The 135,064-nt window shown below is 40.1% G+C and overlaps 2 protein-coding genes across 2 annotated transcripts; both read right to left on the bottom strand.

Annotated features, from left to right (window-relative positions):
• Nucleotides 1-33,219: 33,219 nt before the first annotated feature.
• On the bottom strand, nt 33,220-83,823 carry LOC131478707 (serine/threonine-protein kinase 24-like). Its single transcript, XM_058659291.1, is given in 4 exon segments — nt 33,220-33,855; nt 33,857-34,074; nt 34,077-35,114; nt 83,767-83,823. Coding segments are annotated over 4 exon segments (1,449 nt in total). The 3' UTR covers nt 33,220-33,719.
• Nucleotides 83,824-88,222: 4,399 nt separating this feature from the next.
• LOC131478706 (histone-lysine N-methyltransferase PRDM7-like) lies at nt 88,223-91,943 on the bottom strand (the record flags this gene model as incomplete). Its single annotated transcript, XM_058659290.1, has 5 exons — nt 91,823-91,943; nt 90,997-91,102; nt 90,522-90,795; nt 89,751-89,818; nt 88,223-88,400 (listed from the first exon to the last, which is right to left on the bottom strand). Coding segments are annotated over exons 1-5 (747 nt in total), but the record flags the coding sequence as incomplete, so codon positions are not given.
• Between the last annotated feature and the right edge of the window lie 43,121 nt (nt 91,944-135,064).

Here is a 135,064-nt window from a genome sequence, read left to right as displayed (position 1 = left end):
GTGCACCAGTAGGGGTAGATGTTCAGATATATCAGCTTTTGCATTTATTGATAAGGTAGTGATAAAAAATTGTAATTATGGTAGTAATAGTTCTAGAATATGGGAAGAAGATGTTAAAGTTAATTGCAGTCGTGATGTTATCTATAATGCTATTTATGTATGTATATAAGCTCCATTATATGGGGACCTCCTGGGTGCCTTGTCTACCTGGATTGTTTGTTACTCCCTCTATTGTCACCAATGGTCCTTGAGCATTGAATTTGTCCAGAGAGTTATAATTAGACTTAGGAACTAAAATCCCAAATTATAACCATAAATAGCACCAAAGTAGTGATTGCCACGGTAGAGCAATGGACAAATTGGATACTAAACGGTCTTTTCTTTGCACGCCAATGGGCCGGTACAGTAGGCCTGGGCCTTATCTTATTAGTTATTTCTTTGAGGTCTGCTGATGCTTCATTTTTGAGTACAGTGTCAGCAGCAGCAACAGCGGCTGCTAGTGCAAGCTGTGCTTGCCCTTCACAACAGAGAATCCCCAGAAGTCTGTCTAGGCATGTTGGACTGGTACCCAGAGATGGGTAAGTATTCAATACAGCTTCACCAACCTAAGACAGGCGCCATGTTCCTAGCCATGTGGTCAGCCCATGACGGGTAAGGGGAGCCCGAACTCGGAACACCAAAGACAGGCACAGTCCTTTGCTTAATAAAACAAGAAGGGGGAGTTGTTGGGAGCACTGTAGGTGTGCCCTGCCCTAAGATGATGCTTGGACCCTACTTCCTCTTGGAGACAGGTTTCAGGAAGTGCCTTGTGATTGGCCCTTTACTGCTTGCCTCAGGCGTGTAAGCTGATTGGATAAGCCAGGAGCCTTGGGAGAGGGGTGAGGAGGTTCTCTGTGTAATGCAAATAACAGAATTAACTGATTTAACTAAAGGTTTCTGGGTAACGGATTTAACGGATAGGAGGGATATATAAGCCAGGGAATTCTGCCCAAAGGCAGGAACTGAAGTATAGAACAAAAGTGCCTCTGAAACACTTTCCAGTGTCTGATGTGATTTCCTCCACGGGACAGGAGACACAGATATCTACATACATACATCATTATAGATATCTGGTTCTGTCAAATTTATTTTGTGAAATTTTCAAAGGTAAATGCAGGATGACCTTGTTTTCCAGCTGTCTTTAATCTACATAATTACCAAATCAGATCTAACCCAATACAGTAACTCCTTGCTTCGTGGGAATGCTTACTTCCTGAGAAACACATTCTCATGCAGTTTTCTGTGTTTATAAATACCATGCTGTGTGCTCAGACAAACTAAGATGATTACAATGTTTGTGGGTGATGAGATCACTCTTTTCTGAGAACTTGCTTAATTGCGTTATACAGTGCTTCCTGAGTTGCTTGCTATACTCAACCATGTGCTTGCATATCCATATAAAAGCCCTATCCACTGCAACAAAAAGAGGGACACTATTCTAGGGTTTGTCAGTGGGTGAGCAGCTGCACCAATTATCGCATATCTGTGTAAGAGTACAGAAAAATTATGTCATTGGGAATGGAGCTGAAAGCTTTTTATTTTATACTGCCATATATTTTTGAATCTGTGTATAATTTAAAGCCATTTATTTTTATTAGAGAGAGTAACGTGGGTAATGGAAAGGGAGGAGGGAGAATAAGGTAGGTAAGGAGAAAGGGAGAGTGGGAAGGAATAGACAGGCTGGGGTAGGATAGAGGAAAGTAGGCTCTCATCTGCTGATTCGGCCCGAAATCATTGCAAAAGCCAGGAGTAGGCCATTATGATGTTCCCTGCATGTGTGTAGGTGCCAGAGCACATTGGCTATCTTTCACTATTCTGTCACATGAACAGAAAGCTTGATCAGAAGAGGAGCACCAAGACTCCAATCATGTCCCAAATGAAATTCTAGGATTGTGGGTGATGCTTTACCAATGCCAGATCTGGCGCTGGAGATACATATGTCATTTCACATTTTCTATAGATGCTTTATCATATTCCCACACAGTGTTGAGTCATGCCAAGTGGAGCATAATGCATAAAGTAATACCATGCGTTAACATCCTACAACCAATTAACAGGAGAGGACATGCACTTGGACTGGAAGGGAGGATGTCCTTGTGTGAAGGGATATTAGTTTCCCTCTGATCCTGCTTCAACATATCTACTAACACATAAACTGGGAGGCAGCAGGTAGTGGCTCTTGAGTCTAGATGTCTGTCACCTGCCTGAGAAATGTAAATGGAATCCCGATTTCAGCCTTTGGCTTAGCCTAGCTGTGGATGTTGCACATATTTTGAGAGTGAAATAGTGCCACACAGAAGCTCAGCTCCAGGGAGAACAGGTCTGCATTGAGCAGGTCACAGAACAACTGCAGGGCCGACTGCGGATATACATCTCTGGTTTTCCTTTGGAGAAACACACAGAGTAGATCTCCCATCTCTCAAAGTGGGGCCAAATGTGGTCATCTTTACCCACGTCTGTCCCTGGTGATTTGCGTATTCATAGAGGCAGCCCAATAGTCACATTGCAGTACCACATTCACTTCTGGGAGAAGCAACCTGATAGATTTGTTTTCATACACAATTTTTTAAAAAAATGCAGTTTAATCTTTTTTGTGATGCAGTTCCATAGGCTCTAGGATTTACCTTCCCTCTTAACCCGTACTCCACAGCCTATTTCCGCCTCTATCATCACAATAGTGTTGTCCTTCCAAAATAGTCATTAAGTTCATTACTCTGCTATATAAGTATATCCTGACAATTTAACATGAACAATGCCTTAAAATGAACTATTATAAATACTATATTATAACACATGTTATAACTTGTATAGTATATATATGTATTTTTTGATCATATATTATATATTATAACATATGTAAATATTGAGGAACTATTCAAGGGAAGAAGAAATTGAGAGAATGCAAGAAAATATTTGAACATGGTTAATTGAGTGTGAGTCTGTATGTATCAAGTGTATATAAGCTTCTCAAATAACGCATCTGCAACAACAGCAACAGAAGAAAAGCAATGCATTTATTAGATGCTTGTGCACATTTCTTAAAAAAACAAAGCAGGATTATAAACAGAGAATGAATCATGCTCTCAAATATTGCTAATTTTGTAAATAAATGTGATTTTCTAGCACTTTGTGAATTTCCAAAGAAGGAAAGCTCAGTACATCTAGCTTTTCACTTGAACTGCTCTTTGAGTCCCTGAACATCAATTCTGAGTTGTGAGGAAGCACTTTTTTGCAGTTCAGTGTTACCCACATGATGTAGGACATTGATTGTTATTGAACTCATTATAAGGCCATGTGCAGCTGAAACCACATGCCAACGTTTACAAGTTAAAATGATATCTTGTTTTTATTTGAACAATCAACATGGAAATAGAATGAATGACAGATTGTTCCAAAGAACAATTCAAACTGTATCCCACATAATTTGGTAGAGAAGACAATCTCCTCATTCAAATTAGAAAATTATCAGACACGTAAGATTTACAATGCTGACAAATCACTGCATCAGTTGTGAGTAAAGTTAATTTAATCTGGCCTAATTTCCCTTGTGTATAGCAAGTAATCTAACCAGAATTCCCCACATATTAATCTGTGGTATATTGATGATAAAGGACTTGGTATTTTCCTGTAATCTTAGTTAAATGTACATTTCATCCTATGGTCAATAAAAGAATGCTGTTGTCTTCATGGGTTAATTCTCTTGAATTTTTAGTTTTTCTTGACACTATAATCTTGTAATATATGCAAGGTCAGGTGTATGTTGGAGATTTGAAAATTGAGAGGAGAACTATTTTCTCATTTTTTCTTCTGTGTCACTGCATATTAATATTCCACATATTTGCAACAGAATATTCTGAAAAACACATACTAAACTTTCGGAATTGCCTTTGAAATTTGGATAGGATAATTTAACTGCACTGAGTGGTGCCAATCCCAGGGCCACGAGAAATTCACAGTAAGGACATTCAAAGCTACCGTAGGGCCCGGTGGTGTGGCCTAGCAACTGAAGTCCTTCACCCAAATGCACCAGGATCCCATATGGACGCCGGCTCTAATCCCGGCAGCTTCACTTTCCATTCAACTCCCTGCTTGAGGCCTGGGAAAGCAGATGCAAATGGCACAAAGCTTTGGGACCCTGCACTCACATGAAAGACCCGGAAGAGTTTCCTGGTTCCCTAGCCTCAGATCAGCACAGCATTGCGGGAGCCAGCACAGCACCAGCTCACTTGGGGTGTGAATTATCGGACAGAATATCTTTCTCTCTCTCCCTTCTCCTCTCTGTATACCTGACTTTGTAATATAAATAAATAAATATTTCCAAGAAAAAAAAGCTAACATAAATCCTCGTTTTAAAAAGCCCACAAAACCACAGACCTAAGTAGGGAGTGGGGAATCCAGAAGCCACAGAGAAAAAAGAAAAAAATCTAGGTCTGCAAGACCTCAGGTCAATCACTTGGTGGCAGCAGAGGTCAAGGGATTGAAGCCAGCAATGCCCATTATCACATAAACATGAGGCGAGGTCACAAAAAATAAATGAGTCAGAGGAAGGAGCCAGTGCCACCACAAAAAGTCACTGAAAGGCCTGGTCAATCGCAAAGATTACAGATGAAGACTTTGAAGACCTATCCGACAAGGAGTCCAGCAAAGTAATGACAAAACTCTTCAGAAACAATGAGAAACGATGGGAGGAACTTAAGGAATTCAAAAACCACATAATCACAGAAACAAAATTAGTTAAAAATGCGATCCTTGACCTGAAGCACAGAATTGAGAGTTTAGCCAACAGAATTATAGCAGCAGAAACCAGGATATCCAAATTTGAAGATTCCCAGAATGAAAGCAGGCAGATTATTAGCCAACTAGAGATACAACTGCACAAAACCAACGAGGCAATGCAGGAGATGAATGCCACATCAAGAAGTCAAATATCAGCACTGTATTCCTTCTAGTAGGAGTAGAAGGAGAGACAGGCATACAATCGGTGCTCGATGAAATTATACAGGAGAACTTCCAAAACACTTGGAATATAAGCCGAGTCCAAATCCAAGAAGGGCAGAGAACATCCCACAGATTTGACCCAAAAAGATCTTTACCCAGATATGTGGTAATCAAGCACCCCACTAACGAATACAAAGAAAGAATCCTGACATTAGCACGAAGCAAAGGCAAGCTTACATTTAGAGGCAGGCCCATCAGGATCACTGCTGACTTCTCAGAACAGACTCTCCAAGCAAGAAGGGAATGCAATAAAGTCTTTGAAATCCGGAAACAGAACAATTGTCAACAAAGAATAATGTACTCAGTCAAGATCTTATTTGCATTCGAGAATGAAATTACATACTTCCATAGAAAGGAGAAATTAGAAGAATGTGCCAGCACAAAACCAGCTCTACAAAATCTCTTTAGAAATGTACCTCAGCCAGAGAAAAAGAAAGAAAACCATAAGCAAGGATGGCAAATGGGAAGATGTCCCCATTAAAGCCCATGCAAGGAAGGACAATTAGATACTAAAACCTGAAAAACATACGCAATGCAGGACAAAATCGTAATCTGTAAATATTAACCCCAAACACAAATGGCCTAAATGCATCAGTCAAAAGACATAGATTAACAGATTGAATCAATAAACAGGACCTAATTATATGCTGCCTACCTGAGACGCATTTAAGCAGAAAAGATGCTAAGAAACTGAAAGTGAATAGATGGGAAAGGTATTTCATGCTAACTGATCAGAAAAAAAGGCTGGTGTAGTGGTCCTAATTTCAGATGATATAGACTTCAACGTGACAAACATCAAAAAGGACACACACAGGCATTTCATACTGTTGAAAGGAAAGATCCATTAGGAAGTGATCATCATCCTTAACATTCATGCTTCAAGTCCAGATGCACCCAGCTATGTGAAACAATTACTTATAGGCGTAAATGGAGATAGAGATGAACATGCAATAATCCTGGGAGATCTGAACACCCTACTGACACCAATAGATCAATGAGACAAAAGCTCAACAGAGAAGCTACAGAGCTCACATAAACAATAGAACAACTGGACCTAGTTGGTATATACAGAATAGTTCATGCTAAGGCCGGAGATTACACAATTTTTTTAGCAATGCATGGCACATTCTCCAGCATAGACAACATGAGAAGACACAAAGCAAGTCTAATTACCTTCAAAATATCAGAATCATACAATGTACCTTCTCAGATCATCACGGAATAAAACTGGAAATCAGCAATTCAAAATGCTTCAGGAAATACATAAACTCTTGGAGATGGAATAATATGTTATTAAAGGATCAATGGATTAGAGAAGACATTATAGATGGAAAGAAAAAATTTATGGAAATCAGTGAAAAATCAGATATAGCCACCCAAGAAAAATGAATTGTACTCCAACATGTTAGAAAACCACCAAGAAATGAAAAGGTTCCCAGATTCCCACCACTTACCAAAACGAACCTGGAGGTGACAGAAGATCTGAATAAATGCATAACTGAAGAAGAGATAGAATCAGTGATTAAATCCTAACAAAGAAAAGCCTATGTCCAGATGGCTTCACCATACACCTCTTCAAAACATTGCAACCAGAGCTAAACCCCAATCCTCTACAAGCTCTTCAAAACAATAGAAAAGGAAGCAACCCTGAAAAACTCAATCTATGAAGCCAACATCACTTTAATCCCAAAACCAGATAGAGAATTAACACAAAAGGAAAACTACAGACCAATCTCCCTGATCAACACTGATGCTCAGATTCTCATCAAAATCCTAGCCAATAGAATTCAAAAGCACATCAGACAGATCATGCATCCAGAGCAAGTAGGATTTATCCCGGGAATGAAGGGATGGTTCAACATACAGAAATCCATAAATGTGATACATCACATCCAAAAACTGAAGAACAAAACCCATATGATAGTATCAATAGATACAGAAAAAGCCTTCGACAAAATCCAACATCACTTCAAGTGGAATACCCTAACCAGAGTAAGCATACAAGGAGCAATCCACAACATAATCAAAGCAATATATGAAAACCCAATGCCAGCATCATACTGAATGGAGAAAAACTGGATCCCTTCCCACTGAGATCTGGAACAAGACAAGGATGTCCACTATCACCATTGCTATTCAACATAGTCCTAGAGGAACTTGCAGAGGCCAGAAGACAAGACAAAGAAATCAAAGGAATTCAAATTGGATGTTCAAATGGGAAAGGAAGAATTCAAGCTTTCACCGTTTGCAGGTGACATGATTCTGTACATAGAAGAAACCAGGAGACTCAATACAGAGACTCCTAGAACTTCTGCAAGAATTTGGTAATGTGGCAGGGTACAAAATAAATGAACAAAAATCAACAGCCATAGTGTATACAAACAGCCCCCAAATGGAAGAAGATCTAACCAGCAAGATACCATTCAAAATAACAGAGAAAAGTATGAATCATCTAGGAATTAATCTAACCAAAAATGTAGGAGACCTTTATGAAGAAAAGTATAAAATGCTTAAAAAAGAAATTGAGAAAGACCTCAAAAGATAAAACAACCTCCCATGCTCCTGGGAGGGCAAAATCAATATCATTAAAATGCCTATGCTACCAAAAGCAATACATACATTCAATGCAATCCCAATCAAAGTACCCAAACATTCTTCATTGAACTGGATAAAATAATACAAAATTTCATCTGGAAACACAAAAACCATGAATAGCTAGAACCATTCTGAAGAATAGGAACTTAACAGGGGGAATCAGAGTCCGGGACCTCTGAACATACTATAGGGAGGTGGTTATCAAAACAGCCTGGTACTGGCACAAAGATAGAGGAGGATCAATGGAGCAGAATGGAAACATTGGAAGGGAACTCACACAGATACAGCCAAATAATCTTTGACAAAAAGACAGAGGACAATTCAAGCAAATAGAATGGTCTCTTCAATAAATGTTGTTGGGACAACTGGATGATAGCCTGTTAGGAGCCAGAGACTTATGGGCCTTGGACTTAGCCTACCTGACAGCCTGTTGCATTGCAAAAGCCTACAAGCAGGGCTACAGCAAACAGGAAATTAGGGCAAAACATCCTCTGTAGAGCAAGCAGAATAGAACCTCCACCCTTGTTCCTGTTCAAATAATTAGCTCCTCTCCTGTTTCAATATAGCTGATTAGTTCCTTCCCTGCTTCAGTGAAGAAAATTACTCCCAAGACACCCCTCCTTTTCTCCCCCTCCTCTAGAGAAGAAGGTATATATATGAGGAGTGAAAATAAAGAGAGAAGCACTTTTTCCACCAAGTACAAGTGTCCGTGTGTTTCTTGGTACACTGCCTGGTTCTACCAGCCTGGCATTTCCAGTCCACACTCAGGGTTTGAGCATCGTGTCGCAGGTAGGGACAAATTGGTGGCCCGTATGGGGATCCTGATACAGTGGAGCTACTGAGGAAAGTCGGTGTGAAGACTTCGGCTGAAGCGTTTGAGGTGCGAGGAAAAAAAGGTGAGTCAATAATTGACTCGGACATTTCTATGAAAAATTTTGTAGGGGCATAGTTGATTTCATCTTCAGACCCTCTACCTGTTCTGGGCATGAGGGACAATCTGAGGCCCCTGGAACTTTGGAGGGGCATGGTTCATTTCATCCCCAGGCCTTCTCCCTCTCTTGGAGCATGAGGGATAATCTGAGGGACCCCAGAATTCCAGAGGCAAGCTTAGAGTTACTATCCTGATCATTGCATGCGGTTTATACGTCACAATTCCAGTTCCTCTACGCCCAGGTTCCTGTCTTAAAGTCAGGATTCTGAAGATCTAAGTCTGAAAACCTGAAGTTGGATGAGGGCTCCTGACAAGACCTACTGAACCCCTTCAAATGCAAACACTCAAAGCTTCTCATTTGCTGAAGTTGCATCAATGAAAACTAAGCCATCTTCTGGTTAATGAGAAGATTTGCTTACGTTTGGCTCTCTCCTGCAAAGTTGCACCCATGTCCAAGGAGAAGAGAATAAAAACCAGTTTTAAAAACTGCTATTTGACAAATGGTGGGGGTTGAGGAAGGTAGCCCCACCTAAACATGTCACAAATGTCCAATCCACCCTTGGCCATTTTTTCAAAGCATACTTAGCAAACTTTTCAGCTTGTTCTATTGAGAGGTTTTGGAAGGGGAGAGTTGTGTTTGTGCTTTCACAACTGGGATTCCTTGATTTGTAGCTTGGTTATTTCAGTATTCAAATTATAGTCCAAAGGTTTGAAAATGTTTATTATGACATGAACTGACACTGATTGATTATTGCCAATGGGGCAAATCAGCTCGTGAGAGCATGAAAGTGCTTTATTCTTTTCAGTGTCTGTGGTGTTAAGAGTCTGTGCTGCTGCCCTCCACGTCACCCTGTCCTGGGGTGCACTGGTTTGGCAGGACACCTGCCAGGGCCACAGCCCAGCAACGGAAAAGGCAGATCACACCTTCCCAAAGTAAAAGCTCTAAACTTAAGTACTGATTCGTTGCTAAACAGATAGAACTCTTCCTTATTACTCCTGATTAAAAAATGTTTTGACTGGACAATGGCAAGGGCCTGACCTGTTCTTATTTGGGGAATATCGGGAGCACTGCACATGTGCCCTAAGATGGCACTGAGACCTCTCCTCCCCCTGGAGATTAGCAGTACACAGGTTTTAGGAAGTGCCTTCTGATTGGCTCATAGCTGCTTGCTTAGAGCGTGTGCTATGCGTGATCAGAGCTATGACTGGCGTGCCTACCACCTGCATCGGTGACCTTTAAGCTGATTGGGCTAGGATTGTATTTAGCGGTGGGGGTTTCAGGAAGAAGTGGGCCAAGACAGGAAGACAGAGATAGATGCAGACAGATGGACGGACTGAGATGGAGGACAGGGTACAACTGGTACGGATGGATGTACGGACAGAAGAAGACTAGGGGCAACGAGGAGACTGGGAAAGGAAGCAGAGAGAAGCGAAAGAAAAACGGGAGGTAGTAGAAGTCCAGTCGACCAGCTGGGAAATGGACTGGTTGGAAAAATAAAGTTCCTCAAGAAACAGAGTCTGGAGTGTCGGGTGAATTCTTCTGTGGCATGGATGACCCCGACAGGGGAAGTGGAAGTGTTTGTCTTTTCCCACAGATGAAAACAGCCCTGGTGCATTCCTGAAAGCCTGGTTAAACACCATTCTCCCAGGCTCACTAATTCTACTCCTATGGAACTCACACCCCGTAAGGATGGAGATACATGGGGAAATAATGAGAGCAATCCCACTTCCACTGCCATTGGGACCCATGACTAGAGTCCTCCCAAAGCTTTTTCTGGAATGTCAATGTTGACATTTATTACTCGGGTTCAATGCAGTATGTGTCACCTTGGTAAAGTGGGAATGTTTCTCTACACTTGCTAATCTCTCTCATGAGCTCTCTTACAGGTTGAATGGTTCCTGGAATGCAGACTTTGAATTCATGAGCAGCATGCTTTGACATCACATATTTGCCATTGATTCTATCCATGTTGATCCCATTTCCTGGAATTCTCTCATAGATATTCTAGTTCAGGGGTTCCATTTGTTCAGGAACTGGGCAGGAGATACTGCTATGATAACTCTCTTATTCATAGGCCTCCTTTTGCTGTGTCTTCAGCTTAAGCGGCAAAAACAGCAAGCACAGGCTCAGGTTATGGCCATAAAACAAGTCTTTGCAGCCCTAGAATGAAGGCAAGACCCTCAATTCTGGCTCTCACCTATACAGTAGCCGGGGCTGGTAGCCAAACACAGGCAACCTCTGACCCAATCAGGTATCAACCTAAGGCAGGAGTTAGGCTTTGCCATCTGCCTAAGCTTCCCGTGATGTTTAAGGACCTGACAGGAGGTCAGAGGACCTAAGACAGGCAGAGTTACAGAGCCATACACTTACTGTATCATAGAAAAACTAGCAGGGGGAACTGTTAGGAGCCAGAGACTTGTGGGCCTTAGACTTAGCCTACCTGACAGCCTGTTGCATTGCAAAAGCCTACAAGCAGGGCTACAGCAAACAGAATATTAGGACAAAACATCCTCTGCAGAACAAGCAGAATAGAACCTCCACCCTTGTTCCTGTTCAAATAATTAGTTCCTCCCCTGTTTCAGTATAGCAGATTAGTTCCTTCCCTGCTTCAGTGAAGAAAATTACTCTCAAGACACCCCTCCTTTTCTCCCCATCCCCTAGATAAGAAAGTATATATATGAGGAGTGAAAATAAAGTAGAAGTACAAGTGTCCATGTGTTTCCTTGCCCAGCAGCCCAGGGATACCAGCCCGGCATTCCCAGTTCACCCTCAGGGTTTGAGCATTTTGTGCTGCAGGTCGGACAAAAACTTGTAGAAAGAAGAGGATAGACCCACATTTTTAACCATGCACCAAGTTCAAATCTAAATGCATAGAAGACTTAAACCCACACCCAGAAATCTTTGAACTTTTGGAAGAAAATGTTGGAAACACATTGCAAGCTTTAGGTGTAGGCCTTGACTTCCTAAAAAAGACACCAAAAGCACTAGCATTCAAGGCCAAAGTAAACAAATAGGACTTCAAAAAAACTAAGAAACTTTTGCACAGCAAGGGAAACAATTAACAAGGTAAAAAAGCAATAAACAGACTGGGAGACCTTTTCACACTACATAGGTGATATGGGGCTAATCTGCAGAATATACAAGGATCTCCAGAAAAATCAAAACAACAAAACAAACAAACCACTCAAGAAATGGGCAAATATTTCACAAAGGAACACACCCAAATGGCAAACAAGCAAACATATGAAAAAATGCTCAAGTTCCTTGGCAATAAGGGAAATCCAAATTAAGACAACAATGTGGTACCACCTAACACCAGTAAGGATGGCACACATACAAAATTCAATCAATCAATCAATCAATCAATCAATCAATCAATCAACCAATCAATCAATCAAATAGAATAGAGAGTCAGAAAAATACATAGCAATCTTAGAACCAAACAGGAAAGGATCAGCGTGGATTCACATATACCTTACTAGATAGGACACAAAGATTACTTACTCCTCACTAGGGTATGGACGATTTCTCTGCACACCACTACTAAAACAGTTCTACACCTCAACTGTAAACAAAGGCCTGATTAGAATTATAAGCCAGTTTAAAACTATCCTAAAATTTACCAAGTTCAGCAAAAGTATGCATCAACACAATAAGCAGCCAAACAATAAAATGAAAACAGATATGAGACAGCTGAGTAGCAGCCTATAGACAATTTAAGGTGTATAGCAGCCGGGACTGAGTACAAACAAATAACTAAAATGTCAATGAAGTAATCATCGGAGGTGGTTAAGAACTTGCACTGTAATAATGTATTGATTAATCAATACTGTAACAATTAATTCTATAATGTTGTAGAATGTTGTTGATGTTGTGCTGGGGCTTCTAATTCATCAGGACAATATTAAGCCAGTTCTACCTTCAGAACAGAGAAGGTCTCCACCAACACACAGTTGAATTGATCTGGACAATAAGATGCTGGACTCTATGCTTGGTATATGATTACAACGAAAGACTCTTGACTGAATTTGAACTGTAATACTGCAACAAGTTGGAGGTATCCACCAAGGGAGGAGGGCATGGGGAGGGCATGTGGGAATCCCAGAGCCTATGAACCTGTGTCACATGATGCAACATAATTAATTAAAAAAAGCGTACAAAAGTTTCCCATCACTCCAGTGAAATTGGTGGTATTCACTGCAAGAAGAGATGTGGATAGGAACAGCATGCTCTATTTCCAACAGGAAGAGAAGTATGCAGGGCAGGATAGGATGACATCGCCAGTTACCTGTCACTCATGTCCAATATCTAGTCTCTGAGAAACATCTCACCATTGATGTTAGTTTGATATTCCTTAACAATCACTGTGTTAGAGAAATAGGGATTGCTGCGGAAAAACAACCTGATCTTGATGCAATACTTGGGAAGCTGAAGCTTGGCCACCTGCTAGGAGAAGATGGAGCAGCTCCTATGTGGACTTCAGTGGCATGTGCAAGGTGAATATCTAGTCTTTCAGCCTTTAAGTGTTGCCCATGTGTCCCTCATTTATGCTGTCTCTGTCACTTTCTCTTGTTGACAAAGAATTAACATTTTAAAAAAAGAAGACACACATATTCAAGAGATAGAATATTTACTTGCTTTAGTTTGAATATACTTTTTCAAGGCAACAGCAGTTACAATCTTAAGCCACCTTTCAGTTTGTTTTATTGTGATGGAAGCTTCACCTAGTAGGCCTACAGGGAAGTGTTGCCCGGAAAACGTCAAAAACGCATATGCAGGAACCTTAAATACTGTTAAGAAATACCATGTATTTATAAATTGGTACACAGAAGTCCTAGAGTATTTTTAAATTATTGAGGATATTGACATAAAGACAACTGACTTTGAATCTGGTGTGTTGGCTCAATAAGTAAAACCATACTTTGCATGTGCTGTGATCACACATGGATGCTGGTTAGTGACCTGGCTGCTGAAATTGCCACTGAGCACCCTGTTGTGACCTGGGAAAACAGTACTGAATGGGCCAAAGCCTGTGACCCTGCTCCCAAGTGGGAAATCAGGAAGAAGCTTTGAGTTCTTGGCTTCAGATTGGCTAGATTCAGCTCTGGATATTGGGGCTTATTTGGGACTGAGCATTCGATGGTCAGTCTTTCACCCTGAATCTCTTTCTCACTGTAAATCAGCATTTACAGTATAAATAAATAAATAGTTAAAAGAAAACACCAGTCTTCATATATTACTGAAACTATGAGCATATTATTATTCTGAGTCAGTCATCAAGCTTTGTTCCTATGATGCTACAACTGATAGAAGGAGACATTTTGACAAGCAGCAGTTTAGCCAGGTTGTCTATTCCACTGCTGATAAAACTACCAATCCTATTATGTTCACTGATAGAGGCTATTTTCTGCTGAATCTTATGGCTATTCCTAATCAGCTTAACCAACTTACTATCTTTCATTGATATCTTGGATTGATTTTCTTGTTTATTTACCCTTGTTAATTGTAACTCACTGAGTTTACTTACAGTTGCATTTTGAATCATACAATTGTTCTTTCATTGAGACGTTGAGAGATTTGGGAGCACTCGTACAACCCTGCTTCTATTTGTTTCATGTGTCCTCATCATAGTCTGCTCATCTAGCTACATGTCCAACTTTCTAGAAGGAGTTGGTTTTATGATTCATCATACTTGAATTGGATTGGGTTTCTTTCGCAGTCATAGGGCTGCTTGTATATCAACGTTTGCTAACTTCAATGGGATTATTTTCTACCTAACAGTTCCACTAAACTTTCCTGTGAGCTCCAGTAGTAGTCTTATGGTAATCTGCATTCCCTTGTGCAGATAATAGTTTGATGTGCCCCACATATTCTCCTGACTTCCTCTCTTACACTTTGTATCCACTTGATTTTGATTTCTTTGATTAAAATATCCAGGATTCTATTTACTAACAGGAATGAAAGTGTGCATTTTCCTTGTCTCAGGATACTACCATATATCTAAAGATTTTTCCCTATTCAATATGATGTTGTGCTACGTGTGTTGAAAGCATTGCTCATTCTGAGAAACATTGTTCATTTCCAACTTTGCTTTATGTTTTCAGCAGAAAAGCCTATTACATTACAATCAATGGTTTTCCTGGGTCTATTGAGTTAAGCAATGCTTTCATTCGTTTAATAAGTTGTAGTCTTGTGCAATATTTATTGATCTTATATAGGAATAATCGCTGCACAATTTTCATACATTCTCTAAGTGGGTAATGTTCTAAGTGGGTAGATGAGGGATATGATTAGCTAGTACTTGTTGAGAATTTTCACAATTCAGTTAATCAGGGATATTATTGTGTCTAGTGTCATCATCTGCACTTTTGATTAGGGTATATGTGGGATTAAGAGAGCATTTATTTGTTACTTTTCTGATTATCACTATAGGTCTTAGTTTATCTTATTCATTTTTTATTGCAAGTTGTGACTTGCTGTGTTGTTATCTTCATTCACTTCCAGGCATGTTTCAGTTTTTGTCTTGATATCTGTCGTGGCCTGTTATTCTTCCTGGATCCTGTTATTGCAGTTCTCTTTCTTTGCACACTTCCTACAGTTTCATTAGCTGTTGATTCCATTTCATTTAATGGTGATCACAAAGTAAACATTCTACAATTCAATTTTTACAGCCTTAGGTATCTTTTTCCATAGTATATACTTTCTCTCTGGTTTTTGATGTGTGTGTGTGTGTGTGTGTGTGTGTGTGTGTGAGAGAGAGTGTGATAAAACTGAAATATCTAAATGTTTGACTATAGTTGTACTGAATCCTTTGTCCTACTTTACATTTATTAAGAAATGCCTTAAATAAGGTGGTGCCATGATGTTGGTCCATATATACCTTCTAAAAGCATTTCTCTATATTGAAGTATTGCATTATCTGTTATTGAAACACATCTTCATTTCTTCTATGATTTTTTCTGATATCTGAATGACTGATGTCCATTTTTCTCCATTGACATGGAATTTCTCTACCACCATTTCATTCTATATCGGTGTGTTTCCTTTGGTGAGTTACGATACTTTGAGACAGCAAATGAAGTGTCTTATTATTTAATATGTTAGGTAAGTATAATCTTTTGGTTTAAGACTTTAAAGGCCATTTGCATATGAGTTTATTATTGAAAACTAACAATCTGATATTGTCATTTTTCCATAAGCATTTCAGTATCTAATTTGTGTCCTTTGCACATTGATCAGGGAGAATTTCTTCCCACATTCTTCTTGTGAAATGATTGTAATTCTCCGTTGTTGAGTGCAGCACTTGGTTAATTATTATTTGTGTCTGAATAGGTACTGGTCATTTCCTCAAGTTGCTGATTATTTTGGATTATTCTCCTACCTGATTTTCATTGTGTTTTCTTTTTGCATTCAACTGGCTGCCATAGATGTGTGGTGTAATTTTTGAGCTGGATTTTGTTTCTTTCAGAATCTAAGTATTGAAGGGGAAAGAAGACAGTATAAGGTGCAGACAGGTTTAACTGAAGGAGAATCATTAGTGAGAGTGAATCACAAAGGGCAGATTCCAGGAAAAGAAATCTGGCCAAGAGCAGCGGAATACCTGGAATCCCCTGCATATAGCGGAAGTGACAAGAGCACAGCAGCACAGCAGAAATCAGATATACATGTGGTAGTCAACAAACAGGCATGCCATCCAAACTCCAGGGATAGTCAAAACTTCAGAAGCAGCCAGGTTAGAGGTGAAATTCACTGGGAGCTTAGGAATTGACTACAGAAAGAGAATGGTCATTCTCTTGATGTGTTTGACTGGCTAATGAGCAGTCACAGATGGAAAAGGTCATTTGGTATATTTGGCATGCACCTTACATCGTTTGGTTTCACTTGTTGTTAGTTTATATCATTATTCAGGTGTTTATAAATTTTACCCAACTTCATTCCAGTGTGTCTTGTGTGATAATCTCTACTACACAGATGCCTTTCTCTCTGGAATGTTTCATCCTTACTGTTAAAATTTCTGCAAGTGTTCTCTATTTCATGCTATTTGTTTATATATACAAAGGTATGTAAACATAGACAAAACTGTGTTTCTTGCCCATTTCTAAATCTATTTCCTATTGAATTTGACTATTTTCATCTCATGCATTCAAAAATCTTTAGAATTTGAGTTTTATGTTTTAGTAGTATAATGCATTTGCTGTGGTCAAGACAAAAAATATCACTTTGAGAGAAGTGCACTAGGCTGATAAGATGGGTGCCTGTGATACTTGAGAACAGTCTTCCTACAGCTGTGTGACCTTGAGATTTCAAAGTGTGAGGCAGAAAACTGGAGTATGATTTGAGTAACTGTGTAGGAGTCATTGTATGGTGCAGAGTCACAGCGTACACTTGTAAGCCAATTCACTATGTGTGGGCACTAGTTCAGGGTTGTTAGCGTGTGCACCATAGGACAAGAGATAACACCAATAGAAAAACCATACATGAAATTGAAGTTATGACTGATGTTTCAGCGAATATTGTCTTAAGGGTTGCAATATCACTCTAAATGGGCACCTTCAGTATCCATGGTCAGGACCCATGCTATAGGATCAATTCTTGCAGAGATTCAAAGTGCTGTATCCGTAGTTGACCAGCTGCACAAATCTGAATTCATATTGAACTGTATGACTTAGTTCTACATTCTTCTAACAATAATTTGTTGTAACCCATGAAATATGTGAAAATCAAATACACAATATTATTTGCACAAGTTGTAAGATCCAGTGAAAATCATTGAAAGTTTGCATTCTGCAAGAGATGCAAATGAGACAAAGAAAGATTCACCAGTGGCTTTTATATGACAAACACAAACAGAAATTAAAAAAAAAAGAAAGATGTAATTTGTCTCATGGCAAATTAATCACACACTAAATATCGCCAGATGCTTATTTTGATTGGTAACTGTTCTCTAAGCCATTAACTTCTGGACAGAACACATTTCTAGTGTCTTCCTGTGGAACAATTCCGTTGTGATGGCAGAGTGAATACTCTTTTGCAGGATTGTTTAGTAACTTAGTGTGGTCCATAGGTAATGTTGAGTTGTTATTCATATTCTTTAAAACCCTGCCAAGATACAAAACATAAAGTTATTGTCCAAGTTGTACTTTATGTGTTAACCACATTAGATTCAGGAGGCCAAATAGTCCGAGGAGTTTTCATATGCTTGTTTGATAATATACTGTCATGATTTTGCTGTACGTATCATGTAGATTCCTTACTTTTTCAGTATTATTTTTCAGTAAGTAGTGTATGATTTGGCAGTATAAATCACATGGATCCCTTAAGTGATAAATAGAATTTTCAAACACTTTGACTTGCAGAAAGAAACTACTTTCCTCCATTTAACATTTAGGGGATGAGTAAAGCAGGCCTGGCTTAGAACAGTACATGTGGAATGTGTATAGTCACTTCTCACTTTCTCAGTAGTAAAGACAATAGACAGATTGTGGAAGTTTTCACCATAACTTCCTTTTTTTTTTTATTCAATGATTACATTGTATTATGTGATACAGTTTTGTTGGAACTGGGAATCACACCACTCCCCCCCCCGCCGCCCTCCCTCATATGGAATATTCCACCTTGTTGCATATCTACTGATCAAGCACAGTTGAGATTCCCTCATTGCAAGCCTTAACTAAACCTAGAGTCCAGCCTCTTATAGTACAGTCTAATTCCTCTGCTTCTTGGGGAGACCCTGTCCAGTCCAAGGGCAGAACCATCAGATTATCAACTCGATCAATTAAAGACTCCAACATACCATCAGCAACAATTAACTTCGTTGTGTAACTACTAGTTATAGTATTGAATAACCAATATGTTAAAAACAATTGCAATTTCTTAACCATCTTCTGTGATCACCTCATTGTCAATTCAGTTTTAGTTTATACACAACATATAACATAATTTACATAAGATAACATGTTTTACATAACATCATATCCTCTTAAATTAACGCAAACATGTGGTATCTGACCTTTTGGGATTGGCTCATTTCCCTTACCATTATGGTTTCCAGTTTGGCCCATTTGGCCACAAAGAATTGCATTTTGTATTTTTTAATAGCTAAGTAGTATTCCCTGGAGTAGATGAACCATAGCTTTCTTATCCAATCCTCTGCTGATGGGCATTTTGGTTGCTCTCATGTTTTTGCAATTACTGATTGTGCTGCCATGAGCATAGGGGTGCATGTTGGTTTCTCATAAAACAGGAGTTTCGGGTATATTCCTAGGAGTGCTATTGCTGGATCATACGGTATGTTGATTTTGAGTTATTTGAATGTTCTCCATACTGATTTCCATAGAGGCTGTACCAGCCTGCAGCCTAGTATCAGTGGAGTAAGGTTCCCTTTTCCCAGCAACCTTGCCAGCAAGTGTTCTTGGTGCTTTTATTCATGTGGGCCAATCTTAAAGCCGTTAGGTGGTACGTCATTGATGTTTTAATTTGCATTTCCCTGATTGCCAGGGAACTTGAGCATTTTTTCATATGTTTATTTGCCATTTGGGTTTGTTCCTATGTGAAGTGTTTGCCCATTTCCCATGCCCATTTCTTGAGTGGCTTGTTTGTTTTGACACTTTGGTTGTTTTGTAGCTCTTTGTATATTCTGGAGATTAGCCCTCTATCACCTAGACAGTATGTGAATATCTTCTCCCATTCTGTGGTTTACTTTGTTACTTTATTGATTGTTTCATTTGCTTTACAGAAGCTTCTTAGTTTGATGAGGTCCCATTTGTTTATTCTCATTTGATTGCTAATGCTTTTGGTGTCCTTTTTAGGAAGTCGGGGCATACACCTATATCTTGCAGAGTATTTCCAACATTTTCTTCCAAAAGTTTGAAGGTTTCTGGATGTAGGTTTAGATCTTTTATCCATTTAGATTTGATCTTAGTGTATGGTGATAGATGTGGGTCTATCTTTTTGTTTCTGCATGCTATCATCCAGTTGTCCCAACAGCATTTATTGAACAAACCTTCCCATTTGCCTGGATTGTCATTTGTCTTTTTGTCAAAGATTATTTGGCTGTTTTTGAGTGGGTTCCCATCTGCTGTTTCTATTCTGCTCCATTGATCTTCTCAATTTTTTCGACAGTATCAGGCTGTTTTGATAACCACTGCCCTGTAGTATGTCCAGAGTTCTGGAACTGTGATCCCCCCTGCTAACTTCCTCTTCTTGAGAATGGTTCTAGCTATTCATGTTTTTTGTGTGTGTTTCCAGATGAACTTGTGAATCATCATTTCTAGATCTGTGAAATGTTTTTGGCAATTTGATTGGGATTGCATTGAATGTATATATTGCTTTTGGCAGTATAGACATTTTAAATATATTGATTTTACCTATTCAGGAGCATGGGATGTTATTCCATCTTTTGAGGTCTTGTTCAATTTCTTTTTTAAGTGGTTTGTAGTTTTCCTCAAATAGGTCTCCTACATTTTTGGTTAGGTTAATTCCTAGATACTTCACACTTTTCTCTGTTATTTTCAATCATATCTTGCTGGTTAGATTTTTTTCCATTTTGGGGCTATTTGCATACACTATGGCTGTTGATTTTTGTTCATTTATTTTGTACCCTCCCACTCTTCCAATCTCTCGTATAATATCTAACAGTCTCTGTATTCTGTCTCTTGGGTCTTCTCTGTAGGGAATCATGTCATCTGCGTATAGTGAAAGCTTGACTTTTTTATTCCCATTTGGACTCCTCTGATTTCTTTTTCTAGTCTTTTGGACTCAGCGAGTACCTCTAGGACTATGTTGAACAGCAGCGGAGAAAGTGGACATCCCTGTCTTGTTCCAGCTCTCAGTGGGAAGGGTTCCAGTTTTTCTTCATTCAGTATGATGCTGGCGTTGGGTTTTTCATAAATTGCTTTGATTATGTTGTGGATTTTTCCATCTATGCCTCCTTGGTTAGGGTTTTTAGCAGGAAGTAGTGTTGAATTTTGTCGAAAGCTTTTTCTGCGTCCCTTGATATTATTATGTGATTCTTGTTTTGCAATATTTGGATGTGGTGTATCACATTTATGGATTTCCTTCTGTTGAACCATCCCTGCATTCCAGGAATGAATCCTATTTGATAATTTTTTGAATTCTATTGGCTAGAATTTTGTTGAGTATCTTAGCATCAAAGTTCATCAGAGAGATAAGTCTGTTGTTTTCTTTCTCATTGGGTCTCTGTCGGGTTTTGGGATTAAAGTGATGTTTGCTTCATAGAATGAGTTTGGCAGGGTTGCTTCCTTTTCTATTGTTTTGAAGAGTTTGTAGAGGATTGGGGTTAGTTCTGTTCGGAATGTTTTGTAGAATTCTGAAGTGAAGCCGTCTGGGCCTGGGTTTTTCTTTGTTGGGATGTCTTTAATCACTGATTCAATCTCTGTTTTAGTTATGGGTTTGTTCAGTTCGTTTGTTGCCTCTGGTCTAAGTTTTTGCAGGTGGTGTGAGACTAAGAACTTCTCCATTTCTTTGTGGTCTTGTGATTTGTTGGAGTATAGTGCTTTGTAGTAATTTCTAATTATGTTCTTAATGGTTGTAATGTCTGTTGTTATGTTGCCTTTTTCATCTTTGATGCTGTTAATTCTTGCTTTCTCTTGTTTTTCCTTGTCAGACAGGCCAGTGGGGTGTCTATTTTGTTTATCTTTTCAAAAAACCAGCTTTTTGATTCATTAATTTTTTGTATAGTTTTTTATTTTATTTTTATCTGATTAATTTTTACCATTGTCTTGATGATTTCCTGTTTCCTGTTGTGTGTGGACCTTTCTGCTGTTGTTTTTCCAAATCCTGGAGGTGTGTGCTTAGTTCATGATTTTGACGCCTCTCTTGGGCCTTGACATGGGCTCCAGTTGCAAGGAATTTACCCCGCAGCATTGCTTTCACAGTGTCCCACAAGTTTTGGAATGTTGCGTCAGGTTTTTCCTTGGTTCCCATAAATTTTTTTTTCATCTTTAATTTCTTCTCTGACCCATTATTCGTTTAACAGCATATTGTTCAACCTCCAGGTGTTTCTGTATTTCCTTGGGCATTTTGAATTGCTGATTTCCAGTTTCATTCCGTGGTGGTCTGAGAGGGTACATGGTATGATTCTTATCTTTTTGAAGTTATTTAGGTTTGCTTTGTGTCCTATTATGTGGTTGATCCTGGAGAAGGTGCCATGCACTGCTAAAAAAATGCATAATCTGCGGCTATAGGGTAAAAAGTTCTATAAATGTCTACCAAGCCTAGGTGTACTAAAGTTTGTATGAGCTCTGTGGTTTCTTTGTTGAGTTTTTGTTTTGTTGATCTGTCTATAGTTGTTAGTGGGGTGTTAAGATCGCCCACTATTATTGTGTGCATATCAGTGTCTCCTCTTAAGTCTGTAAGTAATTGCTTCACGTAGCTAGGCGCGTTGGAATTAGGTGCATATATATTCACAATAGTGATTACTTCCTGATGTATCAGTCCCTTCACCAATATGTAATGATCTTCTCTGTATTTTTGATGTCTGTCAGCTTGAAGTATATATCATCTGAAATTAACACAGCTACCCCAGCCTTTTTTTCTCATCCATTGGCATGAAATATCTTTTTCCATCCCTTTACTTTCAGTTTCTTTGCAGCTTTTCTGGTTAGATGTGTCTCTTGTAGGCAACAGATTGTTGAGTCCTGTTTCATGATCCAGTCTGTTAATCTGTGTTTTGATTGGTGAGTTTAGGCCATTTGTGTTTAGAGATAATTTTGAGAGAAATTGATTTTCGGGTGCCATGAGTGTGTGTAAGTGTGCAAGTGTGTATTTGCGACTATTAGAATCTGCCTGGTTGACTATCCTCGTATGGGTTTTAGTGGGGAGGTCTTCCCGCTTCCCTTCTTTGATTTTGGTTTACACTTTCTCTCTCTGGGTTTAGCACCTTCCTGAGGAGGTTTTCAGAGTTGGTTTTATGCTGGTATGTTCTTCTAGTTTATCTTTGCTGTTGAAATATTTAATTTCATTCTCAATTACAAATGAGAGTTTTGTTGGGTACATTATTCTCGGTTGGCAGTTATTTTGTTTCAGGATTTGACAAGTTTTACTCCATTCTCTTCTTGCCTGGAGTGTTTATTTTGAGAGATCTGCTGTGATTCTGATTTGCCTTCCTCTGAAAGTAATCTTATCCTTTTTTCTTGCTTGTCTTAGAACTGTTTCCTTGTATTTGCTTGAAGGCAGTTTGAGGACCACAGGTCTGGGTGAGGATCGCTTTGGGTCAAATCTATTGGGGTTTCTCTGTCCTTCCTGGATTTGTGCTGGATTTATATTTCCCATGTTCTGGAAGTTCTCCTGTATTATCTCATTGAGCACCTGTTGCAAGCCTATCTCCTTTTCTACTCCTTCTGGAAGGCCTATTATTCTAATATTTGATTTTTTGAGGTTGTCTTTCATTTCCTGTATGGACCTATTGGCTTTCTCCAGATTCGTCTCCAACTGTTTGATGAGCTGCTGCCTTTCATTCTGATTGTCTTCCAATTCTGATATTCCGTCCTCTGCTGTGTTCATTCTGTTGGTTAGGCTTTCAATTGTGTGTTCTATATCGAGCATTCCCTTTTTGACTTGATTTATTTCTGCAGTGAAATGGTTTTCAAATTCCTTGGACTCTTCCCAGCGCTTCTCTCTGTTTCTGATGAATTTCTTCACTAGTTTCTTAAATTCCTTCTTTGAAAATTCCTCTATGTCTTCATCTTGCATCTCAGATATTGAGATTAGTTTTTGGCTGTATTAGGAGGGAGTGCTTGATCTTTCTTCTGAGTCATTACTTTTTCTGATACTTCTCCTCATTGTGTTGTTGTTTCTTGCCTTTTGGGATTTTAGCCTCTGACTTGCTTGTCTGGAGCTATTGCCCTCGGTGCTGTAGCTTATAGTAAGTGTGACCCAGCAACTGCTGTATGGAATGTTGGCCTAAGTGTACTTCCTCTTACTGTATTGCGGATAGCAGATTCTGGTGAGTTGGTTGTTGATTGGATTCATTTGCCCCTGGGTTTGTATTTCTGCCACTTGTCTCCATTGTAGCTAGTTGGTTGGGTGTTATCCAAATTTCTCGCGACGTGCTATCTCATCTTTTGTTCTTTTTATGGTTGTCTCTCCACGATGTGTAGATCATCTTACTTCAGCAAACTCCAGTGACCTTCCTACACCTATCCCCACAATTCAGTGTCTTCTGGTTTGCTTTTCTGCTGGATTGGTTCCCCTCTGTTCCCACTATGCCCTACACCAACAGTCTGTGTTTAACCATCTTTAACTCTCCTCCCCATAACTTTCAAATTAGTAAATATTAAACACAACGATAATCTCTTCCTATTGCAAAATTTAATTTTTTTCAGTCACTGTTGTCTTTTGCTGTAAGATCTCTTTGTCAAATAATTTTTCGTTCCATTAAATATCCTTCATTCTCATCCCACAACCCTATTTCAATTTGGATCTGCCTATTACTTGGACATTTCATATAAAGAAAAATCTCATCTTTCACGTCCTGCTGCTCTATTTCTGAGTCAGATCCCTGCTAACGAGCATGGGAAGGCAGCAGATGTTGGTTCAAGCCCTTGTGTACTTAAAGCCACATGAGAGAACTGCAAGGAGCTCCAGGCTCCCAGTCTCCTAACTGCTCAACTCTGGACATTGCAGTGATTTGGGGAATGAAGCAGTACCTGGAAGATGTCTCTGACTTTCAAATAAGTAAGTTACACTTTAGAAACAAAGAAAGAAACTATACATTCAAACTGAAAAAGACAAATTAAAAAAAAAAAATCTAAACAGCTACTCAATTACAAGGCTTGCAGCTTTCCAGGAAAGACACAAAGCAACACTCAACATCCTTTCATAAGGAAAAGATACACAGAAAATACAGCAGTAATGCACACCAATCAAAAGAGTCAAGAGCACTCCTAACACAAATTAAAACTTCAATAAAGCATGACAGAAATAGAAATTCTCACTCATTGCTGGTGGAACATGTAATACTTTGCTGGTTTGGAAGAATATTAAGCAGTTTTTCCCAATGTTAACCTGAGTCTCAGCATATTCTCTAGCACTTCAGAAACCATAAATCATAAAACTTCAGAAATAGCTTTGAAGATGGCTATCCAAACAACATTAAAATGTAGTAGAATTTAATTCATACACCAAACATGAGAAATTGCAATGCCCTTCAATGGATGGGAAAATGACAAAATCTTTTTAGTGGTTGTGTAGTGTTCTGTGGAGTAGATGTTCCACATTTTCTGTTAGATGTGCTAAAGAAAGAAAATACCAACTAAGTACAAACAAACCTTTATTATGCAAAGAGAAGTTTGCTCCTGGGCCTATCTCTTGTGGTAGAGGAATGCAGCGGAGAAGAGAGGGTCTCAAGTGGGAAAGACAAGCAGGGTAGTGGAGACAACGGTTTTATACCCCCACTGACATAGGCGCTGGCATCAGCCCTGCTTGGGCTCTGATAGGAGAGGGCATGTTGGCCTTTGTCAAGCATCGGCCTGTACACGGCATTGGCAGACTTCGGGGAGTGCCAGATCTCTGACAGAGCTCACTGTGGTGTTCACCAATTTTTTGTAAGCAGTTAATTAGGTCCTACAGAGTTCTTTGCTTTGTGTGCCTTTGTTTGTGTGTTTGCTATTCAGGTGAACTGGCATTTTCCTAATCTTGGGCACTGAGTGAACATAGAAATCAACTCGCAGACATGCAAGTAATTCATCTTAGGAATGTACATTAAGAAGAATCTACCAACCAGAATGGCAATGGCAAAGGCAGAAGAAAAGACAGAGGCAATATGAATGTTACTTAACACTCTCCAGCAAAGGAGCAAAAGCCTCTACTACCCTCAGAGTTAACTGAGGAAGACCTTGAGAAAATGGAGGGCACACGATTCAGAAAATTCATTATAAAATGCCTGTCCAACAATGAGAGCGCATACAAGAGTTCAAGGAATTTAACAAATATCTTACACAGGAAATAGTGGCAATGAATCAAAATAAGAACACAGTGGAGCAAATTAAAAGTACAGTGCAGAGTATCAAAAATAGAAAGTATGAAGCTGAAGAAAGTATGTTAGAATTGGAAAATATTTTCTGTCACCATGAAGAAATAAAAAAAAAAAAAACCTGGAAGCAGAGATGGGTCAAGCTAAAACAAGTATTCAATAATTAAAAGATATGATTAAAAGGCCCAACATGAGAGTTATGGGAGTTCCAGAAGGCACAGAAGGAGAAGTTGGGATTCAAGCTGTTTTTAATGAAATGATGAAGGGAAACTAACCTAATCTGGAGACAGAATTGGAAAACAATATACAGGAGGGTCACCAAACTCTCAACAGGGTTGATTAAAAATGAACTTCACACCAATACATGAAAATCATGCTCTCTTCATTTGAACAAAAAGGAAAAAAATCCTTAAGTGTTCACCTTTAAAGAAATGAAGTGACCTATACAGGAAGCACAATCAATCAATCAATCAGTACAGCTGACCTCACAGGACAAACACTACAGGCCAGAAGAGAATGGAATGACATATTCCAGATTCTAAAAGAAAACAAGTTCAGCCCAGAATAATGTACCCTGCAAAGTTCTCCTTTGTCTTTGAAAATGAAATAAAATTCTTCCACAATAAGGAAAAAACTTCAAGAATTTGCCTCTTTTAAACAGGCCCCACAAATGATACTCGAAGAAGTTCCCATGAAAGTCAAAAGGGGATAGCAACTACAAAAAGCAAAAGCAAATGTGGAGAACATCCCACTAAAAGGCTAACAGAAGACTCACTCAAGGAACAACCCATCGCTAAAATGACAGGACCAAACTGCCCCTTACCATAATAACTCTGAACTTAAATGGCTTAAACTCATCAGTCAAATGGCATAGATTAGAGGACCAGATCAAAAAACAAAATACAACAATCTGCTGCTGCTGAGAGGAGACACATCACACCAACAAAGATCAGAGGCAATTGAAAGTGAAAGGATGGGAGAAGATATTGTAAGTGAATCATAAGGAAAAATGTGCAGGGGTAGCCATTCTTATGTCCGATGACATAGGCTTTGATGTGAAGAACATTAAAGACATAAAGATGGACAACACATAATGATCCAAGGATCCGTTTGGCAAAAAGATCATCATACCAAATGTATATGTGCCAAATGCCAAAGCATCTAGCTATGTGAAACAAATATTAATGGCTTTAATGGAAGAAACAGACACCAAGATGATCATAGGGGGGATTTTAATACCCCATTAGCATCAATGAACAGATCAAGGAGACAGAAACTAAGGAAAGAAATAGCAGAACTCACCCAAACTCTAGGGCAAATGGATTTAGCTTATATCTCTCAAACAGTCTATCATACAGACAGAGAATATGCCTTTTTTTAAAATCAGAGCATGGAACCGTCTCCAGAATTGACCATGTTACATGCCACGGAATAAGCCTCGGCAAATTTTAAAAATTAAACTTATACCAAGTATCTTCTCAGACAATCTTCGACTAAAGCTAGAAACTAAGAATTCAAAACACCAAACAAGACTTGCTAACACATGCACACTAAATAATATGTTACTAAATGAGTAGTTGGTTAGTGAGGAAATCAAAAGGAAATCAATGTGTTGCTAAGAGAAAAGTTCATTTCAATCAGTGCGTATGTCAAGAAACTAGAAAAGCATCAAATAGACCGGCTAGCCCTACAGTTCAAGAAGCTACAAAAACAACAGCAACTCAATCCTGACATTAGAAGCAAGACAGAAAAAATAAGGGAAGGAATAAGCAAAATAGAGATTAAAGAACTAGACATAAGACAATGAATCAAAGAGCTGGTTCTTTGAGAAACTTAACAAAACAGACTCCCCACTAGCCCATCAGGAACTATTGCAAGCAACTATATGCAGCAAAACACAAAATCTAAAAGAGATGGATAGATTTTTGGACACATACAATCCACCAAAACTGAATCAAGAAGCAATTAACAACCTAAGTAGACCTATCCCATTGCATTGAGATTGTGTCAGTAATTACAGCCCTTCCAACCAAGAAAAGTCCTATACCAGATGGCTTCACTGTTGAACTCTAACAAATGTTTCAAGATGAACTTTCCTCAGTTCTCCACAAGATTTTCCAAATAATAGAAAGAGAGGCAAATCTTCCAAACTCTTTCTATGAATCCAATATCACTTTAACACCAAAGCCAGAGAGAGAAACAACAGAAAAAGAGAACTACAGACCGATATCCTTGAAGAACATAGATTCAGAGATCCTCAACAAAATGCTAGCCAACCAGATCCAATGACACATCAAACAGATCATTCACCTGGACCATGTGGGATGGTTCAACATCCACAAATCAATAAATATGATACAGCACATACACAAATTAAAAATAAAATCCATATGATCTTCTCAACAGATGCAAAGAAGGCATTGGATAAAATTCAACACACTTCATGCTGAAACTCCTAAGACAGACATAGAAGGAACATTCCACAACATAATCAAAGCAATATATGAGAAAACCAATGCCAGCATCAAACTAAATGGAGAAAGATTGGAAACCTATCCACTAAAATAAAGAATTAGACAGGAATGACATCTGTCACCACTACTCTTCACCATAGTATTGGAAGTTCTTACCAGAGCCATCAGACAAGAAAGAAAAGAATTAAAGGAATCCAAACTGGAAATGAGGAACTGAAATTATTGCTACTTGAAGACTACATGATTCTCTACATATGAAAACCAAAGACTCAGTCAAGCAACTGTTGGAACTCAGTAGAGACTTTGGCATAGTAGCAGGATAAACAATTACTGAGCACAAGTCAATGGCACTGTGTACGCAAACAATTTCAAGGCCGAGAAAGAAACTGTACGTATGAATCCATTTAACATAGAAGAGAGCAACCTTAAATGCCTTAAATATGACTACATCAAACTAAAACATTTCTGTGCAGCCAAGGAGACAATTATCAAAGGGAGGAAGTAACCAACAGAAACAGAGAAATATTTGCACACCACACAAGTGATAGGAGACTAATATCCAGGATTTACGAAGAGCCACAGAATCCCAGGGAAAATAAAAAACAAAAAAGACATCAAGCCTGTCAAGAAATGGGCAAAGGATTGAGCAGACATTTTTCAATAGAACAGACTGAAATGGCTAACTGACATATAAAAAGATGCTCAGGCTCTCAGGCCATCAGAGAGATCCAATTGAAAGCCATGTTGAAGTACCAGCTAACTCCAGTGAGACTGGCCTACACTCAGAACTCAAGTAACAATACCTGCTGGCAAAGATGTGGAGAGAAAGGTAGTCTCCTTCACTGCTGGTGGCAGTGTAGGCTAATGCAACCGTTGTGGAAATCAGTATGGAGAGAGCTGGGAGAATTGTAAACAAGTCTACCATATGATACAGTTCTCCTGCTCCTACGAATATGCCCAATAGGATTATATTCATTTCATAGGAATGGTATCTGCATATGTGAAGGGGATCTATAGGCCTATATTTGAAGAAGCAAAATCTACACTAGCAAAGACATGGAAACAATCCAGATGTGCTCCCAAAGAAGAACAGTTAAAGAAGCTGTGCTACTTCTACTCCATGAAATCTATTAAGAAGAATAAAATTATGCCATTTACAACCAAGTGGTCCCAAGGTGAGTCCATTATGCTCAGTGAAATGTATCAATTCCAAAAGAGTAAATACATACGTTCTCGCTAATATTAAGAAACCATCATGGAAAGTATAACTTCAATGAACTGATCCATACTGGTTTTTATGTGTTTGTTAGTTTGTTAGTTTTAGAACTCAGTTACATTTATACCAGATACATTCTTTTCCTGACTTGACAATAAGATGCTGGACTCTATGTTTGGTATTTTCTTGCAATGGGGGAATCTCAACTGAACTTGAACTGTGGTTATGCAACAAGGTGTAGGAATCCACCATGGTTGGAGGGTTTGGGGAGCGGTGAGGAAAATCCAAGTACCTGTGAAACTGTGTCACATAAACAATATAATGAATGAATTAAAATAAATAAATAAATAAATAAAGAAGCCATCATGGAAAGTATAACTTCAGTGACCTGATCCATACTGGGTTTTATTTGTTTGTTAGTTTGTTAGTTTTTGACTCTTATATTTATTTATTTTTTTGCTGCATCCCATCTTCTGATGTTTTAGATTTCAGTTTCATTATCCCAAATACATTCTTTCCTTTATTTGAATTCCTCACTGCCTCATGGATTACATGGTGGCATCATTTTTCCCAAGAGACTTATTTTTGATAAAGATTGGTTAATTTTTATTGCAAAGCCAGATATACAGAGGAGGAGAGACAGAGAGGAAGATCTTCTGTCCGATGATTCACTCCCCAAGTGAGCTCAAGGGCCGATGCTGTGCTGATCCAGAGCCAGGAGCCAGGAACCTCCTCCATGTCTCCCGCACGGGTGCAGGATCCCAAAGCTTTGGGCTATCCTTGACTGCTTTTGCAGGCCACAAACAGGAAGCTGAATGGGAAGTGGAGCTGCCAGAATTAGAACCATTGCCTATATGGGATCCCAACATGCTCATGGTGAGGACTTTAGCCACTAGTCCATGCTGCTGGGCCATAAGAGACTTGTATGTGTGTGTGTGTGTGTGTGTGTGTGTGTGTGTCTTTGTCACACTTGTGTTGGTTAATTAATGGTGGTTTTTCCATGGTGTTGTAATTGCTGTGGTGATTTCTGTTGCTGTTATTCTAATTCATACCAGTATTTGACCTTGTTTCATGACTTCTCATTTATGGAAATGTACAGGGATGAAGTACTGGGGCCTGCCATATCCAGATGTGGGGGAACAATGCAACATTCATTCCTGCTTCCAAACAAAAGGTGGGCTCCCAATAAAATTGTTGGAAATATGTAGACAATGGGTTGCTGAACTGTTTGACATTGTCTGTACCAGCAATGCTTGGGCACACATCAATAATAGACTGATGGAAATATGACATAATTGTGGAATTATGGGGAAGTTTTTTTTTTTTTTTGTGCTGTGGGGCAGAATCCCAGTCTATACAATATTGAACCACAAAATTCAAAAATTTCAAAATAAAATATATACAAAAAAGCAAAAGAATGAGCTAATGAGAAGTACAATGTTCAAGAGTAAAAGCAGAGACCAAATCACAACATAGATAACTGAAGACTCCCCTGCCAAGGAAGAAAAGCCTTTAGCTCCCTCAGTGATAACTGAGGACTACATTGAGAAAATGGGGCTACAGAATGACAGTGGCAGAAGAAAAATCTCAGAGTTCAAAGATATTTCTTATTTTTTTTTTAAAGATTTATTTTATTTTTATTACAAAGTCAGATATACAAGGAGGAGAGACAGAGAGGAAGTGGAGTTGCCTGGATTAGAACCAGCGGCCATATGGGATCAAGGAGAGGACCTTAGCCACTAGGCCACGCTGCCAAGCCCCAAAGATATTTCTTATTACAATCGGGAAGCAAATAAAATTTGGAAGCAGAGCTGGGTAAAGCTATAAAAGAAGAAAAGGCATTTAAGAAGTAAGACACACTGTTAAAAGGCCCACATAGAAGAGTTATAGAAATCCTAGAAGGTGCAGAAAGAGACGTTCTGTTTAAAAATGCATTCAATGGGCCAAGCAGCATGGGCTAGCACCTGGGGTTCTTGTCTTGGAGCCGGCCGGGGTCCCATGTGGGTGCTGGTTCTAATCCTGGTAGCTCCATGTCCCATCTGGTTCTCTGATTGTGGCCTGGTAAGCAGTCGAGGACAGCCCAAAACTCTGGGTCCTGCACCCATGTGGGAGACCCAGAAGAAACACCTGGCTCCTGGCTACGGATTGACTCAGCTCCAGCTGTTGCACCCACTTGCGGAGTGAATCATCAGACAGAAAATCTTCCTCTCTGTCTCTCGTCCTCTCTGTATATCTGACTTTGTAACAAAAATAAATAAATCTTTATCAAAGAAATGAATTCAATATGCCTGGCATGGTAGGCTAGAGTTCAGAATCATCGTTTTTCATGCATCAAGAACTCATAGGACACTAGTTCTAATACCCACGACCCGACTTACCCTACAGCTCCTGGCTTGTGTCCTTGGAAAACAGTGAAGGATGGCCCAAACCATGCAATGCTGCACCCAGACTGGAGACCTAGAAGAGGCTCCTGGCTCCTGTTTTCGGATCGACTCATCTCCTGCCATCAGTGATACTTGGGAAGTGAGTCAACAGGCAGAAGATCTTCCTCTGACTCTCCTGCTCTATATATTTCACTTCCCAATAAACATAAAATAAATCTATTTTAAACAACAAATTCAATGAAATAACATATGAGAAATTTCATAACATGCAGACAGAATGTACATTAATATCCAGGAAGGGCACAGAACTCCCTATAGGTGTTTGGACCAAAAGTAATCTTGACCGCAATGCAAGATAATCAATCTCTAGTCAATGGAACACAAGGAAGAAATCCTTCAATGTGATCGAGAAAAAAAAAAAAAAAAAGATCAATTGACATATAGAGTAAGTACAATTAAATTCATAGCTGATCTCTCACAGGAGACTATAGGTCAGAAGAGAATGGTGTGATATATTCCAAATTCTGGAAGCAAAGATTGTGAGTTCAGGATAACATCTCAGCAAAGCTTTCCTTTGTCATCTTCTCCTATTTTTTTTGATTTTTATTTATTTTCATTTTTGGTGATTTTTAACATAAGTGATTAGGATGAATAGGGTCAAAGGCTACAGGACATTGGGTGAGATCACAATTTCTACGTTCTCTTTTTTTTTTATTGCTGAATCTGGAGGAAGGGAGTAGTCAAGGAGAGAAGTCACATTCAGCCTCCTTTATTGACAAGGCAGATAAACAGAGAGGAGGAAAGACAGAGATCTTCTGTTCAATGATTCAGTCTCAAAGTGACCACAATGCCCAGATATGAGCCAATCTGAAACCAGGAGCCAGGAGCTTCTTCTAGTTCTCCCATGTGCATTCAGGGTCCCAAGGCTTTAGGCCATGCTCGACTGCTTCCCAGGCCACAAACAGGGTACTGGATGGGAAGTGAAGTGGACCACTGGGATTAGAGCCAGCACCAATATGGGATCCTGGCCTGTGCAAGTGAGGACTCTAGGCTACCATGCTGGGCCTGGCTTTGTTTTGTAAAAATGAAGATTCTTCCTCAGTAAAGAAAAAGGAATATGCCTTGACTGCTCTCCATGAGCCAGCATGCGGGTGGAGCCATGGGCAGGCCTTCCAAAACCAGAGTGTCTTTGGGAGGAAGAAATGTCTTTGCTTTCACAATATGCCTTATACACAAATTGTCTGGCTCCAATTCTATGAAATTTGTGAGGTTGTTCAGTGCACAGCTGTTAGCCAAGAAGAAGGAAACTTACAACTGACAGTTCATTTTTTTTTCGTGTTATAAAATTTATTTGTGTAAGCATTCAGACATTTTAGGTGGCATAGATGATATGTAGATTCTACTGCAAGGTGCAACAGAAAATTGTACTGGAAAAGACAGCACATCTGGCGCAGGCCAGCAGCAGCCCAACTCCAAATGAATGTTAGACGAGAGTGCGTCGTCCAGGAGAAAGGTGGAATAATAATAATTTAAAGCTCCATGAGACAAGATAGGTTCTGATTTAAAACACTAAGAAATCATACACTTGGTCAGTGTGTGCACAGTAACTCCTTATGCACGCCCAAAGGTGTTCTGTAAAAATGACTCTATATACAGATCTGTACACCGACCCACCAGAGCGATTCTCCGTCTCCCAGGGGAGCTGTCAACTTAAAGCAGGATACCTGAGGTTTCATGTCTGTAGTTGCCTTATCATAATCCCAAATATACACTTTCAGGTGTGTGTGTGTGTGTGTGTGTGTGTGTGTGTGTGTGTGTGTTTAAAGACACTTTCCTTGAATATGTGCACTATGGTGAAAAGCAAAACAGAAATAATAAAACGATCGCTTGCAGGAGCTGGCTCTCCCACCCCATCTATCCAAGAGACTTCATCTGGCCATGGCACAGTGAGGGCCAGGGCACCGGTGTCTGTGAGGATGGCTCCTCAGCGGCGCACCTGCTCAGCAGCCAGCAGAGGCTCTCCTTGACTTTGAGAAAGGAGGATGAAGAAGAAGAAAGAAAACCCCAAACCCATAATGACACAGCGTTTCAGTGTGATGAGGTTCCTCCACCACTCAGAGAGTATCTCTGCAGCCGCTGCACCAGCTGGGCCACCCTGGTGTCGGAGATCCCGGGGCAGGCCTCCTCTGCCAGGTAAATGACTCCACATAGCTCCTCAATGGAACCCACGCTCCCGCCACACGCCTGGCACTTCTTTCAACTGAGCAAGCAGAGGAGAGATTATTGTAGATAAACACGGGGAGAAAAGCCTCTTTGGGATGTCTGTCAACTTATTTCTTCCGAGATCGCCTGGTGGAAGAGCCCCATTCTCCAGATTCTTGGGGTCCTTCTCTCGGATGGTGAAGATCCAGTGCCCCGAGTCACTACTCCAGCGGCCTGGCCGTCTGTTTCCACATCCGAGTCTTCAGGTCTGAAGTCCTCATGGCTCTTCTCAGCCTTCCACCTCTTGTACCTGTCTATAAGCTCAGTCAGGTAGGACGTCTTCTTGGCATTGCGGAGTATAAACTTGTACTTCAGCAGCTCCTTAGCAGTGGGTCTGAAGCTGGGCTCCTTGTTGAGACAGGCCTCCACGAACTCCTTGAGTGGCTTGCTGTAGTTGCCCTCCAACGTGGGCGGGTTGTTCTTTGGGATGAGGAACAAGATTTTCATGGGGTGCAGCTCTGAGTGAGGGGACTTCCCCGTGGCCAGCTCGATGGTGGTGATGCCCAGGGACCAGATGTCTGCCTTTGAGTCATAGGCTGACTGCTTGATCACCTCAGGCGCCATCCAGAAGGGGGTGCCCACAAAGGTGTTCCTTTTGATCTGGGTGTCTGTCAGCTGGCCCGCCACTCCAAAATCAGCCAGTTTCACAGCCCCGTGTTCAGACAGCAGGACGTTGGCCGCTTTCATGTCTCTGTGGATCTTCTTCTCTGAGTGCAGGTACTCGAGCACTTTCAGGATCTCCCTTAGGATGGTGGCAATCTGAGTCTCATCTAACGGGCCAGGTTCTAACAGGTCCAGGGCCAAGCTTCCGCGGAGGTACTCCAAGATAATCCACAGCTTGGTGTCCTTCAGATAAGATCCGTAGTACTTGGTTACGTAGGGACTGTCGCACTGACTCAGCACAGTGGTCTCTTGCTGGATGTTCTCTATCCGCGCGGGCGAACAGGCCCACGGGCCGCTCCGGATCCCGAGGCCACCCCAGCCCCGGGCGAGTCCCTGCGGGCGGCGGGGCTCTGAGACAGGCTGCAGGCCGCATCTCCGTGCACGGCGCCCAGAAGCGGAGCGGAGCGGGAGGGGGGTCCGAGCAAGAGCCGCTGCCACCACCACCTCCACCTCCACCGCTGCTTCTAGGAGGGAGCCAGGTGGCCTTGGGCCTGTACACTCTAGCCGCCCGGACCTGGAGTTGTCACGCACAACCGGCGGAGCCCACGAGTTTGAGTTCTGCGTGCTGAATTCTGAATCCTGAACACTGTATTCTGTGTTCTGATTTCTAAGTTGTAAATTCTGTGTGCTGAATTGCGAGTTCTGAATACTGAGTTCTCATGCTGAGTTCTGAATTCTGAGGTCTGAGTTCAAAATTATGAGATTTGAATTTTGAGTTGTGTATTCCATTTTATGAGTGCCGAGTTCTGAATTCTGAGTTCTGAAGCATGAGTACTGCATTCTGAGGTCTGAGTTTAATGTTTTTAATTGTGTACTGAATTCTGAGTTCTGAGTACTGGATTCTGAGTTCTGATTTCTGAGTTTGGATGACTGAGTTCTGTGATGCTAGTTCTAGGTCCTGATTTCTGAGTTCTTAGTTCTGAATTCTGAGTTCGGAGTTCTGAGTTCTGAACTCTGTGTTCTGAGATTTGAGTTCCGTGTTCTGAATTCTAACTTCTGAATTCTGAGTTCTGAGTACTGAAATCTAAGTTCTGCATTCCGAGATGAAGTGTGAGTTCTGAACTCTGAGCTCTGAAATCTGAATGCTGAATTCTGATGTCTGAATTCTGAGTTCAGAGTTCTGATTTCTGAAATTTGAGTTCTGAGTTCTTAGTTCAGAGCTCGAGTTTCTAATTCTGAGTTCTGAATTCTGAGTTCTGAGTTTTGAGTCCTGAATTCTGAGTTCTGAAATCTGAGTATTGTGTTCTGAGTTCTGAAATTTGAGTTCTGAGGTAACATTGTCCCAGACCAGAAGAGATGATTTATTCCTAGATACTCACTATTTTTCAAAGGCTAAAGGTGTTAATTATTCTAGTGATTTCAGGATCAGACAGCATACAAAAAAAAAAAAAAAAAAAAAAAAAAAAAACAACCTGACAGTTCAAGCACAACATGCACTTTGCCCCCATGGCGATTCTCTGGTTTCATGGCCCCTACAGAGATGAGCATCAGGATTATTTAGAAGGAGGAGCAAGCGCTTGCAATGGGGGAATCTCAACTGAACTTGAACTGTGGTTATGCAACAAGGTGGAGGAATCCACCATGGTGGGAGGGTTTGGGGAGGGGTGGGGAGAATCCCAGTACCTATGAAACTGTGTCACATAATACAATGTAATTAATGAATTTAAAATAAAATAAAAAAACAAACAAACAAACAAACAAAAACTGCATGGACATTTGTTTTCCATTAAATCTCTGGTTTTAATTCATTTCCCCTGAAATTTAAACATCTGTTTATTTAAACAGCAAAGAATGACACATCTAGAGATTGACACAGCAGTTGAAAGAATCAGAGCATGCAGAGGGCAGAGAGAGGTGGGGAGCTTCACTCCTTGAGTAACCTGGATAGCACCCAAATCAGTCTCAGATCAGAAAGCTTTATTCAGTTTTCCCAGAGGGTTGTAAGACCTCAATCACTTATCTCCTCACCAAGTGTTACTAAGTTGTATATCAACAATTTGCTAGAGTCAGAGATAGGGTCAGTTCTGGAACCCAGGCACTCTGCCATGGGAAACAGGCATATTAACTGGCATCTTCACTCCTAGGACAACTGAATTCCTCTCCATAAAGTATTTACATATAGGCTAAGTAACCTGACCCCCCCCCCTTTTTTTTAAATCATCCCCAAAGAGCTTAAAACGTAATCATGTTTCTAGAGGCTCTATTTGTTTTGTGTTGAGTGTGACCCAAGCATGCAATTGCATCCCTAACAGCTTGATCATCCTCATGAGGCCTCACCCTCCTTGGGCTTCCTAGTGGGCCTAGAAAGACAACTCCTGAAATTATTTTCTTACCAAGTTTTTGTGTAGAGTGCTGTCCTGAGCTGTTTGATTCCTTAGGATGGAACACTGCTTTCCGGCCCTTCTTTGAGCCAGTGGTGTTTAGTAAATTTGCTGTTCCTGATGATTCCTTCATACTGATTTCATTATGTAAATGCCCGTTGGACTTTCCCTTTAATGAAAAAGTAACATATTTATTTTTTTTTAAACTCACTGTTCAGTCCAGTTGTCCTTTGGGATTGCAAAATGTTTTCAGATACATGGCATTCTTTAAAGTATCAGCAAACATGGGAACTATGTGCGGTGATTAAATACTGAAGGGAAAAGCAGTGTCTGTGTTTCTAGTGTATTTGGGGATAGATCACATCATTTGAGGCTGCTTCTCTCCAGATGGTTTTCAATTACCTCTACACAAGTGAAAGTGGAAAAGGGGAGGACATTTAGAAAGATAATCTGGAGAACAACATTTGTGAAAGCATGTCGGTAGGGCTTCTTTAGGAAAGTATGTCTTGGGCTTGGTGTCGTGGTCTAGTGGTTAATCCTCCCCTAAACGCCCCGGGATCCCATATGAGCACCAGTTCTAATCCTGGAAGCTCCACGTTATATCCAGCTTCCTGCTTGTGGCCTGGGAAAGCAATCTAGGACGGCCCAATGCATTGGGACACTGCACCCGCGTGGGATACCTGGAAGAGGTTCCTGGTTCCTGGCTTCGGATCGGTAGGTACGGGCCCTTGCAGCTCACTTGGGGAGTGAATGATCAGATGGAAGATCTTCCTTTCTGTCTCTTCTCTTCTATGTATATCTGACTTTGTAATAAAAATAAATGTTTTTTTAAAAAAAAGTATGTCTTATCAAACTGTGGACCGTGAAGGGAAAATATAGGAAAGCACAGACAGGATGAAATACAACTGGAGAATTTGGTAGCATACATGAGGTTACGAAGAGGTGAAATCAGATGATTGTTCAAAAAGTAAGATGGTGATAAAAGCTGAAAATGACAATACCCTGAGCAAATTTGATTTGGGGATTGGATGAGCTGGTGCCTATATCAATTGGCTTGAACCCAGGTGTAAAGTTAGATTCTTCTCCACAGCTACTCTTCGTGACCTATATCAATTGGCATACACATAGCTAAAGTTCATTTTGAGATATTACATACTCATTAATGTGCATTTAGTAATATTTTTATAGTACTGCTACCAGTTTACCATGTTTTTATTCCTGAATACCTATTCAGCAAGATATACATATTTTTAGAATTCCTTGGACTTGCTTTTCTGTTTCATCAGAAAATTTTGAATGAATTTTCCAGAAAACTTGGAGAAGTTCTTCATAACCCAAACTCTGCCAAAATTTAGGAGAAATATTTGTAATCAACTGGACACTCAAAAGTTATGTTGTATTGTAGAAGCAACAGGAAACAAAAATAATTGCAAACATTGGAAGGACTGCTTACTTAGTACCCAGAGAAAGAGGAGGTTGTTTTGTCCTACAAGAATGAGGACATGAGTTTAAGATAAAATTCTGTTTAATGTATGAGTGAACACAGAGGGAAGTTTAAGTTACTGCCTGTTTGATACATTCTCCACATTAAACCCTGGAGTCTTCAGGCTTGGATGTTCTCTCTCTCTCTCTCCAGTAAGATTTTATGTTTTTTCGTAAGGAACATTTTCAAGAGAAAAAGAAACAAGTATTATCCACCCACTGGATCATTCCCAAGTGACAGCCACAACCAGAGCCAGACTGATCTGAAGCCCAGAACCAGGAGCCTCCTCCACGTCTCCCACATGGTGCCATGGTCCTAAGGCTTTGGGTCATCCTCCACTGCTTTCCCAGGCCATCAGCAGGGAACTGGATGGGAAGTGGAACAGCTGGGAATTGAACTGGCTTCCACATGGGACCTCGGAGTGTGCAAGGTAAGGATTTAGCCACTAGGCCCTTGGAGACTTTCTCTGCTCTAAATAAAGTCCCTATGAAGGTGTGGACACCCATTCTTATCTCAAACACTTAACAGTACTATACCTCACGTTCCTCAACGTTTAAATGAGTGTTTTTCAGTAACTGATTCATAGGGTTGTTGGAAGGTTTAACTGTGTGTGTTGATGATAAATCTTACAAAGTCTGAAATACTGTGAAAATAACACAAGAAGCAGCGATTATTTGGCTTGTCTTGTTTAAGCTTCCTGATCATGTTAGCTATTATGAAAGATCATGACAGAAAGAAGACAGTTAATAGTATACGGTGTCCTTTCTTCTCTTACCTGTGAAGGACTTAAGAGGATCATTATTTATTGATTTATTATTATTTTATTTTAGTGAATGTGTTTTAAGAGCTACTCACCTTCTACTGTCTGCTGTGCTTCTTTTTGCAGGTCATGCGACGAGGTTTGACTAGAAGGTGACAAGAAAGCATTGATAAATATTTCAAAACTTTGAAAACTCTTACCAGAAAAGAATTTTGAATCAGAGTAGTGATTGTACTTGTGATCCAGATGTGACATGAAATTATCTTTGAACTATCACTAAGATGTATGTGTATGTGTTGAAGATTTTTTCTTTAAAACAGACCAAAAAAAGCAAAAGAAATCCTTCATTTCCACCACACCTCTGACTTATGTCTATTGTGTTCAATTAAATAAAGTAATTTGATTTTCAGAATTTAACGCATGAACAATTTAGGAATAGAAGGAAATTTCCTTGAAAAGAAAATAAAAATCAAATCGAAAAATCTGTAGTTAATTGCATACTTAGCTTTTAGAAATTGAAAATCTTTTCTCTAAGATCAGAAACAAGGAATCGTTTCTACATACTTGCTACTTTTATTTGATCTGAAACTTTTCCTAGACAGAACAATGAGGCGAGGAAATAACTTCTCCAATTTGGAAATGAAGCAACATGTTGTCTCCATTCGCATTTGGCATGAGCTTACACATGGAAAACCCTGAAAATTCCATTAACAACCTGTGAGAGTTAATAAAAAAAAAACTGGCATAGTCATCAGAAAGAAAGTCAACACTTCCAATGAATTTTTGGACAGCAGCTTAAGTAGTCTACAACATCAGCAACCCCATTCTTGAGCACTGGTTTCAGTTTCACCTGTCACTTTCACTTCATCACCTGGTGGTGCAATTGGGGAAGCAGGAAGTAATGGCCCTAATACTTGGGATTCTTCTACCCAAAAGAAAGCTTCCAGTTTCTAATGTTGACCAGGCTAATCTGCACAGACTAGGGAGTGAATAAATGGGTAGATCTCTCTGTCTCTTTTTCGCTCCCTTTCTCTGACTTTGAACAATATAAACACACCACTTATGTACGAGATTTGTTGTGCTTCTGTCTTGAATTAGTTCATGTTAACTGTCAAGTGTTCATACATTTTCCACTTTTTGTCTAATTAATAGCACAGTTCCTGTTCTAGGATCTTATGTCAGCAGCCTCTGATCGGCACTGTTTTCAAGATAGTAAATGGTGTTAATCAAATATTGCTGAGTTTGATGCCAAGAATGTTTTTCAGTTGCTTCTTATTTCTCCTGGCCCTCACTTTCTTTACTAGGCCTCTATTTTCTAAAGCATCAGTGTTGTCCAGGGGCTGTGAGTGCGAGCGCTCAAAAGAAAACCAGTAGAGGGGGCTTTCAGAGTTAAATTAAAACAAAATCTTCTCTTTGGACAATACACCTAGAAGGAGAAATGGAAGGCAAAGCGATTCATAGCACTCCCAGGATGGACTGGGAGTATTGCGTACAGGGGAGAGGTCTGCATAGTCAGAACACAAACATCCTTGTCCATATTCATCCCTGAACAGGTGGGACAAGGGGAGGGGAAACACACAGGCACAATGGGCTGATGCTGCATAGGTCTGTGTGACTTCCATGCTGTATTTCCACTTCATTTTTTGAAAGTAGGTCTGCTCTGACTTGCCAGTCTTTGCACACTATTCCTTGGAGAACTACATGGAAATTTTTTGGAAGGCATCTTGGAATGTTAGAAGACAGGACAGGTTGCTGTGTCATCACAGTGGCCACAGAAGAACAAGCTATCAGCCATGCCCTTAGTCTCGAGGCAGTTGTTAATTCTGCCAATGCTAAACATCTGTCCTGCACCTCCGGTGCCAACCTCACTAACACAGCAATGTGCCCGAGGCTCTCACCTGCAGATTTCCCAGTGCTGAAGCTGGGTGTGTCCAAGCTTGCTTTGACAGGAACTTTGATACATGTGATTCTGGTATCCAGCTCCAACTCCTCTGAGTTTGTCATCAGGCAAGAATTCTTAGAGAGGGAAGATGCAGGGGCTTGCTGGGAGCTAGATCTGAAAACCAGGAACACAGTCATGGGCTGTGGCACCAGCAGGATAGTGATCAACAGGCAGGCTCTGCACTCACTGAATTCCTGCAGCTCTAGACATCTGCTGTCTCAACAAAGAGAGGTACATCGTCTTGGAAACCAGAATGCGGGGCAGACAGGCAGTTAATGGAATTCAGGGCTCCTTTGGAGTGGGGATAGGGCCAAGCATTCAACTTGCAGACCTTCAGGTTTGTACTGAAGAATGATGGGCTACCCCACAGGTGGATAAAGTTTGTGGTCTCAGGTGAAACAGGGTTGGAGTCTAAGATGGGAAGCTTATGAGCCTGACTGAAGAGTATGTGCGTTTTGCTACTTTGAGGTTACTGAATCCGGGGTAAGTGTATGCTTATTTGAGGCTGAGCATTTGTGTGAATGAGGCTTGGGATCTCTCAAGTTGGGCAGTTTAGGACTGGCCCTGGACTTTATTCAAAGGGCAACTCTGTGATTGGTGACATGCTGGGTGGGGGTTATTGCAGCACACCAGGTTTGAGGGCAAAGGGCTCTCTCAGGCTAGTAGACATGGTCTCTCAACCACAAAGGACCCATACTCTATCACCCTGAGGAAATTGTTAGGTGCTCAGTTTGAAGGGGCCTGTGGCACAGGCTAAGGTGAAAGGGGTCTCACTACAATGCCAAGGCCTGGGCTCTGGTCTATTATTCATGCTCTCCCAAGTGCTGTTAACCATTGTTGTCCCCTCCTGTGACACGTCTGGGATTACAGAAAATGCCAGCATGGAGGGTTAATGTTCTGTATGGTACTGGCTCTCTGATGATGCTATGATGAAAGCAGTAGTGCTGGTTGGCAATGTAGGAACTGATGGTGCAGGGCAGAGGAAGGAGCCATCACTATCAGTCATGGTTACCTCAGCCTTGGGTCCTGTTGGTTTGGGTGGAGCTGAGTTTACTCGCACCCAAGTCCTGGCCCTATGCACAGCACATCTGTGTCCTACTCAGGGAATAATAAGACCTAAAAGAGTCAAGCTCAAGTCAAGCTTCAACTTCAGGATGCTGCATTTATGCTGGGCCTTTCTGGAACCAAATCCACACTTGTTTTCAATAGCTCAACTCCAGGCAGAAGCAACTGTGTCCTGAAAAGTCAAAATCCATGTTGTGTATTGTGTCCTGGGTATGCTGAAGCACATGTGGGCTGTTTCTGGGTGTGCCAGTGTCTATATGTGTGATGGTTCCTGGGAGTTCAGGGTGTATATGTGTGCTATTTTCTGAGATGTCAGCATCTGAACTAATGCATATTCTTTGGTGTTCAGCACCTCTCCATGTGTACTGCTTTCTGAAAGGCTAGGGGAAATGTGTTAATTATTTCACTGGAGGCAGGGCTCTGAGGTAGGTACTTTCCCTTTGAACCTTGGGATTAGATGTATCTTGTTTCCTTGAATTCTGGAGAGTGTGCATGTGTTACTCCCTAGGAGTGTGCTCTGATAGCTCTCACTTGTATTGCTCTGGCAGTGGTATTGGTCTCATTTTCAAGAACTAGGCCATTAGTTATAGCATTATGATTGTACCTGTGAGTTGTGGAGTCTATTTTCTGTTGTTAATATCACATTGCCAGGTCTGTGTTGTAGTGAATGTGTACCAATCATAAATTGCAGCATATTATTGTCCTGGTAAGTTCAATGGTTTCTTGGTGAGACCATCTCTGGTCTGAAGGTAGAGCCAGCAGAGTATCATCCCAATCAATTAAAAGCCCCAACATAATATTTCCAACCATTTACAACATCATGGCATTAATTGAATGGTATTGATTAACGAATAAGTTAATAGGGAAATGCAGGTTCTCAACCACATCCTGTGACTTCTTCATAGACATTTCAAATTTGTTTTACATTCAACCGTGTTCTATACACCTTAGGAGTAGGCCCTCACCTCCTAAAAAAGACTCCAAAAACAGTAGAAATCGAGACCAAAATAAACAATTGGGACCTCATCAAGCTAAGAAGCTTCTGTACAACTAGAGAAACAATCAACAAAGTAAAAAAGCAACCCACAGAATGGGAGAAGATTTTCACGCACGACATAGGTGACAGAGGGCTAATTTCCAGAATATACAAAGCACTGCAAAACAACCAAAATGTCAAAACACACAAGCTACTCAAGAAATGGGCACGGGAAATGGGCAGACATTTCACAAAGGAACAAACCCAAATGGCAAACAAGCATATGAAAAAATGCTCAAGTTCCCTGGCAATAATGGAAATCCAAATGAAGACAACAATGAGGTACCACCTAACACCAGTAAGGATGGCACACATACATAATACCACCAACACTTGTTGGAGAGAATGTGGGGAAAAGGGAAACCTTCTCCACTGCTGGTGGGACTGCAGACTGGTACAGCCTCTATGGGAATCAGTATGGCGAATACTCAAACAACTGAAAATCAACATGCCATATGATCCAGCAATAGCACTCCTAGGGATATATCCAAAACATCTCCTACAGAAAAAACCAACAAACACGCTTATGTTCATAGCAGCACAGTCTACAATCGCAAAAACCTAGAAGCAACCAAAATGCCCATCAATAGAAGACTGGATAAGAAAGCTATGGTTCATCTACTCTATGGAATACTACTCAGCTATTAAAAAAACCGAAATGCAGTTCTTTGTGGTCAAATGGGCCCGACTGGAATCCATAATGCTAAGAGAAATGAACCAATCGCAAAAGGTTAAATACCACATGTTTGCCTTAACTTGAGATGAAAAGATGACAACCCGAAAGATTGTACCTGTATATTGTAATATTATTGCAATCTCTAAAAACCTGTATCCAATACAATAAGATAATGCGATATAATCTATAAACCAACAATTAATGTCAGAATACTTAAGATCTACATCGAAAAATTGTAAAACCTACTATACACTCAATACGCTATGTTAATCCATAATGGGGTGGGGGGAAGTGCCGGGAAGCCTTTCAGGACCATAAAAAGAGTGAGGAAACGTACAATATAGCCTATCAAGATCAAATCTGGTAATTCATAGACAACAGATTCAAAGCGGCACTAAACAATAGTAAAACTACTGTACCAATGCATGAGGGCAGAATCGGGTGTGATCCTGACAACCTCTTAACAGGAGGTCATGTGCGTGGAGCAAGGGGGCACTCCAGGGAGGAGCAGGTTGGAAAGAAGAAAGCCTGGATCCCAACCATGAGGACTCCCAGACCTTCACCAGAAACTATTAATATGAGCAACAAGGACTATATCCCAACTGCCAAGGAGGCCATAGGGAATTGGATGCCCTCGGAGGCCAAGTACTCTGAGGACACCAACCCCAACCGGAGCTTCCGCTGGTGATGGAAGAAGTCCAAACACTACCCTACAGAAACCAACGTCATCAGAAAAACAACCAGAAGCCCTGAGCGGTCCTCAGAAACAGAAGAACAATAAACGTCCTTCGGGACCAGGGAGGAGAGCTTTCTCTGGTGCAAGCGTGGCTCCACCTCTGGACCCCCACCCTCCCTTGCAATGACCATCAGGATCGCTCCGAAAACCGCTCATACCAAACGATCATACAAACTAAAAATACCTAAAATAAATATACAAACAACAAAAAGTAGAGCTTGGGATCTGACAGGAAAGAGCTGGCATGGATTTGCTCATGCCTCACTGGGTGGGACACGAAGATTAGTCACTCTTCACCGTGGTGTTGGGGACTTTACTTCACACCACCCCAGAAAAAAAATTCAGTTGAGATTCTTTCATTGGAGGTTTTGACCAATCGTATAGTCCAGCATCTTATTGTCCTGGTAAGTTCAATGGTTTCTTGGTGAGACCATCTCTGGTCTGAAGGTAGAGCCGGCAGAGTATCATCCCAATCAATTAAAAGCCCCAACATAATATTTCTAATCATTTACAACATTATGGCATTAATTGACATGGTATTGATTAATCAATATGTTAATAGGAAAATGCAGGTTCTCAACCACATCCTGTGACTTCTTCGTAGACATTTCAATTTTGGTTTACATTCAACCATGTTCTATACACCTTAAAATGGCTTAGATTGCTATTCAGCTGTCTCATGCCTATTTTAATTTTAGTCTTTAGCAGTTTATAGCATTGAAGCATGTTTTTGCTGAACCTGGCTGTTTTTCAGGTGGTCTAACTCTATAATTCTAACTGGATATATGCCAACAGTTTAGGTGAGCATGTTTAGCAGGGGAGTGCAGAGTAATGTTACACACCCTAGTGAGGAGTAACTAATCTTTGTGTCCCACACAGTGAGTTATAAGTACATCCATGCTAACTGTTTCCTGTCTGTTTCTAAGCTTTCCTTGTTGTTCTCTGCCTATCTATTCTAGTTTGGTTTGTTGGTTTGTTTGTATGTTTCTTTTGAGGGGTTTCTGGAGCCCTCCTGATGGTTATTACGAGAGGGAGTGGGGACCCAAAGTTGGAAGCAGGCAAGGACCAGAGAAAGCTCCTCTCCCTAGTCTCAAAGAAAGCTTACTGTTCTTCTGTGTCTGCGGACCACTCAGGGTTCCTGGTTGTTGTTCCGATGACCTTGGATCCTGCAAGGCAGGACTTGGGCTTCTTCCATCCCATGTGGTAGATCCAAATGGGTGTGGTTGACCTCAGAGTTATTGGTCTCCCAAGGCACTCCATTTCCTCATGGTCTCCTTGGCAGTAGGGATGTAGTCCTCGGTGCTCCTTGGTACTGATAGTTCTTGGTGAGTATCTGGGAGTATTAAGGGTTGGTATAAAAGCCTCCTCCTGTCTGCCTGACCACTCTGAGGTCCCCCCTGCTCTATGCATATGACCTCCTGTTAAGAGGTTGTTAGGATTACTCCTGATTCCCCCAAATGCCTTTGTATATTTACTATTGTCTAATGCTAATTCGAATCTGTTGTCTATGAGTTACCAGTTATATTTCCCTTCTGCCTCACACCTTCTAGGCTGATGTAGATTTCTCTGTTCTCCCTCCCCTTTTCCTAGTATCATGGGGCCTTACAAGTACATTAGGTTTAATTTTCTTGTTTTTTTTTTTTCTTGCCTTAATATTTATGCTTACTATTGCTGGGAATCACCAGAAATTCATCTCTGAGCTACACTGGGAACCCATTTGGGCACCATTTCTAATCCCAGTGGCCCTGCTTCTCACCCAGCTCCCTGCTTGCAGCATGGTAAGGCATTCGAAAGACATGGGAGCCTGCATCTATGAGGGAGACCTGGAAGAAACTCCTGTCTGCTTGCTTTGGGTTGCCTTAGCTCCAGACATTGCAGCTGCTTAGGGAGTGAATCAGTGAACCGATAATCTTCTCCCCTGTCTCTGTGTCTCTCTGTATATCTGATTTTCCAATAAAAATACCTTTAAAAAAAAAAAAATATATATATGTATATATATATATATATATATATATATATATATATATATATATATATATATATATATATATATATCCTTGTTTTCCAGCTGTCTTTAATCTACGTAATTACCAAATCAGGTCTAACCCAATACAGTAACTGCTTGCTTCGTGAGAATGCTTACTTCCTGAGAAACACATTCTCATGCAGTTTTCTCAGTGTATAAATACCATGCTGTGTGCTCAAACTAAGATGTTTACAATGTTTGTGGGTGATGAGATCACTCTTTTCTGAGAACTTGCTAAATTGTGTTATACAGTGCTTGCTGAGTTGCTTGCTATACTCAACCATGTGCTTGCATATCCATATAAAAGCCCTATCCACTGCAACAAAAAGAGGGACACTATTCTAGGGTTTGTCAGTGGGTGAGCAGCTGCACCAATTATCGCATATCTGTGTAAGAGTACAGAAAAATTATGTCATTGGGAATGGAGCTGAAAGCTTTTTATTTTATACTGCCATATATTTTTGAATCTGTGTATAATTTAAAGCCATTTATTTTTATTAGAGAGAGTAACGTGGGTAATGGAAAGGGAGGAGGGAGAATAAGGTAGGTAAGGAGAAAGGGAGAGTGGGAAGGAATAGACAGGCTGGGGTAGGATAGAGGAAAGTAGGCTCTCATCTGCTGATTCGGCCCGAAATCATTACAAAAGCCAGGAGTAGGCCATTATGATGTTCCCTGCATGTGTGTAGGTGCCAGAGCACATTGGCTATCTTTCACTATTCTGTCACATGAACAGAAAGCTTGATCAGAAGAGGAGCACCAAGACTCCAATCATGTCCCAAATGAAATTCTAGGATTGTGGCTGATGTTTTACCGATGCCAGACCTGCCCCTGGAGATACATATGTCATTTCACATTTTCTATAGATGCTTTGTCATATTCCCACACAGTGTTGAGTCATGCCAAGTGGAGCATAATGCATAGAGTAATACCGTGCATTAACATCCCACAACCAATTATTAACAAGAGAGGACATGCACTTGGACTGGAAGGGAGGATGTGCTTGTGTGAAGGGATATTAGTTTCTCTCTGATCCTGCTTCAACATATCTACTAACACATAAATTGGGAGGCAGCAGGTGGTGGCTCCTGAGTCTAGATGTCTGTCACCTGCCTGAGAAATGTAAATGGAATCCCGATTTCAGCCTTTGGCTTAGCCTAGCTGTGGATGTTGCACATATTTTGAGAGTGAAATAGTGCCACACAGAAGCTCAGCTCCAGGGAGAACAGGTCTGCATTGAGCAGGTCACAGAACAACTGCAGGGCAGACTGCGGATGCACATGTTTGGTTTTCCTTTGGAGGAACACACAGAGTAGATCTCCCATCTCTCAAAGTGGGGCCAACTGTGGTCATCTTTACCCACGTCTGTCCCTGGTGTTTTGCGTATTCTTAGAGGCAGCCCAATAGTCACATTGCAGTACCATATTCACTTCTGGGAGAAGCAACCTGATAGATTTGTTTTCATACACAAATTTTAAAAAATGCAGTTTAATCTTATTTTGTGATGCAGTTCCATAGGCTCTAGGATTTACCTTCCCTCTTATCCGTACTCCACAGCCTATTTTCGCCTCTATCATCACAATAGTGTTGTCCTTCCAAAATAGTCATTAAGTTTATTACTCTGCTATTTAAGTATATCCTGACAATTTAATATGAACAATGCCTTAAAAGGAACCATTATAAATACTATATTAGAATACATGTTATATCTTGTATAGTATATATATGTATTTTTAATTATATATTTATGTTTTATACTTTAAACATTTAATTTTTATTTAGACTTTTTCCTGGGAAAACCATAAGTACATGTAATTTATGCAGTATTTTAAATTGCAACATTTCTGTGCTTCTGTTATATGTATTCATATAACATATCATTTAAAATTATCCACTGTTTTCCTAACATAGTGATTTTCTGAAGAAAAATTCTGAATCCAGGATTACAACATTCATCTGACAATTATTCATGTTAATTCTGCTTTACTTTAGTTCAATCTCATTTTGGTTACCCTGTCAGTGAGAATCAGGCCAACAACTTACAGAATATTTCTCCTTTTTTATTTTACTTTTTATCCCCCCAACTTCCTTATATGTTAATTTTTATTTAATAGAGTCATTTATCCCTCCAGAATTGTCTGCTTTCTTGAGAGGCTGCCGTGTGTTAGATTCTTGCTTCATCCCTAGGAGTGTGTAGCAGTATGCAGGATCTTGAGGACCCATGTTTTGGTTTAGTTTGAAGACTAAGAAATTTAGAGCCAACAGCTTTTTGCTCTTTTACTCAGACATACAAATAGGGGGATAAATTTGAAAAATTAGGTTTCTTGTAAAGTGGAATGACTTGTAAGTGTGTTTTGAGTAAGTTCAATTCTGCTAGTTACTCTGATTCATGACATAGTTGAATGAGTCTGAGAAATGTAAAATGTTCTCCACTCAGATTTCTCACTGCCAATAAGCTAAACTCTATGGCAAATATTTCAGAAAGATATGAAAGCATGCTGTGGGTTTCTATCAGATCATCATATACTATACTTGAAGAACACCTTAGGATCCTTTGTTGTCGAGATGATCTTTTGTCTAGGGTGATAATATATGGGAAAATCTTAGCAAAGCACGGAACATTAGATTAAAGTCTAACAAACTCTGTATTTAAATGGGATATCAGTGCCTAGTTTGTAAAATTTGCTTTGTAAAGATCCCTTAATTCCATGGTTAAGTTTTTTTCGAAGTATTTACAGAGTTCCCTCAGCTTTGTGAATGGGACACTATCAGGCAGTTCATGTCTCTTTTCATATTCTAGTTTTAAAGAATCGCTGTGTTCCTTTTAGGGAGTCTTGCTCACTTCTGTGTTTTTGTTTCTTGTATTTCTGTATTTATTTTTAGGGATATCTAGAAGTACTTTTTGGTTTTTCCTCTGATGGCTTTTATCTTTGAACTACTCTCTGTGACTTGATTGCGTGATTTCTTCAGTGAAAATCTTGGGGTGTATCGATCGAGGGAATTATCAAGACTGTTAACATAATCACAGTATCACATCCTCTTTTTCCAGGGCACACCAAAGTGACACTATCTCCTACTGGTCCATATGAGTTATATATTTTTAATTTTATATATATATACACACATGCATATACATTATACATATACATTATACATGTACGTTATATGTATATATTATACATATATTATACACACATTACATACATATATACATATATACATACATACACATATATACATATAACATACGTATATACATATATTATACATACATTATACACATAAATTACACATATCCATTATATGTGTATATATGTATAGATATTAAAAGTATATGTATTTTTAATTATATAGTACATATTGTAACATATATAAATTTTGAACAACTATTCAAGGGAAGAAGAAATTGAGAGAATGCAAGAAAATATTTGAACGTGATTAATTCAGTGTGAGTCTGTATGTATCAAGTGTATATGAGCTTCTCAAATAACGCATCTGCAACAGCAGCAACAGAAGAAAAGCAATGCATTTATTAGATGCTTGTGCACATTTCTTAAAAAAACAAAGCAGGATTATAAACAGAATGAATCATGCTCTCAAATATTGATAGTTTTGTAAATAAAAGTGATTTTCTAGCACTTTGTGAATTTTCTAAGAAGGAAAGCTCAGTACATCTAGCTTTTCACTTGAACTGCTCTTTGAGTCCCTGAACATCAATTCTGAGTTGTGAGGAAGCACTTTTTTGCAGTTCAGTGTTACCCACATGATGTAGGACATTGATTGTTATTGAATTCATTATAAGTCCAAATGCAGTTGAAACCACATGCCAAAGTTTATATGTTAAAATGATAGCTTGTTTTTATTTGAACCACCAACATGGAAACAGAATGAATGACGCTGTGTGGCTGATTCAGCAGATTGTTCCAAAGAACAATTCAAACTGTTGCCCACGTAATTTGGTAGAGAAGACAATCTCCTCATCCAAATTAGAAAATTATTAGACACGTAAGATTTACAATGCTGATAAATCACTGCATCAGTTGTGAGTAAAGTTAATTTAATCTGGCCTATTTTCCCTTGTGTATGGCAAGTAATCTAACCAGAATTCCCCACATATTAAGCTGTGATATATTGATGATAAAGGACTTGGTATTTTCCTGTAATCTTAGTCAAATATACATTTCATCCTATGGTCAATAAAGGAATACTGTTGTCTTCATGGAATAATTCTCTTGAATTTTTAGTTTTTCTTGACATTATAATCTTGTAATATATGCAAGGTCAAGTGTATGTTGGAGATTTGAAAATTGAGAGGAGAACTATTATCTCATTTTTTCTTCTGTGTCACTGCATATTAATATTCCACATATTTGCAACAGAATATTCTGAAAAACACATACTAAACTTTCAGAATTGCCTTTGAAATTTGGATAGGATAATTTAACTACACCGATGGAAGAGAAGTTGAATCCTAACTGAATATATATAAAAAGTGAATCCAAACTTGAGTTATGCTATCATCTTATTCTGATACATTTCTCCTTACATTGAAATAAATTATTTAGCATGTTAAACATATATGTTCTTTTAAAATTTTGTCTTCAATAGAGAAATAGGGAAAGACGTATCTCAGTGAAATTCCTGGATCAATGACATGTTCTACTGGAATTTTTCTTGTCTGCCATATACCTCTTTGGATCCACAATTTTACAGTTGTGCACCCTAGAAAGGAATAGGTGATGGCCAAGAAACATTTCTTGCTGTTCATGAGGACGTTTGAGTTTGAGTTTCTTTCTCACACAAATGACTGACCTAGTCCTGACGGCTATAAAAATCTCAACAAATGCTGCAAGTTTGCCTTGTGCATCATTGGGGAGAAGAACAATCAAAAAGAAAGGGGCAGTGGTCTTTGCCTGGAGAGCTATCAAGATTTATTTTCAGGGTTTCAGTTCCTACATACTTATAAAGCAATAACTCAAACACAACTCAGAATTAGATCATGAATGTAAGCAGGAAGTTCAAAGAAAATTAACAAGGGAGCTTTGTCAAAGCACTATTAAAATGCAGAAGAGATAAAGAGTACTGTCTGCCCTTGGTTAACTGATTAGACTGACCATGGATATTCACCTTTCCTCAAGGAGTGCATAAAAACACATTGGAGGACTCAGTGGTGGTACCATGTATACTGGGTGAGAGGCCCTGTTCCTCCTGTTCCTAGATACTCTTTTTGACACATCCCCAACCTTGAATCTGTCACCCTCGATTTACCTTGTTGGATGCATTCCAACAACAAGCACGACCTCACCACATACATTGAAACACTTACCCACAGACTTCTCATATCTAACAATAGGAGTTAACTGATGGAGATTGTCAAAGGAAACTGGAAGATAGACTTAGATTAAAGTGAGAATAGCCTTCTTTTGTAGAATTATATTATAGGCTGATTTAGTTGCTGGGCTCCATGCAGTAGGTTTGGATAACACAGCAACTTCAAAGGTGTGAAGAGAACAGCTCCCTTGTTTGGCAGGACCTAGGATAGCTGCCAGCAGTTTGGCAGGGTCTGGTGGGTGTCTCTCTAACCACCTTGACAAGTTTCACCCAATTTTTGCACAGACACTCAACCACTGCACTAAGACTTCTGTAATCGATTGAGGCATTGCAATGCAATCTGCTGTGCAGTGCCAGTTATGGGTTATTTCACTTGCCTTTGCCTAGCTAATTATTATTAGGAACTTTTAACTGGAATAAAGGTTATAACACATCTTCTAGTTTGACTGTTGCAACCCTACCCATTAAATATTTTGGAGAGTATAAACCAGACAAAATAATCTCTCTCACTTCCTTACACTTACACTTACATAGCGTAAAACTTATTTCAAAGTCAACAAATTGTTAATGAAAGAAAAGCTTTGGCCAAGGTAAATTACATGGAATACAAATTACTTGAAAGTGTGTCACTGAAACATAAGTCCACCTAGTATGCAACAAAGGGATTTGGTTTATTTTATTTTATTAAATTTATTCATTCATTACATTGTGTTGTAATTTCGCAGGAACTGGGATTCTCCCCCCCAATTCCCCATGTCTTCCCCCCATGGTTGGTTCCTCCACCCTGTTGTGTAACCCTAGTTCAAGTTCAGTGAGATACCCTCTTAGCAAGCATATGCCAAGCATAGAGTCCAACATCTGATAGTCCAGTCAAGTCCAACTACTTATTGGGGAGACCCTCTCTGCTCTGAGGGCAGAGCCAACAGAGTATCATCCCGGTCAAATAAAACCACTAACATATTATCAGCAACAATTAACATCGTTATGGAATTAATTGACATAGTATTGAGCAGCCAACATGTTAAAAATAAATGCGATTTCTCTTTTTTAATATTTTATTCTTTTATTCATTGATTACATTGTATTATGTGATACAGTTTCATTGGAACTGGGGGCTTTCATTGGAACTGGAAGCTTGAGACTGATGTAACCGAGGGTTCTAAAATTCAGGGACAGGAGCAGTCTGAAGTGAGCCCGAGAGGTAAAGAACTGCGGGGAACACTATGAGAAATTCCCCACTATCCCCTGGACAGAAAAAGGCAGCACAGCAGAAATAAGAATGCAAAATACTGGGATCAGAAAAATGAGAAGGACAAAGAGGGAGCCACGGGCTGCAGAGACTCAAGTGAAATTGGCGAGCGATATTTGGGGAGCAAACCCTGGTGAGTTGCTAATACAGGGAAATGTCCACCCTTAGCAGGAGGACAAATCAGGTGAGCGAAATTCTGGGAGCGAACATAGATGAGTCCCCAACACAGGGAAGTGCCCACCCATAGCAGAAAGAACTTGGGGCAAAAACACAGTGAAATTCAATCGAATCTGGGCAGGTTTGAATCTGGGCAGACAGTCGGAGAGGGCAACAAGGCACAGAAACAGAGAACTTGGGTGATCCTGGTAGCTGGATGTCCCAGCAATGGGTTGTGCCAATCCCAGGGCCACGAGAACTTCACAGAAGGGACATTCAAAGCTACTGTAGGGCTCGGTGGTGTGGCCTAGCAACTAAAGTCCTTGCCTTGAATGCACCAGGATCACATATGGACACCGGCTCTAATCCTGGCAGCTCCACTTCCCATTCAACTCCCTGCTTGAGGCCTGATAAAGCAGTTGAAAAAGTCGGACCCTGCAATCACATGAAAGACCCGGAAGAGGTTCCTGGTTCCCTAGCCTCGGATCAGCACAGCACCAGACATTGTAGCTCACTTGGGGAGTGAATCATCGGACAGAATATCTTCCTCTGTATTCCTTCTTCTCTCTGTATACCTGACTTTGTAATATAAATAAATCTTTCCAAGAAAAAAAAAAATGGCTAACATAAATCCCGCTTTTAAAGAGCCCACAAAACCTCAGACCTAAGTAGGGGGAGGGGAATTCAGATGCCACAAAGAAGAAGTAAAAAAAAAAAATCTAGGTCTGCAAGACCTCAGGTCAATCACTTGGTGGCAGCAGAGGCCAAGCGATAGAAGCCAGCAATGCCCATTATCACATAGACATGAGGCGAGGTCACAAAAAAATAAATGAGTCAGAGGAAGGAGCCAGTGCCACCACAAAAAAAGTCACTGAAAGGACTGGTCAATCGCAGAGATTACAGATGAAGACATTGAAGACCTATCCGAGAAGGAGTTCAGCAAACTAATGATGAAACTTTTCAGAAACAATGAAAAACGATGGGAGGAACTTAAGGAATTCAAAAACCACATAATCACAGAAACAAAATTAGTCAAAAATGCGATCCTTGACCTGAAGCACAGAATTGAGAGTTTAGCCAACAGAATTATAGCAGCAGAAGGCAGGGTATCCGAATTGGAAGATTCCCAGAATGAAAGCAGGAAGATTATTAACCAACTAGAGATACAACTGCACAAAACCAACGAAGCAATGCAGGAGATGAATGCCACATCAAGAAGTCAAATATCAGAGCTATAGTTCTTCCAGTAGCAGTAGAAAGAGAGACAGGCATACAATCGGTGCTCAGTGAAATTATACAGGAGAATTTCCAAAACACTTGGAACATGAGCTAAGTCCAAATCCAAGAAGGGCAGAAAACATCCCACAGATTTGACCCAAAAAGATCTTTACCCAGATATGCCGTAATCAAGCTCCCTACTAACGAATACAAAGAGAGAATCCTGACGTTAGCATGAAGCAAAGGCAAGCTTACATTTAGAGGCAGGCCCATCAGGATCACTGCTGACTTCTCAGAACAGACACTCCAAGCAAAAAAGGGAATGGAATAAAGTCTTTGAAATCCGGAAACAGAACAATTGTTAACAAAGAATCATGTAGGGCCCGGCGGCGTGGTCTAGCGGCTAAAGTCCTCGCCTTGAAAGCCGCGGGATCCCATATGGGCGCCGGTTCTAGTCCCGGCAGCTCCACTTTCCATCCAGCTCCCTGCTTGTGGCCTGGGAAAGCAGTTGAGGACGGCCCAGTGCTTTGGGACACTGCACCAGCGTGGGAGACCCGGAAGAGGTTCCAGGTTCCCGGCATCGGATCGGCACGCATCGGCCCGTTGCGGCTCACTTGGGGAGTGAATCATCGGACGGAAGATCTTCCTCTCTGTCTCTCCTCCTCTGTGTATATCTGGCTGTAATAAAATGAATAAATCTTTAAAAAAAAAAAAAAAAACAAAGAATCATGTACTCAGTCAAGATCTTATTTGCATTCGAGAATGAAATTACATACTTCCATAGCAAGGAGAAATTAGAAGAATGTGCCAGCACAAAACCAGCTCTACAAAATCTCTTTAGAAATGTGCCTCAGCCAGAGAAAAAGAAAGAAAACCATAAGCAAGGATGGCAAATGGGAAGACGTCCCCATTAAAGTCCAGGCAAGGAAGGACAATTAGAAACCAAGAAGCTGAAAAACGCACGCAACGCAGGACAAAATCGTAATCTCTAAATATTAACCCCAAACACAAATGGCCTAAATGCATCAGTCAAAAGACATAGATTAACAGATTGAATCAATAAACAGGACCTAATTATATGCTGCCTACCAGAGACTCATCCAAGGAGAAAAGATGCTAAGAAACTGAAAGTAAAGGGATGGAAAAAGATGTTTCATGCCAACCCATGAGAAAAAAAGACTGCTGCAGTGGTCCTAATTTCAGATGATCTAGACTTCAACGTGACAAACATCAAAAAGGACACACACAGGCATTTTATAAGGTTGAAAGGAAAGATCCATTAGGAAGTGATTATCATGCTTAACATTCATGCTGCAGGTCCAGATGCACCCAGCTATGTGAAACAATTACTTACACATGTAAAGGGAGATAGAGATGAACATGCAATAATCCTGGGAGATTTGAACACCTCATTGACACCAATAGATAGATCAATGAGACAAAAGCTCAACAGAGAAGCTACAAAGCTCACACAAACAATAGAACAATTGGACCTAGTAGGTATATACAAAATAGTTCATGCTAAGGCCACAGATTACACAATTTATTCAGCAGTGCATGTCACCGTCTCCAGCGTAGACAACATGATAAGACACAAAGCAAGTCTAATTACCTTCAAAATATCAGAATCATACCATGTACCTTCTCAGATCATCACAGAATGAAACTGGAAATCAGCAATTCAAAATGCCCCAGGAAATATATAAACTCTTGGAGATGGAATAATATGTTATTAAAGGATTGATGGGCTAGAGAAGAAAGTAAAGATGAGATACAAAATTATGGAAATCATTGAAAACTCAGAAACAGCAGCCCAAAACTTGTGGGACACCGCCAAACACTGTTACAGTAAGCTTATTGCAATTGGTGCTCATGTCAAGGCCCAAGAAAGACATCAAATACAGGAATTAAGAACACACATCCAAGAATTGGAAATACAGCAGCAAAATGACCCCACAAACAATAGCAAACAAGACATTTTCAATGGAAGGGAGGAAATTAATCAAATAGAAATAAAAAGCTATACACAAAATTGATGAATCAAAAAGCTGGTTTCTTGAGAAGATAAATAAAACAGACACCCCACTGGCCTGACTGACAAAGAAAAAGCAAGAGAAAGCAAGAATTAGCAGCATCAAAGATGAAAAAGGCAATATAACAACAGACAATGCAACCAATAAGAAAATAATTAGAAATCACTACAAAGAACTGTACTCCAACAAATCAGAAAACCACCAGGAAATGGAAAGGTTTCCAGATTCTCACCACTCACAAAATGAACCTGAGAGGCAACAGAAAATCTGAATAAACGCATAACTGAAGCAGAGATAGAATCAGTGATTAAAGATCTCCTAACAAACAAAAGCCCAGATATAGATGGCTTCACTGTAGACCTCTACAAAACATTGCAACCAGAACTAACCCCAATCCTCTACAAGCTCTTCAAAACAATAGAAAAGGAACCAACCCTGACAAACTCAATCTATGAAGCCAACATCACTTTAATCCCAAAACCAGATAGAGAATTAACACAAAGGGACAACTACAGACCAATCTCCCTGATGAACACTGATGCTCAGATTCTCATCAAAATCCTAGCCAATAAAATTCAAAAGCACATCAGACAGATCATTCATCCAGACCAGGGAGGTTTCATCCTGGGAATGAAGGGATGGCTCAACATAAGGAATTCCATAAATGTAATACACCACATCCAAAAACTGAAGAACAAAAACCATATAATATTATCAATACATACAGAAAAAGCCTTTGACAAAATCCAACATCACTTCATGTTCAAAATTCTAACCAGGGTAAGCATAGAAGGAGCAATCCACAACATAATCAAAGCAATATATGAAAAACCCAATGCCAGCATCATACTGAATGGAGAAAAACTGGATCCCTTCCCACTGAGATCTGGAACAAGACAAGGATGTCCACTCTCACCACTGCTATTCAACATAGTCCTAGAGGTACTCGCAGAGGCCAGAAGACAAGACAAAGAAATCAAAGGAATCAAAATTGGACGTTCAAATGGGAAAGGAAGAATTCAAGCTTTCACCGTTTGCAGATGACATGATCCTCTACATAGAAGAACCAAGAGACTCAATACAGAGACTCCTAGAACTTCTGCAAGAATTTGGTAAAGTGGCAGGGTACAAAATTAATGAACAAAAATCAACAGCCATATTGTATACAAACAGCCCCAAAATGGAAGAAGATCTAACCAGCAAGATACCATTCCAAATAACAGAGAAAAGTATGAATCATCTAGGAATAAATCTAACCAAAAATGTAGGAGACCTTTATGAAGAAAATTATGAAATGCTTAAAAAAGAAATTGAGCAAGACCTCAAAAGATAAAACAACCTCCCATGCTCCTGCGAGGGCAAAATCAATATCATTAAAATGCCTATTCTACCAAAAGCAATACATACATTCAGCACAATCCTAATCAAATTGTTCAAAACAGTCTACATTGAACTGGATAAAATGATACAAAGGTTCACCTGGAAACACAAAAACCATGAATAGCTAGAACCACTCTGAAAAATGGGAACTTAGTAGGGGGAATCACAATCCAGGACCTCTGGACATACTATATGGCAGTGGTTATCAAAACAGCCTGGTACTGGCACAAATGTAGAGGAGGATCAATGGTACAGAATAGAAACACCAGAAGGAAACCCGCACAGATACAGCCAAATAATCTTTGAGAAAAAGACAGAGGACAATACAAGCAAATGGGAAGGAATCTTCAATAAATGCTGTTGGGACAACTGGTTGATAGCCTGTAGAAACAAGAAGATAGACCCACATTTTTAACCATGCACCAAGTTCAAATCTAAATGCATAGAAGACTTAAACCCACACCCAGAAGTCTTCGAACTTTTGGAAGAAAATGTTGGAAACACATTGCAAGATTAGGTGTAGGCCCTGACTTCCTAAAAAGGACACCAAAAGCACTAGCAATCAAGGCCTAAGTAAACAAATGGGACTTCAAAAAAGCTAAGAAACTTCTGTACAGCAAGGGAAACAATCAACAAAGTAAAAACCAACCCAAAACTGGGAGACCTTTTCATACTACATAGGTGATATGCGGCTAATCTCCAGAATGTACAAGGATCTCCAGAACAACCAAAACAGCAGAACAAACAAACCACTCTAGAAATGGGCAGATGTTTCACAAAGGAACAAACCCAAATGGTAACCAAACAAACATATGGAAAAATGCTCATGTTCCTTGGCAATAAGGGAAATCCAAATTAAGACAACAATGGGGCACCACCTAACAGCAGTAAGGATGGAACAGATACAAAAAAACAACAACAGCACTTGCTGGCAAGGATGTTGGAAAAGGGAACCGTACCCCACTGCTGGTGGAACTGCAAACTTGTACAACCTCTATGGAAATCAGTATGGAGAACACTCAAACAAATGAAAATCTGCATACCATACGATCTAATAATAGCACTCTTAGGAATATAACCAAAACACTTGCTACACAAGAAACCAACATGCATCCCTATGTTTATAGCAGCACAATCAATAATTGCAAAAACGTGGAAGCAATCAAAATGCTCATCAACAGAAGACTGGATAAGAAAGCTATGGATCATTGACTCCATCGAATACTACTTAACTATTAAAAAAAAACAAAATGCATTTTTTTTGTGGCCAAATGGGTCCAACTGGAAACCATTATGCTAAGGGAAATGAGCCAATCCCAAAAGGTTAAATACCACATGTTTGCCTTACTATAAGGTGAAAGGATGACAATCCAGAAAATGGTACCCCTGTATTATAATATTATTATTAGTTTTTAAATTGTGCTGTTTTGGCTTCATCTCTTGATTTTTTTATGATTCATTTATTTTTATTGCAAAGTCAGATATACAGAGAGGAGGAGAGACAGAGAGGAAGATCTTCTGTCTGATGATTCACTTTCTAAGTAGGCTCAATGGCCAGTGCTGCGCTGATCCAAAGCCGGGAACCAGGGACCTCTTGCTTGTCTCCCACATGGGTACAGGGTCCTAAAGTTTTGGGTCATCCTCAACTGCTATCCCAGGCCATAAGCAAGAAGTTGGATGGAAAGTAGAGCGGCCAGAATTAGAACAGGAGCCCATATGGGATCCTGGGGCGTTCAAGGTGAGGACTTTAGCCATTAGGCCACGCCACCAGGCCCTGTAAATAGTGTTTTAACTTCAAGCAGTCTGTGTATCTAATGCATTACGATATTGTGATGTATCAAGGAACATACAATTAATGTGAATCAGACTGCTTATGTTCTACATGAAAAAATTGTAAAATCAAATATACTTTTAAGACCCTAAGCTACTCAGAAATGGGGTGGAAAAACAGGGAAATCTTCCATCTCCTTAGAGTGTCTGAAGAAGGCATAAAGCATAACCTGTCAGAAACATAGCAGGTCATTCATAGACAATAGACTCAAATCAGCATTTAGCCATAGTTAAATTATAAAGATATATAGGGGAATCAAGAGCGATCCTGACAACCTCTTAACAGAGGTTGCACAGAGCAGGGGGGGACCCCAGAGTAGAGTAGGTGGACAAGAGGAGGCTTGTATCCCAACCCTGAAACTCGGATTCTCACCAAAGACTATCAGTATGGGCACCAAGGACTACATCCTAACAGACTAGGAACACATGGGGCATTTGAGTTCTGAGGCTGAGAACTCCAAGGTCACCCAGCCCCATCTGGATCTATCACATGGGATGAAACAGGCCAAATTCCTTCCTCAACAGACCCAAGGTCATTGGAACAACAGGACCCAAGGAGTCCTGAGTGATTTGCAGAAACAGAAGAACAGCAAAGTTCCTTTGGGACTAGGGAGAGGAGCTTCTTCTGGTCCTTACTTAGTTCCAACATTGGATCCCCACCCTCTCTTGCAATGACCTTCAGGATTGCCCTGGAGCCTCACACCACAAAATTCAATCAATCAATCAATCAATCAATCAATCAATCAATCAATCAATCAATCAATCAAATATAATAGAAAGTGAGAAAAATACATGGAAATCTTAAAACCTAGCAGGAAATGATCATCGTGGATCCACATATACCTTATTAGATAGGACGCAAAGATTACTTACTCCTCACTAGGGTATGGGCGATTTCCCTGCACACCCCTACTAAAACAGTTCTACACCTCAACTGTAAACAAAGGCCTGATTAGAATTATAAGCCAGTTAAAAACTATCCTAAAATTTACCAAATTCAGCAAAAGTATGCATCAACACAATAAACAGCTAAATTATAAAATGAAAACAGACATGAGACAGCTGAATAGTAGCGTATAGACACTTTAAAGTGTATAGCAGCCGGGACTGAGTACAAACAAAATGCTGAAGTATCAATGAAGTAATCACAGGAGGTGTTTAAGTACTTGCACTGTTATAATGTATTGATTATTCAATACTATATCAATTAATTCTATAATGTTGTACAATGTTGTTGATGTTGTGCTAGGGCTTGTAATTGATAAGCATGATATTGTGCCAGTTCTACCTTCAGAACAGAGAAGGTCTCCCCAGCACACTGTTGAATTGATCTGGACAATAAGATGCTGGACTCTATGCTTGGTATATGATTACAACGAAAGACTCTTGACTGAATTTGAACTGTAATACTGCAACAAGTTGGAGGTATCCACCAAGGGAGGAGGGCATGGGGAGGGCATGGGGGAATCACAGAGCCTATGAACCTGTGTCACATGATGCAACGTAATGAATAAAAAAAAAAAGTGTACAAAAGTTTCCCGTCACTCCAGTGAAATTGGTGGTATTCACTGCAAGAAGAGATGTGGATAGGAACAGCATGCTCTATTTCCAACAGGAAGAGAAGTATGCAGGACAGGATAGAATCACATCGCCAGTTACCTGTCACTCATGTCCAATATCTAGTCTCTGAGAAACATCTCACCATTGATGTTAGCTCAATATTCCTTAACAATCACTATATTAGAGAAATAGGGATTGCTGAGGAAGAACAACCTAATCTTGATGCAATTCTTGGGAGCTGGAGTTTGGCCACCTGCTAGGAGAAGATGGAGCAGCTCCTATGTGGATTTCAGTGTCATGTGAAAGGTGAATATCTAGTGTTTCAGCCTTTAACCGTTTACCATGTGTCCCTCTTTTATGCTGTCTCTGTCACTTTCTCTGTTGACAAAGAATTAACATTTTAAAAACAGAAGACACACATATTCAAGAGATAGAATATTTACTTGCTTTAGTTTGAATCTACTTTCTCAAGACAACAGCAGTTATAATCTTAAGACACCTTTCAGTTTGTTTTATTGTGATGGAAGCTTCACCTAGTAGGCCTACAGGGAAGTGTTGCCTGGAGGACCTCAAAAGAGAATATGCAGGAACCTTAAATACTGTTAAGAAATACCATGTATTTATAAATTGGTATGCAGAAGTCCTAGAATATTTTTAAATTATTGAGGATATTGACATAAAGACAACTGACTTTGAATCTGGTGTGTTGGCCCAATAAGTAAAACCATACTTTGCATGTGCTGTGATCACACATGGATGCTGGTTAGTGACCTGGCTGCTGAAATTGCCACTGAGCACCCTGTTGTGACCTGGGAAAACAGTATTGGATGGCCCGAAGCCTGTGACCCTGCTCCCAAGTGGGAAATCAGGAAGAAGCTTTGAGTTCTTGGCTTCAGATTGGCTAGATTCAGCTCTGGATATTGGGGCTTATTTGGGACTGAAACATTTGATGGTCAATCTTTCACTCTGAATCTCCTTCACACTGTAAATCTGCCTTTCCAATATAAAGAAATAAATAAATAGTTAAAAGAAAACACCAGTCTTCATATATTACTGAAACTATGAGCATATTATTATTCTGAGGCCATCATCAAGCTTTGTTCCTATGAGGCTACAACGGACAGAAGGAGACAGTTTGACAAGCTGCAGTTTAGCCAGTTTGTCTATTCTGCTGCTAAAACTACCAATTCTATTATGTTCACTGATAGAGGCTATTTTCTGCTGAATCTTATGGCTATTCCTAATCAGCTTAATCAACTTACTATCTTTCATTGATATCTTGGATTGATGTTCTTGTCTATTTGCACTTCTTTATTGTAACTCACTGAGTTTCCTTAGAGTTGCTATTTTGAATCATGCAATTGTTCTTTCATTGAGACCTTGAGAGATTTGGGAGCACTCGTACAACCCTGCTTTTATTTGTTTCATGTGTCCTCATCATAGTCTGTTCATCTAGCTACATGTCCAACTTTCTAAAAGGAGTTAGTTTTATGATTCATGAGTTTATCTCTCTTCATCATATTTGAATTGGATTGAGTTTCTTTCGCAGCCATAGGGCTGTTTGTATATCAACGTTTGCTAACTTCAGTGGGATTATGTTCTTTTTTTATGTGTAACAAGTTCATTTTATTTTATTTATTTTGTTATTTTTTAATTATTATTTTTAATTCATTAATTACATTGTATTATATGACACAGTTTCATAGGTACTTGGATTCTCCCCACTCCTCCCCAAACTCTCCCACCATGGTGCATTCCTCCACCTTGTTGCATAACCACAGTTCAAGTTCAGTTGAGATTCCCCCATTGCAAGCTTATACCAAACATACTGTCCAGTATCTTATTGTCCGGTCAAGTTCAATGGCTTCTTTGGTATTCGCTCTCTGGTCTGAAGACAGAACCAGCAGAGTATCATCCCAATCAATTAAAAGCCCCAACATACCATCACCAAAATTTACATCATTATGGAATTAATTGACATAGTAATGAGTAACCAAAATGTTAAAAGTAAATGCGAGTTCTTAACCACCTTCTGTGACCACCTCATTGACATTTCAATTTTAGTTGATACACAACATATAACATACCTAACATAACTTGTTATGCATAACATCATATCATTTTAAATTTAGGCAAACATGTGGTATCTAACCTTTTGGGATTGGTTCATTTCCCTTAGCATTATGGTTTCCAGTTTGGCCCATTTGGCCACAAAGAACTGCATTTTGTTTTTTTTAATAGCTGAGTAGTATTCCATGGAGTAGATAAACCATAGCTTTCTTATCCAATCCTCTGCTGATGGGGATTTTGGCTGTTTCCATGTTTTTGCAATTACTGATTGTGCTGCTATGAGCATAGGGGTGCATGTTGGTTTCTTGTAAAACAGGCATTTCGGATATATTCCTAGGAGTGCTATAGCTGGATCATATGGTATGTTGATTTTCAGTTGTTTGAATGTCCTCCATACTGATTTCCATAGAGGCTGTATCAGCCTGCAGCCCCACCAGCAGTGGAGTAGGGTTCCCTTTTCCCCGCAACCTTGCCAGCAAGTGTTGATGGTGCTTTTATTCATGTGGGCCAGTGTTATTGGCATTAGGTGGTACATCATTGATGTTTTAATTTGGATTTCCCTTATTGCCAGGGAAATTGAACATTTTTTTCATATGTTTATTTGCCATTTGGCTTTGTTGCTTTGTGAATTGTCTGCCCATTTCCCTTGCCCATTTCTTGAGTGACTTGTTTGTTTTGGTGTTTTGGCTGTTTTGTAGTTCTTTGTATCACCTGGAGATTAGCCCTCTATCACCAACGTAGTGCACAAAGATCTTCTCCCATTCTGTGGGCTGCTTTTTTGCCTTATTGATTGTTTCCTTTGCTGTACAGAAGCTTCTGAGTTTGATGAGTTCCCATTTGTTTATTCTGGTCTCGATTTAAAGTGCTTTTAGAGTCCTTTTTAGGAAGTGAGGACCTACACCTAGATCTTGCAGAGTATTTCCAACATTTTCTTTCAAAAGTTTGAAGGTTTCTGGATGTAGGTTTAGATCTTTTATCCATTTAGATTTGATCTTGGTGTATGGTGAGAGATGTGGGTGTATCTTTTTGTTTCTACAGGCTATCAACCAGTTGTCCCAACAGCATTTATTGAAAAGACCTTCCCATTTGCCAGGATTATTGCTTGTCCTTTTGTCAAAGATTATTTGGCTGTATCTCTGTGGGTTCCCTTCTGGTGTTTCTATTCTGCTCCATTGATCTTCCTCTCTATCTTTGTGCCAGTACCAGGCTGTTTTGATTACCACTGCCCTATAGTATGTCCAGAGGTCTGGAACTGTGATTCCTGCTACTAAACCCTGTTCTTCAGGATGGTTCTGACTATTCATGGTTTTTTGTGTTTCCAGATGAACCTTTGGATCATTGTTTCCAGTTCCATGAAGAATTTTTTTTTGGTAATTTGATTGGAATTGCGTTGAACATATATATTGCCTTTGGCAATATAGACATTTTAATGATATTGATTTTACCTATCCAGGAGCATAGAATGTTACTCCATCTTCCAAGGTCTTGTTCAATTTCTTTTTTAAGTGGTTTGTAGTTTTCCTCAAATAGGTCTCCTATATTTTGGGATAGGTTAATTCCCAGATACTTCATACTTTTCTCTGTTATTTTGAATGGTATCTTGCTGGTTAGATCATTTTCCAACTTGGGGCTGTTTGCATACACTATGGCTGTTGATTTTGCTTCATTAATTTTGTACCCTGCTACTCTACCAAACTCTCGTATAAGTTCTAGGAGTCTCTGTTGAGCCTCTTGGCTCTTATATATACAGAATCATGTCATCTGCGTATATTGAAAGCTTGACTTCTTCATTTCCCATTTGGATTCCTTTGATTTCTTTTTCTTATGGCCTCAGCGAGTACCTCTAGGACTATGTTGAATAGCAGTGGAGAATGTGGACATCCTTGTCTTGTTCCAGATTTCAGTGGGAAGGGTTCCAGTTATTCTCCATTCAGTATGATACTGGCGTTGGTTTTTTCATAAATTGCTTTAATTATGCTGTGGATTTTTCCATCTATGCCTACCTTGGTTAGGGTTTTTAGCAGACAGTGGTGTTGGATTTTGTTGAAAGCTTTTTCTGTATCTATTGATACTATTGTAGGGTTCTTGTTTTGCAGTTTTGGATGTGGTGCATCGCATTTATGGATTTCCTTATGTTGAGCTACCCCTGCATTCCAGGGATGAATCCTACTTGATCCGCATGAATGATCTGTCAGATCATTTTTTGAATTCTATTCGCTAGGATTTTGTTGAGTATCTTAGCATCAATGCTCATCAGAGAGATAGGTCTGTAGTCTCCCTTCTTGTTTGGATCTCTGTCTGGTTTTGGGGTTAAGGTAATGTTGGCTTCAGAGAATGAGTTTTGAAGGATTGCTTGCTTTTCTATTGTTTTGAAGAGTTTGTGGAGGATTGGGGTTAGTTCTGTTCAGAATGTCTTGTAGAATTCTGCAGTGAAGCCATCTGGGCCTGTGCTTTTCTTTGTTGGGAGATCTTTAATCACTGATTCAATCTCTACTTCAGTTATGGCTTTGTTCAATTCATTTGTTGCCTCTGGGCTCAGTTTTTGCAGGTTGTATGAGTCTAAGAACCTTCCATTTCTTGATGATCTTCTGATTTGTTGGAGTACAGTGCTTTGTAGTAATTTCTAATTATGTTCTAAATGGTTGCAATGTCTGTTGTTATGTTGCCTTTTTCACCTTTGATGCTGTTAATTCTTGCTTTCTCTTGCTTTTTCTTTGTCAGTCAGGCCAGTGGGGTGTCTATTTTGTTTATCTTTTCAAAAAACCATGTTTTTGATTCACTGATTTTGTGTGTGTGTTTTTTTTATTTCTATCTGGTTGATTTCCTCCCTTGTTTTGATGATTTCTTGTTTCCTGTTGTGTGTGGGCCTCTTCTGCTGTTGTTTTTCCAAATCCTGGAGGTGTATGGTTAGTTCCTGTATTTGGTGCCTCTCTTGGGCCTTGACATGAGCTCCAACTGCAATGAATTATCCCGTAGCACTGCTTTGGCCGTGTCCCACAAGTTTTGGAATGTTGTGTCATAGTTTTCATGGTTTGCATAAATTTTTTGATCTCATCTTTAATTTTTTCCCTGATCCATTGTTTGTTTAATAGCATATTGTTCAACCTGCAAGAGTTTCTGTATTTCCTTGAGCATTTTGAATTGCTGATTTCCAGTTTCATTCCGTGGTGGTCTGAGAGGGTACATGATATGAGTCCTATCTTTTTGAAGTTACTTAGGTTTGCTTTGTGTCCTATCATGTGGTCAATCCTGGAGAAGGTGCCATGCACTGCTTAAAAAAATGTATAATCTGTGGCCATGGGGTAAAAAGTTCTATAAATGTCTACTAAGTCAGTTGTTCTAATGTTTATATTAGCTCTGTTGTTTCTTTGTTGAGTTTTTGTTTTGTTGATCTGTCTATAGTTGTTAGTGGAGTGTTAAGATCGCCCACTATTATTGTGTGTATATCTATGTCTCCCCTTAAGTCTGTAAGTAATTGCTTCACGTAGCTAGGTGCATTGGAATTAGGTGTATATATATATTCACGATTGTAATTACTTCCTGGTGATTAAATCCCTTCACCAATATATAATGTCCTTCTCTGTCCTTTTTTATGTCTGTCAGCTTGAAGTTTAAATCATCTGAGATTAGGACAGCTACGCCAGCCTTTTTTCTCGTCCATTGGCATGAAATGTGTTTTTCCATCCCTTCACTTTATTTTGTTGTTGTTGTTTTGGTAGATTTCATTGGTTCTTTTTTTAAATAAATTTATTCATTAATTACATTGTGCTGTAATTACATAGAATCTGGGATTCTCCCCCCACAATCTCCCCATGAAGGGTTCCTCCACCTTCTGCATAACCATAGTTCAAGTTCAGTTGAAATTCCCTCTTGCAAGTATATGCCAAGCATAGAGTCCAACATCTTACAGTCCAATCAAGTCCAACTGCTGATTGGGTATACCCTCTCTGGTCTGAGGTCAGAGACAGCAGGGTATCATCCCGGGCAAATAAAAGCACTAATATACCATAAGCAACAATTAACATCGTTATGAATTAATTGACATAGTATTGAGCAGTCAACATGTTAAAAATAAATGCGCACTTGATGAACTCCACCTTTCCATGTTGGCTTCCTTATATAAGAGATTATATATGGTATTTATTCTTTTGTGATTGACTCATTTCGCTGAGCATAATAGTTTGTAGTTGGGACCACCTGGTTATGAATAGAATAATATCATCAAGTGCCCATGGAGTATGCGATGGAAACATAGTTCCTAAGAGACTTCTGTGTTTCCTTTTAGTTAAGCATGTGCTGCCTACTCAGTGACACATCACTTAATAAAGGTGTTACAATTTGTCGTTGACGTTGTTGCTGTTGTTATTCATGCTGTGATTGATGTGTTAAATTTGCATTAGTCAGTCATTTTCCTTGTAAAATGCTATGATTTATAGGTAGCTGAAAGAGCTGTGCATTTAGTTTAATCAGCATGTGTAAAAGTGCATATGCAGTGTTAAAGATGGGAATTATTGAAAAGATGGTTGATGTTACTGTTAAAATTATTGTACTTCTTTATAATTAGTACTGATCTAAAATATAGATTGCTGCAAGTCAGGTCCCACGGCAAGAGATGGTGAAATTTCTCTGTTCTAGGCATGTAGGCACCATGAAAGAAGTAACAACAGAGTATATTTAGCATGTTGTGAACATGGATATGGCAAATTGGCAGTTTCCGTCAGTTGCTGGCAATAGTTTAGAGTGATGACAAATATTATTTTGATTTTTTGTGTGTTATTTAGTTATGAGGAAAGTGTATGGTAAGCAGTCCATTTGATGGTTTACTAATTTCCTCGTTGTTCAGAAGTCCGAGGTGACTATGCATTTAATATGATAACCATTTGTGTGCTGTGAATTGCATTAAGAGTTATGTAGGGCAGAGTTGATGCTTACTAAATGTACAAAATGGATTGAAGAGATTAGCCAGTTAAATTTTTTCACCAGTAAGGCACTCAACAGCCCATGAGATATTTAATAAAAATGTCAAGTAAATCCTCTTATTTTTGTATCATAGTGTCAAATAGCAGTAAAATAAACATGTTGAGATCCTTAATCTACTGCTATGTTTCACTGCAAAATTTACCTTTGTTAAAATTTGCTTCTGTTCAAATTTGTTGAGACCGCACGTAAAAGTATCCTAATATTATTTTGGCTGATATTTTCTAATTACTGTATAATATTTTGGGAATGCAAATTTTATTTGAATGTCAACTACAGTTAAGCATGTGCCGTTTGTTTTTCTTACTTAGGTTTTGTAATTTGTTGGAATGTTTTTATCATAATTTAATAAATGTTTGCTTTATTAAAAAAAAAATAAATGCGGTTTCTTAACCACTTTCTGTGACCCCCCATTCACAGTTCAATTTTAGTTTATATACTACATATGACATAATATCCATAACATAACATGTTATGCTTAACATCATATCATCTTAAATTAAGGCAAACATGTGGTATCTAATCTTTTGGGTATGGTTTATTTCCCTTAGCATTATGGTTTCCAGTTTGGCCCAAATACAAATGAGAGCTTTGCTGGGTACATTATTCTTGGTTGGCAGTTGTTTTGTTTCAGAATTTGAGAGTTTTTACCCCATTCTCACCTTGCTTGCAGCGTTTCTTCTGATAGGTTGGCTGTGATTCTGATTTTCTTTCCTCTGAAAGTAATCTTATCCTTTTTTCTTATTTGTCTTAGAATAGATTCCTTGTATTCACTTGAAGGTAGCTTGAGGACCACAGGTCTGGGTGAGCATCTATTTGGATCGAATCTGCTGGGGGTTCTTTGTCCTTCCTGGATTTGTGCTGGATTTATATTTCCCGTGTTCTGGAAGTTCTCCTGTCTTATCTCATTGAGCACCTTTTGCAAACCTGTCTCCTTTTCCACTCCTTCAGGAAGGCCTATTATTCTAATATTTGACTTTTTGAGGCTGTCTTTCATTTCCTGTATGGACCTATTGGCTTTCTCTAGATTTGTCTCCACCTGTTTGATTAGCCGCTGCCTTTCATCCTGATTGTCTTCCAGTTCTGATATTTTGTCCTCTGCTGTGTTCATTCTGTTGGTTAGGCTTTCAATTGTGTGTTCTATATCGAGCATTCCCTTTTTTACTTGATTTATTTCTGCAGTGACATGGGTTTCGAATACCTTGGACACTTCCCAGCACTTCTCACTGTCTCTGATGAATTTCAACACTAGTTTCTTAAAGTCCTTATCTGGTATTTCATCTATGTCTTCATGTTGCATCTCAGATATTGAGATTAGTTTTTGGCTGTATTAGGAGGGAGTGCTTGATCTTTCCTCTTGGTCATTTTTCTGATACTTCTCCTCATGGTGTTTTTGCTTCTTGTTGTTTTGGGATTTTAGCGTCTGACTTGTTTGTCCTCAGCCATTTCCCTCAGTGCTGTAATCTGTAGGAGGTGTGATCTAGCTTCTGCTGTATGGGGTGCTGGCATAAGCGTTATATTTCTTACTCTATTGGGGACAGTGCGTGATGATGTGGTTGTTGTGGGGTTGCTTCATTTGTGTCTAGGTTTATATTTCTGCCACCTGGCTCCATTGCAGCTAGTTGGTTAGGAGTTGTCCTACGTGTGCCACCACCTCTGAGGCTCCAGCTGAGTAGAGCAGTGGGTGCTGCCTGAGTCACCAGCTGCATGCTGCTCAGAGTTTGTAATCTACAGCCCTGATCTTGGTCAGAAGGCTTTGTGGGCCAGCCCTAGGGCCAGACCCCTTCTCCTGCAGAACCCTCTCAAAGGTGTTGCCCCACTGAGGACTTCTGCCTCAGTGCCGAGCCGATACATTCCTTCAGGGCTTAAGATTAGCACCGCAAGTGCCTCTGGTGCTCAAAACCTGAAATCCCCAACCCCAGGCTGGGTTGGAAATTTCTGCGGGCCTCAGCACCAAACTCTGCTCTCCAGAATTCCCACTCAGAAGTGCTGCTCCACTGAGAGGTGCAACACTGCTTCCCGCCACCGGGCAGGCAGACTTTTCTGAGCGGGCTCCCACTGGGAGAACCTGTCAGGTTGAATCTGCTGAGCCGGCTCTGGTTTGGGGTCTCCAGCTGAGCCTGGCAGGGCGTACTACCTGAGTCACCAGCTACTTGCTGTTCAGGGTCTGTAGATCACAGCCCCTAGCTGGGTCAGGAGACTTTGTGGGCCAGCCCTAGTGCTGGACCCCTTCCCCTACAGCTCCCATTCTAAGGCGTTGCCGCACTGAGATTCACTTTGCCCAGCCGCACCTCAGCTCTGGGTCACAAGCCTAGCACAGTGGGGGTTTCTGCCTCAGTGCCAAGCCGAGATTCTCCTTCAGGACTTGAAGTTAGCACAGCAGAGGACTCTGCTGCTTGAAACTTGAAATCCCCAACCCCAGGCTGGGTGGGAAATTTCTGCTGGCCTCAGTGCTGCCGAACTTTGCTCTCCAGAATTCCCACTCAGAAGCGCTGCTCCGCTGAAAGGTGCAACACCGCCTTCCGCCACTGGGCAGACAGGCTTTTCTGAGCGGGCTCCTGCTGGGAAAACCTGTCTGGCCCATTCTGCAGAGCCGGTTCTGGTTTGGCCTCTCCAGCTGAACCCAGCAGGGGATTCTGCCTGAGGCAGTGTCTGTTCTCTGCTTTGAATTCACAGCCCTGGCACCTATATGAAGCTACTTTCTCAGTTGCACTTTCTCAATGGTGGAAGTGGAGCCCTGAGAGGCACAGAGCTGTGAGGGATGCGCAGCCGTGCCCCTACTAGTTTGCTCTCCTGCCCAGGTTAGGGGTTCTTCTGAGTGTTGCCCAGCCTCTGGAGCTCAGGCTGAGCCCAGCAATAGGATCCACTGGATTCTTTAGCAGCCAGTCCAGTGTTCGGAGCTGATATGGGGATTTCTGAGCCCCAGTACCACAGCGCAGCTCCAGTTGCCTCTGCACTCTCTCAAAGCTGCTAAAAAGTTGGGAGGAATGCTTCTGGGAAATCTCCCCTGCTTGTCCTCCACTAAGCAGGGGATGATGACCCCTATGATCAGTCCAGTAGCCTCCTCTTGGGGCTCCTGCCCTCCAGTGGACTGGTGTTCCTGTCAGTGTGGGCGCCTATCCTTCCAGCCACCTCTGTTTTCCCTGGGGCAGTTGAGACTCTGCCTCCTTACCCCTGCCTGGGATCGTGACTCAACAAGTTTCTTGCAGCGTGCTGTATTTTCTTTCCCACTTTTTGTGGCTGTTCCTTTACACTGTGTAGATCTTCTTGCTTTAGTGAACTCCAGTGACCTTCCCGCTCTTCTCCCTACAATTTTGGTTTACCTGGCATGTTTCTCTGCTGGATCGGTTCCCCTCTTTCCCTACTACACCCTACACCAGCTCTCTGCAGTCTGCCATCTTTTTCCTATCCCCCACACTGATGATTTTCTACCTAACAATTCCACTATACTTTCCTGTGAGCTCTAGTAGTAGTCTTATGGTAGTCTGTATTCCCTTGTGCAGATAATAGTTTGATGTGCCCCAATATTCTCCTGACTTCCTCTCTTACACTTTGTATCCACTTGATATTCATTTCTTTGATTAAAATATCCAGGATTCTATTTACTAACTGGAATGAAAGCGTGCATTTTCCTTGTCCCAGGATACTAGCATGTATCTACAGATTTTTCCCTATTCAATATGATGTTGAGCTATGTGTGTTGACAGCATTGCTCATTTTGAAAAATATTGTTCATTTCCAACTTTGCTTTATGTTTTCAGCGCAAAAGCCTATTATATTACAACCAATGTTTTTCCTGGGTCTATTGAGTTAAGCAATGCTTTCTTTCGCTTCATAGGTTATAGTCTTGTGTAATATTTATTGATCTTATATAGGAATAATCGCTGCACAACTTTCATACATTCTCTAAGTGAGATGGGGGATATGATTAGCTAGTATTTGTTGAGAATTTCTTTTGATTAAAGTTTATGTGGCATTAAGAGATCATTTATTAGTTACTTTTCTGATTATCAATATAGGTATTAGCTTATCTTATTCATTTTTTTCTTGCAAGTTGTGACTTGCTGTGTTGTTACCTTCATTCACTTCCAGGCATGTTTCAGTTTTCTTTTGATATCTGCCATGGCCGGTTATTCTTCCAGGAGCATACTATTGCAGTTCTCTTTCTTTGCACACTTCCTACAATTTCGTTAGCTGTTGGTTCCTTTTCATTTAATGGTGGTCACAAAGCAAGCATTCTACAATTCAGTTTTCACAGTCTTAGGTATCTTTTTCCATAGTATATACTATTTCTCTGGTTTTTGATGTGTGTGTGTGTGTGAGAGTGAGTGTGATGAAGCTGAAATATCTAAATGTTTGACAATAGTTGTATTGAATCCTTTGTCCTCAGTTGCATGTATTAACAAATGCTTTAAATAAGGTGGTGCCATGATGTTGGTCCGTATATACCTTCTAAAATATTTCTCTATATTGAATATTGCATTATCTTTTACTGAAACACATCATTGTTTCCTGTATGATTATTTTCTGATATCTGAATGACTGATGTCCATTATTCTCCATTGACATGGAATTTCTCTACCACTATTTCACTCTGTATCTGTGTATTTCCATTGGTGAGTTGCAATAACTAGAGAAAGCGAATGGACTGTCTTATTATTTAATATGTTAGGTAAGTATAATCTTTTGGTTTAAGACTTCAAAGGCCATTTTGCATATGGGTTTATTATTGAAAACTAACAATCTGATATTATCATTTTTCCATAAGCATTTCAGTACCTAATTTGTGTCATTTGCACATTGATCAGGGAGAATTTCTTCCCACATTCTTCTTGTGAAATGATTGTAATTCTGCATTGAATCACTAAGGGCAGATTCCAGGAAAAGAAATCTGGCCAAGAGCAGCGGAATACCTGGAATCCCCTGCATAAGGCAGAAGTGACAAGAGCACAGCAGCACGGCAGAAATCAGATATACATCTGGCAGTCAACAAACAGGCATGCCATCCAAACTCCAGGGATAGTCAAAACCTCAGCAGCAGCCAGGTTAGAGATGAAATTCACTGGGAGCTTAGGAATTGAACGCAGAAAGAGAATGGTCATTCTCTTGATGCGTTTGGATAATGAGCAGTCACAGATGGAAAAGCTCATTTGGTATATTTGGCATGCACCTTACATTGTTTGGTTTCACTTGTTGTTAGTTTATATCATTATTCAGGTGTTTATAAATTTTAGCCAACTTTTTTCCAGTGTGTCTTGTGTGATAATCTCTACTACACAGATGCCTTTCTCTCTGGAATGTTTCATCCTTAGTGTAATGATGCTTGAGAACAGTCTTCCTACAGTACCCACAGGGCCTGCATGACCTTGAGATTTCAAAGTGTGAGGCAGAAAACTGGAGTATGATTTGAGTAACTTTGTAGGAGTCATTGTATGGTGCAGAGTCACAGTGTAGACTTGTAAGCTGATTCACTATGTGTGGGCACTAGTTCAGGGTTGTAAGCGTGTGCACCACAGAACAAGAGATAACATCAATAAAAAAAGCATTCATGAAATTGAAGTTATGACTGATGTATCAGCGAGTGTTGTCTTAAGGGTTGCAATATCACTTTAAATGGGCACCTTCAGTATCCATCGTCAGGACCCATGCTATAGGATCAATTCTTGCAGAGATTCAAAGTGCTGTATCCATACTCAGCTAGCTGCACAATCTGAATTCAAATTGAACTGTATGACTTAGTACTACATTCTTCTAATAATATTTTGTTGTAAGCCCTGAAATATGTGAAAATCAAATACACAATATTATTTGCACAAGTCGTAAGACCCAGTGAAAATCATTGAAAGTTTGCATTCTGCAAGAGATACAAATGAGACAAAGAAAGATTCACCAGTGGCTTTTATATGACAGACACAAACAGAGATAAAAAAAAAGAAATATGTAAGTTGTCTAATGGCAAATTAATCACACACTAAATATCGCCAGATGCTTATTTTGATTGGTAACAGATCTCTAAGCCATTAACTTCTGGACAGAACACATTTCTAGTGTCTTCCTTTCGAAAAATTCTGTTGTGATGGTAGAATGAATACTCTTTTGCAGGATTGTTTAGTAACTTAGCGAGGCTCCATAGGTAATGTTGAGTTGTTATTCATATTCTTTAAAACCCTGCCAAGATACAAAACATAAAATTATTGTCCAAGTAGTACTTTGTGTGTTATCCACATTAGATTCAGGTGGCAAAAGAGTCCCAGGAGTTTTCATATGCTTGTTTGATAATATACTGTCATGATTTTGCAGTATGTATCATGTGGATCCCTTACTTTTTCAGTATTCTTTTTCAGTAAGTAGTGTAGGATTTTGCAGTATAAATCACATGGATCCCTTAAGTGATAAGTGGAATTTTCAAACGCTTTGATTTGCAGAAAGAAACTACTTTCCTCCATTTAACATTGAGGGGATGAATAAAGCAGGGCTGGCTTCGAACAGTACATGCGGAATGTGTATAGTCACTTCTCACTTTCTCGGTAATAAAGACAATAGACAGATTGTGGAAGTTTTCACCATAACTTTCAAATTAGTAAATATTAAATACTAAGAAAATATCTTCCTCTTGCAAAATTTAATTCTTATCAGTCACTGTTGTCTTTTGCTGTAAGATCTCTTTGTGAAAAATTTCTTCGTTGCCATTAAATATCCTTCATTCGCATCGCACATCCCTATTTCAATTTGGGTCTGCCTATTACTTGGACATTTCATATAAAGAAAACCCTTATCTTTCACATCCTGCTGCTCTATTTCTGAGTCAGATCCCTGCTAACGAGCATGGGAAGGCAGCAGATGATGGCTCAAGCCCTTGTGTCCTTAAATCCACATGAGAGAACTGCAAGGAGCTCTGGACACCCAGTCTCCTAACTGCTCAGCTCTGGACATTGCAGTGATTTGGGAAATGAAGCAGCACTTCGGAGACGTTTCTGGCTTTCAAATAAGTAAGTTACACTTTAGGAACTAAGAAAGACACTATACATTCAACACTGAAAAAGACAAATGAAAAAGAGAAAAAAAATATCTAAACAGCTACTCAATTACAAGGTTTGCATCTTTCCAGGAAAGACACAAAGCAACACTCAACATCGTTTCATAAGGAAAAGATACACAGAAAATACAGCAGTAATGCACACCAATCAAAAGAGTCAAGAGCACTCCTAACACAAATTAAAACTTCAATAAAGCATGACAGAAATAGAAATTCTCACTCATTGCTGGTGGAACATGTAATAGTTTGCTGGTTTGGAAAAATATTAAGCAGTTTTTCCCAATGTTAACCTGAGTCTCAGCATATTCTCTAGCACTTCAGAAACCATAAACCATAAAACTAGAAAAATAGCTTTGAAGGTGGCTATCCAAATAACATTAAAATGTGGTAGAATTGAATTCATACACCAAACAACATGAGAAATTGCAATGCCCTTCAATAGATGGGAAAATGACAAAATCATATTAGTGGTTGAGTAGTGTTCTGTGGAGTAGATGTTCCACATTTTGTGTTAGATGTGCTAAAGAAAGAGAATACCAACTAAGTACAAACAAACCTTTATTATGCAAAGAGAGTCTGCTCCTGGGCCTATCTCTTGTGGTGGAGGAATGCACAGGAGAAGAGAGGGTCTCAAGTGGGAAAGACAAGCAGGGTGGTGGAGACAACGGTTTTATACCCCCACTGACATGGGCGCTGGCATCAGCCCTGCTTCAGCTCTGATAGGAGAGGGCATGTTGGCCTTTGTCAAGCATCGGCCTGTACATGGCATTGGCAGACTTCGGGGAGTGCCAGATCTCTGACAGAGCTCACTGTGGTGTCCACCCATTTTCTGTAACCAGATAATTAGGTCATGTAGAGTTTTTTGCTTTTTGCTTTTGTTTGTGTGTTTGTTATTCAGGTGAACTGGTGTCTTCCTAATCTTGGGCACTGAGTGAACATAGAAATCAACTCGCAGACATGCAGGTAATGCATCTTAGGAATCTGTATTAAGGAGAACCTACCAACCAGAATGGCAATAGCAAAAGATAGAAGAAAAGACAGAGGCACTACGAATGTTACTGAACACTCTCCAGCAAAGGAGCAAAAGCCTCTACTACCCTCAAAGTTAACTGAGGAAGACAAGAGAGAACTCATTATAAAATGCCTGACCAACAATGAGAAGCACATACAAGAGTCCAAAGAATTTAAGGAATATGTTACACAGCAAATAATGGCAATGTATTAAAATTAGAACACAGTGGAGCAAATTAAAAGTACAGTGGAGAGTATCAAAAATAGAAAGAATGAAGCAGAAGAATGTTAGAATTGGAAGATATTTTCTGTCACCATGAAGAAATAAAAAAAAAAAACAACCTGGAAGCAGAGATGGGTCAAGCTAAAACAGGTATTCAATAATTAAAAGATATGATTAAAAGGCCCAACATGAGAGTTATGGGAATTCCAGAAGGCACAGAAGGAGAAGTTGGGATTCAAGCTGTATTTAATGAAATGATAAAGGGAAACTAACCTAATCTGGAGACAGAATTGGAAAACAATATACAGGAATGTCACCAAACTCTCAACAGGGTTGATTAAAAATGAACTTCACACCAATACATGAAAATCGTGCTCTCTTCATTTGAACAAAAAGAAAAAAAAAATCCTTAAGTGTTCACCTTTAAAGAAATGAAGTGACCTATACAGGAAGCACAATCAATCAATCAATCAGCACAGCTGACCTCACAGGGCAAACACTACAGGCCACAAGAGAATGGAATGACATATTCCAGATTCTAAAAGAAAACAAGTTCAGCCCAGAATAATGTACCCTGCAAAGTTCTCTTCTGTCTTTGAAAATGAAATAAAATTCTTCCACAATAAAGAAAAACTTCAAGAATTTGCCTCTTCTAAACATGCCCCACAAATGATACTCGAAGAAGTTCCCATGAAAGTCAAAAGGGGATAGCAACTACAAAAAGCAAAAGCAAATGTGGAGAACATCCCACTAAAAGGCTAACAGAAGACTCACTCAAGGAACAACCCATCGCTAAAATGACAGGACCAAACTGCCCCTTAACATAATAACTCTGAACTTAAATGGCTTAAACTCATCAGTCAAATGGCATAGATTAGAGGACCAGATCAAAAAACAAAATACATCTATTTGCTGCTGCTTACAGGAGACACATCTCACCAACAAAGATCAGAGGCAATTGAAAGTGAAAGGATGGGAGAAGATATTGTAAGTGAATCATAAGGAAAAATGTGCAGGGGTAGCCATTCTTATGTCCAATGACATGGGCTTTGATGTGAAGAACATTAAAGACATAAAGATGGACAACACATAATGATCCAAGGATCCTTTCGGCAAGAAGATCATCATAACAAATGTATATGTGCCAAATGCCAAAGCATCTAGCTATGTGAAACAAATATTAATGGCTTTAATGGAAGAAACAGACACCAAGATGATCATAGTGGGGGATCTTAATACCCCATTAGCATCAATGAACAGATCAAGGAGACAGAAAATTAAACTTATACCAAGCATCTTCTCAGACAATCTTCAACTGAAGCTAGAAACTAAGAATTCAAAACACCAAACAAGACTTGCTAACACATGCACACTAAATAATATGTTACTAAATGAGTAGTTGCTTAGTGAGAAAATCAAGAGGAAATCAATGTGTTGCTCAGATAAAAGTTCATTTCAATCAGTGCTTATGTCAAGAACTAGAAAAGCATTAAATAGATCGGCTAGCCCTACAGTTCAAGAAGCTAGAAAAACAACAGCAACTCAATCCTGATATTAGAAGTAAGAAAAAAAAAAAAAAACAACAACAAAATAAGGGGAGGAATAAACAAAAAAAGAGATAAAAGAACTAGACATAAGACAATGAATCAAAGAGTTGGTTCTTTGAGAAACTTAACAAAACAGACTCCCCACTAGCCCATCAGGAACTATTACAAGCAACTATATGCAGCAAATCACAAGATCTAAAAGAGATGGATAGATCTTTGGACACATACAATCCGCCAAAACTGAATCAAGAAGCAATTAACAACCTAAGTAGACCTATCCCATTGCATTGAAATTGCGTCAGTAATTAAAGCCCTTCCAACCAAGAAATGTCCTATACCAGATGGCTTTACTGTTGAACTCTAACAAATGTTTCAAGATGAACTTTCCTCAATTCTCCACAAGATTTTCCAAATAATAGAAAGAGAGGCAAATCTTCCAAACTCTTTCTATGAATCCAATATCACTTTAACACCAAAGCCAGAGAGAGAAACAACAGAAAAAGAGAACTACAGACCAATATCCTTGATGAACATAGATTCAGAGATCCTCAACAAAATGCTAGCCAACCAGATCCAATGAAACATCAGATCATTCACCTGGACCATGTGGGATGGTTCAACATCCACAAATCAAAAAATATGATACAGCACATACACAAATTAAAAATAAAATCCATATGATCTTCTCACCAGATGCAAAGAAGGCATTGGATAAAATTCAACACACTTCATGCTGAAACTCCTAAGACAGACATAGAAGGAACATTCCACAACACAATCAAAGCAATATATGAGAAAACCAATGCCAGCATCATACTAAATGGAGAAAGATTGGAAACCTATCCACTAAAATCAAGAATTAGACAGGGATGACATCTGTCACCACTACTCTTCACCATAGTATTGGAAGTCATTACCAGAGCCATCAGACAAGAATGAACAGAATTAAAGGAATCCAAACTGGAAATGAGGAACTGAAATTATTGCTACTTGAAGACTACATGATTCTCTACATATGAGAACCAAAGGCTCAGTCAAAAGACTGTTGGAACTCATTAGAGATTTTGGCAGAGTAGCAGGATACACAATTACTGAGCACAAGTCAATGGCACTGTGTACGCAAACAATTTCAAGGCTGAGAAAGAAATTGTAAGTACAGATCCCTTTAACATAGAAGAGAGCAACGTTAAATGCCTTAAATGGGACTACATCAAACTAAAAAATGTCTGTGCAGCAAAGGAGACAATTCTCAATGGGAGGAAGTAACCAACAGAGGCAGAGAAATATTTGCACACCACACAAGTGGTAGGAGACTAATATCCAGGATTTACAAAGGGCTACAGAATCCCAGAAACAATAAAAAGCAAACAAGCAAACAAGCCTGTCAAGAAATGGGCAAAGGATTAAGCAGACATTTTTCAATAGAACAGACTGAAATGGCTAACTGACATATAAAAAGATACTCAGGCTCTCAAGCCATCAGAGAGATCCAATTGAAAGCCATGTTGAAGTACCAGCTAACTCCAGTGAGACTGGCCTACACTCAGAACTCAAGTAACAATACCTGCTGGCAAAGATGTGGAGAGAAAGGTAGTCTCCTTCACTGCTGGTGGCAGTGTAGGCTAATGCAACCATTGTGGAAATCAGTATAGAGAGGGCAGGGAGAATTGTAAACAAGTCTACCATATGATACAGTTCTCCTGCTCCTACGAATATACCCAATAGGAATGAAATCTGCATATGTGAAGGGGATCTATAGGCCTATATTTGAAGAAGCAAAATCTACACTAGCAAAGACATGGAAACAATCCAGATGTGCTCCCAAAGAAGAACAGTTAAAGAAACTGTGCTACTTCTACTCCATGAAATAGTATTATCTATTAAGAAGAACAAAATTATGCCATTTACAACCAGGTGGTCCCAAGGAGAGTCCATTATGCTCAGTCAAATATATCAATCCCAGAAGAGCAAATACATACATTCTCACTAATATTAAGAAACCATCATGGAAAATATAACTTCAATGACCTGATCCATACTGGTTTTTATGTGTTTGTTAGTTTGTTAGTTTTTGACTGTTTTATTTATTATTTTTTTGCTGCATCAAATCTTTTAATGTTTTAGAACTCAGTTACATTTATCCCAGATACATTCTTTTCCTGACTGGACAATAAGATGCCGGACTCTATGTTTGGTATATGCTTGCAATGGGGGAATCTCAACTGAACTTGAACTGTGGTTATGCAACAAGGTGTAGGAATCCACCAAGGTTGGAGGGTTTGGGGAGTGGTGAGGAGAATCCAAGTACCTATGAAACTGTGTCACATAAACAATATAATAAATGAATTAAAATTAATAAATAAATAAAAAAGAAGCCATCATGGAAAGTATAACTTCAGTGACCTGATCCATACTGGGTTCTATTTGTTTGTTAGTTTGTTAGTTTTTGACTGTTTTATTTATTTATTTATTTGTTTTTGCTGCATTCCATTTTTTGATGTTTTAGAATTCAGTTTCATTATCCCAAATACATTCTTTCCTTTATTTGAATTCCTCACTGCCTCATGGATTACATGGTGGCATCATTTTTCCCAAGAGACTTATTTTTGATAAAGATTGGTTAATTTTATTGCAAAGTCAGATATACAAAGAGGAGGAGAGATATTGATGAAGATCTTCCGTCCGATGATTCACTCCCTAAGTGAGCTCAAGGGACAATGCTGTGCTGATCCAGAGCCAGGAGCCAGGAATCTTCTCCATGTCTCCCACACGGGTGCAGGATCGCAAAGCTTTGAGCTATCCTTGACTGCTTTTGCAAGCCACAAACAGGGAGCTGGATGGGAAGTGGAGCTGCCTGAATTAGAACCGTTGCTCATATGGGATCTCGGGCACGCTCACGGTGAGGACTTTAGCCGCTAGGCCACGCTGTTGGGCCATAAGAGACTTTTGCGGTTTTTGTTTGTTTGTTTGTTTGTTTGTTTGTTTTGTCACACTTGTGTTGTTTAATCAGTGGTGGTTTTTCATGGTGTTGTAATTGCTGTGGTGATTCCTGGTTGCTGTTATTCTAATTCATACCAGTATTTGAGCTTGTTTCATGACTTCTCATTTAGGGAAATGTACAAGGATGAAGTACTGGGGCCTATCATATCAAGATGTGGGGGAACAATGCAACATTCATTCCTGCTTCCAAACAAAAGGTGGGCTCCCAATAAAATTGTTGCTGAACTGTTTGTCATTGGGTTGCTGAACTGTTTGACATTGTCTGTACCAGCAATGCTTGGGCACACTTCAATAAGAGACTGATGCAATTATGACATAATTATGGAATTATGGGGAAGTTTTTTTGTGCTGTGGGGTAGAATCCCAGTCTATGCAATATTGAACCACAAAATTCAAAAATTTTAAAATAAAAATATATACCAAAAAGCAAAAGAATCAGCTAATAAGAAGTACAATGTTCAAGAGTAAAAGCAGAGAACAAATCACAACATAGATAACTGAAGACTCCCCTGCCAAGGAAGAAAAGCCTTTAGCTCCCTCAGTGATAACTGAGGACTACACTGAAAAAATGGGGCTACAAAATGACAGTGGCAGAAGAATAATCTCAGAGTTCAAAGATATTTCTTATTACAATGGGAAAACAATTAAAAGGTGGAAGCAGAGCTGGGTGAAGCTATAAAGAAGAAAGGGTATTTAAGAAGTAAGACACACTATTAAAAGGCCCACATAGAAGAGACATAAAAATCCTAGAAGGTGCAGAAAGAGAAGTTCTGTTAAAAAATGCATTCAATGGGCCAAGCAGCATGTGCTAACAGCTGGGTTCGTCATCTTGGAGGCGCCCGGGGTCCCGTGTGGGTGCTGGTTCTAATCCTGGCAGCTCCACGTCCCATCCGGCTCTCTGCTTGTGGCCTGGGTAAGCAGTTGAGCACAGTCCAAAGCTCTGGGATCCTGCACCCATGTGGGAGACCCAGAAGAAACACCTGGCTCCTGGCTATGGATTGACTCAGCTCCAGCTGTTGCACTCACTTGTGGAGTGAATCATCGGACGAAAGACCTTCCTCTCTGTCTCTCTTCCTCTCTGTATATCTGACTTTGTAACAAAAATAAATAAATCTTTATCAAAGAAATGAATTCAATATGCCTGGCATGGTATTCTAGCGTTCAGAATCATCGTTTTTCATGCATCAAGAACTCATAGGACACTAGTTCTAATACCCACGACCCGACTTACCCTACAGCTCCTGGCTTGTGTCCTTGGAAAACAGTGAAGGATGGTCCAAACCATGCGATGCTGCACCCAGACAGGAGACCTAGAAGAGGCTCCTGGCTCCTGTTTTCGAATCAACTCATCTCCTGCCATCAGTGATACTTGGGAAGTGAGTCTACAGGTAGAAGATCTTCCTCTGACTCTCCTGCTCTATATACTTGACTTCCCAATAAACATAAAATAAATCTATTCTAAACAACAAATTCAATGAAATAGCATATGAGAAATTTCATGAACTGCAGAAAGAATAGACCTTAACATCAAGAAAGGGCACAGAACACCCTACAGGTGTTTGGACCAAAAGTAATCTTGACCACAATGCAAGATAATCAAGTTCTAGTCAATGGAACACAAGGAAGAAATCCTTCAATGTGCTCGAGAAAAAAAAAATATATGTATCAATTGACATATAGAGGAAGTACAATTAAATTCATAGCTGATCTCTCACAGGAGACTATAGGCCAGAAGAGAATGGTGTGATATATTCCAAATTCTGAAAGCAAAGCTTGTGAGTTCAGGATAACATCTCAGCAAAGCTTTCCTTTGTCATCTTCTCCTAGTTTTGGATTTTTATTTATGTTCATTTTTGGTGATTTTTTACATAGGTGATTAGGATGAATAGGGTCAAGGGCTACAGGACATTGGGTGAGATCACAATTTCTACGTTCTCTTTTTTTTTTTATTGCTGAATCTGGAGGAAGGGAGTAGTCAAGGAGAGAAGTCACATTCAGCCTCCTTTATTGACAAGGCGGATAAACAGAGAGGAGGAAAGACAGAGGTCTTCTGTTCAATGATTCAGTCTCAAAGTGACCACAATGCCCAGATCTGAGCCGATCTGAAACCAGGAGCCAGGAGCTTCTTCTAGGTCTCCCATGTGCATTCAGGGTCCCAAGGCTTTAGGCCATGCTTGACTGCTTCCCAGGCCACAAACAGGGTACTGGATGGGAAGTGAAGTGGTCCATTGGGATTAGAGCCAGCCCACATAGGGGATCCTGCTGTGTGCAAGGTGAGGACTCTAGGCTACCCTGTTGGGCCTGGCTTTGTTTTCTAAAAATGAAGATTCTTCCACAGTAAAGAAAAAGAATATGCCTTGACTGCTCTCCATGAACCAGCATGCGGGTGGAGCAGTGGGCAGGCCTTCCAAAACCAGAGTGTCTTTGGGAGGAAGAAATGTCTTTGCTTTCACAATATGCCTTATACACAAATCGTCTGGCTCCAATTCTATGAAATTTGTGAGGTTGTTCAGTGCACAGCTGTTAGGCAAGAGGAAGGAAACTTACAACTGACAGTTCAATCATAACTTGCACTTTGCCCCCATGGCGATTTTCTGGTTTCATGGTCGTCCCTACAGAGATGAGCATCAGGATTATTTAGAAGGAGGAGCAAGTGCATGGAAAGAAGCTGCATGGAAATGGAAGCCAAGGAAAAGAAGGGAAATAAGCAACAAAAAGAAATAGTGTTGTCCCATGCAGAGGGAACCTCCTTTGCAGAGACTGAAAGGAGCCTGTGTAGTTCTTGTCCACGTTGGAGGATGTTCTTGGTACTCAGTGACGTGCCTTGGGAGAACACAGTCATCTCCATGCTGAAGCCTCATGCAATTAAAATGTGACAGTTCTCCTCAGCATTCTCATTCTGAAAAATCATTCTGGTACTGGGTCTGTGAGCTGATGTTTACCTAATAGAATGAATTGCCTAGTGAAATGATTCCATCAATGAATACATGATTGTCCCATGACTTACTTTAGGGTGGAGATAGAACGTTGTAGTAGTTGGAGGTGGGGGGCAGCCTCATTACATGACTGTTCGGGGAATTTCCGCCTCACTCACTTTTTGCTTCCCAAATAACTGAACCCTAATCTTCTTTGGCCATCAGCCTCTGTCACCCACACCAAGATTCAAAAACTCTACAATTCCCCAGCTACGTAGCCCTTTGAGAATAGGTAGTAAGATGAATGTATGTATTACAGGAACTGCCTGAGAAGAGAATATTGAACACCAACCTACAAAAAAAAATGTCCTGGATCCATGATAATGTGGTGATTGCCAAGTGAAATATTCCCTATTACATAGAACACTGAATCCTACAGATGACACTGCTATTACATATGATTGTATTAAACGCTACAAAGGAAAAAGCCAGACTTTCATGAAAGTGTGAATGGATGTCTAGATGGGTCCAGAGGCAAGGTCCAAACCTCATCAGTTTAAGAAAAAATTCCCTAATCAAATATTTAAACTGAACTTCAAAGGACCAATGAGTACCAGATGAATAACAGTTGCTCTAGTGGTTAAGACACTGGTGGAGGGGTCAGCACTGTGGCCACTACCTGTACCTTAACCTGTACTTTAACCTGTGATGCCCACATCCTGCATGAGCATGGGTTGGAGTCTTGGCTGCTCTACCTCTGATCCATTTCAAATAAATATTGGTAACAAAAAATGGTTGAGACATCACACTCCATATCAGAGTTCCTTCAGTATGACACAGAATGCATCATTCAGACAGAAAGCCAATAAACATAAATTTAAGTCAAATCATGCTATCCAGCAGATGGGCCTCACAGACAGTTTGCATAATATTTGACCTAATGTCTACAAACTACACACTCTTCTCATCAGCATTTGGAAGCTTTTCAGAATTAGACCACGTATCATGCCTCAAATAAAGTCTCAGCAAAAGTCAAAATTATTTTCTGACACTAACCATTTAAAAGCTGCCATGTAATACTGTCCAAAGCTTCTCTGGGTAGCCAAATGATTACTGCTTCCCAAGCCCTTGTACGACCTGAGATATTCTCCACTTAGACCTGGAACTAGCACCAACTCATTTGTAGTTCTGTGCAGCCCGTCCTGGGAGCCACAGGTGTCCCTGTATTGGGTGTAGCATCTGTGTAGATGGATTCATAATTGTAGTGTGTCTACCCACGACTGGTCAGGCCCTGAAACGTTGGACCTTTTCTCACTGTTTCTCCCCAGCCCCATCAAACACAATATGAGTTCTCTACCCTCAGACACACCCAGCCAGCAAATGTTACTGGGGTCCTTGCAGTCTCAGGAGCATCGAGTTCTCCTATAATTAGCATATAGGAGAGAAACACACATGAATATGTGTTACTCATGATCACAGGCACATACATACATATGTCATTATAATTCCCTGACATGCACACAGGTGCACATTTCCATGACACCCACATAGTCATGCAAACACCTACATGTAAGTGCACCATACATCTGTTGGTCTTCAACACTGAGGGTATAGAGCCTGGAAACAGCAGGCGGAGGAACCAGATGATGCCATTTCTTGCAACAATATCAGAGCCAAAGTCAAAAAGAGGCCATCATGCTTCACTGGAGATAAGATTCCTCTCCTAAACCCCAAGGAGTATTTAACAACAGGTTTCTCTCCCACAGTCCGTGAACAGATCCTCCTTTCATATACTCAAAAGTAATACAGGTATACAGCTCCATGAAGTCTTAAGGAAACCTGATCTAGAACCTCTGTCCTAAACAGTAGTAACAGTGGTGGTATGTAACTTGGTCTTCAGGTGTGTATGCAAACAACATTCATTAGCATGAAGAAAACAGGTTGGTGAAAGATGTGTCTAAGGGTCACAAGTCAGCATCCCCCAAAAATCTCAGCAACACTCCTCTGTTTCTCTAACTCATTTCTCATCATGATAGTGGAAACGTGCTTAAACATTTCTTCAGTCCGCACAAAGTTGGAGAAATTCGTGACTTGAATATCTCAAGACATCTCTGAACTAAAGGCTGCTGGCTTGTGTTGGCTGTTAGATGATTTTATCTCTCTTTTACTCTCCTTCTCCACAAACACGCTGCCTCTTCCCATATGTGTTCTCTAGTAAGCTGATGAGTGCAGTCTCAACCACACTCCCTGAAAGCATATGGCTTCTACGTTCTGTGTCCTCTCGTGTGTGATGAAATGCAACTTCTGTGTGAAAACCCTCCTTCACTCCCTTCAAATTGAGAGCTTCTCCCTTGTGAGTTTTTGTTGCCTGGTGAGGTGTGATTTTTGTGTGAAGTCTTGCCTACATTATTTACACTCATTGGGTCTCTTCCCAGTTAGCAAACACTGGTGACAGATAATAAGGTTTACACATAAGACTCTATCAACCTCAGTGTGATGACCCAAATCTCCACAAGAGTCTTTTTTCATCAGGAAAATCTAGACGGGGAAAACAGCTTGGTGGTGAGGTGCGTTAAGCTTCAGACTGCAGTGCTGCCAGCCTGTATATATGATTGCTGAACTTGTAGCTATGCTGCTTCTGAGCAACCCCCTTGAGAGTACATCTGGGAAAACAGCAGACTATGGCCTTAGTTTGTGGATGCCACTATGTGCGAAACCTGAAAGATATTCTTTGGCCCTGACCTAAGTCTGGTCCAGCCCTGGATGTTGGGGCTATTTGGGAAGTGAGCCAGCAGACAATGGATTTCTCAATTTCTCTCTTCTGTCTTTGTAGCTTTTCAAGTAAATAGAAAAGTCTTTCTAAAGAAGAAAACAGAAGTGAAAACCAGACCTAATCCCGAAACACTTGGCTGTGCTCCTACTCATATTTCAATCAATTGTTTTATTCAGCAAATCTCCATTTCCATGGCCAGTCCTAAGCACAGAATTCACATGACAACATCCCATTGAAACAATGACTAGACAGAAACATATGCCTTTTGGGGGGGTGGGGATCATGGAGAAAATGTAAAATAAACTGTTCATGATCCAGAAGGAACTTCCATAGTAGAAGAGCTGCAAAGTGACCAAGAACTTGTTTTTTGTCTTGGGCCCTCTCTGAAAGGGGTGTTGTGGGACAATTTTGTGCACCAAGTATTTAACAAATAAAAGAACTAAATGAAACTTGTATCAATTGTTCCCAGGAGTCAAAGACATAAAAAATGGGTCAGGATTAGGTTACACTGGTTTAAGTCACTGACTATGACACTAGTATGCCATAGAAGCACAAGATTGAGCTCTGGCTGCTCCATGTCCAATCTCCTGTGTGTTACTGTGCCCAGGGAAAGAGCACAAGATGGTTCAAGTGCTGAAATACATGGGAAACCTAGATGCATTTCAGACTCCTGGCTCAAGTCAGAGATAGTCTCGGCAGGTGCAGCCTTAAAACAAATTGTATATATATATCATATACAGATACATGATTGGTGTAGAGACAGAGAGGAAATCTTCCGTCTTTTGATTCACTCCCCAGTGGCCACAATAACCAGAGATGTGTCCATTTAAATCTTGAGCCACGAACTTCTTCCAGGGTCCCCCATGTGAAAGTGGGAATGATCCCAAAGCTTGAAGCCATCCTCACGTGCTTTCCCAGACCACAAGCAGGATTCTGGAAGGGATGTGGAGCAGACAGGACATGAACTGGTGTCCATATGGGATCCCAGCATGTCCAAGATGAGGACTTTAGCCATAGGATGCCATACTATGCCCTACTGCAGCTTTGGGGGAATAAAACAGTAGGTGGTGATCTCTCCTTTCTATCTCTCTCTGTCTCTGTGTTTGAGTCTCTCTATAACTCTTCCTTTCCTTTGATAAGTAAGTCTTTGTTTTTGCTAAATGGAAATCACATTTGAATTGAACTTTGGCAGCACTTACATTACATTTGACTCCTTAGAGTTGAATCACAAATATTCCCGAGGGGACTCCTTTGCTTATTTCAACACAACAGTGCTACTTACCTCTCACTGTTATGAGCTCTTCCTTTTTCTTCCCTTCTTTTTCTTCTCGTTGCTTCCCTTGACACCCAGCTTCTGGTCATACTCAGCTCCATACCATATTAGCAGCTCACAGTCTGGTTTGATGACCTGGCAGGTGCGGTAAAATATCTGCCCGTGGTATTGGAAGGCCACCAAATTCTGCTCCTCATCATTCCGGGCACAGGTCACATACCTGGGGTGGAGATAAATCCTGAGTTTGCATGCTCTGCCATGTTTAAATCTCATGTGTTCTGTAATAGCCTCCACCCTGCTTTCATACCAATTCTGCAAGAGCTCTCCCTGCAAACATATTCCTCTGTCATGAGATCAGTGAACTCCCAGGTACAAGTTGTAGATACAGTGTTCATTGTGATAAGCATGCTTTCTTCCTTCCTTCCTCACTAGTCATCCTCAAAACCCAAGCCCACCTTACTCCCACCTTGACTGCCATGAAACACACAGAGTTTCCCTAAACTCCAAATTTCATTCAGTTTTCTGCTACAGAATTGCATGAATGGACACACTCCTTACATCTAGCTTTCCACACATGCTCCACAACTCAGCTTTCCCAAAGGCAATCTTTTGGAGTCCTTTCTCTTGGATCTTTCTCCTGGATCTTGGGAGTCCAAGATCCAGATACAGAAATGTAGAGGAGTCTTCATTGTTTCTTATCCTCTCACAGAACTGCTCACAGAAACCCTTGCCCAGATGCAGCTTCCTTTTCTCATACACATCCCAGGTTTGGTATTGTTTTGTTTAGTTGATAAAGTTTAGCATTTTATTTTTATTTGAGAGGCACAGAAGCAAAGAGGACAAGGGGCAAAAGACAGAGATGCCAGGAGAACGGGTGGAGTGGGGACACAGAAAGAACACAGTGGCAGGATCTTCAACCAGGTCTTCCACGTGGGCACAGAGGTCAAAGATTGAGGACATTCTCTGAAACTTCCCTGGATGCTTGGGGAAGCCACTGGTTTGGCAGTAGAGCAACCAGTACTTGGGATGCAGGCTTCACAGTCACTGCCTTTGTCCACTGCATGTCAATGCCTGTCCCCAGAACCTGGTTGTTTCCTTTTTTTTTTTTTTTTTTTTTTTTTTTTTTTTTGTCTTTCACTGTCTCATCGATTGAAGGTCTTATGTCTGAAGTTGTTCTGACAGTGTATAATTGTCAAAAGACTAAGAAACATTACTGCCAAGTACCAATCTCATGGAATCTCCATGTATTTCGGAAATTTTTGACACTGGAAGGGCTTAATCAATGCTAATTAGAGAAAGAGTGAGTCTAATGGCCCCAGTTGATCTAGATTCATCAAGGCCCATCTTTGTGTTCTGTTTATTAAGCATAGTGATATATGTTATGAAAAAAGACATAGTATTTATATAGAATGTGCTTTTAGAAACTGGTCATGACATTCACAGGTCATTAGAATAAAGATGAAAGAGGACATATAATGTAAAAGTCACTAAGGAAAGTAGAGGAGAAAGGAAAGTGATCTTGTCTTGGAGAGAAATATCCTCTGTAGTTGTGACATGCCATGGCTCTTACCTCATCCAGTTGGCAAAAGAAGTATCCTTTGCATCCACGTACTCATGGCTGCTCATGCCCTTGGCTATCTGAGTTTCAAAAAACTAGGTTAATACATTTCTGAAATGGGGGTAGTTCCTCAGAAGTATTAACACTATCATCACGTTCTGTGACATTACATGAGTCCCACACATGTTGATTCTTTACATAGTGTTGGTACACATTTATTCTGGCTTATTTACCTACAGTAGAAGCCCATAGAGGAGATTGCCACTGCTTTATTTTTTACAGCCCAGTGATATTCTCTATGCTAATATTTATTTATTTTTTGGAATTATTTATTTTTATTACTAAGTCAGATGTACAGAGAGGACGAGACAGAGAGAGAGAGAGAGAGGAAGACCTACCATGTAATGAGCCACTCCACCAACTGACCACAACAGCCAGTGCTGTGCCGATCCGAAGCTGGAAACCAGGAAACTCTTTGGGGTCTCCCATGCAGGTGCAGGGTGCCAAGGCATGGGCTGTGCTCAACTGCTATCCTAGGCCACAAGCAGGGAGCTGGATGGGAAGTGGAACTGCTGGGATTAGAAAGAGTGCTCAGTTTTGATCCCAGCAGGTTCAAAGTGAGGACTTTAGCCACAAGGCCATGACGCCGAGCCATGTGCTAATCTTATAGCCTGGTTGATCATGTTGGCTCAACTCATGCCATAATGTGTAGAAGGACACATGAACCAGTCTCATGCTAGGCAGGTGAAAAGCCATCAGACTGGAAAGGGATGTGCTTCTTACCTGCCAGCTGTACCCACTGTCGGCTTCCTCTTCCAATTCTGTGATCTTGCCCTCAAAAGGACCAAAGTGCAGCCCCAAAGGCAGATCAGATGCTTCATTAAATACTCCAAGCCCAGCCTCCGGAATGCTCGATGGGCCAATTCGAAGTCCAGTGGGCACACTGAGGAGAGCACGGCTAGGATGTCCCTTATCCACTGAATTGTCCTTTAGAAACATTGGGGGTCCATGAGCAGCACAGCTCTTCAGGTAGTATATCTGACACTTCGCACAATATGCAGATGAGAGTGGAAGGGATTAGGAAAGTATACCAAACGTTGCTGGCTATAGAGAGCATCAGAAGCAGCCAAGTGCTCACATCACTCAGCCTTAGTCTTGCACCCCAAGCTACCAGAAGACAGAATGATGTAAGACCAAATTACAAGTGGAATTTCAATTCAGATTTTTCTTTGTGGATGTGCCAAAGGGTCACTTACACAGGTAGTCATCATCCTCAGTCTCACGGAACTCTTTGTATGTCTGAGCTTTTCTTCCTTTCAAGTTGTACATCTGAAATTCTTCATTCTCATCCTTTCTTCTGAGTTCTGAGATGGAGAGACTAAGTCAGTGAAGTTATCAGTTCTTTTGGGTTTAACGTTTCAAATAAAATAAAGGGCTTTCAAGACAAGGAAAAACTGCATGGACATTTGTTTTTCATTAAATCTCTGGTTTATTTCATTTCCCCTGAAGCTTGAACATCTGTTTACTTAAAAGGCAAAGAATGACACATCTAGAGATTGACACAGCAGTTGAGAGTATCAGAGCATACAGAAAGCAGAGAGAGGTGGGGAGGTTCACTCCTTGAGTAACCTGGATAGTACCCAAATCAGTCTCAGATCAGAAAGCTTTATTCAGTTTTCCCAGAGAGTTGTAAGACCTCAATCACTTATCTCCTCACCAAGTGTTACTAAGTTGTATATCAACAATTTGCTAGAGTCAGAGTTAGGGTCAGTTCTGGAACCCAGGCACTCTGCCATGGGAAACAGGCATATTAACTGGCATCTTCACTCCTAGGACAACTGAATTCCTCTCTGTAAAGGTTTTGCAGATAGGATAAGCAACCTGATCCTGATTAATTTTTTTTTAGATCATCCCCAAAAGAGCCTAAAATATAATCATGTTTCTACAGGCTCTATTTGTTTTGTGTTGGGTGTGACCCAAGCATGCAATTGCGTGCCTCATAGCTTGACCATCCTCATCAAGCCTAACCCTCCTTGGGCTTCCTAGTGGGCCTAGAGAGACAACTCCTGAAATTATTTTCTTACCAAGTTTTTGTCTAGAGTGCTGTCTTGAGCTGTTTGATTCCTTAGAATGGAACACTGCTTTCCGGCCCTTCTTTGAGCCAGTGGTGTTTAGTAAATTTGCTGTTCCTGATGATTCCTTCATACTGATTTCATTATGTAAATGCCCGTTGGACTTTCCCTTTAATAAAAAAGTAACATTTTTTTTTTTTAAACTCTCTGTTCAGTCCAGTTGTACTTTGAGATTAGAAAGTGTTTTCAGGTACATGGCATTCTTCAATGTATCAGCAAACATGGGAACTATGTGAGGTGATTGAATACTGAAGGGAAAAGCAGTGTCTGTGTTTCTAGTGCATTTGGGGATAGATCACATCATTTGAGGCTGTTTCTCTCCAGATGGCTTTCAATTTTCTCTGCACAAGTGAAAGTGGAAAAGGGGAGGACATTTAGATAGGTAATCTGGAGAACAACATTTGTGAAAGCATGTTGGTAGGGCTTGTTTAGAAAAGTATGTCTTGGGCTCGGCGGCATGGCCTAATGGCTAAAGTCCTCGCCTTGAACACTCCGGGATTATATGGGCACCTGTTCTAATCCTGGCACCTCTACATCCATTCCAGTTCCCTGCTTGTGGCCTGGGAAAGAAATTGAGGACAGCCCAATGCATTGGAACACTGCTAGCACATAAGTGACCCAGAAGATGTTCCTGGTTCTTGGCTTCGGATTGATGCGTACCGGCCCTTGCGGCTAACTTGGGGAGTGGGTGATGGGATGGAAGATCTTTTCTGTCTCTCCTCCACTCTGTGTATCTGACTTTGTAATAAAAATAAATATTTTTTAAAAAAGTATGTCTTATTAACCTGTGGACCGTGAAGGGAAAATATAGGAAAGCACAGACAGGATGAAATACAACTGGAGAATTTTGTGGCATACATGAGGTTAGGAAGAGGTGAAATCAGATGATTGTTGAAAAAGTAAGATGGTGATAAAAGCTGAAAATGAAAATATCCTGAGCATATTTGATTTGGGGATTGGATAAGCTGGTGCCTATATCAATTGGCTTGAACCCAGGTGTACTGTTAGATATTTCTCGACAGCTACACTTCCTGACCTGCAAATTGGCATACATGTAGCTAAAGTTCATTTTGAGATATTACATACTCATTAATGTGAATTTTGGAATATTTTTATAGTACTGCTACCAGTTTACCATGTTTTTATACCTGAATCCCAATTCAGAAATTATACATATCTTTAGAATTCCTTGGACTTGCTTTTCTGTTTCATCAGAAAATGTTGAATGAATTTTCCAGAAAACTTGGAGAAGTTCTTCATGACGCAAACTCTGTCAAAATTTTGGAGAAATATTTGTAATCAACTGGACACTCAAAAGTCATGTTGTATTATAGAAGCAACAGGAAACAAAAATAATTGCAAACATTGAAAGGACTGCGTACTTAGTACCCAGAGAAAGAGGAGGTTGTTTTGTCCTATAAAATGAGGACATGAGTTTAAGATACAATTCTGTTTGCCGTATGAGTGAACACAGAGGGAAGTTTAAGTTACTGTCTGTTTGATACATTCTCAGCATTAAAGCCTGGAGTCTTCAGGCTTGGAGGTTTTCTCTCTCTCTCTCCAGTAAGATTTTATGTTAATTCGTAAGGAACATTTCCAGAGAGAAAGAGAGACAAATATTATCAATCCACTGGATCATTCCCAAGTCACGGCTACAACCAGAGCAAAGCTGATCTGAAGCCCAGAACCAGGAGCCTCCTCCAGGTCTCCCACATGGTGCCATGGTCCTTAGGCTTTGGGCCATCCTCCACTGCTTTCCCAGACCATCAGCAGAGAACTGGATGGGAAGTGGAACAGCTGGGAAATGAATGGGCTTCCACATGGGACCTCGGAGTGTGCAAGGTGAGGATTTAGCCACTAGGCCCATGGAGACTTTCTCTGCTCTAAATAAAGTCCCTATGAAGGTGCGGACACCCACTCTTATCTCAAACACTTAACAGTACTATACCTCACATTCCTCAACGTTTAAATGAGTGTTTTTCAGTAACTGATTCGTAGGGTTGTTGGAAGGTTTAACTGTGTGTGTTGATGATAAACCTTACAAACACAGTCTGAAATACTGTGAGAACAACACAAGAAGTAGCGATTAGTTGGCTTGTTTTGTTTAATGTTCATGATCTATTATGAAAGATCTATTATGAAAGCTATTTTGAAAGATCATGACAGGAAGAAGACAGTTATTTTTCTTCTCTTAGCTGTGAGGGACTTAACAGGAATATTATTTATTGATTTATTATTATCTCTTCTAGTGAATAGGTTTTAAGAGCTACTCACCTTCTGCTGTCTGGTGTGTTTCTTTTTGCAGGTCATGCGACAAGATTTGACTGGAAGGTGATGAGAAAGCATTGATAAATATTTCAAAACTTTGCAAACTCCATTTTCCATGTATGCTGAGTGGGAGGCCCTGTTCCTCCTCTTCCTGGATCCTCTTTTTGACACATCCCCAACCTTGAATCTGTCACCCCCATTTTACCTTGTTGGATGCATTCCAACAACAAGAACAACCTCACCACATACATTGAAACACTTACCCACAGACTTCTCATATCTAACAATAGGAGTTAACTGATGGAGAATGTCAATGGGAACTGGAAGGTACACTTAGATTAAAGTGAGAATAGCGCTCTTTTGTAGAATTATCGTATAGGCTGATTTAGTTGCTGGGCTCCATGAAGTAGTTTTGGATAACACAGCAACTTCAAAGGTGTAAAGAGAACAGCTCTCTTGTTTGGCAGGACCTAGGGTAGCTGCCAGCAGTTTGGCAGGGTCTGGTGGGTGTCTCTCTAACCACCTTGACACAGCTTCATCCCCTTTTTGCACAGACAATCAACCACTGCACTAAGAATTCTGTAATCGATTGAGGCATTGCAGTGCAGTTCTGCTGTGCAGTGCCAGTTATGGCTTATTTCGCTTGCCTTTGCCTAGCTAATTATTATTAGGAACTTGCAACTGGAATAAAGGTTATAACACATCTTCTTGTTTGACTGCTGCAACCCTAACCATTAAATATTTTGGAGAGCATAAACCAGGTAAAATAATCTCTCTCACTTCCTTACACTTACACTTACATAGCGTAAAACTTATTTCAAAGTCAACAGATTGTTAATGAAAGAAACGTTTTCGCCAAGGTAACTTACATGGAATACAAATTACTTGAAAGTATGTCACTGAAACATAAGTCCACATAGTACACACCAAAGGGATTTGGATTAAATGAAGTATTTCAAGACTATTTGTAACAAAATTGTGCAGTTTTAAGACCCTGTTGTCTTGCAAAAGACTGTTTCCTATAGAAAAGATAAAAGTAACATTTTTCTAAATACCTTTACATTGTTTAATTTGAACAGCAAAATGTTCTCATTGCCAGACTGTTTTGATGGCACTGCTCTGTTCTATCTATGTCTTGTGTGGAATTGTGGTCCCTTCAGCTTTTTTTTTTTCCTCAGATTACACTTCATTATCGCTTGTCTTTTCTGAGAAGATTGTTGTTTGGAATTTGATTGGGAGTTCTTGAATTGCTTCATTACTTTTAGTAATACAGGCCTGTTCTTTAAATATTTATATGCATTTTAGCGCACACTCAGATGAAAAGAGAGGAGAAGAAACAGAGAGGAAGATTGCCCCTCTGCTGATTCACTCTCCAAGTGGCAACAGCAGGCAGAGCTAAGCCAACCCAAAGCCTGGAACCAGGAGCCTCTTCCTGGTCTCCATCATAGTTGCAGGGTCCCAAGGTTTTGGGCCATCCTTGCCTGCTTTTCCAGGCCACAAGCATGGAGCTGGATGGGAACCAGGATTAAAATCGGTAGCCATAGTGTTTCCTGACATGTGTAAATTGAACATTTATTTGTTAAACAACCACCCTTTACCCAATATGAACATTTTCATGATGCTGATTACAGAAGTCTACAAACATGTTGAAATTCTCCATGCTTTAATTTCTGTATATCTCTAATTTGGTTTGTGTTGATTTGGTTTGATTTGATTTGATTTGATTAATGTTAGCTTAATTAGTATTTTATAATGTTCATCATAGAATTCTTTTGCCACAGTCCAGCTCCATCTTCTTTCAGAATTGAAGAAGGCTGCATGGGTGATGCACCAAGAGGAATGAAACAGACCACTACAATTCCAGGATCATAATGGACAATGTGGGAAAGCTGCCCCCTTAATTTTACAGAAGCAATTTCAAGTTCTGACACAGATGTTTGACATCAATGTCAAAAGGGTCTATCCAAGTGTAATTCTGCCATTGGTTTCACCTAAAATCAATAGAAGTTCCTAGTACAAATCTTATGTCATAACTAAATCTTTTATCACAAAGCAAAGGAGAACCTAAAGAACAAGGCACGAATGAAAGCCTAAATACAAGTCCCTGGATTAGCATGAGGTCAATGGAGACAGCCAAGGTAGTAAGCATAATAAAAGGCCCTTTTGCAAGATGTTATCATTGACCTTAACCTCCAAGCACACACTGAGTATAAAGCCAACTCCATGGTAGCAAATAATGCCTGAAAGGATTCGAATTCTTCATCAGGGTGGTCCAGTGTGTTCATGCAAAGGAAGGTAGAGCTGAGTTCAGGTTGTTGTAGAGACATCCACCAGACCCTGCCATAGAGCAGGTAATTGCTTGAGGCCATGCCTGCAATGGACAAATAATCTTCACACCTTTGTCCCCCACATCCACTGCATGTACCCCAGCACTTCCCCTACTCTTATTATTAAATTTGAGTGTGTGGAGTTCTCTGCGAGTGTTTGAGTCATGGAGCTCAGTCATTGGAACATGAATGGGCCAAAAGACAATACAAAGAGGAGAGCAATTAGTGTGATTCTGAAAATAAGAGAAAATGGAGGAAATGTCTTGTCAGAAATGAAAGATGAAAGAGATTGCAGAAATTGATTAGCAACACATCCCATTTATTGGCCTGAAGTTGAGAGTGAGAGATGGCAGAAATCTGGGCATTTAATTTGTGTATGCAATGATTAGGAGATGTGTCACTCCATACACTTGGAGGTGAACTTTAATATCACTGTGAGAGGCATAGGAGTCATTATAAGAAAGAGGAGTGACACAAATCGATTTGTAAATACTGTGGCAAGTGGTATCAAATCTGGTTTTGAAGTGTTGAATTTTATTGCCAATGAATGATGATATAAGCTAACAACAAGTGAAACCAAACTATGTAAGGTGCATGCCAAAGATACCAAAGATCCTTTCCATCTTTGGCAGAGAATACCATTTCCATCCGAGGTTTAGCCATTCTTATCCAGCAGCCAGAGACAAGAGTAGCAACTTTGCACAGTTTTGGCAAGCTACAGGTGAGTTTTGTAATTTTTATTCTGACATCTCCAAGCATTGAAATAATTTACATTAGCCTACACAGAAGATGAAATGGCCACTTTACTTGGAAACTTCATGAATTAACATTGCTGTAACACTCACTGATACAAACATGCAATAGAGTCTGTGTGAGATGCTAAGAGTGATTTTTTAACACATGCTCATGAGTATGGCTATGAATTTAAACAGCTAGAAATTCCACATCTAGGATCATCTATGAGCAGTGAATAAATGTGCATATATGGTTTTGCTAACTGGAAATTTAATAGCTTCATGTCTCTAGTGCAATATTTCAGTCTATTTGTTCATTTCAGCTCATGGTGTAAAATCCATGTAACAGACGCATTCTATCACATAAAGTCCCACAAATAGCTGGACTTGATCTGCATTACTTTTCCCAGTCTGGCATAGAATCACTGAAACACACATGACATATATATCACAGAATTTGTTGCTTATTCAATATTATTATAAATTAACACATTTTTTCAAGATTTTATTGATATGGATAGCCGGATATACAGAGAGGTGGGGAGACAGAGAGGAAGATCTTCCATCGGATGTTTCACTCCCTTAGTGAGCCGCAAAGGGCCATTACGCGCCAATCCAATGCCGGGACCAGGAACCTCTTCTGGGTCTCCCACACGGTGCAGGGTCCCAAAGCTTTGGGCCATCCTCAACTGCTTTACCAGGCTACAAGCAGGGACCTGGATGGGAAGTTGAGCTGCCAGGATGGAAAAAGGTGCCCATATGGGATGCCGGGTCTTTCAAGGTGAGGACTTTTGCCACTAGGCCATGCCGCCGGCCCTAACACATTTTTTACTACAAGTTTCACTATGACCTCAATATCTCCCTTCAAGTGCCATGGCAGAGAAGGTCACATCATAAATTCCAGAATTCTGAGCATTTTTACACATCTCCAAGAGATCAAATTCTAAATTTAATTCACTCTGGAGCGCACCAGTTTATACTAACATGCATTCTGTCAGAAGAGCTCTAAATATGTTTCATACTGTCAAGGATCTGCATAGAAAACTAATCCAACCCTCATGTGTGAGCTTTCATTTAATGCCCTCACAAAAGATCAAAATCAGTTTCCTCAGGACCAGCATAGTAGCATATTGGCCAAAGTTCTCACTTTGTATGCTCTGGGATCCATAGAGGTGCCAGTTTTCATCTGAGCAACCCTGTATCCCATCCTGCTCCCTGCTTGTGGCCTAAGGCAATGCTCAAGGATGGTCCAAGCCTTGAGATCCTGCACTCACTTAGGAGACCTTCAAGAGGATCCTCCTTTTTAGCTTCTGATATTTTCACCTGTGGCAATTGCAGCCACTTGGGGAATGAATCATTGGATTGAACATCTTACTCTGTCTTTCTTCCTCTCTGAATATCTGACATTCCATTAAAAAAAAAAAAAAAAAGCTTAAGACTGATGTAACCGAGGGTTCTAAAATTGAGGGACAGGAACAGTCTGAACTGAGCCTCAGAGGAAAGAACCGCGAGGAACACTAGGGGAAATTCCCCACAATCCCCTGGACTGAAAAAAGCGGCACACAGCAGGAAAAAGAACGCAAAATACTGGGATCAGAAACACGAGAAGGACAAAGAAGGAGCCATGGACTGCAGAGACTCAAGTGAAATTGGCGAACAAAATTTGGGGAGCAAACCCTGGTGAGTTGTTAACACAGGGAAATGTCCACCCTTAGCAGGAGGCCAAATCGGGTGAACGAAATTCTGGGAGCGAACATAGATGAGTCACCAACACAGGGAAGTGCCCACCCATAGCAAGAAGAACTTGGGACAAAAACACGGTGAAATTCAATAGAAACTGGGCAGGTTTGGATCTGGGCAGACAGTCGGAGAGGGCAACAAGGCACAGAAACAGAGAACTTGGGTGATCCTGGTAGCTGGAGCTCCCAGCACTGGGTGGTGCCAATCCCAGGGCCACGAGAACTTCACAGAAGGGACATTGAAAAGCTACTGTAGTACCTGGCGGTGTGGCCTAGCAACTAAAGTCCTTGCCTTGAATGCGCCAGGATCCCATATGGACACCGGCTTTAATCCCGGCAGCTCCACTTCCCATTCAACTTCCTGCTTGAGGCCTGGGAAAGCAGTTGAAAATGGCACAAAGGTTTGGGACCCTGCACTCACATGAAAGACCCGGAAGAGGTTCCTGGTTCCCTAGCCTCAGATCGGCACAGCACCAGACATTGCAGTTGACTTTGGGGTATGAATCATCGGACAGAATATCTTTCTCTCTATTCATTCTCCTCTCTGTATACCTGACTTTGTAATATAAATAAATAAATTTTTCCAAGAAAAAAAAAAGCTAACATAAATCCCAGTTTTAAAGAGCCCACAAAACCACAGACCTAAGCAGGGGGAGGGGAATCCAGATGCCACAAGAAGAAAAAAGAAATCTAGATCTGCAAGACCTCAGGTCAATCATTAAGTGGCAGTAGAGGTCAAACAATAGAAACCACGAATGTCCATTATGACATAGACATGAGGTGAGGTCACAAAAAAATAAATGAGTCAGAGGAAGGAGCCAGTGTCACCACAAAAAAGTCACTGAAAGGCCTGGTCAATCGCAGAGATTACAGATGAAGATATTGAAGACCTATCTGAGAAGGAGGTCAGCAAAGTAATGATGAAACTCTTCAGAAACAATGAAATACGATGGGAGGAACTTAAGGAATTCAAAAACCACATAATCACAGAAACAAAATTAGTCAAAAATGCGATCCTTGACCTGAAGCACAGAATTGAGAGCTTAGCCAACAGAATTATAGCAGCAGAAGGCAGGATATCCGAATTGGAAGATTCCCAGAATGAAAGCAGGAAGATTATTAACCAACTAGAGATACAACTGAACAAAACCAATGAGGCAATGCAGGAGATGAATGCCACATCAAGAAGTCAAATATCAGCACTATAGTCCTTCCAGTAGGAGTAGAAAGAGAGACTGGCATACAATCGGTGCTCAATGAAATTATACCGGAGAACTTCCAAAACACTTGGAACATGAGCCAAGTCCAAATCCAAGAAGGGCAGAGAACATCCCACAGATTTGACCCAAAAAGATCTTTACCCAGATATGTGGTAATCAAGCTCCCTACTAACGAATACAAAGAAAGAATCCTGACATTAGCACGAAGCAAAGGCAAGCTTACATTTAGAGGCAGGCCCATCAGGATCACTGCTGACTTCTCAGAACAGACACTCCAAGCAAAAGAGAATGAAATAAAGTATTTCAAATCCGGAAACAGAACAATTGTCAAGTAAGGATAATGTACTCAGTCAAGATCTTATTTGCATTCGAAAATGAAATTACATACTTCCATAGAAAGGAGAAATTAGAAGAATATGTCAGCACAAAACCAGCTCTACAAAATCTCTTTAGAAATGCGCTAGTGCCAGAGAAAAAGTAAGAAAACCATAAGCAAGGATGGCAAATGGGAAGACGTCCCCACTAAAGCCCAGGCAAGGAAGGACAATTAGATACCAACAACCCGAAAAACACACACGCAACGCAGGACAAAATCGTAATCTCTAAATATTAACCCTGAACACAAATGGCCTAAATGCATCAGTCAAAAGACATAGATTAACAGGTTGGATCAATAAACAGGACCCTACTATATGCTGCCTACAAGAGACGCATCCAAGCAGAAAAGATGCTAAGAAACTGAAAGTGAAGGGATGGAAAAAGCTATGTCATGCCAACCCATGTGAAAAAAAGGCTGCTGCAGTGGTCCTAATTTCAGATGATATAGACTTCAAAGTGACAAACATCAAAAAGGACACACACGGGCATTTTACACTGTTGAAAGGAAAGATCCATTAGGAAGTGATTATCATGCTTAACATTCATGCCACAAGTCCAGCTGCACCCAGCTATGTGAAATAATTACTTATAGACGCAAAAGAAGATAGAGATGAACATGCAATAATTATGGGAGATCCGAACACCCCATTGACACCAATAGATAGATCAATGAGTCACAAGCTCAACAGAGAAGCTACAGAGCTCACACAAACAATAGAACAATTGGACCTAGTAGGTATATACAAAACAGTTCATGCTAAGGCCACAGATTATACAATTTTTTCAGCAGTGCATGGCACCGTCTCCAGCATAGACAACATGATAAGACACAAAGCAAGTCTAATTACCTTCAAAATATCAGAATCATACCATGTACCTTCTCAGATGATCATGAAATGAAACTGGAAATCAGTAATTCAAAATGCCCCAGGAAATACATAAACTCTTGGAGATGGAATAAATGTTATTAAAGGATCAATGGGTTAGAAAAGAAATTAAAGAAGAGATACAAAATTATGTAAATCTTTGAAAACTCAGAAACAGCACCCCAAAACTTGTAGGACACCGCCAAACAGTTTTGCAGTAAGCTTATTGCAAATGGTGTTCATGTCAAGGCCCAAGAAAGACATCAAATACAGGAATTAAGCACACACCTCCAAGAATTGGAAATACAGCAGCAAAACGACCCCACAAACAACAGCAAACAAGAAATTTTCACAGGAAGGTAGGAAATTAATCAAATAGAAATAAAAAAACTATACACAAGATCCATGAATCAAAAAGCTGGTTTCTTGAGAAGATAAATAAAACAGACACCCCACTGGCCTGACTGACAAAGAAAAAGCAAGAGAAAGCAAGAATTAGCAGCATCAAAGATGAAAAAGGCAATATAACAACAGACAATGCAACCAATAAGAAAATAATTAGAAATCACTACAAAGAACTGTACTCCAACAAATCAGAAAACCACCAGGAAATGGAAAGGTTTCCAGATTCTCACCACTCCCAAAATGAACCTGAGAGGCAACAGAAAATCTGAATAAACGCATAACTGAAGCAGAGATAGAATCAGTGATTAAAGATCTCCTAACAAACAAAAGCCCAGGTATAGATGGCTTCACTGTAGACCTCTACAAAACATTGCAACCAGAACTAACCCCAATCCTCTACAAGCTCTTCAAAACAATAGAAAAGGAACCAACCCTGACAAACTCAATCTATGAAGCCAACATCACTTTAATCCCAAAACCAGATAGAGAATTAACACAAAGGGACAACTACAGACCAATCTCCCTGATCAACACTGATGCTCAGATTCTCATCAAAATCCTAGCCAATAAAATTCAAAAGCACATCGGACAGATCATGCATCCACAGCAAGTAGGATTTATCCCGGGAATGAAGAGATGGTTCAACATATGGAAATCCATAAATGTGATACACCACATCCAAAAACTGAAGAACAAAAACCCATATAATAGTATCAATAGATACAGAAAAAGCCTTTGACAAAATCCAACATCTTTACATGTTAAAAACTCTAACCAGGGTAAGCATAGAAGGAGCAATCCACAACATAATCAAAGTTTCATATGAAAAACCCAATGCCAGCATCATACTGAATGGAGAAAAACTGGATCCCTTCCCACTGAGATCTGGAACAGGACAAGGATGTCCACTCTCACCACTGCTATTCAACATAGTCCTAGAGGTACTCGCAGAGGCCATAAGACAAGACAAAGAAATCAAAGGAATTCAAATTGGACGTTCAAATGGGAAAGGAAGAATTCAAGCTTTCACCGTTTGCAGGTGACATGATCCTCTACATAGAAGAACCAAGAGACTCCATACAGAAACTCCTAGAACTTCTGCAAGAATTTGGTAAAGTGGCAGGGTGCAAAATTAATGAACAAAAATCAACAGCCATAGTGTATATGAACAGCCCCAAAATGGAAGAAGATCTAACCAGCAAGACACCATTCCAAATAACAGAGAAAAGTATGAATCATCTAGGAATAAATCTAACGAAAAATGTAGGAGACCTTTATGAAGAAAATTATGAAATGCTTAAAAAAGAAATTGAGCAAGACGTCAAAAGATAAATCACCTCCCATGCTCCTGGAAGGGCAAAATCAATATCTTTAAAATGCTTATACTACCAAAAGCAATATATACATTCCATGCAATCCCAATCAAAGTACCAAAACATTCTTCATTGAACTGGATAAAAATGATACAAAGTTTCATCTGGAAACACAAAAATTCATGAATAGCTAGAACTATTCTGAAGAATAATAACTTAACAGGGGGAATCTCAGTCAGGGACCTCTGAACATACTACTATAGGGCAGTGGTTATCAAAACAGCCTGGTACTGGCACAAAGATAGAGAGGAGGATCAATGGTACAGAATAGAAAAAACAGAAGGGAACCCACACTGATACAGCCAAATAATCTTTGACAAAAAGACAGAGGACAATCCAAGCAAATGGGAAGGTCTCTTCAAAAAATTCTGTTGGGACAACTGGATGATAGCCTGTTAGGAGCCAGAGACTTATGGGCCTTGGACTTGGCCTACCTGTTTCAATATAGCTGCTTAGTTCCTTCACTGCTTCAGTGAAGATAATTACTTCCATGACATCCCTCTCTTTTTATCTCTCCCCTAGAGAAGAAGATATATTCATGAGAAGTAAAAATAAAGTAGAGGTACAAGTGTCCATGTGTTTCTTGGTCCAGCAGCCAGGGGCTACCAGCCCATCATTCCCAATCCAGCCTCAGGTTTTTTGTGTTGCGTCCTGCAGGTTGGGACAATAGCCTGTAGAAACTAGAAGATAGACCCACATTTTTAACCATGCAACAAGTTCAAATCTAAATGTATAGAAGACTTAAACTCACACCCAGAAATCTTCAAACTTCTGGAAGAAAATGTTGGAAACACATTTCAAGATTTAGATGTAGGCCCTGACTTCCTAAAAAGGACACCAAAAGCACTAGCAGTCAAGGCCAAAGTAAACAAATGGGACTTCAAAAAAACTAAGAAGCTTCTGTGCAGCAAGGGAAACAATCAACAAAGTAAAAAGCAACCCACAGAATGGGAGATCTTTGCACACTACATAGGGCATAGGGGGCTGATCTCCAGAATATACAAGGACCTCCAGAATAACCAAAACAGCTAAACAAACAAACCACTCAAGAAATGGGCAGATGTTTCACAAAGGAACAAACCCAAATGGTAACCAAACAAACATATGGAAAAATGCTCATGTTCCTTGGCAATAAGGGAAATCCAAATTAAGACAACAATGGGGTACCACCTAACAGCAGTAAGGATGGCACACATACAAAAACACCAACAGCACTTGCTGGCAAAGATGTGGGGAAAAGGGAACTCTCCTCCAATGCTGGTGGAACTGCAAACTTGTACAACCTCTATGGAAATCAGTATGGAGAACACTCAAATAACTGAAAATCTGCATACCATATGATCTAATAATAGCACTCTTAGGAATATAACCAAAACACTTGCCACACAAGAAACCAACATGCATCCCTATGTTTATAGCTGCACAATCAATAATTGCAAAAACGTGGAAGCAATCAAAATGCTCATCAACAGAAGACTGGATAAGAAAGCTATGGATCATTGACTCCATGGAATACTACTTAACTATTAAAAAAAACCGAAATGCAGATTTTTTTGCAGCCAAATGGGTCCAACTGGAAACCATTACGCTAAGGGAAATGAGCCAATCCCAAAAGGTTAAATACCACATGTTTGCTTTACTATAAGAATGTCAATCCAGAAAATGGTACCCCTGTATTATAATATTATTATTAGTTTTTAAATTGTGCTGGTTTGGCTTCATCTCTTGATTTTTTTTTTAAGATTCATTTATTTTCATTGAAAAGTCAGATATACAGAGAGGAGGAGAGACAGAGAGGAAGATCCTCTGTCTGATGATTCACTTTCCAAATAGGCTCATTAGCCACTGCTGCGCTGATCCAAAGCCGGAACCAGGGACCTCTTGCTTGTCTCCCACATGGGTGCAGGTTCCCAAAGTTTTGTCCCATGCTCAACTGCTTTCCCAGGTCACAAGCAGGAGGTTGGATGGAAAGTAGAGTGGCCAGAATTAGAACAGGAGCCCATATGGGATCCTGTGGCATTCAAGGTAAGGACATTAGCCACCAGGCCATGCCACCAGGCCTTGTAATAGTATTTTAACTTCAAACAGTCTGTGTATCTAGTGCATTATGATATTGTGATGCATCAAGGATCATACAATTAATGTGAATCATACTGCTTATGTTCTACATGAAAGATTTGTAAAATCAAATATACTTTTAAGACCCTAAGCTACTCAGAAATGGGGTGGAAGAACAGGGAAATCTTCCATCTCCTTAGAATGTGTGAAGAAGGCAAAAAGTATAACCTATCAGAAACATAGCAGGTCATTCATAGACAATAGACTCAAATCAGCATTAAGCCATAGTTAAATTATAAAGACATATTGGGGAATCAAGAGCAATCCTGACAACCTCTTTACAGGAGGTCATATGCACAGAGCAGGGGGGGACCCCAGAGTGGAGCAGGTGGACAAGAGGAGGCTTGTATCCCAACCCTGAAGACTCGGATTCTCACCAAGGACTATCAGTATGGGCACCAAGGACTACATCCCAACAGACTAGGAACACATGGGGCATTGGAGTGCTTTCCGAGGCTGAGAACTCCAAGGTCACCCAGCCCCATCTGGATCTATTACATGGGATGGAACAGACCAAATTCCTTCCTAAACTGACCCAAGGTTATTGGAACAACAGGACCCAAGGAGTCCTGAGTGATTTGCAGAAACAGAAGAACAGCAAAGTTCCTTTGGTACTAGGGAGAGGAGCTTCTTCTGGTCCTTACTTAGTTCCAACTTTGGATCCCCACCCTCTCTTGCAATGACCTTCAGGATTGCCCTGGAGCCTCACACCACCACAAAATTCAATCAATCAATCAATCAATTAGAATAGAGAGTCAGAAAAATACAAGGAAAGTTGAGAACCAAACAGGATATGATCAGTATGAATCCACATATACCTTACTAGATGGGACACAAAGATTACTTACTCCTCACTAGGCTATGGATGATTTCTCTGCACACCGCTACTAAAACAGTTCTACACCTCAACTGTAAACAAAGTCCTGATTAGAATTATAAGCCAGGTTAAAACTATCCTAAAATTTACCAAGTTCAGCAAAAGTATGCATCAACACAATAAACAGCTAAATAATAAAATGAAAACAGATATGAGGCAGCTGAATAGTAGCCTATAGACACTTTTTTTTTTTGCAGTTAGCAATGAGCCATGTTTATTTTGTTTCAACTTTACAATGGACAAGTGGGTGCTTCCAAATATAACTCTGCAAAATTGTTTCATCTTTAGGCAGGGTATTATGCGTTCTGACGCTGTAGCCTAGAATTTATCAGTAATACACTCATATTGCAATTCTTTTTTTTTTAAATAAATCAAACATTTATTAAATTGTGATAAAAACATTCCAACAAATTACAAAACCTGAGTAAGAAAAACAAACAAAACATGCTTAACTGTAGTTGACATTCAAATAAAATTTGCATTCCCATAATATTATACAGTAATTAGAAAATATCAGCCAAAGTAATATTAAGATACTTTTACGTGTGGTCTCAACAAATTTGAACAGAAGCAAATTTTAACAAAGGTAAATTTTACAGTGAAACATAGCAGTAGATTAAGGATCTTAACATGTTTATTTTACTGCTATTTGACACTATGATACAAAAATAAGAGGATTTACTTGACATTTTTAATAAATATCTCATGGGCTGTTGAGTGCCTTACTGGTGAAAAGATTTAACGGGCTAATCTCTTCAATCCATTTTGTACATTTAGTAAGCATCAACTCTGCCCTACATAACTTTTAATGCAATTCACAGCACACAAATGGTTATCATAATAAATACATAATCAACTCGGACTTCTGAACAATGAGGAAATTAGTAAACCATCAAATGGACTGCTTACCATACACTTTCCTCATAACTAAACAGCACACAAAGAAATCAAAATAATATTTGTCATCACCCTAAACTATTGCCAGCAACTGATGGAAACTGCCAATTTGCCATATTCATGTTCACAACATGCTAAATATACTCTGCTGTTACTTCATCCATGGAATGCCTACATGCCTAGAACAGAGAATTCTCACCATCTCTTGCTGTGGGACCTGACTTGCAGCAATCTATATTTAGATCAGAACTACTTATAAAGAAGTACAATAATTTTAACAGCAACATCAGCCATCTTTTCAATAATTCCCATCTCTAACACTGCATATGCACTTTTACACATACTGATTAAACTAAATGCACAGCTCTTTCAGCTAACTATAAATCATAGCATTTACAAGGAAAATGACTGACTAATGTAAATTTAACAAATCAATCACAGCATGAATAACAACAGCAGCAACGTCAACGACAAATTGTAACACCTTTATTAAGTGATGTGTCACTGAATAGGCAGCACATGCTTAACTAAAAGGAAACACAAAAGTCTCTTAGGAACTATGTTTCCATCGCATACTCCATGGACACTTGATGAACTCCACCTTTCCATGTTGGCTTCCTTATATGAGAGAGAATATATGGTATTTATTCTTTTGTGATTGACTCATTTCGCTGAGCATAATAGTTTCTAGTTGGGACCACCTGGTTTTCAATAGAATAATATCGCTCTTCTTGACAGCTGAATAATATTCCATTGAGTAGATGTACCACAGTTTTTTTTAACCACTCTTCCTTGGACGCACATCTGGTTTGTTTCCATGACATTGCTATTGTGGATTGTGCTGCTCTGAATATAGGATTACAGATCCCCTTCTCGTATGCAGATTTCACTTCTGTTGGGTATATTCCTAAGAGCGGGATTGCTGGGTCATATGGCAGGTTTATTTGCAACTTTCCAAGCACTCTCCTTATGGATTTCCACAATGATTGTACTAGCCTACACTCCCACCAGCAGTGAAGGAGGGTGCCTTTCTCCCCACATCCACACCAGCAGGTGTTGTTTTTTGAGTTCAGAATGTAGGCCAGTCGCACTGGAGTTAGGTGGTACCTCAAGGTGGTTTTCATTTGTATCTCTCTGATGGCTAGAGAGCCTGAGCATTTTTCATATATTTATTAGCTATTTGTATCTGTTCTTTTGAGAAACATCTGTTCATTTCCTTTGCCCATTTTGCTACAGGGTTTATTTTTTCACTATCCTGGGGTTTCTGAAGCTCTTTGTAGATCCTAGATATTAGTCCCGTGTCACTTGTGCAGAATGCAAACTTTTTTCCCATTCTGTTGATTGTTTCTTCACTTTTTAAATTGTTTCCTTTGCTGTACAGAAACTTTTTAGTTTGATATAGTACCATTTGTTCATTTTGGATTTGATCGCTGTTGCTTTAGGCATCTTTTCCAAGAAGTCTTTCCCTGTTCCTATATCTTGGAGTGTGCTTCCTATGTTTTCCTTTAGTAGTTTAATGGTTTCTGGGTGTAGGTTTCAATCCTTGAGCCAATTAGAGCTGATTTTTGTATACTGTGACAGGTGTGGGTCCTGCTCCTTTATTCTGCAAGCTGCTATCCAGTTGTCCCAACAGCTTTTATTCAATAGACTAGGTTTTTTACCTGGATTGTTTTCTGTTTTCTTGTCAAAGATTAATTGACTATACATGTGTGGATTCCCTTCTGGTGTTTCTATTCTGTTCCATTGATCTTCTTCTCTGTCTCTGTACCAGTACCAAAATGTTTTGATAACCACTGCTCTATAGTATGTCTTGAGGTCTGGAATTGTGATTCCTCTAGTTTGATTTCTATTTTTCAGGACAGCTTTAGCTATTCGTTGTCTTTTGTGGTTCCAGATGAACTTCTGTATCACCTTTTCTATTTCTGAGAAGAATGTGCTGGGATTTTGATTGGGATTGCGTTGAATCTATATATTGCTTTTGGTAATATGGCCATTTTGTTAATGTTGGTACTGCCAATCCAAGAACATGGTATGGTTCTCCATTTTTCAAGATCTTCTTCTATTTCTTTTTAAAATGATTTATAGTTTTCATCGTAGAGGTCTTTCACATCTTTAGTTAACTTAAGTCCTAGGTATTTAAGATTCCTTTCCTCTATTTTAAAGGGAACTGTACTTACAATTTCTTCCTCAGTGGTGGAATTATTTGTATGCACGAATGCCATTGATTGTGTTCATTATTTTTGTATCCTGCTACTTTGCCAAAGTCTATTATGAGTTCCAATAGTCTTTTGACTGAGTCTTTTGGTTCTCCTATATAGAGAATCATGTCATCTGCAAATAGTGATAATTTTAATTCCTCATTTCCAAGTTGTATTCCTTTAATTGCTTTTTCTTGTCTGATAGCTCCGGCAAGGACTTCCAAAACTATATTGAAGAGTAGCAGTGAGAGTGGACATCCCTGTCTAGTTCCAGATTTTAACAGGACAGCTTCTAGTCTTTCCCCATTTAGTATGATACTGGCTTTGGGTTTATCGTAAATTGCTTTGATTATGTTGTAGAATGGTCCTTCTATGCCTATCTTATTTAGGGTTTTTAACATGAAGTGGTGTTGGATTTTATCAAATGCCTTCTCTGCATCTATTGAGAGAATCATATGGTTTTTATGAGTCAACTTGTTGATGTGATGTATCACATTTATTTCAGATACCTTAGAAATACAAAGAATGATCAGGAACTACTATAAGCAACTATATGCGAACAAATTAGAAAACCTAGAGGAAATGGACAGATTTTTGAGCATATACAATCCACCAAAATTGAATCAAGAAGCAATTAAAAATCTAAATAGCCCAATAACATGCACTGAGATTGAATCAACAATGAAAGCCCTCCCAACCAAGAAAAGCCTGGGACCAGATGGCTTCACTGCTGAATTCTACCAAACTTTTAAGGAGGAACTAACCCCAATCTTACACAAGCTTTTTCAAATAATAGAAAAAGAGGCAATTCTTCCAAACTCGTCCTATGAACCTAATATCACTTTAATACCAAAGCCAGAGTGAGAAACAACAGAAAAAGACAACTACAGACCGATATCCTTGATGAACATAGATGCAAAGATCTTCAATAAAATACTAGCTAACAGGATCCAACAATACATTATGTAGATTATTCACCAGGACCAGGTGGGATTCATCACAGGTATGCAGGGATGGTTCAACATTCACAATACAATTCTTATTCTACAACTTATCCATCACTTAACAGGAGAAATACATCAAAGGATAAAAAAACTTAAAGTCCTAAGACAAAAATTTTAAACATTAAATCCCCCTATAACTGCAGGCTCTGCAACCTCATAAATAATCAAATAATCAAAAGTGTATCTTTTTGATGTTAGTAAAATCATCCTATATTTCCTCCTGTTAAAAAATTATGAAAGCAGCTAAAACAACTACATTTTCTATGTTTCTAAAGACTTGCAAGGACAGGCTAACCTTTAAGGTCACAGTGACTATATTTTTTTTCCCATAGCAAGATAGCCTTTAGGGTCACAGTAGCTATATTTTTTGTCATAGCAGGAGGGCCTTTAGGGTCACAGTAACAGGATGGCCTTTAGAGTCACAGTAACAGGATGGCCTTTAGGGTCATAGTAGCTATATATTTTTGTCATAGCAGTTTCAGCCCAAATTCCCATCACTTCCATTAGTTTTTTTTTTATTTTATTATTTTATTAATTTCATTGCATTATGTGACACATTTTTTTATGCACTGGGATTCCCTCAACCCCTCCCCAAGCCCTCCCTCCCCACGGTGGATTGCTCCACCTTGTTGCATTTCCATATTTCAAGTTCAGTTGAGATTCTTTCATTGGAGGTTTTGACCAATCATAAAGTTCAGCATCTTATTGTTCTGGTAGGTTTAATGGCTTCTTGGTGAGACCATCTCTGGTCTGACGGTAGAACCAGCAGAGTATCATCCCAATCAGGTAAAAAAGCCAACATAAAATTTACAACCATTTACGACATTATGACATTAATTGACATGGTATTGATTAACCAATATGTTACTAGGGAAATGCAGGTTCTCAACCACAACCTGTGGCTTCTTCATAGACATCTCAATTTTGGTTTATCTTCAACCATGTTCTATATACCTTAAAATGGCTATAGATTGCTATTCAGCTCTCTCGTCTATTTCAATGTTAGTATTTAGCATCTTATAGCATTAAAGCATGATTTTGCTGAACCTGATTCCTTTTCGGGTAGTCTAACTCTATAACTTTAACAGGACATATGTCAACAGTTAAGGTGAACGTTTTTGGGAGGGGTGTGCAGAGAAATATTCCATACCCTAGTGAGGAGTAACTGATCTTTGTGTCCCACCCAGTGAGGTATAAGTGCATCCCGGCTGACCACTACCTGTCTTATTCTAAGCTATCCTAGTTGTTCTCTATCTGTTCTAGTTTGTTCATTTGTTTGTTTGTTATAAGGGGTTTCTGGAGCGGTCCTGATGGTCCTTACGAAAGAGGGTGGGGACCCAAAGTTGGAAGCAGGAAAGGGCCAGAGAAAGCTCCTCTCCCTAGTTCTGAAGGAAGTTTACTGTTCTTCTGTTTCTGCGGACTGCTCAGGGATTCTGGCTGTCGTTCCGATGACCCTGGATCTTGCAAGGCAGGAATTGGTCTTCTTCCATCCCACATTGTAGATCCAAATGGGGGTGGTTGATCTCAGAGTTCTTGGCCTCGGAAGGCACTCCATTTCCCCCGTGTTCTCCTTGACAGTAGGGATGTAGTCCTGGGTGTTCGTACTGATAGTCTTTTGTGAGGCTCTGGGTGTCTTCAGGGTTGGGATACAAGCCTCCTCCTGTCCCCCTGCTCCACTCTGGGGTCCCCCTCATCTCTATGCATATGACCTCCTGTTAAGAGGCTGTTAGGATTGCTCCTGATTCCCCCCACACGTCTTTGTAGTTTTGCTATTGTCTAATGCTGACTCAAGTCCGCTGTCTATGAGTTACCAGTTATGATCCTGATAGGTTATACTTCCTGTCTGCCTCACACCTACTAGGGTGATGTAAGATTTCTCTGCTCTCCCTCCTCATTTCCAAGTATCATAGGGCCTTACAAGTTTATTAAGTTTTACAATTCTTGATGTAGATCATAAGCAATCTGACTCATATCGATTGTTATTTCACTGGTTACTTCACAATGTCTTATTGCATGAGATACAGGCTGTTTGTGGTTGAAATAATATTACTGTTTTCTGGATCGACATCATTTCATAACAGCCACATCAATCACAACAACAACACCAACACCAACAACAGATTATAGCACTCTGATAAAATAATGCGCCTCTGAGTAACCAACACATGCTTAACTAAAAGGAAACACAGAAGTCTTTTGGGAAAAATGATGCCATCGTCTACTTCATGAGCACGTGATGAATTCTACTAGTGAAAAGAGATTATTTGGAAGCAACCATTCTGACATAAAAACATCAAAACATATCAGAAAGTGTTGCAGTCTTGTGTGTCTTGTCCCAGTGCACACTTGTGCCAAGGGAGACAACTCTATCCTGACTAGACGCAGCCCCTTTCCAGCTCACGTGCCCCTTGGTGGGAACCTCCACCCAGCTACAGTGTTCCCTTAGACCCTCAACCGCAGCCTGTTCCCAGCCAGTGATCTGCCTCCCTGTGGTTGCTCTGACTCAGCTTGGCCTAGCCCTTCACCTGTCACAACCTTAGCCTTAGACACTGTGGATCAGCGTCCGTGGCTCATGTAGACGAGTTGGTATAAAAACTTGGTTGGGCATGTCCTGTGCTTCACCCTGGTTACCAACCTTAATTGTGGACTAAGGTGTGCTCTGTATTGCCCGGCGCACCCATTCCATTGCTGTTTTAATACATTGACCAGCTGTTGATGCAGCTTTGCCCAGCCTTTCCGAACCCCAGTTCACTCGCCTGGGGAACTTCACGTTTCTACCCCTTTGAGCCCCTCCTGGATCCCGTTCTTCTACATGCCACTACGCTTTGGGCCAGTGCTGGTGCAATCCGGCCCTCCCCTTTGCCCTGCTTGAGCTGGTGAACGCTGTAGTCCGGCCCACCCCGCACCCCCTCAGGATACACACTCACGTGCCGCTGTCCCAACTAGTCCAGATTGCCGTTGGTTCTCAAATCTGTGGTCAAAGGCATGCTTCCCAGTCACACCTAGTTTAGTCCATCACCATTCCATCTCTAGAAGTGACCTGTGGGGCTAGAATTTCTATAGGGTTTGGCCCTCGCCTCCCCAACTGAGTCTTCCCCCGATATGTTTCTCTGGCGTGTTGTTAATGTCATAGTCCTGCTTAAGGTGACCGGACTCCGCTGGGTCAGTGCTGTTTCCAGCTCTGTCATCCACCTGGACCAATGGGTATTGTGTTCCGGCTCAATTCTACCAACTTCACACTCAGTCCCCACATAAATCAATGTGAGCTGTAGCCCTGTTGGGATGAATCGGCACAACCTCCACCCGATCTACACCATCCCTGCTTTCCATGCATGTGAGTGAGTTACCGCAGTCTTGTTCAGTCTGTTCTACCTCTCATTAAACTTTGGAAATTATTGATACATTTTGAAGCCCAACTCAACCGAACCAGCCCTGTACCCAAGCCAGATAAATACTGGCATGTGCGTTTCTGTTTAGCTACCCACCCCTATCTTGGTTTTGTGTTCATTAGAGGGGTAGTTACCTAAGAGGAAGATGCCTACTATCTCCTACTAGGCCACTCGAGCTTCTGTGTCTTAGTTTGGTTGGCTAAGGTTCCAATCCCTCCCCAACTCGCCCCACCTCTACCTTAAGGCCGAGGGGCGGAGCTAGCCCTCTAGCCCCGTTCCGGAGGTTCCCTCATGGTGGGCTTACCCGGGGGGAGGTGGTAGCTCTTGGGCCTGGGAAATAGCCAGGGACCCCCTCACTGCTTTGCGGCAGTGGTCTTGGCATGCTGAGTCCTCGTTCACAGATCCGTCCTGGCTGGGCTGCTCCCCCAGGGTCGTACTTCCATTAGTTTGTAAACTTCTTTTCAAGCCATTTTTCTGAAAGCATGCTATATATCTGGGTCAGATTTCAAGGCAATGGGTAGGCACACAATAAGGTGTCCAGAAACAGCATGGGTTTAATTGTACTCCTGTGTACAGTTAAATGCCCCCTCACTAAGACATTATCAATAACATTAACTCTCAAGTGCATGTTGGTTGGAAAAGCCATCGCACAGAGGTAAACAATGCCTCAATAGATTACAAAATTCTTAGTGGGGTGGTTGGGTGTACATGCAGAAAAGGGGTGGAACTGTGTCAAGGTGGTCAGAGAGAAATCCACCAGGCCCTGCCAAGCAGGGGAGCTGTTCACTTCACATCTTCGTGTTATTCACACCTACTGCACGGACCCCAGCAGAAAGGGAGGGAAGAAAGGAGGCAGAATTGTACACTCCTTCCCTGCTTAGTTTGGCTCTAGAGTCCCTAGTGTGCAAGACTGACTCTGACATGAGATGAAAGCATTTAAAAGAGCCGAATGATTTGCTTGGAAATAAATCCCAGATTTGTATTTGAAAGGCAAAGTTAGAGAAAGGAGAGATAGAAAGCAAATTATTTTGTCTCATGGTTCACTTCCCAAATAGCTGCAAAGCCAGGGCTGGGCCAGACTCAATCCAGGCCCCAGGAGTCTCTTCCAGGTCTCCCGCATGGGTGCAGGGACCCAAGGCCCCGGACCATCCCCCACCATCCTCCCAGGCCACAAGCAGGAAACTGAAATTCCAGGTTTTAACTTTTCATTCTCAACTGTCAGTGTCAGACTCCCTGTTGGGCTTTATTTTTTCTTCTCTCCTTCCTTCCCTTCCCTTCCTTGCCTTTTCCTGTCCTGTCCTGTCTTCTCCTCTTCTTCCCGCTCTCCCATGCCTACCCTCCCCACCTCTCTCTCTCTCCTTTCATTTCCTCTCCTCTCTCTCTTCATTCTTTCCTCCCAGTTTATTTACTTATTTATTTGAAAAGTAGAGCAACAGAAAGAAAATGACAAAGAAGGGGTGAATATGTGAGAGACATCTCTTACATACTGCTTCACTCTCCAAAGAGCCCCAGTAGTCGGGAACACCATGCTACTGTTCCCTGGGTGACGAGGACTCCAGTATTTTGGCCATCACCCACTGCCTTCCCAAGTGCATCAGCAGGGAGATGGATGGGAGGCAGAGCAAGTAGGACACTGCTAGTATGGGTGGGACATAGTATGGGTAAATTGTGCCTGCTTCCCCTCCACCCCTCATTGGATTTCATACGTAAGAGTGGTTTAGGTCACTCTAAGTACTTCAAGGTAGGGGATGAATCTACCCAATGGCATTCAATGGCTGTTCACAATTTATTAGCAAAGACAACAAAATATCAATAGCTGATATTTGGTCTTCATCCTCAGGATGAGACCAAACTTTGGTCGTTGAACATGTGATGGAAAAGCCTTGTTGAGACTCTGGGGAGAGGCCTAAGAGGACTCTGAGGGGCATAGGTGGTATTTTATAGAGAATGCTGTAGTGATGTTTTCTAGAGAAAGTTCTCCTCCCTGACCCTGAAGGACATTTATTGTTCTTCTGTTTCTGCGGACCGCTCAGGGCTTCTGGTTGTCTTTCCGATGACGTTGGTTTCTGCGCGGTAGTGTTTGGACTTCTTCCATCCCCTGCAGAAGATCTGATTGGGGGTGGATGGCCTCAGAGTACTCGGCCTCCGAGGGCATCCAATTCCCTGTGGCCTCCTTGGCAGTTGGGATATAGTCCTTGTTGCTCATATTAATAGTTTGTGGTAAAGGTCTGGGAGTCTTCAAGGTTGGAATCCAAGCTTCCTCCTTACCACCTGCTCCACTCTGGTGAGCCCCCCTGCTCCACGCACATGATCGCCTGTTAAGAGGTTGTCAGGATCGCACCCGATTCCCGCCTCATGCATTGGTACAGGAGTTTTACTATTGTTTAGTGCTGCTTTGAGTCTGTTGTCTATGAATTATCAGATTTGATCTTGATAGCATTATTTGGGATCTGCAAACATCAAGAAACAAAGAAAAGCACAGGCCCAGGTGGTTTTACCACAAAATTCTACAAAACATTCCAACCAGAGCTAACCCCAATATCCTACAAGCTCTACAAAACAATAGAAAAGGAAACAACCCTGACAAACTCATTCTATGAAGCCAATATCACCTTAATCCCAAAACCGAACAGAGAATTAACAGAGTAGGAAAACTACAGACCGATCTCCCTGATGAATGTTGACGCTAAGATTCTCAACAAAATTCTAGTCAATAGAATACAAAAAACATCACATAGATCATGCATCCAGACCAAGTAGGCTTCATTCAGGGAATGCAGGGATGGTTCAACATAAGGAAATTCATAAATGTGATACATCACATCCAAAAACTGAAGAACAAAAACCATCTAATAGTATCAATAGATGCAGAAAGAGCCTTTGACAAAATTCAACACCACTTCATGTTAAAAACTCTAGCCAAGGTAGGCATAGAAGGAGCAATCCACAACATAATCAAAGTAATATATGAAAAACCCAATGCCAGCATCATATTGAATGGAGAAAAACTGGATCCCTTCCCACTGAGATCTGGAACAAGACAAGGATGTCCACTATCACAACTGCTATTCAATATAGTCCTAGAGGTACTCGCAGAGGCCATAAGACAAGACAAAGAAATCAAAGGAATCCAAATTGGAAATGAAGAAGTCAAGCTTTCACTATTCGCAGATGACATGATTCTTTACATAGAAGAACCAAAAAACTCAATACAAAGACTCCTAGAACTAGTAAGAGAATTTGGCAGAGTGGCAGGATGCAAGATAAATGAACAAAAATCAACAGCCATAGTGTATGCAAACGGCCGCAAGATGGAAGAAGATCTAACCAACAAGCTGCCATTAAAATAACAGAGAAAAGCATGAAATATATGGGAATAAATTTAACCAATAGCATAGAAGACCTTTATGAAGAAAATTACTAAACACTCAAAAAACAAATAGAACAAGACCTCAAAAGATGGAACAACATCCCATGCTTCTGGATAGGCAAAATTAATATCATCAAAATGTCTATACTACCAAAAGCAATATGTACATGCAACACAATTCCAATCAAATTACCCACAGCATTCTTCATGGAACTGGAAAAAAATGATACATAGATTCATCTGGAAACACAAAAAAACATGAATAGCCAGAGCCACTATGAAGAACAGGAACTTAACAGGGGGAATCACAGTACCAGATCTATGCACATACTATAGGGCAGTGGTAATCAAAACAGCCTGGTACTGGCACAAAGGTAGAGAGGAAGATCAGTGGAACAGAATAAAAAAAAGAGTTGGAAACCCACACAGACACAGCCAAACAATCTTTGACAAAGGACAGACAACAATCCAAGCAATTGGGAAGGTCTGTTCAATAAATGCTGTTGGGACAGCTGGTTGATAGCCTGTAGAAACAAAAAGATAGACCCACATCTCTCACCATACACTAAGATCAAATCTAAATGGATAACAGACCTAAACCTACATCCAGAAACCTTCAACCGTTTGGAAAAAAAATGTTGGAAATACTCTGCAACACTTAAGAGTAGGCCCTCACTTCATAAAAAGGACACAAAAAGCAATAGAAATCAAGACCAAAATATACAATTGGGACCGCATCAAACTAAGAAGATTCATACAGCTAGAGAAACAATCAACAAAGTAAAAAAGCAACCTACAGAATGAGAGAAGATCTTTGCACATTACATAGGAGATAGAGGGCTGATCTCCAGAATATACAAAGATCTCCAGAGAAACCAAAATACCAGAACAAACAAACTGTTCAAGAAATGGGCATGGGAAATGGGCCGACATTTCACAAAAGAACAAACCCAAATGGCAAACAAGCAAATAAAAAATGCTCAAGTTCCCTGGCAATAAGGGAAATCCAAATGAAGACCACAATGAGGTACCACCTAACACCAGTAGGGATGGCACACATACATAATACCACCAACACCTATTGGCAACCATGTTGGGAAAAGGGAACCCTTCTCCATTGCTGGTGGGACTGCAGACTTGTACAACCTCTATGGGAATCAGTTTGAAAATACTCAAACAACTGAAAATCAACATACCATATGATCCAGCAATAGCACTCCTAGGGATATATCCAAAACATCTCCTACACAAGAAACCAACATGCATGCCTATGTTCATAGCAGCACAATCTACAATCGCAAAAACCTGGAAGCAACCAAAATGCCCATCAATAGAAGACTGGATAAGAAAGCTATGGTTCATCTACTCTATGGAATACGACTCAGCTATTAAAAAAACTGAAATGCAGTTCTTTGTGGTCAAATGGGCCCGACTGGAATACGTCATGCTAAGAGAAATGAACCAATCCCAAAAGGTTAAATACCACATGTTTGCCTTAACTTGAGATGAAAAGATGACAACTTGGAAGATAGTACCTGTATATTGTAATATTAGTGCAATCTCTAACAACCTGTATCCAAGGCAAAAAGATAATGCGATATAATGTATAAACCAACAATTAATGTCAGAATACTTAAGATCTACATAGAAAAACTGTAAAGCCTACAATACGCTATGTTAACCTCTAATGGGGAAGGAGTGTAGGGAAATCTTTCAGGACCATAAAAAGAGTGAGGAAAAAATACAATATAGCCTATCAAGATCAAATTTGATAATTCATAGACAACAGACTCAAAGCAGCACTAAACATGAGTAAAACTCCTGTACCAATGCATGAGGCGGGAATCGGGTGCGATCCTGACAACCTAATAGTTTTACAACTAACTATTAATACGAGCAACAAGGACTATATCCCAACTGCCAAGGAGGCCACAGGGAATTGGATGCCCTCGGAGGCCGAGTACTCTGAGGTCACCCACCCCCAACCTGAGCTTCTGCAGGGGATGGAAGAAGTCCAAACACTACTGTGCAGAAACCAACGTCATCGGAAAGACAACCAGAAGCCCTGAGCGGTCTGCAGAAACAGAAGAACAATAAATGTCCTTTAGGACCAATGAGGAAACCTTTCTCTGGCCCGAGCCTGGCTCCACCTCTGGACCCCCACTCTCCCTCTCAAACAATCATGCAAACTGAAAAAAACTAAAATAAATAGACAAACAACAGAAAGTAGAGCTTGAAATCTGAGAGGAAAGAACTGGCGTGGATTGACTCATCAGTGAGGTACCACCTAATGCCAGTAAGACTGGCTCACACGAATAAAAGCACCAACAACACTTGTTGGCAAGGTTGCGGGGAAAAGAATTGTAAAACCAAATATACTTTTAAGACCCTAAGCTACTCGGAAATTGTTGGCAACGCCCTCGTCACCACGTACCCCGAGCCGAGCGGAGGGACTAGGGTTACAACACAGACAGCACACAGAGGACAACACAACACAAGACGCAGTACACCAAATGCCGATCAATGACAGATTCATCTTTATTGCAACTCCAGGCTTTCTTTTATACTCTGCTTAGCTCCTCCCAGTGTTTATCCATTCCTCAAGTGGCCACCTTAAATCCTTCGAGTTCCTCCCAGTAGTGGCCACCCTAAATCCCTTGAGTTCCTCCCAGTGTTTATCCAATCCTCTAGTGGCCACACTAAATCCCTTGAGTTCCTCCCAGTGTTTATCCAATCCCTTGGCAGATAACTTGACAAATAGGAAGCAGGAACTTGCGGTTAAGCCAGTGGCTAGATGTATCAGGCCAAAATTATCAATCCTGTTATGCTCTGAGAAACAAGCTAAGCTGTGGAGTTAATCCTTGGGAGACCGGGGCCTGCAGGAAATGGGGTGGAAGAACAGGGAAATCTTCCATCTCCTTAGAATGTGTGAAGAAGGCAGAAAGTATAACCTATCAGAAACATAGCAGGTCATTCATAGACAATAGACTCAAATCAGCATTAAGCCATAGTTAAATTATAAAGATATACAGGGGGAATCAAGAGCAATCCTGACAACCTCTTTACAGGAGGTCATATGCACAGAGCAGGGGGGGGATCCCAGAGTGGAGCAGGTGGACAAGAGGAGGCTTGTATCCCAACCCTGAAGACTCGGATTCTCACCAAGGACTCTCAGTAAGGCCACCAAGGACTACATCCCAACAGACTAGGAACACATGGGCATTGGAGTGCCTTCCAGGGCTGAGAACTCCAAGGTCACCCAGCCCCATCTGGATCTATTACATGGGATGGAACAGACCAAATTCCTTCCTAAACTGACCCAAGGTTATTGGAACAACAGGACCCAAGGAGTCCTGAGTGATTTGCAGAAACAGAACAGCAAAGTTCCTTTGGGACTAGAGAGAGGAGCTTCTTCTGGTCCTTACTTAGTTCCAACTTTGGATCCCCACCCTCTCTTGCAATGACCTTCAGGATTGCCCTGGAGCCTCACACCACAAAATTCAATCATCAATCAATCAATCAATCAATCAATCAATCAATGAATCAATTAGATAGAATAGAGAGTCAGAAAAATACAAGGAAAGCTGAGAACCAAACAGGATATGATCATCATGGATCCACATATACCTTATTAGATGGGACGCAAAGATTGCTTACTCCTCACTAGGGTATGGACGATTTCTCTGCACACTGCTACTAAAACAGTTCTACACCTCAACTGTAAACAAAGGACTGATTAGAATTATAAGCCAGGTTAAAACTATCCTAAAATTTACCAAGTTCAGCAAAAGTATGCATCAACACAATAAACAGCTAGATTATAAAATGAAAACAGATACGAGGCAGCTGAATAGTAGCTTATAGCCAATTTAAGGTGTATACCAGGCAGGACTGAGTACATACAAAATACTGAAGGGTCAATGAAGTAATCACAAGAGGTGTTTAAGTACTTGCACTGTTATAATGTATTGATTACTCAATACTGTATCAATTAATTCTATAATGTTGTAGAATGTTGTTGATGTTGTACTGGGGTTTGTAATTGATCAGGATGATATTATGCCAGTTCTATTTTCAGACCAAAGAACGTTTCCCCAGCACACTGTTGAATTGATCTGGACAATAAGATGCTGGACTCCTTGCTTGGTATATGATTACAACAAAAGACTCTTTTTTTTTTTTATTGTTAATTATTTTGCATTATGTGACAGTTTCATAGGCTCTGGGAATCCCCCCCTCCCTCCCCCTCCCCTCCCCCCGGTGGATTCCTCCACCTTGGTGCAGTATTACAGTTCAAATTCAATCAAGATTCTTTCATTGCAAACATATACCAAGCATAGAGTCCAGCTACTTATTGTCCAGATGGGTTGAACAGTTTCTTGGGGAGACCTTTTCTGGTCTGAAGCTTGAGCTGGCAGAATATCATCACAGTCAATTAAGAGTCCCAATATAACATCAACAGCAATTTGCAATGTTATGGAATTGACATGGTTTTGAGTAACCAGTGTATTAAAAAGAAAAAAAAAAAAAAAAAACGGAAAACAAGTCCTAGCCACAACCTATGATTAGCTCATTGACATTTCAATTTTAGTTCATATACAGGACTGGCTGCTCTATACCTTAAAATGGCCATAAGGCACCATTCAGCTGTTTCGTGTCCATTTCATCTTAGTATTTAGCCAGTTGTTGTGTTGAAGTAAAATTTTGCTGATCTTGGCAGATTTTAGGATAATCCAGACTGGCTTGTAACTCTAACAAGATATATGTCAACATTTTAGGTGCAGAACATTTTTTTTTTGGGGGGGGGTGTGCAGGAAAATCCTCAACACCATGGTGAGGAGTAACTAATCTTTGTGACCCACCCAGCGAGGCATGAGCCAATCCATGCCAGCTCTTTCCTGTCAGATTTCAAGTTCTACTTTCTGTTGTTTATTTATTTTCTTTTTTTTTTTTTTTTTTTTTTTTTTTAGTTTGTAGGATTGTTTGCTGTGAGGGGTTTTCGAAGTGATCCCGATGGTCATTGTGAGGGAGGGGGGGTCCAGAGGTGGAGCCAGGTTCGGACCAGAGAAAGCTGTCCTCTCTGGTCCTGAAGGACGTTTATTGTTCTTCTGTTTCTGCAGACCACTCAGGGCTTCTGGTTGTCTTTCCAATGACGTTGGTTTCTGCACGGTAGTGAACAAAAGACTCTTGACTGAATTTGAACTGTAATACTGCAACAAGTTCGCGGAATCCACCAAGGGAGGAGGCCATGGGGAGGGGATGGGGGAATCACAGAGCCGATGAATCTGTGTCACATGATGCAACATAATTAATAAAAAAAAAGCTTATGTAAGTTTCCCATCACACCAGTGAAATTGGTGATATTCATTGCAAGAAGAGATGTGGATAGAAACAGCATGCTCTATTTCCAACAGGAAGAGAAGTATGCAGGACAGGATAGGATCACATCGCCAGTTACCTGCCACTCATGTCCAATATCTAGTCTCTGAGAAACATCTCACCATTGATGTTAGCTTGATATTCCTTAACAATCACTGTGTTAGAGAAATAGGGATTGCTGAGGAAGAACAACCTGATCTTGATGCAATTCTTGGGAAGCTGGAGTTTCGCCACCTGCTAGGAGAAGATGGAGCAGCTCCTATGTAGATTTCAGTGTCACGTGCAAGGCGAATATCTTGTCTTTCAGCCTTTAACCGTTGCCCATGTGTCCCTCATTTATGCTGTCTCTGTCACTTTCTCTTGTTGACAAAGAATTAACATTTGAAAAACATAAGACATTTAAAGGAATCAATATTTCAAAGAATTAACATTTTAAAAACTTATTCAAGAGATAGAGTATTTACTTGCTTTAGTTTGAATCTACTTTCTCAAGGCAACAGCAGTTATAATCTTAAGACACCTTTCAGTTTGTTTTATTGTGATGGAAGCTTCATCTAGAAGGTCTACAGGGAAGTGTTGCCCGGAGAACCTCAAAAAAAAAGAATATGCAGGAACCTTAAATACTGTTAAGAAATACCATGTATTTATAAACCATTAAGCAGAAGTCCTACAGTATTTTTAAATTATTGAGGATATTGACATAAAGACAACTGACTTTGAATCTGGTGTGTTGGCCCAATAAGTAAAACCATACTTTGCATGTGCTGTGATTACACATGGATGCTGGTTAGTGGCCTGGCTGCTGAAATTGCCACTGAGCACCCTGTTGTGACCTGGGAAAACAGTACTGGATGGCCCGAAGTCTGTGACCCTGCTCCCAAGTGGGAAATCAGGAAGAAGCTTTGAGTTCTTGGCTTTAGATTGGCTAGATTCAGCTCTGGATATTGGGGCTTTTGGGGACTAAAGTATTCAGTGGTCAATCTTCTCACTGAATCTCCTTCTCATTGTAAATCTGCCTTTCCAGTATAAATAAATAAATAAATAAATAAATAAATAAATAAATAAATAAATAGTTAAAAGAAACAAAGCTGTCTATTACTGAAACTATAAGCATATTATTATTCTGAGGCAATCATCATGCTTTTGCTTTGTTCCTATGATGCTACAACTGATAGAAGGAGACATTTTGACAAGCAGCAGTTTAGCCAGTTTGTCTATCCTGCTGCTAAAACTACCAATCCTATTATGTTCACTGATAGAGGCTATTTTCTGCTGAATCTTATGGCTATTCATAGTCAGCTTAATCAACTTACTATCATTCATTGATATCTTGGATTGATGTTCTTGTCTATTTGCTCTTCTTTATTGTAACTCACTGAGTTTCCTTAGAGTTGCTATTTTGAATCATGCAATTGTTCTTTCATTGAGACATTGAGAGATTTGGGAGCACTTGTGCAACCCTGCTTCTATTTGTTTCATGTGTCCTTGTCATAGTCTGCTCATTGAGCTACATGTCCAACCTCCTAGAAGGATTTGGTTTTATGATTCGTGAGTTTATCTCTCTTCATCATACTTGAATTGGATTGGGTTTCTTTCACAGTCATAGGGCAGCTTGTATATCAACCTTTGCTAACTTCAATGGAATGGCTTTCTACCTAACAATTCCGCTAAACTTTCCTGTGAACTCTAGTAGTAGTCTTATGGTAGTCTATATTTCCTTGTGCAGATAATAGTTTGATGTGCCCCAAATATACATCTGACTTCCTCTCTTACACTTTGTATCCACTTGTTTTTCAATTCTTTGATTACAATATCCAGGATTCTATTTACTAACAGGAATGAAAGAGTGCTTTTTCCTTGTCTCAGGATACTAGCATATATCTACAGATTTTTCCCTAATCAATATGATATTGCGCTACGTGTGTTGAAAGCATTGCTCATTTTGAGAAACATTGTTCATTTCCAACTTTGCTTTATGTTTTCAGCACAAAAGCCTATTATATTGCAACCAATGTTTTTCCTGGGTCTATTGAGTTAAACAATGCTTTCACTCAATTAATAGGTTGTAGTCTTGTGCAATATTTATTGATTTTTTTTAAAGATTTTTTTATTATTATTGGAAAGCTGGATATACAGAGAGGAGAGACAGAGAGGAAGATCTTCCATCCGATGTTTCACTCCCCAAGTGAGCCACAACGGACCGGTACGCGCCAATCCGATGCCGGGAGCAGGAACTTCTTCCGGGTCTCCCACGTGGGTTCAGGGTCCCAAAACTTGGGGCCGTCCTCTCCTGCTTTCCCAGGCCACAAACAGGGAGCTGGATGGGAAGTTGAGCTGCTGGGAGTAGAACCGGCGCCCATATAAGATCCCGGGGCTTTCAAGGTGAGGATTTAGCTGCTAGGCCACGCCGCCGGGCCCAAAATTTATTGATCTTATATAGGAATAATCGCTGTACAACTTTCATACATTCTCTAAGGGCATAATGTTCTTAGTGAGATGAGGGATATGATTAGCTAGTATTTGTTGAGAATTTTCACAATTCAGTTAATCAGGGATAGTATTGTGTCTAATGTCCTCATTTACACTTTTGATCAAGATTTATGTGGCATTAAGAGATCATTTATTTGTTACTTTTCTGATTATCAATATAGGTCTTAGTTTATCTTATTCATTTTTTGTTGCAAGTTGTGACTTGTTGTGTTGTTATCTTCATTCACTTCCAGGCATGTTTCAGTTTTTGTCTTGATATCTGTCATGGCCAGTTATTCTTTCTGGAGCATGTTATTGCAGTTCTCTTTCTTTACACACTTCCTAAAGTTTCATTAGCTGTTGGTTCCTTTTCATTTAATGGTGGTCTCAAAGTAAACATTCTACAATTCAGTTTTTACAGTCTTAGGCATCTTTTTCCATAGTATATACTATTTCTCTGGTTTTTGATATGTGAGTGTGTGTATGTGTATGTGTGTGTGCGTGTGATGAAGCTGAAATATCTAAATGTTTGACTATAGTTGTATTGAATCCTTTGTCCTGCTTTACATTTATTAAGAAATGCTTTAAATAAGGTGGTGCCATGATGTTGGTGCATATACACCTTCTAAAAGCATTTCTCTATATTGAAGTATTGCATTATCTGTTATTGAAACACATTATCATTTCTTCTATGATTTTATTCTGATATCTGAATGACTGATGTCCGTTTTTCTCCATTGACATGGAATTTCTCTACCACCATTTCACTCCGTATATGTGTATTTCCATTGGTGAGTTGCAATACTTAGAGACAGCAAATGGACTGTCTTATTATTTAATATGGTAGGTAAGTATAATCTTTTGGTTTAAGACTTTAAAGGCCATTTGCATATGGGTTTATTATTGAAAACTAACAAAGTGATATTATCATTTTTCCATAGGCATTTCAGTACCTAATTTGTGTCCTTTGCACATTGATCAGGGAGAATTTCTTCCCACATTCTTCTCGTGAAATGATTGTAATTCTGCATTGTTGAGTACAGCACTTGGTTAATTATTATTTGTGTCAGAATAGGTACTGGTCATTTCCTCAAGTTGCTGATTATTTTGGATTATTTTCCTACCTGATTTTCATTGTGTTTTCTTTTTGCATTCAACTGGCTGCCATAGATGTGGGGTGTAATTTTTGAGCTGGATTTTGTTTCTTCCAGAATCTAAGTATTGAAGGGGAAAGATGACAGTATAAGGTGCAGACAGGTTTAACTGAAGGAGAACCATTAGTAAGGGTGAAGCACAAAGGGCAGATTCCAGGAAAAGAAATCTGGCCAAGAGCAGTGGAATACCTGGAATCCCCTGCATAAGGCAGAAGTGACAAGAGCACAGCAGCACAGCAGAAATCAGATATACATGTGGCAGTCAACAAACAGGCATGCCATCCAAACCCCAGGGATAGTCAAAATGTCAGCAACAGCCAGGTTAGAGATGAAATTCACTGGGAGCTTAGGAATTGAACACAGAAAGAGAATGGTCATTCTCTTGATGTGTTTGACTGGATAATGAGCAGTCACAGATGGAAAAGGTCATTTGGGATATTTGGCATGCACCTTACATCGTTTGATTTCACTTGTTGTTAGTTTATATCATCATTCAGGTGTTTATAAATTTTACCCAACTTCGTTCCAATGTGTCTTGTGTGATAATCTCTACTACACAGATGCCTTTCTCTCTGGAATGTTTCATCCTTACTGTTAAAATTTCTACAAGTGCTCTCTATTTTATGCTATTTATTTATATATACAAAGGGATGTAAACATAGCCAAAACTGTGTTTCTTGCCCATTTCTGAATCAATCTCCTATTGAATTTCACTATTTTCATCTCATAGATTCAAAAATCTTTGGAATTTGAGTTTTATGTTTTAGTAGTATAATGCATTTGCTGTGGTCAAGACATAAAATGGCATATGGAGAGAAGTGCACTAAGCTGATAAGATGGGTGTCTATGATGCTTGAGAACAGTCTTCCTACAGTATCCACATGGGCTGTGTGACCTTGAGATTTCAAAGTGTGAGGCAGAAAACTGAAGTATGAATTTTTTATTAATTATTTTGCATTATGTGACAGTTTCATAGGCTCTGGGAATCTCCCTTCCCTCCCTACGCCTCTTCCCCTTTTGGATTCCTCCACCTTGATGCTGTATTACAGTTCAAATTCAATCAAGATTCTTTCCTTGCAAACATATACCAAGCATGGAGTCAAGCTACTATTTTTCCAGATGTGTTGAACAGTTTCTTGGGGAGACCATTTCTGGTCCAAAGTTAGAGCTGGTATAATATTATCCCAGTCAATTAAGAGTCACAATATAACATCAACAGCAATTTGCAACAGCATGGAATTGACTTGGTTTTGAGTAACTAGTATGTCGCTGTCCCGCAGCGATGGACTTGGTGCACGGAGCCGATAATAACACACATGGACCCTGACTGATTGTCAAAAGCCGTAGTTTATTAGTGGCATCAGACTTTATATACTGAGGGTCATACAGGATTAGGGTAGAGATACTTAGTTCATCAACAAAGCCATCAACTGTTTCTATGCCTTTGTTTGGAAGTCCTTTTCTCTTGTATATTACTTTCCACTCAACTGTTCTTATACAAATGATATCTCATCAGGTATACAAAAGGTAGTCATTCAGTTCTCATGCAAAGGATATCCAATCAGTCACACCCATTCAGTTGTTTATCATACAAATATTGTCCAATCAACTGTAATCCTGTGCTCACTGACCTTCTAGGGTCACAATGTCCTCCTACAAATCCCCCTCCTGTGTTTTGTAAATCTAGGCCTGAAAGATGTATGTAGGGGGAACATGCTCTTGGGAGAGCAAATAAATGGGGAGAAACAATATTATTTAACTGAAATCAGAGTGGCACAGGAACAGTGTAAAGACCAACATTGACATACATAGCAGCTGAGTTCAAACATAATATCAAAGTTCTTTACAGTTACATCTTGTTTAGCATTAACAGTTTTAAATTGATAAAAGCTTTTCAGGGAGATTTTAACCCAATTTAAACTTTGCAGTTTGTAGTGATTAAGCACTGTTTTTACAGAACTTTGCATTTAACAATTAAAGAATAGAAAAGTCTTAGGCAGGTGAGCAGGGAATCCCCAACAACTTAGTGAGTGAGGAAGAATTTAACTCTATATGGGGCTCACAAGCAACCCTGATGGTTGGTGTAAGAGAGGGCTGGGAGCCAAGGCTGGAACTAGTTAAGACCTAGAGGAAGCTCCTCCTATAATCCTTTTGTCTCTGAGTGCCTCCCGGGGCTCCTTGCTTAAGTTCCCAGGTCATCAGACCCTATGAGCAGGGTACTGGGCTGCTTCAATCCCTTGTGAGAAATCCAATAGGAAACGACTGACCTCAGAGTTCTCGGCCTCCAAGGGCAATCATCTTCCTTGTGATCTCCTTGGCAGTCGGGATACGGTCTCGATGTCCTTGATGAGGCAGGTATCCACTGCTCCTGCAGCAAAAGCACATGGGAGGCCTCCGGGGGTCTCCGGGACTAGGATAGAGGGCTTCTCTTATCCTGCTGCTCCACCCTGAGATCCCCCTTGCTCTATACACACAACCTCCTTTAAGAGGGTGTCAGAGTCGTCCTTGGATACCACCACAAATTTCTATGGCTTTTCTAATGTCTAAGGTCATTAAAATCTATAAATAACAAGTTACACTTAAAGTCTTCCTTAAACATTCTAAGAAGGTGGAGAATTTCTCTGCACTCCCGACCTGTAATGGAACCAGAGGAATATTAAACAAATTTAGCTTTTCAGTTCTTAGAGGCAGCTCCACTGGGGGTTCAATCTTCTCCAGGGGCAGCGTTGAGTTCAAGGGAGCTGCAGCACTTTCGAGGTCAGATGAGCCATAGTTTTGAGGATCCATCAGGAAATTCTAGGGACAAGAGCATAGCCTTTCCCATGGATTATTAGTGTTTATCAAATGCATCATAATGTCAAGGACAGTTACGCTTGATGCACCAATCTCTTAGGATCCCTCATGTCACCCGGTGTTGGGAGGAGTTTGGCCTACTCCTCCTCCAATGTCTCCTTGATGGAGATGGATCTTTCAGGATGAAGTCGTGAAGTTGTCTTACTGCAGGTGCTTCCTCCAGTGAATGGAGTCCAGGGCTTTACATTACCAACTGGCAACCACACAAGCTGCAGCTCAGTTTCTGGGAAAACACAAGCAAATCCTCTTCCCACAATTAGCAAGGGGTCAGGACCTCTCCACTTGTGAGTGGCTGGGTCCCTCCATCAAACCAAAGGCATCTGTGTTGGGCCTGCAAGCAGCCTCTAGTGACGCAGAGCTGGTGCTCACCAGGAGACAAAATCTGAACAAAATTTAAGGTAAGGCCAAATTAATGCATTTACAGGGATAGCATATTCCTCCCTTCTGCTTTTAAAGCATAACTTTAACATCCTTGTGCTTTTACAATCCTATCAGAAATCTCTGGGCATGGCTGCAGGTTGCCACAGCCCCAAGGCAACCTGCTCTTGATATACAAACAGCAACACATGATAACAATTTGAAACAACTTTTTACAAAGGACAAAAATGTTAACACACACATGTATGCGCGCACACACAGACACACACACACACTTTTGGAGACTTGAAAATATTATTCTCAACCAAGCTTAGTATTAGTGTTCACCAGAAACCAGTAAGTGAAACGCCATTAATCAATGGTTTTGAACCAAGAAACTCAGACAAAAACATTGATCATGCTATGAAATCCCTCCATCAATCTAAAATTGCAAATTTCAGTCTTCCCAGCAATACAGCCATGCTAAGAATACATAATTAGCAACGCAAACTAAAATTAAACCTTCACAACTCCATGGATGTATACAACATTTTGACACAATAAAATTTTATTCCATTTGCTATTTGGCAATAATCTTAGTATAATCCAATAGCGTGGTCAACTGTCTCCATAAAACGGGAGATAGATCCGTTGGCATTCTTGAGGCCTCGTAAGAATACCAAGGGAATCCCTAGGATTTGAAACCTTTGAATTCTTAAATGCTTTTTTAAGGATATCTAAAAATATCTGAAACAAGATTTGTTGTTGACATTAGCATAATACATGATAGATTACAATTGGTTATTGATGCAAGATCATCACTCAAATATCCTTAAAACAAATACAAAACCTTGACACATTAATACATGCAATTAATACATGCAAGCACTTTGTAGACAACGAATATCACATTAACTTATACCTTGAAATAATCAAATAGTGTTCCAGTTCAATTTTATACCAAATTATTTACAATAAAATTTCACATTTTTATTAAATGTCCCCCCAAAAAACCCTCAAGATTTACAAAAGCCTAGTATCTTCTTTGAATTCCAAGCTCCCAAAAGTTGCAATGGATATACAGATGAAGTCAGTTTGCTAAACATCTACCACAACAAAAGACCTTGAAATTGGTGATTATTGTGAAAGCTAGCCATTAAACTGAAGGCAAGCTTCCTCAGCATTATAAAATATTCCAAAAGACATGCGGTTACAACTTGGGTACATTAACAAACAAAACAGCAAACATTCACTTTATAATGATATAATGACATCACCCAAACACTCCTTAAAGCAAGAACATCACTTTTGTTAATTTTAAACAATGAAAACTTAATGAGACAGTGAACATAAAAATTAACTTAATATAAAGATTTGTACTTAAAAATTAGTATACATAATTAAGCAATGCTGTAAAAGAAAAAGTGCTATATTAATCACATGCATACACCACAACTGATTGGAATTTCAGCCTCCAGGATTTATACTTGCAGGGTGAGGAGCACAGGTGGGGCAATGAGACAGTGGCAGTTTTAAGTTTGTAGCTTCTCTGCAGATTCCCATTTTGTAAACCTGTGAATGTTTGGGACCTGGGGCTGGCCCCTCCCAGAGTCTTCTGGCCACAGGCATCTGCCATCATGATCAAATTTGGATTTACATTCTTTTTTCCAGTGTTGGCCTCTTTGAAACTTAGGACATATTCCAGGGGAGTGACTGTTAAAAGTATCCGCATGGTATTTTTGAGTTGAAGGAAGCATTCGGCAATCTTTTCTAAGGTGTCCTGGCTTGCCACAATTAAAACATTTAGCCTTCATTTGTTTTTGAATAGCAAAAGTTTCAAGTGCTGCTAGGCGGGCACGGTGTTTAAATGTCCCTATGTTGCGACAGGCTTTCAGGTAACCCAGAAGGTCCTCTTTTTCTTTTATAGGACTAATAACAGCCTGGCAGTCCTCATTCGCATTATCAAAGGCTAGTTGCTTTAACAACAATTTCCTAGTGCCTTCTCCCCTAACTTGTTTTTCAATGGAGTCTGTCAAACGTCTTACAAAATCAGCATAAGATTCTCTGGCTCCTTGAATGACTTTTGTATAACTGCCTGCAAATTCAGACCCAGTCTCAATTTTCTCCCATGCCCAAAATGCTATGTCTCGTATATGCATGAGCGCAGCTTGAGGTTGCTGTATCGGTTGCTCTGTAGTAACCCATTGTCCATCTCCAACCAACATATCATAAGTCAATTGTCCTCCACCAGAGAGTTGCCGACCTGATGCTCCTAAGGATCGCAGTTTTTCCTTAGCCATATCGCTTCTCCACATTTTCCATTGAAAATATTGAGAAGGAGAAAACCCTATTTTTGCTATTACTTCAAAATCATAAGGAATCCAGTTTGCTCCCTGGCTCCAGCCATTTAAATATTCCCACACATAAGAAGAAGTAGGTCCGTAGGACACACAAGCCTTTTTAAAAGATATGATGGCATTAACATCTAGGCTTTCATAGGTAGGTTGATTATTTTCTTGACTAAGAATGATTGGAAAAAGCAATCGGAATTCATGAGGTCTCCGGGGAACATCAGACATTTGGAAACGTTTTTGATCAGATTTAAGAGCAAGACGGCATGGGCTGATATTTAACTGTTGCTTTATCCCAGCCTCATTTACCTCACTAGAGAAATCCTGTGGTTTAACACTGAAAATTTTCTTTTTCTTAATTCTAATTTCATTTTCAGTCACATTGTGGTAACATCTTCCAAGTTTTCTTTTCCTAATTTCCACATCTGTAGTATAAGGGCTTTCTCTTTTAGCTGCATTACAGTGGCATCTCCTCGTGGGAGGGTCTCTCACACATTCTTTTTCATCTTCATTTGCAGTATACGCCATTTCTTTCCTAGCCACATTACGGTGGTGTCTCCCGTTAGGGAAATCTCTCACAGACTCCTCTTTGCTGTCCTCCTCATCTGTACTATGAGGCATTTCTTTTTTAGCCATATTACAGCATCCTTTCCTGTTAGGTGGGCCTCTTAAGGATTCCCTTTCTCTTTCTTCCTTGTTCGTACTATGAAACACTTCTTTTTTTAGCTACATTTCGGGGGTGTCTCCCCTTAGAGGAATTTCTTGTAGATTCCTCTTCTAAAATTATAATAATAGCTCTAATTAAAGCCGATATAATCCAAAAACTAACTTGAACATCTTCTATCCTTCTGGCCTTTTCGCCATTTTTCTGAGTAAAATTCTTAAGTCCAGTTTCTAGTGTCCATTCATCTGGAGACCAAGGATTATATTCACTAACAAGCTCTAAATAAAAACCCAATTGCTGCCTAGTTATCTTCGTTCCACTTTTCACTAAAAAATTCTGCATAAGAGAGATAAAAGATTGTGCCCTACACTGGTTCTGGCCCATTGTCCCACTCACCACTTTCTGTGGGGGTCTCTGCTGCACTTTCTCTTCTTCTTTCAAGTCCCCGTTCAGGCGCCAGTTGTCGCTGTCCCGCAGCGATGGACTTGGTGCACGGAGCCAATAATAACACACGTGGAACCTGACTGATGGTCAAAAGCCGTAGTTTATTAGTGGCATCAGACTTTATACACTGAGGGTCATACAGGATTAGGGTAGAGATGCTTAGTTCATCAACAAATCCATCAACTGTTTCTATGCCTTTGTTTGGAAGTCCTTTTCTCTTGTATATTACTTTCCACTCAACTGTTCTTATACAAATGATATCTCATCAGGTATACAAAAGGTAGTCATTCAGTTCTCATGCAAAGGATATCCAATCAGTCACACCCATTCAGTTGTTTATCATACAAATATTGTCCAATCAACTGTAATCCTGTGCTCACTGACCTTCTAGGGTCACAATGTCATCCTACACTAGTATGTTAAAACAAACAAAAAAAAAAGCGAGTTCTTAACCACAACCTGTGATTAGCTCATTGACATTTCAATTTTAGTTTATATACAGGACTGGCTGCTATATACCTTAAAATGGCTATAAGGTACCATTCAGCTGTCTCGTGTCTATTTCATTTTAGTATTTAGCCATTTGTTGTGTTGAAGTATAATTTTGCTGATCTTGGCAGATTTTAGGATAATCTAGACTGGCTTGTAACTCTAACAAGACATTTGTCGACATTTAAGGTGCAGAACATTTTTATTTGGGGGTGGGGTATGCAGGAAAATCCTCAACACCATGGTGAGGAGTGACTAATCTTTGTGTCCCACCCAGTGAGGCATGAGTCAATCCACGCCAGCTTTTTCCTGTCAGCTTCCAAGCTCTACATTTTGTTGTTTGTCTATTAATTTTAGGGTTTTTTTTAGTTTGTATGATTGTTTGCTATGAGGGGTTTTCGGAGTGATCCTGATGGTCATTGCGAGGGACAGTGGGGGTCCAGAGTAGGGTTATCTTTTCAGCACATCCTTGCAAACAAGTGTTGTAGGTGGTACCTCATTATTGTCTAAATTTGGATTTCCCTTATTGCCAAGGAACATGAGTATTTTTTCATGTTTGTTTGTTTGTCGTTTGGGTTTGTTCCTTTGTGAAACATCTGCCTGTTTCTTGAGTGGTTTGTTTGTTTTGCTGTTTTGGTTGTTCTGGAGATCCTTGTATATTCTGGAGATTAGCCCCCTATCACCTATGTAGTGTGCAAAGATCTCCCATTCTGTGGGTTGCTTTTTTACTTTGTTGATTGTTTCCCTTGCTGCACAGAAGTTTCTTAGTTTTTTTGAAGCCCCATTTGTTTACTTTGGCCTTGATTGCTAGTGCTTTTGGTGTCCTTTTTAGGAAGTCAGTGCCTACATCTAATCTTGCAATGTGTTCCCAATATTTTCTTCCAAAAGTTCGAAGATTTCTGGGTGTGGGTTTAAGTCTTCTACGCATTTAGATTTAACCTGTTGCATGGTTAAAAATATGGGTCTATCTTTTTGTTTCTACAGGCTATCACTCAGTTGTCCCAACATCATTTATTGGAGAGACCTTCCCATTTGCTTGGATTGTCCTCTGTCTTTTTGTCAAAGATTATTTGGCTGTATCTGTGTGGGTTTTCTTCTGTTGTTTCTCTTCTGCTCCATTGATCCTCCTCTCTATCTTTGTGCCAGTACCAGGCTGTTTTGATAACCACTGCCCTATAGTATGTCCACAGGTCCTGGACTGTGATTCCCCATGTTAATTTCCTATTCTTCAGAGTGGTTCTAGCTATTCGTGATTTTTTGTGTTTCCAGATGAACCTTTGTATCATTTTATCCAGTTCAATGAAGAATGTTTTGGGTAATTTGATTGGGATTGCGTTGAATGTATATATTGCTTTTGGTAGTATAGACATTATAATGATATTGATTTTGCCTATCCAGGATCATGGGAGGTTATTTTATCTTTTGAGGTCTTGCACAACTACTTTTTTAAGTATTTCATAATTTTCTTCATAAAGGTCTCCTACATATTTGGTTAGATTTATTCCTAGATGATTCATACTTTTCTCTGTTATTTGGAATGGTATCTTGCTGGTTAGATCTTCTTCCATTTTGGGGCTGTTCGTATACACTATGGCTGTTGATTTTTGTTCATCAATTTTGTACCCTGCCACTCTGCCAAATTCTTGCAGAAGTTCTAGGAGTCTCTGTATTGAGTCTCTTGGTTCTTCTATGTAGAGGATCATGTCACCTGCAAACGGTGAAAGCTCTAATTCTTCCTTTGCCATTCGAACCTCCAATTTGGATTCCTTTGATTTCTTTGTCTTATGGCCTCTGCAAGTACCTCTAGGACTATGTTGAATAGCAGTGGTGATAGTGAACATCCTTGTCTTGTTCCCGATCTTAGTGAGAAG

Source organism: Ochotona princeps, chromosome Y (genome assembly GCF_030435755.1).
Source record: "Ochotona princeps isolate mOchPri1 chromosome Y, mOchPri1.hap1, whole genome shotgun sequence".
Lineage (NCBI taxonomy): Eukaryota > Metazoa > Chordata > Mammalia > Lagomorpha > Ochotonidae > Ochotona > Ochotona princeps.
Note: the sequence above shows the minus strand (reverse complement) of the source record. Positions and strands in the feature narration are given on the sequence as shown.